The sequence below is a fragment of the Lygodium microphyllum genome, chromosome 24 (assembly GCF_053477565.2).
Source record: "Lygodium microphyllum isolate KBCC chromosome 24, Lygodium_microphyllum_v1.1.10, whole genome shotgun sequence".
Classification (NCBI taxonomy): Eukaryota; Viridiplantae; Streptophyta; class Polypodiopsida; order Schizaeales; family Lygodiaceae; genus Lygodium; species Lygodium microphyllum.
This window is the reverse complement of record NC_141158.1, coordinates 64,830,374-64,974,552: the sequence shown is the minus strand read 5'-3', so window position 1 is coordinate 64,974,552 and position 144,179 is coordinate 64,830,374.

Sequence of the window (144,179 nt, the reverse complement as noted above, 5' to 3'; positions counted from 1 at the left end):
TACAACTTGGATACACTCTCTCCCACTGACAGTTGTTGGGAATAAAGGCCTTGTGCCTTTAAATGTGCTCGGGTACTTACACATATATATCTATCTAAAAACCTAAAGGTACACACTTGTTATTGTACCTAAAAACATGCACACTCTCTGCTCTGCTCTCTCTCACTCTCTTTGTCTCTCGCTGCACGTAACAACTGATTGTCTCGATCTTCATGCCTAACCCATCACTACAAAATGGTATATCAAAGCGCAGGTTTCGCGAGCTTCCTGAGACCATGGCACAAGCTTCTCAAGCCACAAGGCTCATTCAACACAGGTTGTACTGCAGTTTGGACAAAATCTGTGCAGCATTTGGTCATTTTATGTACATGCAGGTTGAATTCCATGTAATTTGGACATCAACACTTGGTAAATTTTGGGGGTTTTGCTGAAATTGCTCTATTTTGGCAAAATTGACATGTTCTATGCATGACAGAGAAAATGCAGATGTGTGGTTAGCACAAAAATTTTGGGGATTTTGACCGTGTGTGTCAAATTTTATGCCCATGCAGCTAAAATTTGGGATTTCTCATGTAATATGATGCATATGCACTTGGAACAACTGTAATTAGTTGTGGAATGCTGTAGCACATGGTTTGGTGCTTCTGAAATTTAATTACAGATCTGAAATTTGTGCTTCTACGTGGTTATTTATTGCTGGTTGGTACTTGTTTATACCTTGGTCACTTGGGTGACAATTTTGGGCTTGCATTTGCTACTTTTTTTGTTACATTTGTGCTGAAAATCACAGCTGGCAGCAGTAATCTCATGCACATAAAGAAGCTTGAAGGAGCACATAACTTTGCAGTTTGGCAAAAGTAGTGCTACAATATCCTATTGCAAAAGAAGCAGGCAAAGCTGATCAAAACCAAAGGGGCAAGCCCGTGAATATGGAACAGGAAGATTGGGATGAATTAAATGAGCTTGCACACTCAACCATCGAGCTATCGATTTCTGATGCCTTGTTGTTTAACATTGAAGGTTTGGATTCTGCATATGCTATATGGATTTGACTGGAAGAATTGTATGCACAGAAGAGTGCTACAAGCAAAGTGTATTGGCTGAAAAAGCTTATGGATTTGCATATGAAAGAGGGTACAACAATGTCTACTCACTTGAGTGAGTTTAACTCCATTTTTAGCCACTAGTTGCCTTGAAGTTCAGGATTGATGAGGAATTTAAGGCTACTTTCTTGCTTTGCACTCTACCAAAGAGTTGGGATACATTCATGACTGTTATGAGCAATTCTAATGTGATCCTTTTGTATGCTGGTGTAGAGAGTGCTCTACTTATGGAAGAAATGAATCGGCAGAACAGTGCATCCAGTAAGTCTTCCAGTGCTTTGCATACTAGGGCCAGATTATAGCAGAAAGGCAAATATGATAGCAAGGGACGTAGTAAATCACGTGGCAAAGATGTTGAATGCCATCATTGTGGCAAGAAGGGTCACTTTAAACATGATTGCTACAAATGGAAGAAAGAGAAAGGAAAGGGCAAGAAGACAAATGATAACAAGGAAGAGAAGAAAAACAGTCAGCCTAAGAAGCAGTGTCAAAATTGAAGAGGTGAAGGTAGTCACTTATGGCAATGATAGTGGGAGTGACGTACTCTTTGTCTCTTCACACTTTGGTGCACATGCTTTACTTGCAAATACAGATGATGACATGCATACCTAGATTCTCGATTCAGGTGCTTCCTTTCATGTCACCCCTCATCGTGAGTGGTTCTCTGACTATACAGGGGGTTGACATGGTGTTGTCCATCTCGGGGACAATTATGCATGTGACATTGTAGGTATTGGCAGTATGCATGTACGGCATGTACCTCAGCTCAAGAAGAGCTTGATTAGCACAGGGCAGCTAGATGATGATGGTTTTCATACCACCTTTGGTGATGGAAAATGGAAAATGTGTAAGGGATCTAGGGTTATTGCCAGAGGTTGCAAGAGTGATAGTTTGTATCCACTTCATGTATCTAGTGTGTGTGACCATGTTCTTGCTGTGACCGAGTAGCCAAGTGTTTCTTTGTGGCATAGCCAGTTGGGACACATGGGTCAAACAAGAATGAAAGTGCTTTCTCATTTGGGTTACTTGCCTTGTCTTCATTATTTTGATTTTGAGCATTGTGATCATTGTATTTATGGCAAACATGCACAGACATCTCCTAAAAAGTCTCTTTCGCTAAAATCTTCTCCTCTAGAGTTAGTACATTCAGATGTATGTCAGATGCCACGATTATCTTTAGGGGAAAAGAAATATTTTGTCACCTTTGTCGACGATGCTACACGAAAGGTATGGGTTTATTCTATTCGTAGCAAGGATGAAGTGCTTGACAAGTTCAAAAAGTTCTTGGCATTGGTGGAAAATCGGATTGATAAGACACTTAAGTGTCTTCCCTTTGACAATGGTGGGGAATATGTGTCCAAGGCCTTTTAGGCATTTTGTGACAGCAACATGATAAAGAGGGAGCTCACTACCCCTCATAATCCACCCCAAAATGGAGTTGCAGAGCATATGAATCGGACCATACAAGATAAGGTCTATACGATGCTATCTCATCCTACATTACCCCATGGTTTTTGGGCAGAGGCTGTTATGATAGCCGTACACTTGATTAATCGGTCACCAAAGAGGTCTTTGGGGGGGGGGGGGAGTTCCCCAAGAAGTATGGTCGGGCAAGCCACCTTCATATGCTCATCTGAAAGTGTTTGGATGTGAGGCTTTTGTGCACATTCGTAAAGAAAAACGCTGCAAACTTGAGCCAAAGTCCTATAAATGCATTTTCCTAGGATATGGTGACGAGAGTGAAATGGGGTATAGATTGTGGGATCCCGAAAAAAGAAAAGTAGTATACAGCAATGATGTTGTCTTCTAGGAAGATCGCATGCATAAATAGCCCGAAAAGACTGAGGAGGTCCATAGGATTGTATTCCGGGAAGAAATACCTTTTGGATAGCAAAACGTGCCCGTTGTACAACAACAAATACCTGCTATAAATGAACTTGTAAATGTAGAAAATGATGTTAGAAATGATAAGCTAGCTATTGTCCATGATAATGAGCCATTACATGTGCATGAACAGCTAGGACAACAAGTTGTTAATGCTGATTTGCAGGTTGAAATGCCAGGACAACATGCTGAAAATGCAAATTTGCAGGAACAGCTAGCAAACAATGACCATTGGGTTAGGAGATCATCTAGCGCTACTAGACAACCTGATAGATTTTTTCCTGGTGCAAAAAATGTGGCTGATTATGTCATGTTGACCGACTGTGGTGAACCGTCTTGCTTCAAGGAAGCAATGGACCGACAGGACATCAATAAATGGTATAAATCCATGTTGTCAGAGATGGAATCTCTTGAGAAAAATGGCACTTGGGACTTGGTGCAGTTGCCTAAAGGGCTGAAAATACTTCCATGAAAATGGTTTTACAAGATGAAGGTCACTTCTAGTTCCTCACCAAAGTACAAAGCAAGATTGGTTGTAAAGGGGCACAAGCAGAAGCAAGGAATTGACTTTGATGAGATTTTCTGTCATGTAGTCAAGATGAGTACATTGAGAACCATTTTGGGCTTGGTTGCAGTTGAGGATATGGAACTCATCCAGATGGATGTAAAGACTACATTTTTACATGGTGATCTACATGAAGACATATATATGTAGAAGCCTGAAGGGTTTGTTGAAAAAGGGAAAGAAAAGATGGTATGTAAACTCAAAAGGAGTTTGTATGGGCTAAAACAAGCACCAAGAGAATGGTATCATAAGTTTGATACATTCATGCAGTCTCAATGCTTTCATAGAAGTCAAGTGGATCACTGCTTGTACACCAAGAAGGTAGCATATGGCAGCTTGATTATCTTGGTTTTGTATGTAGATGACATGCTGATTGCTGGCAGGGATACTCATGCCTTGGACTCATTGAAGCAAAGTCTTCATGGCAGCTTTGACATGAAGGATCTTGGTGATGCAAATCACATTCTTGGCATGCAAATACTCAGAGATAGATCAAAAAGGTTACTCTATCTATCTTAGCAGGAGTATATCTCCAAGGTTTTGCAGCGTTTCAATATGGAGGGGGGAAAACGATTGGGGTTCCATTGCCTCCATATGTGAAACTCGGTGCAGATGTAACCCTACATCTGATGATGAGAAGGATGAAATGGCCAAGATACCATATGCTTCAGCTATTGGCAGTTTGATGTATGGTATGGTTGCTACACGTCCTGACATTGCCTTTGCAAAGTGGGAGTGGTTAGCAAATACATGGAAACCCCTGGCAAGAAGCATTGGGATGCAGTGAAAGGTATTATGAGATACCTCAAAGGCATAAAGGAGTTGTGCATCTGCTTTGGGAAGAAGAAGGCATTTGTTCTTGGCTTTACGAATGCAGACTATGTTGGTCATGCCGATTGCAGGAAGTCCACTTCTGGGTATGTGTTTACTTTCACAGGAGGAGTAGTCTCTTGGATCTCTAGGCTATAAAAGTGTGTTGCATTGTCTACTATAGAGGTAGAGTATGTGGCTGCCACTGAGGCATGGAAGGAGGCTTTATGGCTTTCACGTCTAGTGGGAGAGCTTGGTATCATAGAGTTACCTATTCTCCATTGTGATAGTAAGAGTGCTATCATGCTAGCACAGAATCATGTCTTTCATGTAAAGACAAAGCACATACAGGTGAAGTACCACTTCATTAGAGATGTATTTGACAGCAAGAGCATTGAGCTTGTCAAAGTGCATATAGGTGATAACCCTACAGACCTTCTGACACAAAGGGTCTTCTAGCAGAGCGGTTTGCTCATTACCGACAGATGATGGGAGTTGGATAGATATATATATTTCAGCTTTGTACATACCTAGACTTAGCTGATTCTTTTCTCCTCTTAAGGCACATTGCCTTTAGGTGGGAGGTTGTTGGGAATAAAGGCCTCCTACCTTTAAATGTGCTCGAGTGTGAACACACCCTTAGCACTTGTATTTACACATATATATCTATCTAAAAATCTAAAGGTATACTCTTCTCGTTGTACCTAAAAGCGTGCACACTCTCTGCTCTACTCTCTCTCACTCTCTCTATCTCGTGCTGCGCGTAACGACTGATTGTCTCGATCTTCGTGCCTAACCAGTCACTATTCACATACATCTAACCTTATGGGTCACTATTGTAGTGACCGGTTAGGGGTTTCCCCTGCCCCTTAAGGCCATTCACATACATCTAACCTTATAGACCCTTGCTTAGGGTGGATTCCCATGCCTATATTCTAACACCCCCTCTCAATGCCAGGGTGGCATTGCATCACAATACATGTTAAAGTTCCCCCCATCAATCAAATGGGATGCCTTTATAAATCATGCTACAAGGATATTCATAGGCAGAGAATGTTACAAGACTCAAAAGAGTCGGACATCTGTGGATTGGGAGGCAAAGTTGGCCTCCAATTCCTTAGGTACTTCTAGAACACAGGGACACTTACTGGTGATATGCCCGCCGGTCTTTTTGCATTTATTCCACTTCATTTTGTCAGGGTATTTCTTCCAAAAATTACTTACAATATGCCCTTTTTGCGACAAAAGGAGCACTTAATAGAAGCACTATGGACTAACACTTGCTCATGGGAAGTGAATGCTGAGGTTCCTTGAGTATTGTTTCTCTTCTCTTCATCCAGGCAAGACTGGATGGTACTCACCAAGGTTGGGTTTGGAATGTTAGTTAGGGTAGTCACAAGGGTTGAAAAAACCTTCTTCACAGATTTCAGAAGGATGGCAATGACATCTTCATCATGAATGGGTGCTTAAAGAGAGGCAAGTTGTGCCATAAGCCCCTTCATATGTGAAATAAACTTGCTTAGGTCTTTCCGTGTTTGTATTCCAAGCTGAAAACTCAATCTTTAGAAAGATCTTGGAGTTCTTTCCTGTAGCACTGTAGAGCCTTTCAAGTTCATCCCACTTCTCCTTGTTGGCAATGGAGAGTTGGTCAATATGATGAATTAAAGATTCATCTAAATGAAGCATGATGATGGCCTAAGCTCTTTCATCATCTTCTACATCAAGAGGATTGGATGGGTCAATAACTTTGGTTCATTTTATGAAGGGCCAGTAGCCTCTTTCCATCATTTTGTATTTTACCAAGACTTGCCAAGGATGGAAATCTTTTCCATTGAACTTGCATATTTGAGGCCTTACATCTGCATAGGCCATGTCCATTTTAGGAAGGTCTTACCTATTGCCTTAAGCAATGGCAGTGTCTAGTCCTTTACAGGTGGCCAAGTACAACCGAATAGTAGAACTGATAGCCAACTTTAAAGTTGTAGAGTTGAAAATGGTTGGAATTAATACATATGCAATATCTCAAGATAGGATTTAGGAGGTCTTGTTCTCTTGATTTAAGATTTATTATTTTCTTGGGTTTCAACAAGGTGACTTCAGGTTCTTCCTGATAATGTGGCCTATTTGAGGAGTTCTTGGTGGAGCACGGCTTATCGATCAACTCTATGCTCTTGGATGAATCAAAGGAGACTATAATAACACTCATATCTCTGATGTACCAGTAGGCTAATATTGGGATATGGTCTATGTGTTTATAGTTGTACACATAGCCTTACAACCAAGCAAGAAGAGATAAATGACATAAAGCACTTGATGGATTTAATTTTCTAATAAAAAACCAGATTGAGTCAATATCCAGCTAGCAACATGATTGTAAAATGCAACATTAGTGCTTACAAGTACTCATCTCAAAGTTTATGCCACTTGAGATGTGAGATGTGGGTTGTTTTATGAACTAAGGAGGTCCACTGAGGTTAAGAAACTTTGAAATAGAGCTTTCAAAGCTTCAAATGACTCTGGAGAAGATCAATCAGTGATTAGAATCACTGTTAGTGATAGTAGTAGTGAAAATTTTGAAATTAGAAGCAAGCTTGAGGTTGGCTATGGCTACTAGGAGATAGGCAGTTAGGGTTCGCCTCTGTGTGGCCAACAGAGATGGAATTTTGCCAAACCCTTTCAGGGTTAGGAAGCCCACTTGAGGGGCTATCATTTCCCCAAGACGCCTGCCATTATTGTGTATTCTACAGGCTGTGCCATGGTGATGAACAAGAGGTTGCAAATTCTGCGCCTCATTTGCGATTTCTTCAATGCTGCCCTCCACGATGCATAATGTTGCCCTTTGATGTGCCATGCCAGGTTGCCTTGTGTTGGGAAAAAATCCTCAATAGAAGTCAAGAGCTAAAATGCTCTCCTTTGGCTTCCCCAGGTCCTCCAAGGTCAGGGGGTCAAGGTTTGATTATGGAGGTAAGAGGGAAAAGATGAAGATGATGGAAAATCATGTGCACTTAGAGAAGCTGAGGATAGAGAAAGTTGAAAGGATCAAAGGAGGCTCTGATACCATGTGAATACTTAGAGTTTGCAGCAAAAAGGATGTGCACAAGGGAGATGAGAGCTCAAAGTACAAGAACAAAATCTTGTTTACTAAGTTGCTTAGAGTACAACTTGGGTACACTCTCTCCCACTGATAGTGACCCATACACTGTTTATATAGCCTCTGCCAAGCTAGGGTTAGGGTTTCCCCTGCCCCTTAAGGCCATTCACATACATCTACCCTTATAGACCCTTGCTTAGGGTGGATTCCCATGCCTATATTCTAACAACTTGGAGGAGTGTTGATGCATGATGGGCGCCCAATTTCTTATGAATCCAAGAAGTTTACCAAGGTAAAGTCCCATTAGGGCACACATGAAAAAGAGATGTAAGCTGCCATCCATTGCCTTAGAAAATGAAGGCAATAAATATGTGCAAGAGAAAGATACATTGGTATTCGTAGACAAAAAATTACCATGGTCGAGCAACCCAACAAGAAGTGGAAGGAAGTCCTTTTCACCTAAGGGGACATGGTCCTAGTAAGTTCCAAGCATGTCATTACCCAAGAACATGAGCCCAAAGTTCAATCACCATTACTATGGACCATACAAAATTGCAAAAGTCATCAACCAAGTCACCTAAAAAATGGATCTATTGAAAAGCATCCATGTGCACAATGCTTTTTATGCACACCTTCTACATAGATTCCACCTAGATACTCAATGGTGGGAGCAGCATGTACCATTGCCACTCCAATGGTCCATTCAAAGTTGAGAAAATCTTTCGATGATGAGAATAAATAAGGGTTACCCCAAATACCTCGCTAAGTGCAAAAGGTGACCTCTCAAGCAAGCCACTTGGATTTCAAAAGTGGAGGTGTGTGAACATGGCAAAGGCACCTTCACCACCTGGAGCTCAAGGACTTCATCAACAATAAAGATGATGTAATAAGGAAGTAGGAAATATTATACAATAATCCCTCAAATGCATGTTTCAAGTGTCATAAACAAGGACATTTCATAAGAAAACGAGCTCCTTAACGAATGAAGGAGGCCCAACTTGAGTGCAAGGCTTTGGAAGCTAAATAGGGAGATTTCAATCCAATGTAAAATCATGGATTGAAGGGAGAAAACAACAAAAAGGAGGCCAAAGGTAGGGGGCAAATATCATACATTGCAAAAAATAGGTATTCACCCCTACTCATAACTTTGGATGCTTTGTTTGCATGGAAAGAGAAAGCTTCTCTTATTTCATCTGACTCGGACCCAACAATTTGCTTTGGTGATGAGGAGTTTGTTGATGATACTCAATTTTTTCTAGATATCTCAAGCACCCTTATGATTTTGTGAAAGAAAACAACAACTAGGATTAAAATATCTCAATGGAAAATTTAGAAAAAAACACATACAAAAGTGCCATCATAAGCCAAGGAGGAATCTCTCCCATAAGGAGGTAGTAGGCCAAACAATTTGAAGAAAGTACACATAGACCATAGTAAACACAACATCCTAAAAACTAGTGGAACCCTAGTCTCACAAGTTCCCCCCATCCTCATCTATATCAAACTTAGGCAGGAACAAGGAGCAACTCTCCAAGTTGGAACAGAGCGTAAAAGGCCCATCCAGGCCACAAGGAAAATCAAGTGGAAGAAACCAAATAAAGTTGGTAAGAAATGAGGGTCTAAAAATAATCTCCTATAGCTGCAAGGGAATGATCGAAAAGAATACGGCAATCACCATCATCTCCTTCAACTATAGGGTCTAAAAATCATCTCCTGCATTTGCAAGGGAATGATTGACAAGAATTGGGAAGTCGCTATCACAAAATGACCTAGACAAGGGTCCCTTAATCCCCACATAATTTGCTACAAGAGATTAAGGTCAATGGCTCAACTCTGCTCATCAATCGCAATGTGATTTCTAAAGACTATGAATGGGTTGCAACACAGTATATAGTAGGTGCAAGAGGTACCACAATGAGAATCCACTTTAGACTTGGGCAGCTTAGAACACAATGGCTATTAGGCAGTGATCATCGAGACACAAAGGTCCAACTTTGGGAGTCCATCAAAATAATTGAGTTGCTACATCATCTTGGGGGGAGACTTCAACATAGTGGAAGCATTGGAGGATAAGTTTCAAGGATAATTGGGAGTCAAATCAAACATGTGGGGACCTTTTTATTAAGGCCTTTTAGCAATATAATTATTTTTCTAAGGTTAGAAGCATAGTTTAGACATTCAAAAATATTATAAAAAGTAAAGCATTCAAGCCAAGAAAAACAAAAACCCAAGATAATAAAAATTTACTTATTTTAGCATGAAAGCTAGGGGATCATGAAAACTATAAAAGAGGATGAAAATATATTTATTGTAGTTGATTCAACTGGGATTGAATTTCAAAGCTTTAAGAGTTGTTTTGGGGGTTTGGCACATTCTAGGTAGGGCACAATGATGATGTCAAAAAATTATGATTTGGCACACAAATATTTATAGCTATTGCAATAACCTTTATAAGGCCTTCTCATAATTGTAAACTCATTCAAATTGGTAATTATATCTTCTTTGCATGAAATTCTAAAGTATAGATCTATATATTTATGTGACTCAATATTTCCATAATGGAGGACAATAGACCATGACTTTTGTCATGGAGGAGGTTGGGATCTATTGTGTATTTTTTTTCTTTCTTTTGAATTTGTTAGCTTATGTAAAATTTTAATGTTTTATGAGGTATGTCTTTAAGTTTTGCGATACTAGGTTCACCACATGATTCACTAAGTAACATCTTTCACTTTTTGCAATAAGGCATGAGCTTATACCTAGATAGACACTTGACATCTTGATCCTCACCTGCTTCTTTTGATTGCTTCGATGGCTACCTTTTCAAGAAATCTCATGCAAAATGACTAGATCCCTTGCAACGGTAGCGTGCATCATGAAATGCCACAAAGCAAACTTTTGCGACCACCTTACTGTTATTAAAATTGAAAAGCTCCAATATTTTCACAGGATTGTTGTGGAGTTGTGGTTGGAGATACCATCTTTTATCAGGTTTCTCAATCATACTTTTGTCTTCTTGGTGGAGATTGGGGAGAAGAAGAAGCTCTTTATGCTAGACCTATTTGAAATGCTTGAGACACACTTGTAAATCAAGGTGAATGAAATATGGGTTAGCATTATTCCAAGCCTCTTGCCACATCTGGATGATGTCCAGGACAACTCTATAATAATAACAAAATGTAGAAAAAATAAATCCAACTAATAGCAACTTATTTTCATAGAATTGAACCATATTAAATATCATAACAATAGAAGTGCTTGTAGAAAATAACATAAGGTCTCTTCCTATTAATCAATGAGACATGATTCTCAATTTGTTTGTTGACAATATCAACTCCATGATAAAAAATGACCCCAATCCATCAAAACTTTCTAGGAATGTTTGAATATTTTTTGTCTTGCTTCAAGATCCAAGATAAACCATAGCAAAACTAGAATTAAAACTTTGATCAAAGATCCTCCTCAATGATTATTAGATAGTGGCTATTGTCTTTTCAAAGAAGAGTGATTGACTTCAGAGCATTCCAATAGGATTTGGACTTACTATTAAGCACAAATGGCATTGGGTTATGAATAGGCTGAAAAGCATATAAGCACAAATAGGATTGGGTTATGAATATGCCAAAATGCAAGCTTGAATTTTGGAATGGTCTAAGAAAAGGATGCTGCTCTAGAACCATTATTCCAAATCATATACTTATCTTTTTATCATTTATTTCCTAGCCTATTGGAATCCTCCTCAAACTAACCTACCTCAACTTCACTTCCAATATAGACAGGTGACTCTAGCAATCTTAAAATCCCCAAACTTTTCGAGAAAACTTGCACCATCTCCAAAACTAAAGTTCATTTAGGCCTCCCGGACCTTAAAAGCCTAGGTAATAAACTTGCTATCAAATGGGTTCTTAGATGCTATGATTCTCAAGTTGAAGATTGGGTTGTTTTGTTTATTCATTCCCTTAGGAACTTCCTATCAAAGAACTCCCTAGATATAAATATCTTCCTCTTCTTAGCATTATATATGGTAGTTATGAGCTCTCCCCAAGAGGTTCTTTCTCCCTAGTTAAAGGTATTTGGAAATCTTACACCAAGTTTAAACCTTAAGTCATGTGCAAAGACCACTTGAGATAGAAGTAGCATGAGAGGCTACTTGCAATTCAATTTGATTTAGTTTCACCAACCACCTACCTACCTAGGAAGACCTTAAGGAAGGTTTCAAATTGCATAAGAAAGCTATTAGTGTATGGGGTGACCTTCGGAGATTACTATTAAAACTTGGATTATAGATTAAATACCAAGGTAGAATGGTATAAACTCAGACAAAGAGACCTAGAATTCCTTATCCGAGGAATAGAAGCCTTGGTCAATCTCACATCTAGCTTACCCAATCAATCAAGGCCAACACATTTGTTTGGCATGGTAGAATTTCATTATCCCCCCTCCCTTACCTTCCTAAGTCTAACCAAAGTCTTATTGCTAAGCTAAAAAATAGATGGAACATGAATTGAGCATGAATCAGGGTTCTAATTAGTGGTCTTACAAGTCTACTTACATCTACAATGCCTCATGCCCCCCAAAATTTCTTCGTTGCTGTGGTTGATCTTATATAAGGGGACGTGGGCTAATGAGAGATCTTTTAAGATAGGCATAGGTACTGGCCTTTGCCCTCGCATGGAATAAAATTCCAAAGCCTATATTCCATATGTTGATGACTTGCCACACTAATCATAGAGCCTTTCAAATTCTTCATAAGATCATCGTCCCCTCTCTACCCTTCTCAAATCAGATAGAAAGAATGCATTCTCAAAGAAGGTAATCACATCCCTCCTACTCTTTGGATTCTATTAAAGTGTAATTACATCCCCCTACCCTTTAGACTCTCTTAAGAGGTCTTTATTTGTGTAAGGGAACTTAGTTGTTTTTCATGGTAATAATGTTGATGAGGTTTGTGGATTTAGACTTGGTTTGTAGTTTCAAGTTGTAAAGGCCAAGGAACTAATAATGAAAGAGGATCATAGCAAAATCATTACAAGTCTAAAAAACCTTAAGAACAAACCCTTGGAGACAAAGAATGATTCCTAAAAAGAAGCTAAACTAGTAGTTGGTGACTTGCTGCTAAACAATATTCAAAATAATATGTAGATGTTTCAAATGTGATCTTACATTGAAGTTGTCAAGGAAGGATAACCAATCTTCAAAATAATATGTAGATGGCTCAAATGTGGTCTTATGTTGAAATTGTCAAGCAAAGACTTATAAGTTTTATGCTTAAGACTATGTAAAATGGCTTTGATACGGCTTATTTTGTTGGATTTACTCCTTTAACATAAATATTTACTACTTCTTTTAATGCTATCTATATTAATATTTTCTTTATAAAAAGTAATGGTCATGCAAAGACATTGCAAGTGTCCTTGTACACATGGCAAAATCATAATTATCCCAAGGATCTTCTAAAAACGAAAGGAAAGGAGAATTCTCACCTTGTGGGCACCTTCTCTCTAACCAAATGATCAAAACAAAGCCATGTGGTTAGAGATCTTGTAGTTTTATCATTCTTTCTACTCATATTGCACTTTCTAGTTGCTTCTTTTCATCCTTACCTATTCCTTTATTTTCTTGACCTTGTGAACAAAAGTAGGACTGAGCTTGACCTTGATGATGTGACAGGCGGCAAGTAAAGAATGCTCCCTTGAGGTTCATGTTCAAATGGATTTTGCAGTAACCTTTGTAAACTTTTATAGCACATCCATTGAATGGTTGTATATTTCTTTTAGCTCATGTCATTTTCAATGTGTTCAATCCAAACATTTATATAGAGTCTCCATGACCTTAATGCCCCAAAGTTGCAATGATTTCTTATTTGCACTTTCTATTGTTCATTATTATTCTTGATAATGGATGGAACTTATATAAGAGTGCTATTGCTATTAGGAAGTACAATCTCAAAGGCTTATCAAATATTAGACATTTTATAGATAATAATTTTCCTTGAGTGTTATAACTTATGTATACAATGTACTTTTCTTCACAACTACTTAGCCCACCTAACAAGGAAAAGCCTCTTTTTCTCTTCATGACTTAAAATAGTGCCCTTTTTGGATGAACTCTTTGCTTGACAATGCTCCCTTCATGGAGGAACTTTTCTCTTAGGACCAAGTATAGTAATGCCCTTGGGATCCAACCTAGCAAAAGACACTTATAAATGGTTCTATTTAGTAAGACTACACTCACATGCTCATGAATGAGAAAAAATATTTGTTAATAATTAATACATTACCAAACATTTGGAAGGAATCTCAAGCTAAGAGTGATGTAAGGATTAAGACCCAATAGATTATAAATTTGCATTAGATGTATTTAGGTTATGCTTCTTTTGTGCCATTTGTAAATAGATGTCCTCATATGACTTGCAAAAGTGAAGCTTTCATGCAAATAGAAGGTTTTTAGTTTATTTTGCTCTCTAAGAGGTGTTGAATCTCAAGCTGACCTCTCTCAATGCCACAACAAGACTGGCATCCCTTTGTGAAGGAGATTGACACACTTTCCCATGAGGTTGTAGCACTACATAACAAGGTCAATTGCCTATGCATTGGGATGAGAAATGGGCAAACAATAGTAGGTGTTGCTTCCTTAATCTTCACATTTGCATCTCATTTGTTTCAAAGTAGAGAATGTTAGTGCTTAAGAAAAGAAAATTTGCAAGATGGTACATAAACTTTCAACCTTAGAAACTTGTAGCTCTTTTCAAACCGACAATGACATTTCACAAAAACATATACTAATAATCCTCTTTACCCATTCCAAACAATCCACCTAGTTTAGATATTTTTCCACGATTTTGCAGTTCACATTATAAGAAACCTTGGTTTTTTTAGTAAACACCATACAAGAAACAAATTACAAGTGCTTTTCACTTGTCAAACTTATCACAAACCTTAGGCCCCTTACAAATTCGGGGTAGGACCATCCATGAAGAAGGACACATTGTAGGCCTCATTTATAAGCTAAAAGAAGAAGAATTTTTGCACTTTGTCTACGTCCAATTGCGATAGCACAGTTGGTAGCATGCTAGGGTAATTGCCCAACCATAAGGGCTCAAGCCCTAAAAACTATAGATTGGGTGGGTATTGCTCCATTGGGTAGGGAAGCATCCCCCAAAGGTTTTGTCATGTGTTTCTCTTCTTTTGTGGTTGTTTATCCCAGACATCCACTTGTGGTGAATGTTTGAGTAGTGTGTAAGTAGCCTTAGTTGGCTCCTTGATCAGTCATGCCATGTAGGATGAAGCAACCAACAAGTGATTTACGTGTGCCAGCATCAATTAGCTTACTGATTGATGAGCTATTTCTTGGGCCAATTAAACTAGCTTAGTCGATTCGTCGTTTAACTGTTTTCAGGTGGGATGAATCTCGAAGTGGTGACATTCAAATGGTCCAAGGAGTGTGCAGTAGTGTGCATTATAGTGGGATGGGCTTATATTCCCGTTTTTCCTTCTTTTTTTTTTGGCAATAAAGAATGTTTTTAGAAAACATATGTGAAGGGGGACACGTGAACACGTCCTTTTGAACGTAGGCAAAAAGCCCGTGAGAACGGGGATCTCGAGAGTGGACGTTTGCGTGTTTCAAAACTTTTGGAAATTTAAAAAGACGGGAGAGGCCAAAAAGAGAGGCTTGTGAAAAATATTAATGGCCGGTTAGATATTTTAATGCGCGGCTTTGCGGTTTTTTTTTTTTTTTTTTTGAAAAAAGAATTCGGGGGGGAAAAAACACGCATTTATCAGCCCGCAACGGATCTCAAGATATCTGATGGATATTGAAAGTGCAAAATTTGTATGCCAATAACTCTTTATTGCTCACCTTCATGTCAAGAAGGGATAGCCGAGGTTTATTCCTTGCTAGACAAACTCCTCCAAGGCTCTAGGGTTGAAACTTGAAAGGGAGATTCATATTTATGGCTCTTTGAGAGGTGAGGGCCCCACACTGAGGTCCTCCTATTTATTTGTGCTGTTTCAGAGTCTTTCAAGATGAATTTGTCTTCAAATTGTTCTTCAGTCAGCCATGTTTTGGTGGTTCGATCCCACCGCGATCGCCCCATCCGATACCTTTAAGGAAACAATTTCAACTTTTAAAGTGAGCAGCTACCCATTTGTTATAGCTCTATCTACTGTGATATTAGTCATTAGCTCTTTGATCTTCCTAGAGACCCCAATGCAAGCACCTCCTCTTCTATTGTTCTGCCTCGTGTAGTGCCACATGTAATCTTGTGATATAAGGTCTACATTATTAATCAGTGAAGATTATGTGGCTTTACTTTCTATAGGCGTACTAACTCAAGGAAATAGGCATATTTTTCCAGCCATCCCGTGATAGTGATTGCCCTTTTAGGGTCAATCGGCCCTTTGGTGTTGTGCGAAATTATGGAGATCTTGTTCATTTAATAACTAGTTTTTTTTGGCTTGCCCTTCTTTTGGAAGTTTTTGCCCTGCCCAAATGGGTTATTTTCACTTTGTCCTACTTTGGAAAATCTCCTTTTTATTTGGTGTGAGTTGTTGCCCCCATTTTTTGGGCTATTTGAGTGAGGAGGATTGTTAGGTATGGTATACTCTCTTGGAAGTTCCTCCTCCTTAGCTTGAGTAAACTCGATATCTTCATTTTGTTCATTAAGATCAATGTTAAGGTTCTCTACTAGTTTGTTTTCTTCATCTTTTTTCTTCTACAATGACCTCATCATTGTCAAACTCTGAAGTGTTGTGTTCATTGACTTTGCTAGTTTCCCCTTTACTATTACCTACATTGATCCCTTCCTCTAGATTCATTAGCAATGTTGCAAATCTATTATTGTTTTTACCCTTGTTACTGTTATGTTTCTGGGTTAACTGACGGGGTCATATGTTTTCCATTCAGGGAAGTTTCCAATAAAATGCATCGTTTTAATAAATTTAAAACATGCATTGCAGAGATTTTTGTAAATTATTGGTTGTTCTTTGATAAAAATGACATTCGGAATCCGAGATGTGAGTAAGGACTCTATCATTTTTTGGCTACTGTCTACCTCAATAAGTAATTGAGGATGCCATCTTGGATTTATGTCTGTATAAGGTCTTTGTCCAAGTGGTCTACCTATGGGGGCAGCAAACATTTTAAGGAATGGATACAAATTTAGGGGTAAATTTAGGAATTCTACCCATGACTCAAAAAAGCTAGGACTACTTGCTCGATCTCAAATATGAAGAACAAGTAATTATTGGGAACATAATGCATGTTAATTGGTTTGCACCCTAGTGATTCTCGGTTGTTTCTAATCCAAGACCTTAGAACTTTGATTGGAGGGTGAGGCCCATGACATAGACCAATAAGGGCTATAGTTTGATAGGAAATATTACAACTCCTCATCACAACAACATGCATTGAAAGTGAAAATTTGTTACTTGGGAGGATTGCAATAGAATTTTCTAGCTAACTTCCTTCTTGGGGTGCCTTAGTGGCAGGGATGGCATGAGGTTGGGCATTTTATTGGCCTTTTTCAAGTAAATATTGGCTTCATTGAGGAAGATTTTGCTAATTTTGAGCAATTGATTCGTTGTTAAGCCCCTGCAACTTCTTTGAAACCCTCCCTTTGGCCATTGGCACCTCCACCACTACCTCCTACCAGTTACTCTCCAATGCCTCCATTGTGGGTTGTTTGAGTTTCCCTTGCCTAGCCTCCATCGATGTTGAGTCCTTCACACCCCCCCAAAGAGATTATGTGCTCCATGATGCAAGTATTGTGTTGATAGTCCATTGAATAGGGAATTTCCAACTATATTGCTCAAAGAACTTTGCAATATGAATTAGGCATTCCGGGTTCATGATAGAGTCCATTAGGGCATTTGTTGCATGATGGGGGCTTAGATCATCCCAAATTGGGGCACTACTCCTCCAAAAGTGGAGGAGACCAATGGCATGCCTTAATGGGACTCTATTTGTGTTTCCTAAAGCTCGTAGCGTGCAACCAAGGAGCCAAGCTGAGTAACAAGAAGTTCAAATGGAACTATTCAGTTCCGTTGCATTCTGTTTGGCTGCCAATTTTTAGATGAGTCTCATGTGGGTAACTACTCTCAAAGGTATGTGGACCAATGAGAGGACTCTAAAAGCAAGGTTAAGTAATGGTCTATGCCCAATATGTAAACACAAGGTAGAATCTATCCCTCATCTCTTCTATAGCTGCCTACAAAACACTAACACCTTTTGCTTCATGTAGGTCCTACTCATGCTGATCATCCAACTAGATTAACTTGGAAGGAGATAATATTGGGGGAATTTATGACATTCCATTGGTTGTCTAGAATTGGTTGACATGTTTCTACATATGGTATATATGGATATGCAAGAGCAAGATGGTTTTTGCAAATACATGTGTTAATCCATTACATAGCTTTAAGAATGATTTTTCATTGCAGATTGAAAAGATTTTGAGAAGATACAAAAGCTTCATGTTGCTGCTCAACTAGAGGCTGAGGAGGTAGAAGTGGTAGCCATCCTCCTTGAGATGAAAAGCAAATTCAACTAGAAGAGAATGAAGAAAGAGAAACCTCTTTTTGTTCTTAAAATGGCTGTAGACATGTGTAACTTTAGAATGTGCATCTTCCCTGTAAAGAAGATATAAATATCTCATAGATGTATACCTTGTAACTTTTTTAAAAATATATTTCAAGCATCCTTCTCAAAAAATAAAAGGGGAAAATAACATGTCTTTACATAGCCTAGTAAGTTGTAACTAGATGCTTGGTGCCTAGATTTTTCTAGGTGCTTTTCACTGCTGCTCTCTTGGTGTGAAGCACTAGTGGTTGAAGGGACCCATGTCAATAGTAGTTAGGGAACTTTGCATCCTAATGCACATCTCATGTGGCAAGAGGGTTCATGGGTACTTGAGCCACAAAGAAACTATTTGTGAGAGATCCAAAAGCTTTTGTATTAGGCATAAGTATTTATGTATTTAAGAACATAGCTTTATATATGTATAAATACGATTAATAAATGTATTAAAAGATCTAAATGTTTTTTCAATATGACTCCAGGAGTTCCTTTAGATAAGTGTAGGGTACTATAAGAGAAAACAAGCTTAAACATCATGTAGTGTAATTGATCAAGGCTAAGACACAATTCATGTAGCCTTTATGCATCATCAATCATCAATATATGCCATTTCCTCATTGATGAATATCTTTCATGCAATGGCTATAAAGATAGAAGTAACAAAAAATTAAAGAATCTTGTATGATTTTTTTTTGAGCATTTTCACTACAAGATACAAGCTACATATTGACGTTTAAAGCGACACAAATATTCATTAAAAAAGTGTTAGTATAGGTATCTCTACAAATTCGTCAGTAATAGGATCTCTATTGTCATCGCTATCTGCATCGCTACTAGTGTCGCAAAAGTGACTCTAATAGCAACACAGACAGTGATGACAATAATGACAAAGAGCGATGCTAATAGCGACACATATAGCATGACAATATTGATGCTTTGTGACACAAATATTGAGAGGGATAGCGATGCGTGCAGGTAAAGTAATGATGCAAATAGCGACGATTACAAAGATAATATTCTACAAAGCAATTACATATTAAATACACAATCAACATTAAGACATACAAAAAATACTTAAAACCACAAGACTGATAACTCATAAAATAAGTACAAGACTAGTGATGTCGATTCATAAAATTACATGGAACCATGGCGAGGAGAGTCCAAAACAAACATGGAAATGTATTTGTAAATATCACAAAGTGCGATTTATACAAAGGATGATAAATATATCTAAGGAATGCTACATGGAAGAGGCCTACATGGATTACATGACCAAAAAAGAAAATGATGTGCACTTTACGAATCCAAGCGCATGCTATAGATCCTCGCCATTTGAAAGCTCATCCTGATGTAAAGGAGCATCGAATTGACTCTACAAAATAAACAATTAGACATTAATCTACCATATATAATGCATCATAAAAAAACTAGTGACTGTAGACAAGAAAGAGGATTGACTTACTGGGTCATTGCACACATACAATCTATTGATAAGTGCAGTGTGAATGTGTCTCTCTACATATTGAGTCTCCAAACCCATGGGATTGTGGTTTATGATGGAGTGTTGCAAAGAAAAAAATGGAATAACATTGTTAGAAACAAGGTTATTATTACAAGTAATATTCTAAATAAGAAAGTGAGAAGAACCAAAAGAAAACTTACAAAGTTCTCCAAATAAGTAATGTGGTCGCCACTTCCCAAATGATGCATGACCCCTACCTCCAATTGTGCCCTCGATGCCTCCCGCTCTACTGCCACCATTGTCCTGGAGAGTCTATGGTCTCCCCCTTGAGTCTCTGCCAATCCTTTGCATCCAACCACTTGAGCTTTGAGGCACCATTCTTGATTACCTTGCGTATGTCTAATCATCTATGTGACATGTATGCACATATATACTCCATCATTCACCTAGTGGAAAATCTCTTTGCCATCATAGGTATATTGAAGATTCCTCATGCAAAGATGTCATTACATAGTCCTTGCTTCCCTTTGGTATATTCTTCTAATGGTCCAAAACATTGTGCCTAAATACTTGTTGGATACAACTCTCTCATGTGAGACATCATCCTCATCTCCTTATCATTCATGATCACATTACTTGTCTTGTCATCTACGAGGTATCTGCACCCTACTGGGGTATGCCTAAGGTGTGGCCTCTCCCACCTACAACCATGCTTCTAGGCATAACTAGGAGACCCCTGTACATTTGGCGTACTTGTGGGAGCAGTATCTCTCAGAGGACCACCCATAGGGGTGCCACATGTGGATGGTTGAGTGAAACCTAAAGTCATGGGAATAGATGTCTCTACATGTGTGACAAATCTTGGAGGTGACTATAAGTGTCCACCAAACTAACAAGATAGAGACACTGCATCTGTGCCTCCACAACACCCACCAAAGCCACCCTCTTTGGAATCGGTATGAGAGCGAGGAGTAGTAAACCTATCTGGAATTGGTTGTGGGCTCATTGTATCTACATCTTTGTAACACCTCTCAATACCACTCCCTCCATCTGGGGCCAGTCTAGAGCGTCGATCCCACCTACTAGAGATCAAAGCATCGAAGTGTGCTGAAGTAGATCTTACAAAAAAGCTTGATGATGTCTGCGACAACTCCTAGTCTACCATATCTCTATAGTAGGCCATCTAATATGGATACATAAGTGTGAATATATCTTGTAGCTCCTCATCAGTCATCCCTCGACTCATCTTGCTCTCTGGGTATTGTCAAAGATAACTTGCATAGATAGAAAACAATGTTAGCGTAATCAACATAAGGACTTAGGTAAAGCATGATAACATAACTTTGCAAAAAAGGATACTAATTAAAACACATATACTAAAGTACCCTTAAAATTGAATTATCAATGAATTGAGCAAGCATATGCAACCACCACCACCACGGCTACCTCCACCACCACTACCACCATCTCTGCTCTGCTGCCAATACAGTTGCCACCTCCACCACCATTACCATTATCCCCACCACCTCCACGATTGCTACCACTACCTTTATACACACACACGCACACACACACACACACACACACACACACACACACACACACACACACACACACACACACTCTCTCTCTCTCTCTCTCTCTCTCTCTCTCTCTCTCTCTCTCTCTCTCTCTCTCTCGGTTTCTCCCTCTACGTGTATATTCTCTTTTTCTCTTTCTAGCACACTTGATCAAATAGCACTCCATCTCATGTAAATGATTTCTCTCTCTCTAGCACATAACGTGGATTCATTCATGTAGTCACCCCGGAAGAATGGAACACCACAGCCCACATCTCTCTCTCTCTCTCTCCCTCCCCCTTTGTTTCTCTCTCACGAATTACTCCATATCTTTGCTTTCTCTTAGTTTAGGGTTGTATATGCAATTTCTCCCTCTCACTCTACACACACACACACATATATATATATATATATATATATATATATGTATGTATGTATGTATGTATGTATGTATGTATGTATGTATGTATGTAAATCTTAGTCACTCACTCACTCTCCGTGTTTATCTCCCTCTCTCTTACTTTCTCTCTCTCATGCATGCGATCAGTCCACATTGTATCATAATGCCTCACATCAGATTATGGCTGTGGGAGCTTTTGCTCTACTGCCAAGACCCACGAACCACTTATTGTTTCAAATGTTCCAAGCCGAGCACTAATGGCTACCTCTCACATAGTCGACGCACCATCCATATCTATGGGTGTAGTGAGCTTACCTCCATGCCGATCGAGTTACCTCCTCTCCCACGCACTCTGGTAGCTCCACGATTCAAGTGCAAGCTTCAAGCAAGATCCATCCTCAAGCTCCACGCTTCAAGCTCCATCATCGCGAGCAAGATAAGATAAGAGAAGAGAAGAGAAGAGAAGAAGGGAGGAGAAGATGGAGAGCTTCTCCTTCCCGGTCCCTCACCCTCACACACTCACTCCCTCACACTCTCACACTCCCTCTCTCAAGCACAAGCTCAAGCAAGTAAGAAGAAGAAGAAGAAGAAGAAGAGGAGAGCCACTTTTGGCCACACACAAGAATGAGCTTCTCATTCACTTTTCAACTTTATATATAAAACCCTAAATCCCTTTTGGGGGGTCATCCCCTTATCCCCTTTTTTACATGGCCGACCGTGGCCTAGCCCTTTTTCCCATTGTCCTTTGATCTTCCTAGCTTCCTTTTCACTGCCCATCTACATTTACAAATTGCACGGGTGAGAGCTCGGCGCTCCTTAAATTAAATCATGATGCGCTTGCGCTCTTTTACAAAAGTATTGACTTGCGCTTTTCCTTATGTGCCTTTGTCTTCCATTTCACTTTGCCTTGGCCTTTTTCTTCGCTTTAGCTTTTTCAGATTTTCCACCTTGTTCGTCCAATGGTTAACATTGTTAACATTACCACCCTCCTAGACGAGTACCAGTCCCATGGCACTCATCGTCGTAGGTAGCAGGCTTTTGCATGCATTGAAGATGTGGGTGGAAGGGACGTCAGTGGTTGCCGTCGAGGAGTGTTGGTGGTGGTATGGAGGAAGGTCATTGGGGGCACGTTGGTGGCCTAGATGGCTAGTAGTGGGGTTGTTGGAGTTGGTGGTAGAGCTGTTCTTTGTTGGGGATTGCACTGATGGCCAGCACAAGTGTTGGTTTGTTGGGGATTTTGCACATGACGATTCTTGGCGGGCTTGCAGGATGATAAAGGATAAGAGTTCATAGTTGGGTGTCGATGAAGAGCGAATGACACTTTCGTTGGAGTCTTCAATACCTGCAATTGAAAACCTCTCATAGGTGGTCTCTCCCTAGGGGTAGTGCTAGTCTTCTCTATCATGCACAAGACATAGTTCAATTAGTTTGGGAGACAGGTCAAACTCTAAGCAAGTTGAGAGTATTGTCCTGCACTTAAGGACCCAAACTGTGTATATATTTCGGTGCAGATATTATGTGAGTGCTCATGCATACTTAGATATTACATAGTTAGAATATCGCGGCTGGTTTCTCATAACAATGTGTGGATGAAGCAAAGTTGTCCATGTTGAGAAGAAGTACACGTGAAGGTCTACGAGACTTCCTTTGCGTTGTGACTGCATGACATAACATAATTGAACACAGGGACATTGCACTGTCGGTAGCTGGAAGCTATTGAACCTACGTGATGAAGAAAATGTACTTTTCATGGCCATTCGTACTGTGCTTACCACAATTGATTGCAATGGTATTAAGGCAGAGTGATGGGTCAGGGTGACAGGTCTAACCATAGGTGAGGCAAGCTCCCTAGGTATGTCCTGCCCTTGATGTGCCTTGAACAATCGTGGGTGATGCTAAGGGGCTAGGGGACTAGGGACAGAGCCAATCGACCAAGGTCACTGGATGTATCTAATTTGAGGACCCCTAGGTGCTGTGCTATGATCGTGGGTGCTTCTTATCTTTTTGTCCTTTTCTTTTCTTTTTTCCTTTTCTGTTTTCTTTTTTGTTTCTTTTTCTTATGCTTTTTTGTTTCTTTCTTTCTTTCTCTTCTATTTTCTCCTTTTTTTTTTGGACTTGTATGAGTACAACCATTGCAATATGTTGAGGCTATCAGCCTTTCAATGGGTTGGGAAATGTCAAGCTTTAGAAACTCAGGAAATGGATATTGCAGTGATGATTGTGCCTTAGCCTCGTTGTTAGAGAAGCAGTCATTGAGATGGGAAGATACAGTGGAGATATTGCAACCCTCTTTGGAACGTGCGATGTTGGTACAATTGGGGTAACAGCTGCCGTGATTGCCCAACGTAGAGTGTGCGACATGGGCACTCGCACAGATGATTTTTGCTTTCGGTAGTGGGCTTTGTCACGGCTCTTTGCAGGGTCGGTGGTCTTGCGGTGACTTGGGCATTGGACACTTTCGCCCAAAGACCTGCGTCATCTTACATCTACTTGTCACTTCATGAGAGTATATGCATAGCATATGCTACAACTATAATAAACCAATGCAACACAAGGAGACATCACTTATCTGAATTCCATGGTGTTGGCTTAGATACTTATCACCTGCGCTTGATTAGCTTTTTCTTTTGCTAAAGACATAAAATATATTAAACGCAGATATGAAAAGTTTGTACAATTGGGGAACATGTCATCACTTAACCATTTTTAAGACAAAAATTCATGGCCAGGGAGCATTTGATAAGCCTTTTACACAACATGGGGCTACTCTATTTGTACGAGGGCGGGTGAGTCTGGGTGGTCGGGTGATGCCAGGAGGCATGTTCCACGATGGATTCCGTGAGGTTTTGCGGTGGATTCCATAAAATTTTATTACCGGGGCTCATACACAAGGTGGATTCTTTGTACGAAAAGTCGATGGGGACGCCTATCCTTTTCGGGCGTTTTGTTAATTTAATGTGTAAGTGGGTGATTCTATAGCGGGTAATTCCGCAAAATACATATTTAAATTAATAAACGTTTATGAGTTTAGAGTGCACACTTGTAATAAATTAAGGTTAGGATTGAGTTCTAACCAATTTATTTTTGTAGTTGAAGACTGCTAGGTATTCACTTTTGTCGGTTTAATTGTATTATTTTTCTAATAATTGTGAATGCTTCAGTTGATGTGTAGAGCAAGCAATAGTGGCATTTGGAAGCATTGGAGGATAGTGTGTATTCAAATTATCATCAATTTTTGATGGGCGCGTATCTTAGGCATAGTGTCCATATTTTGACGCGCTTATTTATTAAAGCGCTTGATATTTAATTATTACTTTTGTATGCGCATGGATGCATGATTTAAATATTTGTATTGGACATTGTATTTGGGTACCGCCTGACTTCTTGGGTGCCCAATAGCTTTAATTCTTTAGTGGCACAAATGCAAACACAAAAGCTTAAGCATGCTAATTGTAAATTGGGCTATTTTTTGAGCTTGAAGATGAATAATATATAAAATACATGCTTTGTGGAGCACTCACACAAGGCATGGGGGGAGATTGCACCCAATTAGTCTCTTGTTTTTTGTCATGGAAGCTTTCTTCATTGTTTTTTGTGAAAAAATTAGAGTTCTTTTGTTCTTGGGGACCTTTTGACGCTCACTACGTGTGCATACGGCGTCCGATCTATGCACCAGTGGTATTAGAGCGAAGCTAAGAATATCAAGAGCTTCCAATCGCTTACCATCTCGCATGAAGACAGAGGTCCTGGAACGATTAAGCTCTACAGTCAGTCTCGTGGCAAATGGTCGATACCAGCATGTTCCTGGCAATTAAGAACCCCCTCCTGTACACTCAGACCGCGAGAGACGGCTTCTGCAGGGAGAGTACCACGCGGAAGGGTCCTTCATGAAGTCGTTGGTTTTTTCCTCACAGATAAGAAATTCTTCACCATAGCTTTACAAGCTTTAAAGATAAGCTATAAGGCTTCAAAAGAAGCTTATTAAAAAGCTCAATAATCCGTTTTAACCCGTCGGTGGCGACAACATGTACTGCCCGTCGTCGAATCGGGCGAGAACATCCTGAGGCCCTCTAAATCCACACTTAATTAGAGAGACTAAAACTCTAAGATATCCAAGTCACTAAGGCCATAAAGGTCATCTTCAACAACTACCATAGAGGCAGTTTGTATTCAGCAACTCACGAATTAGTTTACTACCCTCTGGAAGCCCCTGTTTACACCTGTGAACTAACAGAAGCAGATTACAGCAAACAATCGGCAATACGCAATCTATATGCAAAACTACTTTCTTGGAAGACGATTGTGACATTGAATTTCGCAATCGTAAAGGAGAAATACTACAAAAGCCAAACTTTTTTAAAAAAAAACAAGCCTTGTAAACCCGCCTTTGAGCTACGCTCATCCCGCTAACAAGGTTTCGAGTGTGTGAGGTCTTTTGGAATTTTGCAGGATGACTGATCAAACCATGGAAGATTTTATGGCTGAAGGTGATCTACCCGAACCAACAATGGAGCAAAAGTTGGATTTGATTATGATGCGGCTTTAAGAGGAACGAAGAGCAGGACAAGCTTTGCAAGCTCAATTGGCCAATCTGCAATGATCTACCATCGACCAAGATGGATCGCAACCTGAAGATCTTATACGACGTACCATCGATGCAACACTTGAAGCCCAATCTATTCGGAAAGAAACAAAGATAAGTAAAAGAAACTTCAAATTTCGTACTTTCAATGGATCACGTGATGGAAAGACTGTCCTTGCTTTTATCAGTCAATTTGATGATTATTTCCATGAAGAATCATATGTTGAGAAAGACAAAATTAAATGTGTCACTAACCATTTAGTTGATCGAGCATCCTTATGGTGGACTGTGGTCCGCAAAAGTGTTGATTGTCCCACTACCTGGGAGACTTTCCAAAAGAAAATTTTGCAGAATTTCTTTCCTCCCCAATTCTACGAAAAAGCAATCAAGCAATGGGATCTTCTACAACAAAGGGATCGCGAATCTATTTCACAATATACTGAACGTTTCTGGAATGCTCTATTGCAACTACGAATGCTCGAAGATGTACCTGAAGCAACTCATAAACACAAGTTTATGTTTGGCCTACTTGGACATTTTTATGCTGAGGTCAATATGTTCAAGCCAACAACCCTTGAAGATGCAATTTCCTTGGCCCATGACATTGAAGACAAAATTCGCGGATGAGACAAGCGACCACAACAATTTTCAACTAATGGTAACTTTGGTTCCAAACAATTCAATTCAAATTTTTGAAGATTCAATCAAAGTTGTTTTCTTCCATCTTCATTCCGTAAACCTTGGACACGACCACTTGCCTTGCCATCAAACACAAATCCAAACCCTAAGCCATCTCTTCAGTCAAATCCCAACATTCCTAAACTTCCTGCCATTACCAATAATGTATCTAAAGCAAAACCCATAGTTTGTTACAAATGTCATCAACCTGGACATCTAGCAACCAATTGTCAATCCAAAAAGCAATCTGTTCATATCAATTATCTGGGATTAATAGAAGATGAAGAACGTGAAGAGATGCTAGACTTTACGGAAGAAGATGATGATATTGGTACTACTTCCGATACTTTGCCAAGTATGCCAACTCCCCATTCCTTATTAACAATGAAATGTTTTGTCCGTGGTAAAGAAAAGACTATTTTACATGATGAGGGGAGCACACATGACTTTATTTCTGCAAAATTGGTCAAAGAATTGAATTTACATACTATTTCTACACATTATCGCATCAAGGTTGCATTCCTAGGTACGAGATATAATGGAACACAAGAGGTGCATAATTTAGAAATTAAAATTGGTGATTATACTGAACGAAGAAATTTCTTAGTTGTACCTTTGCAGTCTAGTGACATTATCTTAGGAATGCCTTGGCGTCATCAATACAATCTTGATATAGATTATTCTACGCATTAAATTAAAATTTATTTTCAAGGAAAACAAATCACACTGCATGGTATGAACGCTTCCAATAATTTTCCATTGCTTACTCATACTCAGGCTAAACGTGCATTACGTAAAAGTAGCAAATCCTATTTAATATGGGTGAATGAAATTCAAGCTAAAGAAAAATATATGCATCTTAGGCATGCACAATTTCTTGCCCAATTCCAAGATTGTTTTGCTGCCAATTTACCACCTGGATTATCACCTTCTCGTCCTGAAGATCATAAGATAGATTTAATTCTTGGAACACAACCACCATGTAAAGCACCATATAGACATAACCAAATTGAACAGAAATAAATTCAAAACCAAATAGACGAATTGCTTAACAGAGGATTAATTAGACCTAGTAGTTCTCCATTTGGTACACCTATCTTATTAGTGAAAAAGAAAAATAATACCTATCGCATGTGCATTGATTATCGTGCCCTAAATAAAATTACTGTTAAGAATAGATACCCGATTCCTAAGGTAGATGATCTTATGGATAAGCTACAAGGATCTGCCATATTCAGTAAGATAGATCTTAAATCTGGATATCATCAAGTAAGATTGGACAAATTTGATATATTCAAAACTGCATTTAGAACACCATTTGGACACTATGAATTTCTGGTTATGCCTTTCAGTTTAACTAATGCACCAGCCACATTCAGTCGTATGATGAATCGCATATTTTTAAAACATCAGCATTGTGTCATTGTTTTCTTTGATGACATATTAGTTTTCAATAAAAATGAGAATGAGCATTATGAACATTTGTCTTTAGTATTTAAGTTATTAAAAGACAATCAATTATATGCTAACCCCGAAAAGAGTGAATTCTTCCAAACAGAAATTGAATATCTAGGACATATTATTTCGTCAGAAGGTATTAAAGTCGACCCTAAAAAGATAGAAGCAATTTTAAATTGGCCAATACCCAAAAATGTGCATGAATTAAGTTCTTTTCTAGGTCTTGCTAGCTTTTACAGAAAATTTGTAAGGAATTTCTCATTACTTGCATTACCTTTGACAAAACTCTTAAAGAAGGGTATTGTGTATAATTGGTCTGACAATCAACAAAAGTCCTTTGATTTGCTGAAACATGCTTTAACTCATGCTCCTGTATTACAATTACCTGACTTCAATAGACCATTCTTCTTAGTAGTTACTGACGCTAGTGGATCTGGAATAGGAGCAGTCCTTATGCAAGATTCTCACCCCATAGCTTACTTTAGCTGCAAACTCAAACCATCTGAACTTAAATATTCTACCTATGACAAGGAATTGCTAGTACAAGCCTTACGTCAATGGAAACATTATTTAATGAGATCTGAATTCATGATCAAAACTGACCAACAAAGCATTAGACATCTCCTTAGTCAACCACAAATATCTGACCGACACATTAAATTGGCTGCTTTTATTCAAAGTTCTCATCCCCTTATACAATATCAACCTGGAAAAGAGAATGTTGTTGTTGATGCTTTGAGTAGAAGACCGACAATTCAAAATATTTCTGTGATATCATTTGATTCCCTTATTCCTATGAAAGATACTTATCACCAATATCCTACTTTTCAAGCTGATTGGAATAAACTAGTTGCAAATAATTGGATTCCTATTGATTCATTATCTTACACTAATGGATTTATGTTTTATGAAAAAAGATTATGTGTGACTGTTCCATTTCGATCATTTGTTTTGCATGAAATTCATTGTTCCCCATATCAAGGTCATAGAGGAATTATATCTACTTTGCGTACATTGATTGAAGATTTTTATTGGCCACATATGGACACTGATGTATCTAATTTTATATCTGAATACCTAATTTGTCAACGAGTTAAAAGACACCATGGTAAACAATATGGTTTACTAATGCCATTATCCATTCCATCACGACCATGGGAACAGATTTCAATGGATTTTATCACTGGTTTTCCTAACACTAAAGCTAATCATGATATGATTTGGACTGTTGTAGACAGGTTTAGCAAATAAGCATATTTTATTCCATGCAAGAAAACCTTAACTGCATCTCAAGCTGCTCAATTGTTTTTGAAAACTGTTTTCACTAACCATGGTTTACCAAAAGTCATTATTTATGATCTGATTCTAGATTCTACAATAATTTTTGGATTACTTTGTTTGCTAACTTAGGTTCAAAGATTGATTTTTCATCTGCATTTCATCCTGAAACAAATGGTCAAACAGAAGCTACTAACAATACTATTTTAGATCTTTTGCGTGCCTACATAATTTCAAAACCACATACATGGGATACATATCTACATTTACTTCAATTTGCATATAATAACACACCACATACAGCTACAAAGAAAGCACCATTTGAAATTATTTATGGATATCGATTGTCTACACCTTTTACATCATTATCAAACAAAATTCAGACTGCTGATGATATTGCTAACATGCATGCTACTATTTTTGATGAAGTTAAAGATATGATTGCCAAAGCCCAGCAATCATACACAAAACAAGCAAACAAGAATAGAAAAGCTATGAGTTTTAAAGTTGATGATTATGTTTGGTTACGAATTGAAAAACGAAGATTACAAAGTGTAGATAAACACCCCGTTGTCAAATTAGCACCTAGATTTTATGGACCATTCAAGATCATACACAAAATCAATGACAATACATTTAAACTAGAATTACCACAACATTGGAAAATCCATAACACCTTCCATATCAGTTTATTACGACCTTCTAGAGGGACAATTACCTATACACCCTGTCTATGAAAACCCTCATTTGCTAGATGACGAAACTAAAATCCTTGAGTCTGAAACTATTATAGATACTGACTTTATGACCACTAGAACTGGCCGTAGATATTCTAGATATTTGGTCAAGTTTAAAAATCATCCTGTTGAAGAGGCCCAATGGATGCACGCTAGAGACCTAAGTGCTTTCCCCACACTGTTAGCTCCACATTGAGCTAATAGCAATTGAGGACAATTGCTATCCCACCCTGGGGATATGATGCTAGGAGGCATGTTCCACGGTGGATTCCATGAGGTTTTGCGGTGGATTCCGTAAAATTTTATTACCGGGGCTCATACACAAGGTGGATTCTTTGTGCAAAAAGTCGATGGGGACGCCTATCCTTTTCGGGCGTTTTGTTAATTTAATATGTAAGTGGGTGATTCCGTAGCGGTTGATTCCGCAAAATACATATTTAAATTAATAAACGTTTATGAGTTTAGAGTGCGCACTCGTAATAAATTAAGGTTAGGATTGAGTTCTAACCAATTTATTTTTGTAGCTGAAGATTGCTAGGTATTCACTTTTGTCGGTTTAATTGTATTATTTTTCTAACAATCGTGAATGCTTCAGTTGATGTGTAGAGCAAGCAGCGGTGGCATTTGGAAGCATTGGAGGATAGCGTGTATTCAAATTATCATCAATTTTTGATGGGTGTGTATCTTAGGCATGGCGTCCATATTTTGACGCGCTTATTTATTAAAGCGCTTGATATTTAATTATTACTTTTTTATGCGCATGGGCGCACTATTTAAATATTTGTATTGGACATTATATTTGGGTACCGCCTGACTTCTTGGGCGCCCAATAGCTTTAATTCTTTAGTGGCACAAAAGCAAACACAAAAGCTAAAGCGTGCTAATTGTAAATTGGGCTATTTTTTGAGCTTGAAGATGAATAATATATAAAACACATGCTTTGTGGAGTGCTCACACAAGGCATGGGGGGAGATTGCACCCAATTAGTCTCTTGTTTTTTGTCGTGCAAGCTTTCTTCATTGTTTTTTGTGCAAAAAGTAGAGTTCTTGTGTTCTTGGGGACCTTCTGATGCTCACTACGCGTGCATAGACGGCGTCCGATCTGTGCACCATCGGGCCATTGAGGCTATGCTGGTGAGGGGCTCCTGTGAGGCTGGGCGGGGAAAATGTCGGCTGGGACCCAGATGGTGTAGTCCCTAGCCGCAACTGTTTTCAGAATGCTTTTGAACAATGCATCAAATTCTTGTTTGTCTTGAGTTGCCATCTCCTCTTTCGAGCACCTAGTGCCCGAGCGTTTGATGGGGGTTCGCACAACCGGTGTTGCCACGCCCCGTGTGCACCCTTGAGCTTCTATTCCCCTGGCCTGGGGATCTTTTGGCCTACGTTTGGGACGGTGTCGCTTGGGGCCTCATTTCTTTGCATACCTTTTAAGGGAGGTACGTAGCTTTCTGGCGGAGGCACTTTTGCTACATGCTCCCTTCGATGGCAGATAGTGTCCTTGCAAGCCAACTGCACTGGGTGCTCCATGTCGGCTATCGTAGGGTGACCTGTAAAATGTGAACCAAGGCTTAGGGATTGAGGCATGATAAAACTATTTGCATGGAAGGGATTATACAGTGGGTTATCAAGCACATATGATGAGGAGGGGAGAGGTGAGGCATGCAGTGTTTGTTGTAGAGGGATGGCCCCCATGATGATGTTTGTTTTGCCTCCAGCCATTAGCAGATCTTGGCTCATGCTAAGTTGTGTGGACTGGTTGTCATGAAGTGGGGCAGGGCTCATCCTCGGAAGGATAGACCGGAAAGGGGAAAAGGTGTATAGAAAGGGATGGTACCTCGTCTACACCATCAGAGTTGTTGGTCAAGGCTTCCTATGGCAGTAATGAGGGTTGCATGCCCTCCACTTGGAGGTGGGAATGGTCACACAACTTCTAAATGTGTGATGAGAGGAGGACTTGAGGAGCTTGGCCTGTCAAATCCAACTCTTCTCCCTGCGCTTGACTATCATTGCTTGTGTGTGTTGATATTGTCTATACAAGGTCACAAAAGTCATTGTTTATTTATATACATATTTACGAATCCTTGTCACTTCACGAGGATAAAAGCCAATTGTAAAACTCCGGATTGTACTGAAGTGTGGCACACGCATCTAGTACTCGTGGCAGCTTGCTCAATACCGATAGCTATTTTGCAACATCGAGTAGCATGGAACCTTGTCCGAGTCTACTGGCAACATGTAACTCCTCCTCAGTGAGAACCTTATCAGACAGATAGTTCTCTTGGCTAGTTTGAGCTAAGTCCATACCCCGAATGGCAATGAGCACTCGAAAGGAAGTTGGTGCCACATAGGTTCGATCTCTTTGAGACTGCCATTTGGCTAATTGCTCTTCTGAGACTGTCATAATCTGGGCTCCTAGTTCGGCCATTGCAACGCGATTTTCACACCAACGTTGTTCAAATTGATTTTGACCCTCTAGTTATCGCTTTAGTTGCTATATCTCTAAGAGATTTGGTTGGCAGAGCACATCATTGAATGTTACAGTTAAGCGTAGTTCGTCGGCTTCCTCGTCAGAGATGAGTCGCATGCGTTCATGTAGGAGCCTATTATAGTGCTCGTCAAGATGTTCTTGCTCTTCCCAGGATAAGGGAAATGGCAAGTATTCTTCAAGTTGTTCTTTAGGAAAGGTGCCCATGTCTGCCAGGACATAGACACGTGGGAACACTTTGAGCTTAGCATCCAACTCGGTTAAGCATTCTGCGACACTTCTATGTTCAACGAGGGCTTGCTCGGTTGCTATCTCATGCAAGGTTCTAGGACTTTTCCTAGGCTTTAGCATAGCTGAGGGCTCAGGCCTAGACGAGCAAGATTGGCCAACGCTAGGATTTCTTATGCTCTTGGGGTTTCCATGTTTCTCCTGAGGCTTTGTTATTACGTCATGGTTCTCCTTGGATGTGACTGGTATAAATTTGTCACCCTGTTGTGACAACATTGTATCCACTCTTGATTGGTCAATGTGAGTTCTATTGTCGGTGGATTGAGTGTTGGAAGCAACCATTGATGGTAACGGTTGCTTTGATTTTTCAAAGCACATGGATGTGTCTAAGGTTTCACCACTATTAGGAGAGACATCAATGGGTTCGTTGGTGGATGGTCTCGATGCTTTATTCCTTAGCTCTCCAACGCTCTTGGTCTTGATGTTCTTGGGGTCCACAACCAGCTGATGTTGTTTTCGCTGTTTTCTCCTCTTTTTCTTGGTCAATGAAGGTGCATCTCTCAACGACTCAGGACCATGGACTAGGTCAACCGTTGATGTGCTTGGTTGGGTCTCAGCATTTTCTTTCTCTAGTGTATCCTCACGGGACATAGCCATGGCCTGCTGAATAGCCTCGCTAGGTTATGAGGGTACAACTGCCTCCCTTTTTGGAGAGTCTAGCTCTTCAGCCAAATCCCTTGTGTTTAACTCCTCCAGCCTAGGCTTTAGGCACTTTGGAAGTGCTGGAGTTGTCAAGGAAGTTGGTTGCGACACCTCCTCCATAGGTAAACTACTAAGGACATGTTCCGCAAGGGGCATTGTCACGGCAAAGGGCTGTGACTGCTGTGATCCCTGATTGGAAGTAGTAGCGGCTAGTCTAGTGGGCTAGCTACTCTTGGTGGATTGCGGTGTCAAGTCCCTAGGAGGGCGATCGGAAGTGGTCATGTCTTTTGTTGCCTTTGAGCATTCCTCTGTGTAGATCGAGCTAGTCATAATAGGTTGCACATGCATTTCCTTGGGCCGAGAGCTACGGATGGTATCATGTCCCACCTCTTGGACATTTGTAAGCTTAGATGGAGATAGAAATTGGGATTGAGCAGCCGCCCTTGATGACTGATGTTGTGCTTCCTGTGTCTGTTTGGGAAAAGAGGGTGTAGGAGATCTAGGACTCTTAGGTGGACGTGGCACTGGCTGAATGATTTTCTCTAGGCTATTAGACGATTGTGCCATTTTCTTTGTTGAGCAATTAGTCTTCTTACGAGTAGCATTGTGCCTCTGGTGGTGCTCATTATCCTCTTGGGAAGTTAAAAGCTCCTTGAGCACTAGTGGTCTTTGTGCACGCTCAATGGTTACATATGACATATGCTTATTAAGCATGCTAGGCTGAGGCTCTTTCTTTCAAACACTCATGTTTGGTTTCTTGCCTCGAGACCTGGCGTTTCTCTTAGATTTCCTCCTGTGCTTCGTTGCTTTTGATGCAATCTGGCCTTCAGTTGATAGAGGTGGTCTAGCAGGGGGTTTTGGTACCCAAATCCATCGGTTACCTGCATAATACCCTTGAGCACGTAGCAACACTTTGGATATCCATCTGGGCGTTGTATTGGCTCTCCATCAATGCCTTCGTCTATAAGGCTTGGGCTTCTTTTGGGGTCTTCTACGATATTTGTAAGTCCAAAGCCCATCCTTGGCATTGTCTCTTGACCTTCTTGTTTCAGGCATGGCGTCACTCACTGGTTCTTGTTGTTTGACCCGTGCTTGTATCAACTCTTCCAACAAGTCCTTGCTCTCGTTAGTAGGCTTGATTGTTATGTTAGCACTTTCCTTGCCTTTCCCTCGAGGTTCGATGAGGTCACCCTTGCTAAAGGTTGTGACTATCCTCACTCTCGGTAGTGTTAGGTATATCCTCTCTGCTACATAGTCTGCCTCACACTTGGTTGCCCTTTTGAAGGGTCTTCCAAGGAGGGTTCTCTTCCCATAATTAGCACTATTTGGAGGAATGTGAAATAGGATAGGCAAGCTTTCAGTTTCAATTGTCGTAAGGATTTTGCACTTCCCTATGAGTGCTTGTGGGTTTCCCTTGTAAGGGCTAAGAGTTGCATTAGTTAGTGTGAGCTCTGGTTGGCTTGGTAGGGTCCATGATTCATAGGTCAAGATATTAAAATCCGCTCCTTCATCAATCAGAGCATCGATAGTATGCTCTCTTTTCGCGGTGAGTTTGATCCTAAGATAAGCAGGTGGTACTATGTCTTCATCTTCTGGGTCTTGGCTTGTAAATTTAAGCCTTCTGACAAATGCTCTTGAGTCCCCAACTGCAAGACCAGATGTGGATTCCCCACCGATGTCTTGGGTCATTTGTGCAGTGTTGCTCAAGGTACATCTCTCGTCAAGAGTGTCATGTCTAGTCATCTTCGCATTTGTAGCTTGTTGATGCTGCATTTTGCTCTGACTAGACGCGGTCTAAACACAATGTCTTTGTGTTCTCGTGGCATGGCCCTTTTGCCTTTGATGGCTAGATTGGCATGTTGAGGTTCTAGGGTCTCTTTTTGTCTTTGTTTGGGTGTGGGCTTTTGTTTGTTGCTTTCTAAGTGAAGATCTATGCTTATGTAGAGCAATTACTACACTAGGGCCTAATTCGGAGGACCTGCCACAACGCGCATTTTCTCTCCAACCTACTTGGGGGAGGTGTAGAGGGGGAAGAGCCCCCTCTGCGGGGGTCCGGGGGGGCAGTCCTCCCCGGCCCGCAGGGCCGTTACGATAAACACCATGCATAATTAGGAGGATCGTTTATAGCCAAATTTTGAACTACTTGCTCTAAGTCTCAGCCCAATGATGGATCTGTGATGTGACTTTAGCTCTACGTAGCCTTTGGGGTCAATTTCGGGGTTTAGATGCGTCAACATTTGTGTTCTAGATACCTGTCTGATTTTGATAGTTTTCTATCCGATTCTCAGATGTCCGATCTTCAAGAGTCCGATTATCAGAATCGGATGTCCAATTTTGGGTTGGTCCGATCGGCCCAGTGGTCTGATTTTGGTCACGTCCGATTTTGATAGGCATCCGATTCTGAGTTGTCCAATTCCTTGTGTTCGATTTTTAGGGTTCGAGTGTCCAATTTTCAAAATCCGACGGCGATCAGACAGGCAAAGGTGGTTCGATTCTGGGACTGGTCCGATTCTAGGAATCGGATTGGAAAAGTGGTCCAATTTTTGGAGTCGGACAATCCTATTTTGGGACTCGAACGAACTGGTCCGATGGCACGGACAACGGCCTGTGGGTTGCACGCGATGCCTCAAGGTCAACGCCTACTCCACGAAATCGTGCCGTGCCTTCCAAATAGATGCAAAGCAATACAAGGAAATGCCAGACTTACCTGGAATCACTGTGGCACTCGAATCGATCGGCACTTTAGGGGTCTCCCCCGCTGCTCTCTCTCTCTCTCTCACTCTCTCCCTGGCTCTCAAGATCACTCTTTTCTCAGAAGGCAGGATGTCAGATGTGGTCTTTCCTAGTTCCCTGGGCCTCTTATTGCCCCATCCTAGCCTGCTGTAACCTCAGAAATTAATCCCTCATACTCTTCCAGCCAGAAATTTGAATCTGTGTCCCTATTTCCCTGTTTTAGCCTATTATACAACAACAGAAAACTCTATTTTTTACTCCAATGTTTTGCTCCTATCCTTCCTAAATGCAAGAAAAATTAATAAGAAAAATACCTACATTACTCCATCATGCTTTCCCAAGTCCAAAACAACAAAAACCTACTTGCTAAGGAGATCGAATACCTCTTCAAACTCCCTCGCTTCCTACCTATCTACCTCAAGTACTGGTTCGGGGAAAATCCTACTTCAATGCTTGATTCGAAGCGCACAAGCACTCAAGGCTTGAATCTGTTGGTCTCGGCAACGGAACCAAAATGTGGGAGCTTTCGCTCTACTGCCAAGACCCACGGACCGCTTATTGTTTCAAGCGTTCCAAGCCGAGCACTAATGGCTACCTCTCACATAGCTGATGCGCCATCCATATCTACGGGTGTAGTGAGCTTACCTCCATGCTGATCGAGTTACCTCCTCTCCCACGCACTCCGGTAGCTCCACGATTCAAGTGCAAGCTTCAAGCAATATCTATTCTCAAGCTCCACGCTTCAAGCTCCATCACCGCGAGCAAGAGAAGAGAAGAGAAGAGAAGAGAAGAAGGGAGGAGAAGATGGAGAGCTTCTCCTTCTCGGTCCCTCACTCTCACACACTCACTCCCTCATACTCTCACACTCCCTCTCTCAAGCACAAGCTCAAGCAAGCAAGAAGAAGAAGAAGAAGAAGAAGAAGAAGAAGAAGAAGAAGAGGAGAGCCACTTTTGGCCACACACAAGAATGAGCTTCTCATTCAATTTTCAACTTTATATACAAAACCCTAAATCCCTTTTGGGCGGTCATCCCCTTATCCCCTTTTTTACATGGCCGGCCGTGGCCTAGGCCTTTTTTCCCATTGTCCTTCTATCTTCCTAGCTTCCTTTCCACTGCCCGTCTACATTTACAAATTGCACGGGTGAGAGCCCGGTGCTCCTTAAATTAAATCATGATGCGCTTGCGCTCTTTTACAAAAGTATTGACTTGCGCTTTTCCTTGTGCACCTTTGTCTTCCATTTCACTTTGCCTTGGCCTTTTTCTTCCACTTTAGCTTTTTCAGATTTTCCACCTTGTTCGTCTGACGGTTAACATTGTTAATAATGGCATGTGTTGTAACAAATGCTTCTCTTAAATCCTAAATACGTTTCACACACACACACACACACACACACACACACACACACACACACACACACACACACACACACACATAATGTGAATGCTTGGATAGCCACTTGGTGTTTTTAGAACTTTAATTTCAATGCATTGATAGCTCCCTCCTCTCCCCCTCTCTCTCCCTTCCCCCCCTCTCCCCAACAAATATGATACAATACAATTTATACAAGCAATCCAAATGTACATTTATATTGTGTTAACTCTAGAAAACGTGCTTTTGCTTGTCAAATTAAGAGAGACAAGGTCACCAAAGGCTTGCCATCCAAATGGATTGTATAGTGGTGACTTTCTCAACAAAATAAAATGCGGTTGTGGTAAGAGGTAGGGTTGGCATTGCATTATTGGTCACTATATAGGTGGTGTTGGAAAAGTTCTGCTTTCAAATACAATGTGCAAGTTTCCTTTAGTGAGTGTGGGTTGGTGTATAAATATGTTGGCATTTGCATCCATCCCAAACACTTGGAGGTACACATAGTATAGGTGCTTGCATGCCAAATACACTTTTCCTTCTATGGCACAATCCATGAAATCTTGGCAATTACATGTTGGATTCTTTGCAATGTGCACATCATAACATGTTTTGGGTAAAGGCATTTGCTTAGCCGCCCGTGTATTACTACACTGATAGTACCCGCCATTGCACATTGCAGGTGGTGGGTGCTTGTCACCGTCACTTTATTCTTTATTCTTTTAGTGACAGTTTGAATAAAGGAAGGCCTGGTCACACATTGTGACCATTGGAGTTCCCATTTTGTGTCTCTCTCTTTCTTGCTCTTGCTCTCTCGCCATAGCTCTTCCAAGCAAGCTTCAATCCTTCTCACCTTTCAATTGGTATTAGAGTGTGGTCGCTTGAGCATTCGAGCTTGGTCTGTGACTCCTTCAACTTCCTATTGATTACCTACACTCATTGGGTCTCCTTCCTGGTAGCCATAGCCAACTCTCTCGAGCTCCTGCCACTTGGGCACCCTCAAAGCATTCCTTCAAAGGTATTGAAGCATTTGTTTGAGTGTTTATTTCAGTTTATAGGGTATAGTATGACTCATTGGTAGCCTCATTTGGGAACTATACACTTGGTTTATGCTTGACATTTTATGTTATGGATCACTTTGGCATTGAATTTGATGCCCGGTTGGTCCCGAATGCTCCCGAATGCAAGGGGAATGTATGCCTATGATGTGAGATGCTTTTGGGGCTGAATTTTCTCAGCCATTGATTATTTTACATAATCCACAGGTAGCCCAAAATAGGGAAGATCCCTGTCATTACACTTTATACTTATGCTACATGGTCATTTGATGCCCGATCATGCCCGGTTGGTCTCGAGTGGTCCTTGAATGTTTGGGGAATGTATGCCTATTGATTGGCCATCATTTTGGACTGATTTGCTTGCTGAAAATACTCAGTTTTAACAATAAATATTTTTTGTATTAGAGTGGGCTGAAGCTATCTTACATGCCTTTGATTATGCCTATTGGTTTCGAGCTATGTCTTTGGGATATGCAACGAAGTACTGACTTTTGAGGTACGACATCGAGCTTGTCTTTGGTTCCGGATCTTCATTTGAGCTTGAGCTCAGATTTGGAATGCATTTGATGCACCGTCTTGGATGTACATATCGCATGTATGTTACTTATGTCTGACCGGTCTTGACATGCTTGTTGGCCTATGCCACTACTACATGCTAGTTACATTGTTTGGAGCCGATTTTTGCTACTAGAGCCTTGACTTGGCTTGCATTTGGATTCTTGAAACTTACTTGGGATATTTCTTGGCTTGCCAAAGTTGTATTTGGGATACAATTGATATCTATGGATGTTATAATTGGAGGCTACAAAGCATATATGCTCATGATGTCTTATTGATGCTTGGTCTTGGATCTTTCATCACTGGTGCTATCATATGCCTTTTTTGAGCTTCTTGGCTTGATCCATATGACTTTTGTATCAGTCGGAGCATCTTTGGATGCTTGACATACATTGAGCAGGTGATTTATACTATTGAGCTTTGGGTCTTCTGAGACTGGGATCTTCTTCATTTGGATGTTGCATGGTTGATATATTGTGGTCTGCATACATGTACTTGGGCTGATTTGGGCTTTGCACTCCTTGAGCATACACCTCCTTGTGCCAGGTCTTGCCAGTGTTGCATACACTTTGCTCTATTACACAAGGGGTGTGACAGGTTACTAACGGATTCATTTGACATGCTTGGGTGTTTGCTCGATGTCTGTATGACTATCACATGTTGATTTATGCCCGCTTTATGCTGGTTATGCTTTGACAGTCAGTGGTTGCCTTGGTGCATTTATTTTACCTACAATTTGCTCTCATAGCACCTGGCTGTAATTTATTACAATAAGCAGTTATGCATGGACTGACGTGGAAATTTCATGCTGAATCATCTTGATTTTATGTACTTTTGATGGTATTTGGTGGGCAGCATTATTAGCTATCAGTTCATGGTCATTTTTCCTTGGTTTTGGTAGTACTTTAGCTATTTACAATAGAAAATAGTAAGCAATTTTGAACTGTTTGCACCGTTTTGGACTACATTATGGGTTCTTCTTCCAATGAAAGTGCTATCTTCAACATCATTAAGCTTGATGGTACGAATTATGCCTATTGGAAGAGCCAAGTTTGTGGCAGGTGTTGGTGCAAAAATTGTAGATAAAGCCACTAAGGATGTATGGCGAGCAGCATAAAACTATGACTGATGATGAATGGGATGAGCTTGATGAGTTATGCAAGTCCACCCTCATCTTGTCTCTCACTGAACATGTGCATTACAATGTAGTTGAGGAAGCACAGAGTGATTGGCAGCTTTGGGATAAAATCAAGAATCTCTATGACAAGAAAAGTCCAACAAGTCAGATGTATTAGCTGAAGCAACTTATGGACCTATGCATGAAGGAGAATATGATGATGTCTACTCATTTGAGCTAGTTCTATGCTATTCTCAAGAACTTGACTTCGTAGGGTATTACTTTCAATGATGAGGTTACTCCATTGTTTTTGCTTGGGACTCTCAATGAGTCATGGGATGTATTTTGCACTACCTTATGTGCTCCTCCTACTACTTTGAACTTGCTTGATGTAGAGAGTATTCTTTTGCAGTAGGAAGAGATTAACCGTAAGAACTTGGATGCCTCTTGTGTGTCGCATGCTTTGACTGTTAGAGGCAGAGATGGTACTGGAAAGAATGACCATGGGAATGGCTGGGCAGAGACTCGTAGAAGTCTAGGTCTAAGTCGTGTGGTAAGTCACACAACAAGTCTCATGGGAGAAATGCTAATGTGACATGTCATCATTGTGGCAAGAAGGGTCATATACGTCCATAGTGTCATGAGTTGCACAATGAAAAGCACAAAGAGAAGGGGAAAGACAAAGTACATGAAAATTCCTTTGATCACAGCATGGTACCTACGAAATCCAATGTGAAAATTGAGGAGATAAATGTCATCCAGACTGATGACTCCGATGGGGAGTACATACTTGCAGCTAATTCTTGTGATGCTACGTAGATGATCAAGGTTCACTCTATGTATGTGCAGTGTTGGCTTTTGGATTCTAGTGCTTCATTTCATGTTACACCATGCTGTGAGTGGTTTCACTCCTACCGCACTCTCTCTGGTTCAGTTCTCTTGGGTGATGATAGATCACTTGCTATTGATGGCATTGGGGATGTACGGCTGTAGTTGTCTATTGGCAGTACTTTTCTCTTATAGGATGTACCTCATGTACCTGCACTTACATGCAATCTTATGTCTATAGGGCAGCTTGATGATGTTGAGTTTCATGTTTCATTTTGGGATTCTGCCTGGAAGATCACTCGTGGCAGACTTGTGCTTGCTAGAGGTGCCAAAACTAGCAGCCTCTATCCTCTTGTAGTCAATGGGTCCTCTATTGACCATGCTTTGTCAGTGGGTTCCATCCCACATGTCTCTCTTTGGCATGCCCATTTGGGCCATATGTCCTTGAAGGGAATGAAAATGCTTTCTGGTTTGCAGTACTTACCGCTCCTTGACTACGCATGTTTTGATTCATGTGAGCATTGTCTTTATGGCAGACAGACTAGATATACGCATAACAAGTCTGGTAGGACACACATGAGTGAGCCCTTGGCATCGGTACATTATGGGCACAATTTTTCAAGTAAATTCTGGGCTTATCCCATTAAGCTTAAGTAAGATGTTTTGGCTGTGTTTCAAAGATGGCTTGCATTGGTTGAGAACTAGACTGGGCATAGATTGAAATGCCTTAGGAGTGACAATGGGGGAGAATATGTGCCACGTGCTTTTGAGAAGCTATGTGACAAGAGGGGTATTAAGCGTCAGTTGACTGCCCCCTATACCCCACCCCAGAATGGTTTGGTTGAGTGGATGAATACAACCATCCAAGAGCGTGTACGCAGTATGCTTAGCCATGCAGGCCTACCACAAAGCTTTTGGGCTGAGGCAGTTACTACAACTGTGCATGTCTGAGAGCGGAATTTTGATGCCAATAATTGCTTAAAAATAGCCAAAAATTACGAATATCAAGGGAAAAATATTCAACGTCGAAGGCGGCGGCTTGATCTAGGACGATTTTAAGCGCCAAAGTGTTTTAAAGGCGCCCGAGTGACACTTGTTGATTTTTCATAAATTTTTAGACTATCGTGCGGATTGACAAGAGTCACCAGCCAATGCGGAATGCTGAGCCAGACGCCCAGGATTTTTCAGAGCTCAATTCGGAGTCCGGACGGGGAAGGAGCCAACAAATGGGCAAGATTTGAAGAGGTTGGGCCAAGTGGTCATGACCTTTGGGGGGGGACATGTAGCATTTCATGCAACAACCAAAACATGGAGAGAGAAGATCAATAAATCGTGGAGAAAAATGCACCAGGAGGATGCCCAAAAATTGCACCCTCTCTCCTCTCTCTCTCCTCCTGGCTGTGAACAACCATACATGATGGCTATGGGGCTTCATTCCCCCCTGGATGCTGATCATATCGCCGTGCTTCACTCCTCCAATGGCAGTCTCTATGAAGATCTCTGATTTCAGTCTTTCTCTCTCCTCCCTCTCTCTCCTCTAAGGGCAGATTCATGTGGTGAAGAAGAAGAAGAAGAATGGATGACGGATGCTTGTCCAATGAAGACCGGATTGCTCCGTGGTTCAAGAGAAATGAAGATTACTGATTGTGGACTGTCATGAGCATTAATGGCTGCTGGAAATCAGTCCCGAGACATGGCAAATAAAAACCCGCAACCCACAAAGAACGGTAATCTCATTTTTACAAAGGAAATTGATGTTTTATGCAATTTGCTTCATGAATATTTGTTCCCATGGGATGATTATGCATTGTGTTGTTGTTTTCTATGAGTTTGATTAGTTTATGCTCAGAAAATCAGAAAATCATAAGTGTTGTGATTGAAATTAATGGTGTAAAACCCATAAAACACGCGAAATATGGAAAAATTAGGTGTTTTTGATATATAAATGGAAAATATAATAAGACACACCAAATAAATTTGTGTTTTTGCTGCAAATGAACCTAAGGGCCATAGCCCACAACTCATTTTGTATTTTCAGTTATTTAATATTGTGGAAAAATACAAGAAAAAAAGAGAAAATGGAAAAAAATAAGGGAAAAATAGATTTTGAGTGCCGAAAATTAAGGAAAAATAAGATTCATATTTGTGGATGTAGGGGGGGTCTGAAGTACAAGTTTTAGCCTCAGTTCAGCCCTACCTTAATGTTTTAGTGAGTTTTTATTGCTTTTTATACAACAAAAAACATAGAAATGAACCCTAAACCGATCAATAATGCACAACCTAAACGAGTGAGGGGGTAGAGTGTATAAAAGGTGTTTAAATGCTGAATGAAATGATGAAAAGCTTGCTGGTTTTTTTGCATACCATTTAGGTTGGTCAATAATTAAAAATTGAGGATCTAGTAGCACGAGGGTTTCTCGATTCTAGGTTCATGCAACGCCGCATACGAGTGATAGTCAAATTCATTGAAAGAATGCTTTCGCACTAAACACAAATGCTGATTTTTAATTGTTTGAGCACATGGACATTCACAATTTGCATGAAGCATAAAATGATAAAAGGTATCGAACAATACATCCTGGATGCATGACAATTGCTTTCTAGATCGTGGCCAACGTTGAGTGAGTAAGGTTGTCTAAGCTGTAGGCTAGGCGTTGGGTCTAAGGGGAAAGTAAAGTGAGGTATGGTACATTCCTGGATACGATCAATTGGTACCTTGAGTGGAAATATGTGTGATATTGTGTTATATATGTTTAGCGATGCATCGAGGGGCCAATCCCCAAGATGTAGGAGAGTCGCAGTGAGGTAGCGGCAGTCAGTCATGGGAGGGCCTCCTATGTTTGTACTTCGTGCTATTTGGCAATGTGTTGGGGTTTCCTCTGAGGAGTGTTAATTGGGTTAGAGTTGGACTACGATACGTGATACAAACGCAAGATGTTTAGGAAGATGATGTATGTGTCATCCACGCTCCTGGCCGCGAGGCCGTGGGGTTGTTGAGCGCATGATAGAGGTCCGGCTAGTGCATGAGCCAGTGCTGGCCCATTTTAGGTACCATCAATGTAATAAATAGATCACCTTCAAGTGGTTTGGATTTCCAGTTTGCAAAGGAGATATGGACTGGGAAACCTCTGTCTTATGCGCATCTACATGTCTTTGGATGTGAGTCATTCTGCCATGTGCCCAAGGACAAGCATACTAAGCTGGATCCTAAGAGTGTCAAATGCATTTTCCTTGGCTATGGAGATGCAAGCGAGATGGGTTACTACCTCCGAGATCCGCAAGCACACGAAAAGTCATCCGTAGCCATGATGTAGTCTTCCATGAAGATAAGATGCATAGGCAACCTGAGAAGGTAGTAGAGATATGCAGGGTTATATTCCAAGAGGAGCCACGTGCCCCTACAGAGCCAATGGGATAGCCTGCAGCAGCAGTTGGTACACCTGGCCAGGGTGCTAGATAGGCAGCACAGTCTGCAGTGAGATGGTCTATTAGAGATAGACGTTTGCCTGATACATTTGAGCCCTCGATGCATTATGTATTGGTTACAGATGTAGGAGAGCCTCTCACCTATGATGAAGCTATGCGCAGGGGTGACAGTCACTCCTGGGAGAGAGCTATGCAGTTTGAGATGGACTCCCTACACAAGAATATGACTTGGGATTTGGTTGCATTGCCTCAGGGCAAGAAGGCTTTGCCATGCAAATGGGTGTACAAGCTGAAAAGTACCCCTGGAAACCCCAAGATGACTTATAAGGCAAGCCTTGTTGCTAAGGGTTTTAAACAGGAGCATGGAGTTGACTTTTATACAATCTATAAGAATAGGGAAACCAAAACATGCTAATAATGATGCTCTCTTTGGCAATACAAATAGCTCATGACCTTCTTCCAAGATTTTTTACAAGTGGATGCACAACGTCATGACATGTACCCCTTGTATCTTACTAGTTCATGAGTTATAATGAAAGCCATATTATGAAAATTTGTTTTTATATCATGAAATTAGAATATCCAAGGACATGTTTATGCTTAGACTTATGTGAGCCCTTATCTTAGTGAGTTTTTAAATGTCTTAGTAGTGTGATAGCTTGGTATAGAATAACATGTTGTTTGTAAAACAAGTAAATGATATGTTAGTTATAGACTTGTTCAATACACTTTTTTATCATGTTTTAAAAGGATCGTTAAGTTGGAAATATGGAGCTTTGCACTTGGCCTTTCGTATTTTGTATATGAAGAGCTGATATTGGAAAATTTGAAAGACTGGGGCCATAGATAAGAGGAGACATGCATGTGCATAGATAAGAGTGAGAAAACCTAAAACGGTTATGATGCGAGGATCCAACCTATTGGCTAAAGAAAGAGATTAGAAAGAAATACTATCTAAGGAGACTAAAAAGAATTTTAAACCTTTATGAATATAAAGATATTGTTTTGATTAAGTGAGGAGAGAGAGAGAGAGAGTTTCAACTTGAGGAGTTGGGTTACACTTCGAAAAGAAACCTTATGAAGAAAAGTTACAAACCTTATATCAAGCTCTAAGATTTCCTAAGGGTTGTTCTAGCTTAAAATAAATCATTATGTTGCACTTTTGTTGAGTTCATAGGCTAGTGCTAGGTTGGACAAAACTTGGGAGTAAGGAAACCTAACTTGAGGTAATATTAGCCATCTCGGTCCTCTGCTCATTTGTTTGTGGACAATCGGCATGTGAAACCTTCACATAAGAAGGTAATGGACAGTTAATAGGCTTCATGTCCTACATGTGGAAAAGCTCAAGGAATTTATGAATGTACTCCCTCTATGAGAGGTAGAGTAGTCCTTGATGCCTATCGTGCTTAATGCGCATACCAAGAATGTGAGAGGCCTGTCCCAAATCCTTCATCTCAAAGCTCTTCTTTAGCTGAGATTTAAGGGCATCCAACTCCTCATGAGTTGTCCTTGCTATCAGCATATCATCAACATAAAGTACCAAAATAAGCAATGAGCCATCACGGGATTTCTTCGTGTAAAGACACGGATCCATAGCAAGACATCAAAAGCATGAGTGTGGCGATGCGTATGTATATTGGTGCTACTACCTCTTCATCCTCGTCCTCTAGTTTGGTGATGGTGGCTACACAGACATTGATAGGGGCTTCTAGCATAGGAGGACTCATGCAGTGGGTGTGTGGGAGGATAGTACTTCTTTATGTGACTACCATTAAAGAAGCCTATGCCCTCACCTTCAGTGTCATATTCTACGGTGTCTACCTCCTCCCTGGTCTCCTCATTACTGGAGTAGCAGTCCTCGTACTCATTATTAGAAATGGCTTCTCTTGTTTGCTCTTTATCCCCCAGACTCTCATCTCAAGCATGTCCTTCGTCGGTAACTAAGGCCCAATTGTACATTAAGTTCAGGTCATGCACCTTAGTCCATCTCCACTTAGGAGCATTCAAAAGGTCTCTAAGGGGCTTGAGATTAGCAGCATGATTGCCAATCAACTTGCCCGCCACCAGATACTTGAGGTTCTTGTGCAGTTCTAGCTTGTTGCTAGGAACATGGGAAGGGATAGGTCTAGGTTGGCTACTTAAGCTCCTGGCCATCGTATAGGGGGTCACTATGGGCTCCCTCCTTGAGACACTTGCGGTTTTTGTAGCCTATTTTTATGTCTCCTCCCCATCTGAGAATGGGAGATTGATGGTTGCTAGTATGTGCATCCAATCTTGCACATCATCAGGGCAAGGAATGTATTTTGTCAGGGGTTTGTGAGACTTACTGGTGTGTCACCCCTGAGCATGGCAGAGACAACATCCAGGTCGATAGGGGTTGTCTTCCAAGTGTCCACCTCAACATTTACCACTTCCATTCGGTTTCCTAGGAATATTAGACCATTGCCCCAGTCTTCAATGACTCGAGCATTCCTCATCCAGGGTCGTCCTAGCACAAGGTCGTAGTGCACTCCCTTCATGACAATGAAGCTCACATAGATTGGACACCCGTGATCTTCACTGGCTAATTTTTTAGGACTCCAAATGGCCTTACTTTCATTCCGTTAGCCAAAATGATGTTGAACCTAGCTGTTTTGATGGGTGGGTTTTCCCAATCCTGGAGCACAATATGGCTCAATACACTTACTCCCGCCCCGATATCTACGATTTCTTTTCATGTGGCATCTCCTAGGGCTAGGACGGGCAAAACTGTATGTGTCTCAATGCCTTCCCAAAAGGAATTAACGTGTAGTGACTTTGGCATTGAGTGCAGTGTCAAGCTGGGTATTTGCATGATTGCATCATGATCCTGCAAGTCAGCAACAACATGCTCCATCGATTCTTCTATCCAGTGTTTCATTTCTTGCCATAGCGTGGGGTGCTGTTTGAGAAGGTCTCCTAACCTTAGGGTCATTGGGGTGGTCACTATGGTCGTGAGGAAGTTGCTGATTGTTTGTCTCTCTCCTAGGTTTGTGTTCCTTGGCCACTAGTTTTGACTAATCGACTGGCCCGTGGCATCTAGACTTGGCCTAGGTGGTAGCGCTTGTGGCATGGGTGCATCTCTCGACCTTAGTTTTGCAAGTGAGACTGGCGTGCTTACACTAGAGAGATCTTTGATCTCGTCCTCTAAGATGGGCTCAGCATCCTTGAGGTGCTCCTGGGCTTCTTTTACCCACTCCTTGACCTTGGCTATTGCCTCGAGTTGTCACCTAGGGTAGGGATACTCCCCTACAATTTCACTCCCTTTCTCTGCCGTCTTTGGAGCAGTAGTTTCTACCTCTGCATATGTGACCTTCTTGCCGATCACTAGCGTTGTCGCACCCTCAGTCTTAAGAGTGACCTTTGAGTCAATCTTTTTCTTCCTTCCCCATCGACTCTTTTTTCCTACTAAGACTACATCTAAATTGTTGGGCCATGGCACTAATATGCCTGCTTGCTTCCTAGTCATGACATATAGTGGGATGGGTGTGTCCTCTCTGTCGAATCTCTCTACTCCGAACAGCCCCAAGGGCACTGAGGGCACGTTTGCCGAGCTAGGAGATGACTTTCGTCTAGGGCAGCAATCAGCAAAGAGGTGAGTGATGCCGCACTCGTGGCCTTAACTTCTACTTTAGATTTTCCTAAATTTTCACCTTGTTTGTCTGAGGGTTAACAAGCATGTAAAAAGGAGGGAGTTGAGCATAGAGTGACCCAAGGAGAACAGGGCATCGTGGCCTCAGGTCCTAACTTGGTACCCAAGAACCTACCAAGCTCTCGCGAGGTGACACTTAATCCTTTTCTTTCGCTCACTTTTATTTTCACTCCAACCTTCCTTATTTCTTTTGTTTTTAGCCAGTTGCTACCCCTAAGAAGACAAGGTGTCTAACTCGTCCCCAGGAACCTACCAGGCCTCCGTAAGGCGATAATCATCTACTTGTAAGAAATTTCCTCATTTTCTTTTTTTCTTTTCTGATTGAGGGGTTAGAACCCCTTTTTACATACCTCTGTATTTTTTATATTTAGATATATTTAGAACTTGCTCTTCTTTGCTATTTGGGAAGGCTTCTCTAACTGCCTCACACTAGTAGGGAATTAACCATGGAATATCCATTTGGAACTCTTGGATTGTCATCTAGCACACCAGCCACACTTTTAGATATTTTGGGCCTTCAAACCCATTTCCTTCTAATCTTTGCATGGCTCAATTGGCTGCCACCACGCCTTCTATTTGTGTGATCTTTCATACTGACTAATCTATCTTAGCTCACTTGTTGCCTATCACTTCCCTTGAAGTAGATCCTTCTACTAGATTCAACTCTAGGTGGATCTTTACCATTGTAAATCCCATGTTTCCTATTACCCTGATTCTCAATGGTTGAGACAACTTCCACATGGTAGCATATATCAGCTATGTTGTGGGGCGTTATCTCATTGACATGATTTTGTTTCAAATTTAGATGTAATAAAGCTAAATTCCATAGCAAGCTTTTAAACTACAAGAAATAGACATAAAATGTCCTCAAAGCTGGAATTGGGACAATTGATGAATAAAGATTACAAGAATAGCTTGTAAGCGATGAATCCATGTTGAATGAAACTCCAAGTTGAAGAAGATCTCATATATCAATGAAGTATAGGTATGAAATTTGAATATACTGTTGAAAACTATCCAAAACAGAATGCTGCACAAGAATGGCCATAACTTGAAGAAGGAATGTCCAATCATCATGGATGAGGTATAGAAATGTAGAGGACAATCCCTACTATCTAGGCATGCCATAAAAATTCAAATTTTGATGACCATAGAAAAATCATTTTTATGATAGAAATTTAATACAGCAAGATGTCTAGTTCAGATATTACTCTGTTTCCTATAAAAGCCATGGAAAAGAATCAATGTATGATGATGGTTTCCAAGTAGATTGCTCCATGGGCAAACCTCTCCATTTAATAAGGTACTCCAGCAGTGAACGGTTTCTTAAAACTTTTTCTCTTTTGCCAATAACCTTTTCAGGCTCATAAATTATAAGACCATTTTCATCTGTGGGAATTAACTCTTCTAAAACCTATATGGATGGATCCACATATCTCTTAAGTTGGGAAACATGGAAGGTAGAATGAATCCTTGTTGAGGAAGGAAAATCAAGCTTGTATGCAAGCTAACCAACTCGTTTGAGGATTTGATAAGGCCCATAGTAACAATGAGCCAACTTATTATGATCGCCTTTGAGAGAAGCATACTTAGATTTAGGCACTTTGAGGAATACTGAATCCCCTTCTTCAGACTCCAAAGGTCTTCGCTTTTCATCAACATAATCCTTCATAACATCTTGTGCCTTCCAAATGTTTTCCTTGCATTGATGCAAAAGAGCTTCCATTTTCTCAACTTCAGCCTTGGCTTGTGGATTCATGTCTTCATGAAAAAGGGCTGGTATTTGCACTTTGTATCCATAAAGCGCTTCAAATGGTGACATGCCAATGCTCATATGATGAGTATTATTATAACAGAATTCAATAAGATGTAACCAATGATCCCACAAAGCTCGAGTGTCATGGCAAAAATGATGAAGATAGACTTCCAACCATTTATTGACACGCTCCATTTGGCCATTGGTTTGGGGATGATATGCCGTGCTAGGAGTTAAAATTGTTTCCATAGAAGTAAATAAACTCCTCCAAAAGCTTCCCATGAACTTATATCACGATCAGATGCTATCTTCAACGGCATACCATGAAGCTTAAAAACACATTCCATGAATTATTCAGCCACTTGCTTTGCTGTAAATTGAGCCTTGGTAGGGATAAAATGAGCTGATTTAGTCAACCGGTCCACCACCACATAAATGCTATTCCACCCATGCTTTGTTGTAGGTAAGCCCACAATAAAATCCATTGTAATATCGGTCCACTTTCCTTGAGGAATAGGAAGTGACTGAAGTAAATCACCGGGTAGAAGAGAGGAATCTTTATTTTGTTGACACGGAAGACATTGCATAACATAATCCTTAACATCTCTCCAAATGCCCTTTCAATAGAAACTCTTATGGATATTGTCAAATATTTTAAACAACCCATGGTATCCCGCTAAGGGTGAAGAGTGCATCTCATGCAAGATAAGGTCTTTAAAAGAAGATTGTGGTGTCAAGAATACTCTACCACGATACCATAAAAGACCATTGTGCCATTTGAAATTTGGATACTCTTCTCCTTTGCCTTGCTGAAATTCCTTCATCATCTTTGATGCTTGCTCATCAAGCAAATACTCCTCTTGGATATCATGGATCCAATCCTTATGCACGGTTGAAATGGTAGAAATGGAACATGCCCACATTCTTGATAAGGCATCTACCACCACATTGTCTTTTCCAGCCATATAAGATATTTCGAAGTCATATCCTTGAAGAGTAGCTAACCATCTTTGTTGCCTGGGAGATAAATTTGGTTGTGAAAGAAAATATTTCAGCACACGATGATCTCTTTTGACCTTGAAATGGCTGCCATAAATGTAATGATGCCACTTTTTGATAGCATGCAATATTGCTAACATCTCTTGCTCATAAACATGTAATTGACGCTCCTTGTCATCAAGCTTTTGGCTCTTATAAGCTATGACTCCATGATCTTGACATAAAACAACCCCAATTCCTCTTCCACTAGCATCCGAACATATGATAAACTCCTTAGAGAAATCCACACATACAAGGATGGGTGCTGAAATTAGAAGAGATTTTAGCTCATTGAAACTTTGATCGGGGATGGAGTCCCAAAAGAAAGATTCCTTTTTTAGCCTATCCGTCAATGGAGCCACCACATGAGCATAATTCTTGATGAACCTTCTATATAAGGATGACAACCCAAGGAATCCTCTCAAAGAGGTTGCATTCATAGGAGTAGGCCATTCTTTGACACATTTTACCTTATTGGGGTCCACTCTAATCCCTTGTTCTCCCACAACATAACCTAAGTATTCCACTTCATCTTCCATGAAAGAACACTTTGTCATCTTGGCAAAGAGTGTGTCTCTTCGTAAAGTGTCAAAGACCTCTCTCACATGCTTCAAATTCTCATCCTTGGATTTACTATATATTAGAATATCATCAAAGAAAACAAGAACAATTTTGAACAAGAAGGGCTACAATATTTTATTCATGAGGGCTTGAAAAGTAGCAGGTGCATTGGAAAGTTCAAATGGCATAACCAAGAAGTGATATAACCCTCTTTTAGTTCTAAAGACTGTTTTGAACTCATCTCCTTCCTTCATTCAGATTTGATGATAACCCGATTGAAGATCTATTTCGGTAAAGACCTTTGCATCTTTAAGCTCATCCAAAAGATCATCAATTCGGGGAATAGGATACCTATTCTTGATCGTTAACTTGTTCAAATCCCAATAATCAATACACAGTGAAATGATCCATCCTTCTTTTTGACTAAGAGAACGGGAGAGGCAAACAGTAATTGACTTTTGCTTAATTAAACCCATTTGCAGCAATTCCTTGACTTGACTCTCTACTTCTTCCCTTTCAAACTTGGACAAGCGATAGGGAGGTTTGTTGATGGGTTTTGTATTGGGCAACAAGTTAATAGGATGGTCAACCTCTTGCTTTGGAGGTAAAGATGATGGTGGCTAAAATAAATCCTTGTACTCCTCCAATAGCTCTTCTAATCTTGGATCCCTTTCCTTTGAAGAAGAAGAGGGCTGATTTGTTAATTGTCCTTCATCTACTTTCGCAAGCAAAAGAGTGAAGATGCATGACTTTGCATTGATTTCTTTTCGCAGTTTCTTCATGGAGATGAGTTCTATTTGTTTGTGGTCTATGCCTTTCAACTCTATGTGCTATCCTTGCCAATTAAATTCCATTAGCATTTGCGCCAAGTCTAAGGTAAATTTTCCAAGTGTTTTCAACCAATTACAACCAATGACAATGTCAATAGGCCCCATATCCAAAGTGATCAAATCCACTTTTATTGTGCAAGAGGGCGATAACTCAATTGAGGTACATGGACACACTTCTTTACTAGACTCATATGCACCGTTGGCAACTTGTATCTGCAAGGAAGAATCCATATCAATGGGTAGCAACTTCAGCCCATTCAAAGATTTGGTGTTGACGAAGCTATGAGTGCTGCCCGTATCCACTAGAATATGTGCAACCTTGTCATTAATGAAACCTTTGAGTCTAAGTGCATTTTCCCCTTTGCAACCAGTCCATGCATCATGTGTGATGGTATACAAGGAAACATGATAATCATGATTACCACCTAGATCAAAAGGAAATCCATCCATGGGATCATAGAATTCTTCATTGGTGGCATGCTCTTCTTCATGAATCTCTTCAACCATTGGGTATGCATCAACATGCAATAAATTTCCCTCTTGATCTTCTTCTTCTTCAACTTCCACTTCCTGAGTGATTACCATGTTGATTTTTGAGTTCTTAGCTTTACACTTCAGATTATGATCTTGTGACCACTTCTCCCCACACTTGAAGCATAATCCTTTTGGATACATTTCTTGAAGTTTTTTGTGAGGAAGGAAGTTGCTATTAGAACTGTTTTGGGACAGTTTAAGAGCATTTTCAGCTCTTGAAAAAGTATTTATTGGCTCAACCACATTTTTGAAAATTTGCCCCTCTTTTGGTACAAAATTTCCACTTTGTTTAGAAGCATAAACAGTGGGAAATATTGGCACTTTGCTGCTATAACAGTTTGGACTATTATAACCTCTGTTTTCTTGTCTAAAAGAGTCTCTTGATTGGCTAAAAACTTGCCCATACTGTGTAGGTTGATTGGAAACATTATTGCCCATATTCTTTATTGAAATTTTCTTGCATCCCTTTTGTACTTCAAAGAACATCTTTGAGCCAATTGTATGGCATCATGTAATGTTTTTGGTTGTTGAGCTCCTACCTTTGATGATAGGGTAGGGTCAAGACCAAAAATGTATTTATTCAACTTAGCAAAATCTGAAATACCTTCAACATACATGGAAAGATTCAAGTAGGCATTGGAATAGTCTCTAATGGACATTCCCCTTTGACCTCACTCATACCATCTTCTTTTAAGCCTTTCTTTTTCCAAAGGAGACACAAAGACATCAATCATCGCTTGCTTGAACTCCTCTCAAGAGTCAAAACTTTGCCCAATCTTTTGCATATAATGCCACCAAGTATGGGCATAAGCTTCAAGATGAAGGGCCGCGGAATAAGTTTTGGCCTCTTCACTTCTAGGGTAAAGGGTGAAGTACAATTCAAGCTTATTGATCCACTCCTTCCATTCTGAGGGTGATGCATTATCTCCTTTGAAATTAGTGATATTGAACTTCTCTTTATATTCTTTTTCATTGTAAGATGACTGCCCATGAGATTGTTGTCTCCATGAATCTTTATTCCATGAATTTTGTCTAAAAGTAGGTGGCCCAAAACCCTGAGATGAGGGTTGTCCATTTAAAACACACTCTTGGTTTGGGATATCATGGGCTAATCTTTGCTCATCGTGCCTTTCACCTTCATGAACTTGATTGTTGACTGCATTTCCTTTTTGTGCATTTGAGGGCTGATGATAAAAATTCTTGTAGAAGGGGTCACATCCATGATAATCACTGTCCCATTGAGTGTTGTCATGTTTCCCTTCATGTCTATGATTATCCTTTAGACTACTGAATTGAGGCCTTGGGGTATGAATACCATGAATTTGTGAAGGATGATGGTTGCCCCTGACTCTAGATGGCTCTCCCTTTTCAAAGGTGTGCATTACTGGTTGAGAATTTTCTTTGTTTGGATGGGAAGGATTACCAACAAAGGGAATCGCATAGGAGTCTTCAATATTTTGAGGTTCACTTTGTGGTTTGCTTCCGATTTCCTTTATGGCTGAGATGAGCTCTTGGAATAAGAATTTATTGCTTTGCTACAATTCAGAGATTCCTTGGTTTACCTGTGCCATCCCTTGCAACAAACCTTGATTCATATGGGTTAAACCTTCATTCAAAGCCTTCAAATCCTTAGAAAGTCCTTCTTTGACATGTCCCAGCTCTTTTGATAGTAGGAGATAATCATTCCTTGCATGCTCTTCATCTATGTCTTGCTATCCTTGATGTGTGCTATGAGCAATCCCAATACTTAATTATTCATCTAATTGATCAACATTATGGGCTTTAGTTGTGTAATTTTAATACTCTTGGAAGTCTATGACACCATCATTCAATGCCTCAGTAATAGGGTCTTTCTTCTTATTCCTGGCCATTAGGAAACAGTGCTGTAATAGTAGACAGTTTGTCACTAAACCCCTTGTTTCTCTCTGAATATGGCACCAATCCAAAAGCTTAATAGCTCTATGGAAAGCTTATTATATGGGGATATACATATTTAATAATATCTTAGCTTTCAATAAGGTATATGGGTAGAACGAACTCAAACAGTGTATTCCAGACAGCCTGTTTAAGTGCAGTTCACTAGACCCCCTGTCAGTAAATTGGTCATAACTTTTGCTCTCGATATTAGATTTACAATTTTTTTAAATTTAAATTGGAGCTTAGGATCCCTTATTTTAATCAAGCTTTTAAGATCCCAAATCAGATCACGATAGAATTTCTGTAATAGGAACTGTGTACCTATCTAGAGAATTCTTGCAACCTGTTAACACCTTGTGGAAACCCTGTTTGACCCTATAGGAATACCTTGAGTGAAGGAAACCCTTGTAAAACATTATAGCAACCAGGAGAGGGTTATGGGGCATGTGTAGGGCTCAAGAAAAACTTGTATATGGGTATATACCTACTGTTTTATGTGTCAAACACCTGTAGGTGTCCTGAAAATAAAAGATACCCTGCCCCTCTTCCAACGGTTCACCAACCACTTATGGAACCTTGATTATTGCTGATCAATGATGTACTTGGGCCATACTCTGATGATGGAAATGTACCTACACCTAGATTTGAAAATAGCATGGGTTTTGAGACAAGAGGGGTGTGCAAAATTCCACCTCAAGCCAGGTTGTGTACCCCTTCAGGGTCTTAATCGGTAAGGGAGGGTCACCTCTCTTTTGTCTTCTCGACTAGTCTGGCATCCGCTTTTCCTCGTAGGAATCAACATGGCAAGTACATTCTAATGACCAATCAAACAAGGATGCTATGCATTGACTGAGAAAACCTTTGAAATTTTAATGAAATGCAAGTGGGTATTGGGAAATGACTGAATTGAAAAGGCTATGGATAGGGCATTACCCTTTTGCAGTGACTCACTGCTTTTACAATGTTCCCACTTACTATTTTCATCATTATTTCAGTCCTATAGCATCAATGCTCAACCATCCAAAAAAAAATCAAATCCAAGTCAAGTAGGTAGTGAGTAGCATTTATACAATCAATTAAGCTTCAACATTTGAATGGGCAGAAAAGTACTCATCAAACAATCATAATCAGTCTTGGGCTGAATTCTACATGCCTTCAATAGGAATTAAGAGGTTCTACTACACTTAATCTCTCTTATGAACTATAGGATTGGTTCAATAATTGGATAAAAGAGAGATTAAGCTAAAAGTGCTAGAATTACCTCTTCAATGCTAATGGAAAGTAGTGGATGAATCCAATCAATCAACCTTTAGCAAAAGATCCCATCAATAGACCAAGATTTAAATCAATAAGACCAATCTTTAAGAAGGATTTGCCTAATAAGATTGCTTCCAAGTAATCTTCAGCTTCTGATCAATAAGATTGCTCCAATGCAATCAAAAGAAGTCAATGACTTGATTGAAATCCATAATAGCTTGTTGGAGAAGATCCTTTGAGCTTTGATACATATAATTTCTCATTAAATTCATGAATTTCATGAATTTTCAAACATTGCCATGTACAAGGGCTGAAAATGCTTTCAAACTTTAAGAATTCCTTCAATGTAAACCAAATCGTTGAAGAATACCTTCAATTGAACCTTCCCGGGGTTGTAGACAACAAAAGCCCCATGAAATTGAAATAGATAATCCAATAATTGGATTCTTGAAGCTTGCTACCCCGTTTTGACTCCATAGCCACCATATTTTAAAGCTTCACGTCCAAGAAGGCTTCAATGTCAGTCCCTTGAGTGTTGAGGAAGCTCCAGGATACTGGTTAGAGTAAAAGCCCTTTGATTCTTTGAAGAAATTCCAAGAAAATCACCGATGTCTTGAAATCTTCCATAGCTAGGGTTGTGAAGAAAGCTTTAGGGCTGAAGGAGAGTGAAAGATCAAGCAATAGAGTGTAGGTACTTCATGCTAGTGATGCCAATGATCCATCAAATGAAGGAGAAGCTCAGTGATGAAGGAGATTGTTGAATAACCAGCGAGCAAGGAGCACAAAAAAAATGGCACAAATTGTCCAGGAGCCTCTTCTTCTCCATGTGATCATTATCTTGCTGAAGATCCCTCAAATAGGTAGTCCATTTGTTTCTCAGGGCCTCAAGAATCAATTCCAGTAGGTGGCTTGAAGAGAGATGATCATGACAAAGAGAAATGAGCAAAGATCTCCATGGCAATTTTCAGCAAGAAGCTTGGAAAGAGGAAAGAGAAGTTTGTTCCAAAAAGTAACCACGGTTTAACCTCTCCAAACCCTGTTTAGGCTTCAATTAAGTCCATGATCCTTCAAAATGGCCCAAAATTGACCACGTACCACCAAAATGACCATGAATCCGGCATTGTTTCTTTAGACATTCTTCAAGACCATCAAAATTAGTCATAGTTTACTGTAGAGACCTTAACTAGTCACGGTTTTAATTGAATCAAATCATGTAAGTAATTCTTGTCCTCCAGTTACTCTGTGCCTAAATTGTGACCTGATTCACCATGAAAATGAATCTTCCCATGGATCAAAATCCATGCTCTAGTACCAATGTAATAAAGCTAAATTCCACAACAAGATTTTAAATTGAAAATACAAGAAATAGACATAAAATGCTAGGAAGCCATAGCCAAGGTGGCTTGGCAAGAAATAGTATTACCAATATTGGTTGAGAATCAAATGATGAGAGGCTGCAACAAGATATGTACCCCAAGCTATAGTGGCCAAGAGTATTCACCCTCTTAGATGGTGGGAGGTTGAGACCTCAAACAAGTAATGTTTGTAAAATGGTAAAAAGATGCTACACATGTTACACCTCCACCTTTTATACTTACCCTAGACTAAGGCATTTATGGTAGGCATTTATGCCTTATTACATTAGACCACTGACATGTTACTTAACCACTCCACTTCCCCTATTAGATATACATCCATTTCTATCTAGCTTATGGCTTTGGAACATGGGATTTGAAAGGGAGCGATGGATCGAAGGTTGGACTCGAGAGCTATGGCGGGAGAGCAAGAGCAAGAAAGGGAGAGACTAGAAATGGGAACTCCAACAGTCACAATGTGTGACCAGGTGTGGGAGTTTCACTCAACCGCCAAGACCCACGGACCGCTTATTGTTTCAAGCGTTCCAAGCTGAGGACTAATGGCTACCTCTCACATAACTGATGCGCCATCCATATCTACGGGTGTAGTGAGCTTACCTCCGTGCCGTTCGAGTTACCTCCTCTCCCGCGCACTCCGGTAGCTCCACGATCCAAGTGCAAGCTTCAAGCAAGCTCCATCCTCCCGCTCCAACCTCCAAGCTCCATTGCCGCGAGCAAGACAAGAGAAGAGAAGAGAAGAGAAGAAGAGAGGAGAAGATGGAGAGCTTCTCCTCCTCGGTCCCTCACCCTCACGCACTCACTCCCTCACACTCTCACACTCCCTCTCTCAAGCACAAGATCAAGCAAGCAAGAACAAGAAGAAGAGGAAGAAGAAGAGAGCTACTTTTGGCCACACACAAGAATGAACTTCTCATTTACTTTTCAACTTTATATACAAAACCCTAAATCCCTTTTGGGTGGTCATCCCCTTTTTTACATGGCCGGCCGTAGCCTAGGCCCTTTTTCCCATTGTCCTTCTATCTTCCTAGATTCCTTTCCATCGCCCATCTACATTTACAAATTGCACGGGTGAGAGCTCGATGCTCTTTTACAAGATTTCAGGGTGCGCCTTTTTCATTTTAAAATGCGCCTTTCCCCCTCGGCATTTGCCTTGGACTTTTAAGGTTGCCCTTGCTCTTTTGGTCTTCTTTCCTCTTCTTTCTTCAGTCGGGCTACCTTTTTTCCGCCTTTGCCCTGCGTCTTTTCCGCTTTCTTCTTGTTGGGGTTAACATTACCCCCCTCCTAGACGAGTGTCAGTCCCATGGCACTCACCATCGTAGGTAGCAAGCTATAACATGCACCAAAGACGTGGGTGACAAGGACGCATGTGGTTTCCGTGGAGGAGTGTTGGTGGTGGTGTGGAAGAAGGTCCTGGGGGCCTGTTGGTGGCCAAGGTGACTGGTGGAAGGTTGTTGGAGTTGGTGGTGGGGCTATTATGTGAGGGGATTGCATTGATGGCCAGCACAAGTGTTGGTTTGTTGGGGATTCTGCACATGACGAGAGTCTTTGCGGGCTTGTCGGATGGTAAGGGATAAGCATTCAGAGTTGGGTGTTGATAAAGAGCGAATGACACTTTCATTGGAGTCTTCAACACCTGCAATTGAAAACCTCTCATGTGATCTCTTCCTAATGGTAGTGCTAGTCTTCTCTGTTGTGCACAAGACATAGTGCAATTAGTTTGGGAGACAGGTCGAACTCTAAGCAAGCTGAGAGTATTGTCCTGCACTTGAGGACCCAAACTGTGTATATACTTCGGTGCAGGTATTATGTAAGTGCTTGTGCATACTTAGATATTACTTGGTTAGAAGACTGTCGGCCTAGTTCCTTGTATAGCAATGGGTCAGTGAAGCAAGGGGTTAAGTTGATGGAAAATTTTATCGATGAAGACAGGGAGTACACTTGAAGATTGCTTGAGACATCATTATGGTCTTGTCAAGGCCATGTAGCATAATTGAGCTCCTTGATGTCTAGCTCTTGGTAGCTAGTAACTACTTGTAGTGCTTGAAAAGTACGGTGTACTTTTCCATTGTCTTTCATGCCTTGCTTACCACTGTTGATTGTAATGGCATTGAGATGAGTGCAAAAGAATTGTGCAAGTGGTTCAGGGTGACAGGTCTAACCATAGGCGAGGCGAGCTCCCGAGGTATGTCCTGCCCTTGAGGTGCCCAGAACAATTGTGGGGGATGTACAAAGGGCTAGGGGATTAGGGATGGAGCCAGCCGACCAAGGTCACTGGACATACCTAATTTGAGAACCCCTAGGTGCGGTGTTGTGATGGTGTGTGTGTTTGTTTGTTTGTTTGTTTGTGTTTTTTCTTTCTTTCTTTCTTTCTTTCTTTTTTTCTCTTTCTTTCTTTTTCTTTTCTCTTTTTTCTTTGTTTTTTTTTCTTTTTCTTTTTCTTTTCTCCCTTTTTTTTGTGGTGGAAAAAATGAATATAATCAATGCCATACTTTGAGGCTGTTAGCCTTTCATTTGGATTTGAGAAATGTTGGGATCCAAAGGCTATGAAGAATGGATATTACAGAGATGATTGTGTCACCAGCCTTGATGCTAGAGGAACTGTTGTTGAGATGAAGAGATACACTTGAGATTTTGCAAACCTCTTTGCAACATGTGAGACATTGAACAATTGAGGTAGCACTTGGAGTGAGCTGTGCATGGACAAGGGCAGAGCATCTTGTGAATTGAATCTTGGATGATGAAGAGACGTTCGCCCTTGTTGAGAGCGTGGCTCCTGCACAAACATAGAGTTTGGCCAAGAAGGAGGAGGTAATCGATGATTATGCTTTGGACATGCTCAGTTGCAATATGTGCTTTTTCTGCAAAGGTGCCCTTGGGTTCTCATCTAGTGGCGTTTCCGTCATGGCTTTTGTTTCTTGGTATCCTGTCACTTCCTCCATAATGGTTCTTTGTGGGGTTGGTGGTCTTGTGGTGACTTGGATATTAAACTCTTCTAGCCCTTGACCTGTGTCATTCTGCATCCACTTGTCACTTTGTGAGAGTATATGCTCGCTTGCGTTAAGTACATTGGACCAATGCAATCATGTTAAGACATAATTTTTCAGAATGCTATGATGCCCATCCCATTACTTGTTAAGGTCGCATACATTAACGGTAGGTGAAGGAAGTGTGTACAAGTGGGGATCTTGCCCCTTTACTCATAAAAAACAAAAAGCTCTGGCATGATGACTTGCCAAGCTACTTGTACATCATAGGGCTTAGTCGATAGGTACTAGGCGGGGTGAGTCCGATTGGCTAGGCGACCGGGGCAGTACTGGTGCGGGGCTCCCGTGCGGTTGGGCAGGAAACATGTCGGCTTGGACATGAATGGTGTAGTCCCGGGCCGCGACTGTTTCCAAAATGTCCGTAAACAGCTCATTAAATTATTCCCTATCCCGGGCTTCCTTTTCTGCCCTTGAGCATCTGGCGCCCGAGTGTAGGTTGGGGTTTTGTGCCACTGGCATTGCCACATGCTACACGTTTCTTCGAGTCTCGACTTTCTTCGCCCGGGGGTTCTTGGACCTTCGTCCGGGATGGTAACGCTTAGGGCCTCGCTTCTTGGCATATTTCTTGAGGGTGGGCACATAGCGCTCTGGTGGAGGGGTGCTTGCCACATGCTCCCGTCGTCTGTGAAGAGCGTCTTTGCATGCCAGATGTCCATGGTTCTCCATGTGTTCCATCTAGAAGCTTGCAAGATGCAATCCAAGGGTTAGACCTTGATACAGGATACAACTGTTCGCATGGAAGGGATTTTAGTGTGGTTTATCAAGCGCATATGACAAGAAGGGGAGGGGTGAGGCATGCAGTGTTTGTCGTAAAGGGATGGCCCCCATGATGATGTTCATTTTGCCTCTAGCCATTAGCCGATATTGGCTCATGCTAAGTTGTGTGGACTGGTTGTCATGGAGTGGGATGGGGCACATCCTCGGAAGGATAGACCAAAAAGGGAAGAAGGTGTATAGAAAGGGGCTGCACCCTGTCTACACCATCAGTGTTGTTGGTCAAGGCTTCCTATGGCGGTAATGTGGGTTGCATGCCCTTCACTTGGAGGTGGGGATGGTCACACGGCTTTTAAATGTGTGATGAGAGGAGGACTTGAGGAGCTTAGCCTGTCAGACCCAACTCTTCTCCCTATGCTTGACTATCATTACTTGTGTGTGTTGATATTGTTTATACAAGGTGACATAAGAATCAGCGTTTATTTATATACATAATGTCACTTCACGAGGATAAGAACCAATTGTAGAACTTGGGGTTGTACTGGAGCGTGGCACACGCATCCAACACTCATGGCAGCTTACTTAGTACCAATAGATATTTTGCCACACCGAGCAGCATGGAACCTTATCCGAGTCTATTGGCAACGTGTAACTCCTCCTCAGTGAGAACCTTATTAATCAAAGGGCTCTCTAGGCTAGTTCCAGCTAAGTCCGAACCCCGAATGGCAGTCAACACTCAAAGGGAAGTTGGTGCCACATATGTTGGGTCCCTTTGGGATCGCCATTTGGCCAATTGCTCCTCAGAGACTGTCATGATCTGAGCCCCTAGTTCGGCCATTGCAATGCGGCGTTCACATCAACGTTGTTCAAATTGACTTCGGCCCTCTATTAGTCGCTTTAGTTGCTCTATGTCTATGAGATTCGGTCGGCAGAGCACTTCATTGAACGTGACGGTTAAGTGCAGTTTGTTAGCCTCCTCGTCAGAGATGAGTTGCATGCGTTCATGTAAGAGCTTGTTATAGTGCTCGTCAAGATGTTCTTGCTCTTCCCAAGATAAGGGGAATGGCAAGTATTCTTCAAGCTGCTCCTTAGGGCATGTGCCCATGTCCGCAAGGACGTAGATACGTGCGAACACTTTGAGCTTAGCATCCAACTCAGTTAAGCATTCTATGACACTTCTATATTCGGCGAGGGCTTGCTCGGTTGCCATCTCATGCAACGTTCTAGGAGTTTGCCTGGGCTTTAGCATAGCTGGGGGCTCAAGCCTAGATGAGCAAGATTGTTCAAAGTTGGGATTGCTCATGCCCTTGGGGTTTCCATGTTTCTCTAGAGGCTTCGTTGTTGCGTTATGGTTCTTCTTGGATGTGACTAGTGTGAGTTCATCACCTTGTTGTGACCGTGTTGTATCCACTCTTGATTGGTCAATGTGGGTTCTATTGTCAGTGGATTGAGCATTGAAAGCAACTGTTGATGGCAACAGCTGCTTTGATTTTTCAGAGCACACGGATGTGTTTGAGGTTTCACCGCTATTAGGGGAGACATCTATGGGTTCATTGGTGGATTGGACTCGATGCTTTATTCATCAGCTCTCCAGCACTCTTCGTCCCAATGTTCTTGGGGTCCACAACTACCTACAATAGTTGTTGTTTTCGATATTTTCTCCTCTTTTTCTTGGTCAGCGCAGGTGCATCTAATGGCTTAGGACCTTGGGCTAGGTCGACCGCCGTTGATGTGGTTGGTTGGGCCTCAGCATTCTCTTTCTCTAGTGTGTCCTTATGGGACATGTCCGTGGCCTGCTAAATAGCCTCGGTAGGTTGTGAGAGCACAACTACCTCCCTTTTCGGAGAGTCTAGCTCTTTAGCCAACTCCCTTGAGTTTAACTCCTCCAGCCTAGGCTTTAGGCACTTTGAAAGTGCTGGAGTTGTCGAGGAAGTTGGTTGCAACACCTCCTCCATAGGTAAACTACTAAGGACATGTTCCGTAAGGGGTGTTGTCACGGCCAAAGATTGTGGCTACTGTGGTCCCTGATTAGAAGTAGTGGTGGCTAGTTTAGTGGACTGGCTACCATTGGGAGACTTCAGTGTCAAGTCCCTAGGCATATCAGAAGTGATCGTGCCTTTTGTTGCCCTTTGCACCTTCACTTGTGTAGGTTGAGCAGCGGCATGAGGCTGCTGCTGCCGTGCTTCACGTCTCAATTTAGGTGAAGAGGATGTAGGAGATCTGGGACTCCTACATGGGCTTGGCACTGACTGGAGAATTTGCTCGTGATTGCTAGACGATTCTGTCATTAGCTTTGTTGAGTGATCAACCTTATCATGAGCAATGTTGTGCATGTGGTGCCCATTATCCTCTTCGGAAGTCAAAGGCTCCTTGGGCACTAGTGGGCCTTGTGCACGCTTGACAGTTACCTCTGATATCTTCTTGTTAAGTATGCCAGGCTGGGGATCTACTTTTTGATAGGCCATGTTTGGTTTTTTAATTTCAATAGTGAGGGGCTCGATCACTCCAATATTTTTGGTTCGAGACTTGGCCTTTCGTTTAGTTTTCCTCCTACGCCTCTTTGCTTTGGACATAATTTGGGCTTCTGACAGAGGTGGCTTAGCAGGGAGTTTGGGTACCCAAATCCAATGATTGCCTGCATAATACCCTTGAGCATGAAGCAACGCCTTGGATATCCATCACGGTGTTGTACTGACCTTCCATCGATGCCTGCGTCTATAAGGCGTGGGCTTCTTTTGGGGTCTTCTACGATATTTGTAAGTCAAAAGGCCGTCCTTGGCATTGTCTCCTGACCTTCTTATTTTTGGCATGGCCTCACTCACTGGTTCTCGTTGTTCGACCTGCGCTTGTATTAACTCTTCCAACAAGTCCTTGCTCTCGTCCGCAGGCTTGATTGTCATGTCAGCGCCTTGCTTGCCTTTCCCTCGAGGTTCGATGAGGTCACCCTGGCTAAAGGTCATGACTATCCTCACACCTGGTAGTGTCAGGTGTATCCTCTGTGCTACATAGTCAGCCTCACATTTGGTCGCCCTTTTGAAGGGTCTTCCTAGGAGGGTTTCTTTCCTGCAGCTAGCACTTTTTGGAGGAACATGAAATAGGATAGGCAAGCTTTATGTTTCAATTGTCGCAAGGATTTTGCACTTCCCTATGAGTGCTTGTGGATGTCCCCCATAAGGGCTAAGAGTTGCACTAGTCGGTGTGAGCTCTGGTTGGCCTAGTAGGGTCCATGATTCATAGGTCAAGATATTGAAATCTCCTCCTTCATCAATCAGAGCATTGATAGTATGCTCTCTTTTAGCGGTGAGTTTGACCCTCAGATAAGCAGGTGGTACTATGTCTTCATCTTCCGGATCTTGGCTTGTAAATTTAAGCCTTCTGACAAATGCCCTTGAGTCCCAGAGTGTACGACCAGATGTGGATTCTCCACTGGGGCCTTGGATCGTCTCAGTGTAGTGCTATTCAAGGAGCATCTATCGTCAGGACTGTCATATCTAGTCATTCTTGCTATTGTAGCTTGATGTTGTTGCTTTCCGCTTTGACTAGATGCAGTCCGAATGCAACACATATGTGTTTTTGCAGTGTGGCCTTTTTGCCCTTGTTGGCTAGATGGGCTCATTGAGGTTCTAGGGTCTCTTTTTGTCTCTATTTGGGTATGGGCTTTTGGCTGCTCTTTTGCAAGTGAGAATCCATGCTCGTGTAGAGCCATTACTTCACTAGGGTCCAATTTGGAGGACCTGTCACGGCGTGCGTTTTCCCTCCAACCTACTTGGGGGAGGTGCGGAGGGGGCAGAGCCGCCTTTGCAGGGGTTCGAGGGGGGGGGGGGCAGTCCCCCCGGCCCGTAGGGCCGTTACGGTAAGCACCATGTGCAATTTGGAGGATTGTTTATAGCCAAATTTTGAACTACTTGCTCTAAGTTTCAACCCAGTGATGGATCTGTGATGTGCCTTTAGCTCTATGTGGTCTTCGGGGTCAATTTCGGGGTTTAGATGCGTCAGAATTTGTGTTCTAGATACCTGTCCGATTTTGACAGTTTTTTGTCCGATTGTCAAATGTCCGATTTTTAGGAGTCCGATTATTAGAATCGGACGCTCGATTTTGGGTTGGTTCGATTGGACCAGTGGTTCGATTTTGGTCTCGTCCGATTTTGGGAGTCGGATCGAAAAAGTGGTTCGATTTTCAAAGTGGTCCGATCCTGAGAATCGGATCGGATAGGGTGGTCCGATTCTGGCTAGTTCGATTTCGGACTGGTCCGATTGGTCCGATTTTGGGTGGTTCGAGTGTCCGAGCATCCGAGTCGGGCTGGTCCGATTCTGGTAATCGGACCAGATTGGTTCGACTCACTCTTAGTTGGACGGTCCGATTCTGGAAGTCAGACGGTCCGACTCCAGAACACGAGTGGTTCGATTCTGGGAATCGGACCACTGCAAGTTGGTCCGACTGCATCGTCGGCGGGCGCGATTTCGACGCGTTTGAATCCTCCTTACTGTCTGCTGCACACAATCACCACAGACTTCCCATATTTGATTAGAGAACTATTGGAGAACACCAGACTCACCTGGAGTAGTATGACTCGCTGGCGCCTAGAATCGAGGTAGCGCTTCCTCGTACTGTGAACCAGAAGTTCTCTCTCTCTCTCTCTCTCTCTCTCTCTCACAAGGCCAACTAAAGAAATGAGGTCTGTCCTGGCTTCCCAAGCCTCTTAAGGTCCTTTCCCAGCACTGTAGAACCTTACAGCCAGTTCCCTTTCCCTGTCTCACCCAGAAACTTGAATCTGGTCCCCTGTTTCCCTGTTTTAGCCTGTTATACAGCAATAGAAAATCCTACTATTTGCTTCTTTTTTCTTTGTTTTTTTCCTATCCTAAATGCATACAAATCACAAAGCAATCACCTACACTACTCCAACATGCTTTTCCAAATCCAAAAACCCAAAACCTACTTGCTAAGGAGATGGAATTCCTCTTCAAACTCCCTTGCTTCCTACCTATCTACCTCAAGCACTGGTTCGGGGAAAACCCTACTCCAATGCTCGATTCGAAGCGCGCAAGCGCTCAAGGCTTGAATCCATTGGTCCCGGCAATGGAACCAAAATGTGGGAGTTTTCACTCAACCGCCAAGACCCACGGACCGCTTATTGTTTCAAGCGTTCCAAGCCGAGCACTAATGGCTACCTCTCACATAACCGATGCGCCATCCATATCTATGGGTGTAGTGAGCTTACCTCCGTGCCATTCGAGTTACCTCCTCTCCCGCCGCGCACTCCGGTAGCTCCACGATCCAAGTGCAAGCTTCAAGCAAGCTCCATCCTCTCGCTCCAACCTCCAAGCTCCATTGCCGCGAGCAAGACAAGAGAAGAGAAGAGAAGAGAAGAAGAGAGGAGAAGATGGAGATCTTCTCCTCCTCAGTCCCTCACCCTCATGCACTCACTCCCTCACACTCTCACACTCCCTCTCTTAAGCACAAGCTCAAGCAAGCAAGAACAAGAAGAAGAGGAAGAAGAAGAGAGCTACTTTTGGCCACACACAAGAATGAACTTCTCATTCACTTTTCAACTTTATATACAAAACCCTAAATCCCTTTTGGGCGGTCATCCCCTTTTTTACATGGCCGGATGTAGCCTAGGCCCTTTTTCCCATTGTCCTTCTATCTTCCTAGATTCCTTTCCACCGCCTATCTACATTTACAAATTGCACGGGTGAGAGCCCGGTGCTCTTTTACAAGATTTCAAGGTACGCCTTTTCCATTTTAAAATGCGCCTTTCCCCCTCGGCATTTGCCTTGGACTTTTAAGGTTGCCCTTGCGCTTTTGGTATTTTTTCCTCATATTTCTTCAGTCGGCGGACTACCTTTTTTCCGCCTTTGCCGTGCGTCTTTTCCACTTTCTTCGTGTTGGGGTTAACACCGGGCCTTCCTTTATTCAAATTGTCACTAAAAGAATAAAGAATAAAGTGACGGTGACGGGTGCCCGCCACCTACAGTGTGCAGTGGCGATGACTGTCAGTGTAGTAATACACAGGTGGCTAGGCAGAGGCGCCTTTACCCCCAACAACCTCCCACTTAAAGGCGAATCTGTCCCAGTGAGGAGTCAAAAGAAAAAGAAAAAAGACAATACAACATGTACACATGTACAACAGGATGAGGAAAGATGTCATCTCATCCCAAGCCCATCAACCTCCTGAGGATGGCAAAGCGCTCTGTAGAGAGGCTTTTTGTGAGCAGATCTACAGGATTCTAGTCAGTCGAGATCTTGACAAGATCAACAGACTTGTCCTCAACGACCCCACGTGTGAAATGATACCTCACCTCAATGTGTTTCATCTTCGCATGGAAGACTGGATTCTTGGCTAATTGAATAGCACTCATAGAATCTGAATGCAGTGTAGGGATAGCATCAATACCAAGGTCAGCAACTAAATGACCCAACCAAATGGCCTCCTTGCAAGCCTCAGTGGCTGCAACATACTCGGCCTCTGTAATAGAAAGGACCTTGCATTTCTGCACCCTGGACATCCAAGAAACAGCACCTCCAGCATAGGTGAATAGATAGGCGAAAGTGGACTTCCTACTATTTGCATGTCCTACATAATTAGAGTTAGTGTACCCCACGAATCCTGTATCATGGCTGCCATAGCATATGCACATATCTGCAGTGCCCTTCAGGTACCTCATGATACCCTTCACAGCATCCCAATGCTTCTTGCCAGGTGTAGCCATATAGAGTGCCGCAACACCAACTACAAAGGCACGGGACGAGTGGCTATCATGGCATACATAAGACTGCCCACTGTGGATGCATAGGGAATCTTGGCCATCACAGCCCTCTGCTCATCTGTCTGCGGACAATCAGTTTGTGATACCTTCACATAAGAAGGCAATGGATAGCCAATAGGCTTTACGTCCTGAATGCGGAAGTGCTCAAGGACTTTATGAATGTACTCCCTCTGTGACAAGTAGAGGAATCCCTGATGCCTGTCGCTTCTAATGCGCATACCAAGTATGTGAGCGGCCTGTCCCAGATCTTTCATCTCAAAGCTCTTCTTGAGCTGAGCCTTAAGAGCATCTAGCTTATCATGAGCTTTTTCTACTATCAGCATATCATCCACATAGAGTGCCAAAATCAATAAAGAACCATCATGGGCTTTCTTCGTTTAAAGACACGGATCCATAGCACTCCAGCTGTAGCCCTGTGAGACTGATAAAGGCATCAAACTTATGATACCACTCCCTAGGTGCCTGTTTGAAGCCATAAAGACTTTTCTTCAATTTGCACACTAGGTGCTGCCTACCAGGTTCTGCAAACCCCTTAGGCTGCTCCATATAAATCTCATCATGCAAGTCCCCATGTAAGAAAGTTGTCTTGACATCCATCTAGTATAAATCCAAGTCAAGCTGAGCAACTAAAGCCAAGACTAAGCGCAGGGTGGTCATCTTAACTACAGGAGAAAAGGCCTCGTCAAAGTCCACACCATGCTCTTGCTTAAAACCCTTTGCTACCAATCTAGCCTTCTATGCCGGCTTGGGGTGTCCAGGGGTACTTTTTAGCTTGTACACCCACTTGCATGGCAAAGCCTTCTTTCCCGTAGGCAAGGAAACCAAATCCCAAGTGTCATTCTTATGCAGGGAGTCTATCTTTGACTACATAACCCTCTCCTAGGAGTGACTGTCACCCCTACACATAGCCTCATCATAGGTGAAAGGCTCTCCTGCATCTATAACCAAGACAATGCATCAAGGGCTGAAATCTATCAGGTGGATATCTGTCTCTAGTGGACTATCTCACGACAGGCTTTGCTGCCTGCCCAACTGCTTGTCCAACACCATGATCATCTGCTACAGCTGTAGGCAATCCAATTGGCTGTGCGGGAGCTCTCGGCTCCTCCTGAAATATGACCCTACGGATCTCAACAACTCTCTCCGGCTGCTTATGGATTTTGTCTTCATGGAAGACTACATCATGACTACGGATGACTTTCCGCGCCTGCGGATCCCAGAGAAGGTAACCCATCTTGCCTGCATCCCCATAACCAAGGAAAATACATTTGACACTCTTGGGATCCAGCTTACTTCTCTTGTCCCTGGGCACATGGAAAAATGCCTCACACCCAAAGACACGGAGATGCGCATAAGAGGGAGATTTTCCAGTCCATACCTCCTCTGCAACCTAGAAATCCAAACCACTAGAGGGTGATCTGTTTATGACATGCACACCTGTACTAACTGCCTCAGCCCAAAAGCTCTGTGGTAGGCCTGCATGGCTAAGCATACTGCGTACACGCTCCTGGATGGTTCTATTCATCCGTTCAGCCAAACCATTCTGGGGGGGGGGGTGTAGGGGGCGGTCAACTGACGCTTAATACCCCTCTCATCACATAATTGCTCAAAAGCACGTGAGACATACTCACTCCCATTATTTGCCTTAGGTATTTTAGCCTATATCTAGACTAGTTCTCAACCAATGCAAGCCATCTCTGAAACACAGTTAAGGCATCGGATTTCAGCTTAATGGGATAAGCCCAAACTTTCCGTGAAAAATCATCTATGAACGTAACAAAATACTTTGCACCACCCATAGACTAATAAGACATGGGCCCACAGACATCCGAATGTACCAATGCCAAGGGCTCACTCATGCGTGGCCTACCATACTTCCTATGCGTAGACCTAGTCTGCCTGCCATAAAGACAATGCTCACATGAATCAAAACATGCATAATCAAGGGGCGGTAAGTACTGCAAACCAGAAAGCATTTTCATTCCCTTCAAAGACATATGGCCCAAACATGCATGCCAAAGAGATACATGTGGGATAGAACCCACAGACAAAACATGATCAAGGGAAGAAGCTGATACAATCAAGGGGTAGAGACTGCCAGCCTTGGCACCTCTCGCAATCACAAGTCTGCCACGAGTGATCTTCCATGCAGAGTCTCCAAAATATACATGATATCTTGCGTCATCATTGTCCAGCTGACATGAGACTGTGTGTCAAAGCAAGTACATGACGTACATCCTGCATAACAAAACTGTTGCCAGAAGGAAACTGCAGCCTAACATCAGCAATGCCCACAATATAGTATGGTATGAATGAAACCACTCTCGACAAGGTGTCACATGAAAGAACGCACCTGAGTCCAAGAGCCAACACTGTGCATACATAGAGTGTATCTCTGTCATCTGTGAAGCACTAGAAGAAGCTACTAGGATATAATCATCATCATGAACATTCTCAGGTTGCATAACATTAATCTCTTCAATTTTAACATTGGACTTTGCAAGTACTATGCTGCGATCAAAATACTTATCCTGCACTTTGTCTTTCCCCTTATCTTTGGGCCTTTCATTGCGCAATTCATGGCATTGTGGCCTAATATGGACCTTTTTCCCACAATGGTGACAAGTAACATCTGCATTCTTACCACGGGATTTGCTACGTGACTTCCCACGAGACTTGGACCGAGATTTCTGAGAATCCCATCCACGGCCACTACCACTGCCATGCTTTCCATATCCATCATGCTTGCCTCTAACTGCCATAGAATGAGACACATGAGAGGCATCCAATCTCTTACGGTTAACCTCTTCCTGCAGAAGAGCACTCTCAACATCAGATAATTTCAAGGTAGTAGTAGAGGCACATAATGCAGTGGGGAATACATCCCATGACTCATTAAGAGTACCAAGCAAGAAAAGAGGAGTGACATCCTCTACAAAAGTGATGTCCTACGAAGTCAAGTTCTTGAGTATAGCATGGAACTGGCTCAAGTAAGCAGACATAGTCACATTCTCCTTCATGCGCAGATCCATAACCTGCTTTAGCCAATACATCTGACTCACTGGACTTTTCTTGTCATAGAGATTTTTTATCTTTTCCCACAACTTCCATGCACTCTGTTCTTCCTCAAAGACATTATAGTGAGCCTGTTCTGTGAGAGACAATACAATAGTGGACTTGCATAACTCATCAAGCTCAAGCCATTCCTCATCTGGCATAGTTATAGGCGAATGCCCGCTTAACCTCAAAAATTTGATCTGTGATTTCTACACCAAAACCTGTCAAATCTGGCTTTTCCAATAAGAGTAATTCGTACCATCAAGCTTAGTGATGTTGAAAATAGCATGATCAGTGGACGAACTTGCCATAATGCAGGTTGGAAGACTGTAGACAGTTCAAAACTGCTTGTTGTTTACTGCAGAAGATGACCAAAAAATCACAAAAATCGAGGAAAAATGGCGAAGAAAGTGGAACCAAAGCTGCTGCCCATCAAGTATTAGTGAAAGTACATCATTTCAGAGTGTTTTAGCATGAAAAATCTATGTCAGTCCATACATATATGCTTGCTGTAATAAATTTCAGATTTCAGTAAAAGAGAGCTAACAGTGCCAAAATTAGATCCCAAGGCAATCAGATACTGCCAAGACCAAAGTCGGCATCATGCGGGCATAGCATAAGCATATGACGATCGATAAGCATGAATCCAACACCCAAGTATATCATACAAATATCTGCCAGTGGGTAGGCACACCCCCCAGGCAAATGGGGCAAAGTGTTCCTGCCACTACCAAAACTTGACACAAGTAGGTGTCAGTTCACAAAGATACGGATCCAAAACTGAGACTTAGCTCATAAGCATACAGTGAGCCAAGACATATGAAGTATCATCCCAAAAGGTAAGAAGTCCAAAGTCTCAAGTGTTTGTAACTACTCAATAGCATGTAATGGCTCAATGCATAAAAGTACCACCTGCTCAATGTTTGATAAGCATTCAAGAATGCTCCCACTGGCACAAAAGCCGTATGTATGAGCTCAAGAGCTCAAGCCAAGGCAAGACATAGTGCCAATGACATAAGTCCAAGACAATACATCAATAGTACATCCCGAACATGTAGGTAGTAGAGCATCCGTATGTAGCATCCATAAGCATGTAAGACATCAAGTACATCCCAAGATACAACTCTGGAAAGCTAATAAATAGCTCAAGTAAGCTCCGAGAATCCAAGGTCAAGCCAAGACCGAGCTCCAGTAGCAATAGGCTCCAAACAATGTAACTAGCATGTAGTAATGGCATAGGCTAAGCATGTCAAGACCGGTCAGACATAAGCAACATACATGCCATAAGTACATCCAAGATGGAGCATCCAAATGCTTTACAAAGAGAGCTCAAGCTCAAGCTCAACCAATGATCCCGAATCAAAACCAAGCTCTATGTCGAGCCCCAAGTGTCAATACATCACCATATATGTCCGAAACATAGCCCGAAAAGCATAGCCATTATGTATACATGAGTAAAATGACTTCAGCCCAACTGTGTACAGCAGTGATTTACTATTCAAAACTGAGAATTTCAGCATCAAAATCGGCTCCAAATGGTTGCCAAACAATAGGCATACATTCCCCTAACATCCGGACCAATTGAGCATCAAATGACAATGCCAAACAAGCTGTAGCATCAAATGTTAGTGTAACACAGTCATAAACTGCCTGTGGACTGTTATGAGAGTCCCAAAATAGTGTTAAATCAGTCCAAATGCTATGCCAATACATCAACCATCAAAACACGCATCAAAGGATGTTCATATGCCCGAAATGGAGCCTTTCCAAGTGCCAATGGAGGGGGAGAGCTGCTGTTGTGATTGTCAATGCTGAAGACACAAATGGGAGGGCTATGTGATTTTGAAAACTATAAATGCTGGTCCTGGGGCTGCAAAAAAATGGTGGCCAAGCTTCGGAGGGGTCTGGTTAAAGCCAAGGAAGGCCTCAAACAAGCTCCAGCAAGTCTTGTTCAAAGGCAAGTGAGATATGAAGCAAGGGAGATTCAATGGTGGCTGCCCCAATCTTGTTTACAGCATGTGAGACCTAAGAACTAAAGTAAACCCTAAAGAAAATGATCAATACCTCTGATGTAATGCCGTGAAGGTGCCCAACAATGTCGGGAAGGTGCTCGGGAAGCCGGGGAGTGACGGGAGCTCGAAGGAGTCAGATATGGCTACCGGGAAGGAGACCCAATGCAAGTAGGGAGTCGATGGGATGCTGACAATGCCACAAACCAAGCTCAAGAGTCGAAAAGCAAAGCTGTGATACCAATTGAAAGGGAGCAACGGATCGAAGGTTGGAATCGAGAGCTATGGTAGGAGAGCAAGAGCAAGAAAGGGAGAGACTAGAAATGGAACTCCAACATTCACAATGTGTGACCGGGCCTTCCTTTATTCAAACTGTCACTAAAAGAATAAAGAATAAAGTGACGGTGACGGGCGCCTGCCACCTGCAGTGTGCAGTGGCGGTGACTATCAGTGTAGTAATACAGGGGTAGCTAGGCAGAGGTGCCTTTACCCCCAATAGGATTGGCTGCACTAGGATGCTAGGGTTCCTGGGCCTCAAGATCATTATAATTAATGCTAGGATTCTCCCTAGTATACCTACCATTTGCACCTCCAATATGACTAACATTCAACAAATGTTGCCAATCCTTATGAATTTCAAGGGTGCGGGGAAAACTCCAATAGCTCTCCCAACATCTCTAAATATATCTCTCATAATCTTTTGCTTGAACCTTTGCCTTCTTCAGTGACTTAGGGTTTCTCATCCTAACTTGGAACTCCGTATTTGTTTCCAAGCCGCTGACAGAGTTCATCACGCACGTCTTCTGGTAGTTGACTAACTTTCCTTGGCCAAAGCTTCAGAATGTCATTAAAGGTTCTCGTATACTCTTTGAAAGAGGTATACGCCTCTTGTTGAGTCTACATAAGCTATCCCAAGACCTGAGTCATGGGAACCTTATTTTCATATTCATCGATAAATCTATCACATAACTCCTTGAAGGATTTGATTGACCCTCTTGGGAGGCTCCAATATCTTTTTTGGCCTCTTCCTTCAGGATATTTGAGAACACAAGCATCCGATGTAGATTGTCAAACCCACTTGTAAGGCAAGTTAGGCCATATTCTTTCAAGTGTAGCATTGGATCGTCATCCAGCATCCCATGAAACACTGGGAGATCCCTATAAGGAGGAGGGCATTTAATTCTCTTCTTTGGGATCAACACTGGGTTATCAAGGTCTTCATATTTATATTGACCTAGTTGCATCATCTTAGGGCTTCTAATCTCTTCTGTTTTCACCTTTATTGGTGTAGGAAGGGTACTTGCTTTATAGACTTCCCTTTCTACCAACTCACAGAGTGGTCTAGGGAGTCCTATGACTTTTAGCATATCATTCGGATCCTTTCTCAAAGGATCTTCCATACCTTGCCCATTCAAAGGCCATTCCATAATGGATTCATGCATGAGCTTTTGCCCTTCATCTAAAATAGATATATCAACCTTATTTAAAGCTTGCGGGTCGGGCCTTTTGAGCTATGGCTTCCCCTTAACAACTAAGGCTTCCAACGTCCTTGTGAGGTCTAATATCTCAGCATGGTGACCCACCACATGGGACATTTCAACCACAAGTAAATTCCATTGTGTATTGTTACTGTCCCCCATGGTGTTACGGCTTTAGCATGATCGTTAGTCAATGCCAGGACTGCCATGGGTTCCAACATGCTTGTTGCATATTCTCTAGGTTGATGAATGGTCATGCACAATGTTTCTTGAATAGAGACTACACCAAGGTGAACCTCAGTCCATGCCATAATGCTAGAGGACAGACTAGCCACTAAATGCATACTTTCCGCGTTACATAAATCATTTCTCGTAGAGGATTCAATATCTATGTAATTAATTAGGTCTATTAGGAGATTTTGAATAGGGCAAGAAAAGTGTTTGAAACCCTAGACAAACCCCATTTTATAGATACTTGAGTGCATTCCTAATGGATAGGGTTATAAATTTTAAGTCCCTTTCTGGCCAAAGTTCAAAAATACCCACTTATTAATAGCTACTCCTAGTAAACACACAATCTGTTGTGGGACCTAAAATGGGGTTGACATTGGCTATAAGTACTAGCTGGGCCTCTCTACACTCAAAGAACACACCCCCTTGGCCTCGCGGCCATGAGCATCTAAGGGACATACTACCCTAACTTCTATCGTAAATTTCGCATTTGTTTTGGATTGTAGTCCAATGGTTAAACCTTCCCCACAGTCCTCAAAGGGAGTCCCTATATATATATCTGTGAAAAAACACCACATAAGTATAGACAAAAGGAGGCACCCCTCGGTTGAATGCCATGGCCCCACTCCAGCTCTCCTACACCTCGAGGATTGGCCCCTCAACGTGTTGCTAATATAAATAGCACGTATGTCACAAACTCCACTCTTGTTTTCAAATGTTCCACGAGATATAGATATTTCCTCATCAGTTTCCCAAGATAACCGATCGTCTAAACCTACACCACCTTAAGGTACCTCACACACTCCACATAGGTCACACGTGTAGGAAAACAATTGCAATGCATCCAGAAATGATACCATGCGATATGTGCAATGCAATTGTGAATGACTATAGTTCTTGATCATTTTATCATTTAGACATCAGTATTGTGAAGTGCAAGGATATTTCTTTCGATGATTTTAGCCTACATGTAGTGCTGTGTTGTTAGGGTAAGCAACACAAGCATTCTCGTACTGCTAGACCCTCTTCAACTTAAATTATAAATGTATTGTATGGTATGCACAAGAAAATAAATCAAAATTTCAAATGTTATGAGCAACTAATCACCCTCAAAATCCCCCATTCTCCCTACCGTTTAGGTTATGTATGGGTTGGTAGGTGTAGGTGTAGGTGTAGGAGACATTTTTTCATGTTTTTCTTGTAAAAGCGGTAAAAACTATACTTTAACATAGAGATAAGATAAAATAAGACTTATCCCTCATGCTCTAGCCATGTCATACATCCACGAATATAAAGCATATTTTTCCTTAATTTTCTAATGCAAAAACCTAAAATTTTCCATTTTTCCATTATTTTTCTTCATTTATTTAGATAAAACTTTGATATTTTTGATTTATGGATCGGGACTTATCACAATCACTGAGAACTGCTTTTATATTCATTTCTAATCCACATGAACCTCAAAATCACAACAAAACCCCCAAAATTGATCATTTCTATGAAAACCACATAATTGCGGGTTTTGTGTGTTTTGGTATAAATTATTATATGACTAATTTTTTTGGTTTTCTTCAAGATTTCTAATAGATTTTAGCATTATCAATCAAAGACAACCATTTCAAAACAATTTCATCAAATATATATCATAAAACAAATGAATCTACTACTTATGCAGAGAGTCATGCTTTTGGAGACATGCATTTCATGGTTGGGAAGCCGCTGATGCTCCGTCTTGGTCACTGACACTGTCTCATAGCCCAATCTACGATATCCTTTACTCTGGTTCCATTATTCCATCAGCATCTTTTACCAAACTCCACCCCCTTTTCACGCATATGAACGGGTAGCAAGAGGAGAGAGGAGGGATGAGATAGAAAGACTAATTCTGCATCTTCTCCATTGGGTAGCCATTTGTTTGTTGGGTTGTTTTTTGGCTCCCAACCTCTCCTCCATCAAAACGTCACCATGGGGGGGGGCGGGAGGGGCATCTGTTTCATGCTGTTTTTTTCAAAACCAACACCCCCCCCCCCCCCCCCCCCCGCGCCCCAAATGAAAATTTTCGAGGCCTTTGGCCCCCCTAAAGGCCATGCCCAATTTCCCCCCTCTTTTGGTCAATTTTGACCTTTGCAATGTTTGGCTTCTCACATTCCTTTCGTTCAGTGACCGATTGCGCATCCAAAAAATCTTGCATGTCCAACTTGACATCCCGAACGGTCGCTTTCTTCAATCGGACCATTGAAAAAATTACTAAAAATTTGCAATGGCCGAAGTTCTCATTTCATTCTTCCTCGATCTCTTAAAATTGTCAAATCCTCATGTCCCTCTTCCATCAGCTTTGAATTCCCGCATAAAATTTGCATTAGTTTGCTCCTTTTCGGCACTTTATGGGTGTTTAAATGCTACTCTCAATTTCTTCCAAACATCTAGTAGGGTTCTCAATAGGATATCTTTGAATTCTTGGTAGAATTCATTGGGGAGGCCATCTAAACCAAGGGTTTTGCCCTTTTTTAGGTCATTGATGGTGTCATAAATTCATATATAGTAAAATCCTACTCAAGGATATCGGTAATGGTTTGAGGGAAAAGTTTTGGCCCAGAGAGGAAAAATTTAGCCCATGTACTAGTCTTATCATCAATGTAGGATGAAGGAAAGCTAAAGGTATTTGAAAAGTAGTCATGTACAAATTTAGCCCATGTACTAGTCTTATCATCAATGTAGGATGAAGGAAAGCTAAAGGTATTTGAAAAGTAGTCATGGACCAAGGCCAAGGCTTCATTTCAAGCCTTATTATCATTCTCATCCATGAGAAGGGGAAGTATTTATCTTCCCTTGTGTTTTAAAAGGATATGGAAAATCTCCTTAGATGGATGATCAAGTTTCCTAGCCCACCAAGTTTTTATGAAGAGGATCAATTTCTTGCTTCTAGTTCTTCATCCTTTTTAAGTTCAACTTAAAGGTCTATGAGTGCATCTTGAGACTCTAGATGGCATTGGTCTATTTGGGCTTATAGGACCTCACATTTAGCATATTTTTATGCTAAATGCGAGGTCTATGAGTGCATCTTGAGACTCTAGACGACATTGGTCTATTTGGGCTTGTTTCTTATCAGTTAGTTTATGCAAAAGCCTAAGAAACCACATTTGGATGTAGTAAGAAGGATCATGCGATATGTCAGCTTTTTCTTCTTCATGTCTGAGACCTCCATGGAACCATCAACATTCAACTTCATCTTTCTCCATGAATCTTGCTTCTTTCCAACAATGGATTGTGTAGAAGGCTTCTAGGCATCAAGTGCAACAATCCATGTACCATTTTGCCCTACTTTGGTGGTGCCACATTAGCAAGAGATTAGCTTTTTGCACTGATTTGCTATCCTAGACAACAATAAACATGGCAGCAAATCTTTCTCCTGAGGGTGCTTGATCGTTTCTAGTCTTCATCTACATCAAGATCAGCATACTAGATGATGTGAGAAATGCGGGATCTAGAGCATGGCAAAACCGAAAGCTATGGAGGATGAAGAAATAAGTGTAGACTCATGATGGAAAGGACACTGTTTGTTACACAAGTGAATTAGGTTCCAAGATTGAGACTTGGACTCATAAACACAATCTTGTGTATGTGGACAATGACATTGACACTTTACTGAAATGAAAAGAGTACTATCATTGCATTAAGAAAAGGAAGCAAGTACAATGCTTTATAGGAAAGTAGGAAACTGCAGTAGGCACCATTGTGCATATGGGATAAGTTAGCCTGCATGTCCTTGACCCTGAGACTCCATACAAAGAGGCTGTTTGAGTGTGATTGCTGATTCTCAACACCCCTCCTCAATCACAACTAGGAAAGGCACAAAGTGTGTAGAGGCTGTAATGAGAACCACCTGCAAAGTGTGGGCATACCACAGACATGGCAAAACACCAGAGGCTGTTGCAGAAAAAGCTAAGTGTGGGTACCATAAACATGGTGGACATCCAGAGGCTGTAACAGGGGCTTCACAAAGTGTACAGGGACTGTAATGCCAAGTTACATAAGGAGTTTACAAAGCTTATGGCAGGAAGCATTAGGGCAAGGAAAATACAAGGCTATTAAAACAGTCTATCAGAATTATGAGAGTACAAGGACTGATGAGTCTTGTCCTTCCGATCCTGGTGGTCTTCATCTTCATCTTCTTCCTTTGCTTCATTTTCTTCTTCTTCTTTGACTGCGACTAGATAGGCCTTTTGGGATCTCTTTCTTGCGTGGCAGAACTTCTCAGTGTGTCCGGTCCTTTTGCAGAAGTCACAGAAGAGCTGATCTTTCTTGCCTTTGTACCTGTTGCCAACATATAATGCATGCTCATCTCTAGAGGTACTTGGTTCTTCTTTAGTTTTTAGCTTCTTTTCTTCTTCTAACAGTGATGCCTGAATATCAACAAGTTCAGGATTTGGCATGTTGATTAAAGTTGTTGATACATTATTATATTCAGGAGGCAAGCTCTTAAGTAGAACACCGATGCAAACATCTTCATCCATTTTAATGTTGATTCCTGCAAGTTGGGTTAGGAGTCCTTCCATGTAATTAAGATGTGTGGCAAGTGATGTGCTGGACTTCATTTCAAGCCTGAAGAACTCAATTAGGAGACCATACTTTGATGATTTAGATTGTGCACCGAACAGGGTGTCAAGTCTTTTCCATGTATCCTGTGAGGTCTCACAGTTATCCACATGATGGATATAACTGTCGTCTAGCTCCAGTTTGATAATGGCCTGAGCTCTGTCATCATTCTTTTGCCAAGTAGTTGCAAGGTCCGCGTCCCGAGGTTTCTTCTCTTTGGCATTTGTGATGGCCCAGAGACCCTTCTTCATCAGGATGAGCTTGATGCGGGTTTGCCAAGTGTGGAATCCGACTCCTTTGAATCGAGCATTTGGAGAGTCTTTGCCCATGTTAGATTTACGGGAACAGTAGCAAATCAACTTCAGACTTTATTAGATTTGAGCAACAGAAGAATTGATTGAGAGACACAAGTGCTAAAAAGCACTAACTGAGTGTCAATGAATACCAAATCTGCAAAAGTCTTTTTACTCCAAGTAACTCCAAGTAATCTTCCCCTTCTTGATTTGATGCTGATGCCTTCAGATCTGAGTGACAGTACTTTAACGAACTTCAGAGAGTATTGCTCAGTGATTAAAATCACTGTTGATAACTTCAGTGAGAGAAACAGTGAAAAATGTCAAGATTTTGAAGCTTTTGGCTATGGTAGAATTAGGGTTTCTGAGACAGGGGCCTGGTTTTTTGCTGATTGCAGGAGCTACAGTGGATCATTTTCAAAAAATTTTATATGCCTAGGAAGCTAATTTCATGGGCTACAAAAGCCCTATCATGATGATCAAAATCGTGGTCAGTATGCAGCACGCAGACACGTCGAACAGCAGCAGGCGCATTTCTGACAGGAATCCGCGATTTGCGTAATGCTGAAGCCAGGGAGTAGCAATGTCAACGATTATCGTGCCACGATGAAGCGCCTTGAGCAGAGGAACAACTCTCTAGAAGAAATCGTGGGCTGAAATGGCCTGGTTGAAGAGTTATGGAAGCTCCAAGCAAGGTAGGTCCTGTCTGGCTATGGCAGACACAGAGTAGAGATTGGGGATTTTCACAATGCTGAGCTCCAGATGGTCCAATGTCCTACATTGATGTGATACAGGGAAGCTTTATGAGTTGGAGAATACTTTTCCAGAAGGAAACTCCAAGAGATTTGACCTGTGGAGTGAGATATAAGCAGTTCAATCTGACAGGGTGCTGCTGGCTATGGCTGCCATGGAAGCTTCAGTGAGAGTAGAGTTGGGAGATGAAGTCATGAGCTGACATTGAGCTAGACTGAGGTTGAAAGGAATCAAGAGAGGCTAGACAAGCAGTGCCATGCCCAACTGGGCTCTGATACCATGTGAGAAATGCGGGATCTAGAGCATGGCAAAACCGGAAGCTATGGAGGATGAAGAAATAAGTGTAGACTCATGATGGAAAGGACACTGTTTGTTACACAAGTGAATTAGGTTCCAAGATTGAGACTTGGACTCATAAACACAATCTTGTGTATGTGGACAATGACATTGACACTTTACTGAAATGAAAAGAGTACTATCATTGCATTAAGAAAAGGAAGCAAGTACAATGCTTTATAGGAAAGTAGGAAACTGCAGTAGGCACCATTGTGCATATGGGATAAGTTAGCCTGCATGTCCTTGACCCTGAGACTCCATACAAAGAGGCTGTTTGAGTGTGATTGCTGATTCTCAACAGATGAGCTATGTAATCTTCTTTTGCTTCAAACATGGATTTCTTCTTCATCTCCAAATCCTAACTATGCAGTCCATGGGAGCCATTAAAGCTTGAACAAAGCTTTTTAATCTCAAAGGGGTTTTACTCTATTTCATCTTTGGAGCTTATCTACCACAAGTATCCATCAAGATTTGTTGAAGCATTCAAGCTTTCTTGAATCTTCCAAGGTTCCATGAAGGAAAAATTTGGAAAATTCTTTTGCAAGCATTACATTCATGGTTTCTAAATAGCAATGAGGGCTGAGGCCTTTCTATTCAAGAGAATTTACATGGTTTTGACCTTCATCATCATGATTGAAGCATTCTTGGTGAAAATGGGATATTGTTGGGCTATGGAGTTTGTTCTTGAGTCAAGATTTGGAGCAAATGGGACTGAGCTTCAATCTTAAATCTATAATGCTTCAAGTCTTCTTTCAAGTATTCAAAGAGCAAGAATTGAAGGTTATTTTTCCAACATTGAGCATTTGGAGTTTATTCAATCATCGGGAAGTATTCAAGTCTTCATCAAGCTAAACAAGAGATACTCTCAACCAATTCTTGATCTCTCTCACCTATCCATTTGCTAAGCTTCATCCACTTGATTGGGAGACTTAAGAAGTGAAAAGTTTCCATTAGATTTCAGCCTATCAAACCATCCCATTCATGGATTGCATTGCTCTCTTGATTCAAATAGTGAATTAGAAGCTTTTGCTTGGTCATTGAAGAACCAATTGATTGGTTGAATTGTTGAGTCTAATCTAGTGTCTTGTTTATGATTGATTGATTCGTGGTAAAAATATACTAAAATCCATTGTATAGGGTAAGTCAAGCAATGAGTCATTGCATGGTAAGACCCTCTTTCTATTTATTTTGCCAATTCCAATTCCATTTTATTGTATCACATGGAATGAGCTGAATGGATACTTTCAGTTGTACATATCATGTTGATTGATTAGAGTAGCATATCTCTACCATATTGCAATTCCCATTGAGAAAAAAGGTGGATGCCAAGGGAGATAGTGGGACAATAGAGAGGTGACTCTCCCCTCACTCTCCCCCACTATTAAATATCCCAAAGGGATGCAACTAATCGACCTGGGGGGGAATTTTTCCACCCACTCAGTGATTTGGAGCATGTCTAAGGAGCATGTCATGCTGTTTTATCCCTCACACACATACCACATATGGAGAATTAAAGGTTCAAGTACTTACGAAGTTGAAAGGCTTTTGAAGATCAAAATAGCGTAAAACAAGGCCATTATAGGACACTGCAAGGTATAAAGAGGTCATTATAGGTACTATCCTCATCATTGAGGTGTGGATGTAGATACTATACATTATCCACATGTCCTATCTAGCTCCCCAAAGGGTCTGATAGCCTTTAGGCACACTTATTTTGGTCCTACATATGTAAAAACAAGGTACTTACAAGTTGAGACAAGGTGTAGGACTGGATATTTCACCCACGGAGATTGGATTACCGATTTGTTTATTTTAAATATATTACAACATAGTAATGCTAATATTAAAATTTATTTGAACCAACAATTTTTGTAATCGAAGTCTCATAGCTCAAGTTATAGCTAATTTATTGACAGGGGGTCCAGGACTATAGTATTATGACAAGCCACAAAGAAAGAATAAGGCCTAGGATGAATATGCCTAATAAATCAAAGATACCTTGTTAGAAAACACTCCTCAAGAGAACCTTGAAGAGCCTCAAATACAAGGAAAACTTAACGCTTTTCATCATACCATATGTGAATATAAGAATAGACATGCTCATAAGCATACAGAGCTACTATCAAGAGTTGAGAAAATGGTCTTATTCAACCATCAAACAAAGTCTTCTATTGAAAAGTTGGAGGGTTTCATGAACCAAACGAAGGATTCAATTGACAAATTGATAAATTCTAATGCATAAATTATGGCTCAATTCTCTCAATGGATGCAAATGAAAATGGCAACTAAGGATGCTAGGAAAAAAACATAATCAAACAGTGGCCCATCAATTTTACTTTAGTGGCCCAATCTTAATGTTGAAGGTATTATTGTAGAAAGAGGCATTCCAAATAGTCAATATGAAGTAGGAGAGACTTTACAAAGGAATGTCGATTATTTGGGCAACATAAATGGTGCTAATCTACAAGCTTATGGGTTGAAAATCCTCAAGTTTTTAGGGGTCCTTTACCATCAAGAAGATTCCAACAAACTAATTCTCAACCACCTTATGGAATAGTACCATCATATCTTGGAAGTCCAATGCCTACCAACCATGATCAACATATTTTGGGACAACAACCTTTTCATGAGAGAGAGTTGAAAGATAAAATAGTTTTAGCAAAGTACAATGGATAAGTTATCTTCACCATCTGACCTAGAGAAATGGATTTCAAAGTTGGAGTCCTATTTTGATATATTTCATAAGACTAATGATATGAAGATCCACTTTGTCTCATTACATTGGGAAGGGTTTGTGCATACTTGGTGGAGGTACATTAAGAAGGAGAACATACTAGTGCAGATTTGGGATGCATTTAAGACACTTATGACTAAGGTCTTTGTTTCTCCTCTTGAAAATAAGAAATTAGCATGAAGATTGTACAAAATAGAGCAAAGAGACCTAAGTATGTGGTATTATACAAACCAATTTCTCAACCTCACTATGTATATAGAGAGTATAAGTGATGAATCTAAACTCTACAAGTATATGTATGGTCTAGAACTTTCATTATCGACTAATTTTTAGCTTATCAGCATTAAGCAACTCAAAAAAGAGTACAAGTGGTGCTCTTAGATTTTTATTTTGCACCTAAATAAAGAGGTTGAGGATCAATACAATAATTTAGTTGAGCATCCAACTTTGAAAGCTCTACTTTGAGGAGTACATGGATAGTTTGAGGTGTCTACGTCATTACCTCCTAAGAGAGCAAATGGATCACCCTTTATATTTGGAGCCACATTCAAAGCCCCTCAATAAGCCACCCTATCAATTGTCTGAATGTTAGCACAAAGAAGTAGCCAAGGAAATCAAGGAGCTTTTAGGGATGAGGTTTATTGAGCCTAGTTCTTCATTGTATGATTTTTTGGTCTTGCTAGTGAAGAAGAAAGATGGATCCTTTAGGATATGTATTGACTACATGGATTTAAAAAAGATAATAGTGAAGAATAGGTATCCAATTCCTAGAGTAGATGATTTGCTTGATGAGCTCAAGGGGGCTAGGTTCTTTACAAAAATTGACTTGAGATTAGGATATCATCAAATTTGAATGTGAGAGGGTGATGAACCTTAATTAGCCTTTTGGATTGATTGTGGGCTATATGATTTCTTGGTGATGCCATTTAGGCTTAAATAGTCAATCTACCTTCCAAGTCTAATAAATAAAATTTTACAACCTTTTCTCATTCAGTTCTTTCTCTCTTCAATAACATACTAATTTATAGCAAGACACTACATGATCATTTTTATTGAGGCATCATAGGCTCTTTGCTAAGGAGAAGAAGTGTTTTTTAATGCAGACTAAGTGGAGCATATGGGCCATATTGTTAATGAGAAAGGGATATAGGTTGATCCTAAGAAGGTGCAATGTGTTAGAGATTGACCGACACCTACTACCACTACTTCACTTAGAGGATTTCTTGGTCCATCGTCATTATATCACGCAAATTCATTAAGCATTATGTGGTTGTAACAACTCCTTTGACTGTCAAGTTAAAGAGGGAAGCTTTCTTTTGGGATACACTTGCAGATAACAACTTCAACCAGTTAAATGAACTCTTTTTTCTCATATCTTAGTATACTTGAATTTCTCTAGAGAGTTTATCATATAGTGTGATGCCAGTGGCTGTGGAATAGGGGGCTGTATTACTACAGGAGCATCGAGTTATTGCCTTTGAAAGTCACAAGCTTATAGATAAGAAGATAGTTATAAATGTCTATGACCAAGAGATATTGGCTATTTTTTATGTGATAAAGAAGTGGCACCATTATTTTAATGATGGTTGATTTAGAGTCCAAAGTGATCACAAGGTCCTAAAGTATTTCCTTACTCAGTAAAATCTCACTCCTAAGAAGTGTAGGTGGGTAGCTACTCTGCAAAAGTATGATTTTGATATCACTCATAGACAATGTGGTAGTTGACTCTCTTTCCAAAATTTGGGCATGTAAAGTTTCAACTATGATGATGATTGAGCTACATAGTGATGGGATTGAGGAGTTACAGGAAGCCTATTTTTGGATGATGACCTCAACCATGTTTTTCAAAAATTATAGCAAGGTCTCACAGAGGAAAACTCATGTTACAAGCTTAAAAATAGCTTAATATAGCTTAATGGTAAGATTGTCATTTCCTCTACTTCTTCTTTCAAGTTAAAAATGATAAAGGAGTTGCATTCTTTAACTTTAGTTGACATTTTGGAGTCTCTAAAATCCATGATAAGATCAATAAAAGTTTTTACTAGAAAGGATGGTGGAAAGATGCTAAGGCATTTGTTATGAAGTGTGTCTTGTCAATAGAATAAAGACAATATCCATAAGCCAAGTGGTTTATTGCATCCATTACCTATTCTTGAGAGCAAATGGATGCATATTACCATGGACTTCATTACTAGCTTATCTACTACCAAAAAGGGATGGAATAGTATATATATAGTCATAGATAGACTTATCAAAGCAATCCATTTCATTCTTACTAAGACACAATTGACTACTTCACATGTGACTAATCTATTTATGGAGCAGATATCTAGATTACATGAATTACAGTGGGTGATTGTGCATGATAGGGATTCCAAGTTCATGAGAAACTTTTGGCAGGTAGTATTCAGCTCCATAGGTACTAAGTTGGCTCCTTCTACATCCTATCATCCACAGATTGATGGCCAGATAGAAAATGTAAATAAGTAGTTGGAGACTTACATTCACCATTTTTGTCATGATGTGTAGCATGGGTGAGATTCTTGGTTGCATTTGGTTGAGTTTGCTTATAATAACTCAACTTATGCTAGTATTGGAGTTTCACTATTTAAGGCTATGTATGGTTACAAGGTGCCCTTACCCATAATCATTTTCAGTGATAAGATCAATCCTCATGGGAAAGAATAATTGAAAATAATGAAAATTCTTCTTCAAGAGTGTATGATGAATGTTGGGAAGGGTCAAGATCAAATGGAGACTGCATGCTAATGAGAAGAGACGACATTTAGAGTTCTAGGAAGGAGAGTTAGTTTTGTTGAAAGTACCCAAGTCTCGATATGGTAACAAACTTGCTCATAGGTTTTAAGGATCCTATGGGATCTTGACATGCATTGGAGATTTAGCATATAAACTGAAACTACTCTCTTCTACTAAGATTCATAATGGATTTTATGTCAATCAACTCAAGCCCTTTTATGATACTCAGGTGGATATAGTTAATGAGCTCCCTCCTATAGATGAAGAAGATCTTATTCAATACATCCCTGAGGAGATCATAGGTTAGCATGAGAAGAAGATTTTCTCTCATTTTATCATTGAGAATTTGATCAATGGAGAGATTTGCTTCCTGAGGAAGTTTCTTAGAAGCTTAAAACTTTATTAGATGAGTTTCCTTACTTATGGGATGCATTAATGGTTGAAGCATAGATGTGGACCTAGTAATGGTGCAAAAAGTGTTTAGACAACAATCTACTTTGGAACAGTTTTTATTTTGCCTAATTTTAGAAATATACCACCCATATACATTCAAATACTCTTCAATAGCTACAATTTGACATGTATCACATTTTGTTTGGATAGTTTGATTAGAAGTTATGGTAGGTTTTGTTCAGCAAGGTCTAGTACATCAAGCTGTCTATTCATTCTTGAGCGTGTTTCTTGAAGATCTAAAGGCTTCAATTTCTTTTTGAAGATATTTGGATCATGTATATAGGTGAGGTTTTCCTTCGTGTCTTCATTTCAATCAATTTATCTTCACTTTTTTATTCATTTTCCATACTTTATATAGCTAAAGTCAAACTAGTACTCTATTTCATTTATCCTTCTTAGCCATTGTAAGTTTATTTTTGTGGGAAAAAACATTTGGGAAGGGGTGGACTAGTACGAGGAGACCCCCAAATGCCAGATGAGTAACCAAGAAAACCAATCATTGAAGACCAAGAGGCTTGAGTTGTTGAGCCACTTAGGGAGCAACAAAGACCGACACAATTAGGGATGCAACTTTGCCCAATTTGATCAACCTCATCGATACCATAGTTTCTTAGAAAACCATTGGCATGCCAAGAACTAGCACCAACCCTAGAGATGATGAACTCAACTTGCAGGAATTTCCAAATGATATCTAGCAGCTTGAAAACTAGTATGACCTGCAAACCAAAATGGTTCATCATGGTAGACCGGATGAGGAGATCATAGCCGATCTCGAGGAAGAGAGAAAGTTGGTTTAAAAAATCATTGAAAAGCATAGCCACCTACAATCAAGAGCAATGAGCTCAGAAGTTGAGACAAGACATAGAAATGCATGAGGTCCAATGTGTCTTGGCTCTCGCCAACAAAACTAGTGGAAGACCAAATATTGAGAGGGAGAAAGTGCTAAAGGCAGATCTTGCACTAAGTGAGCTTCTTATGAAGCAACTTTTAGATAATATGGATGTAGAGTAGAGCAGAGTAGCCCTAGCAACTACATTGTTATTAGGGCTAGGAATCACCCCAAACTCTAGGAGCCAAACCAGGATACCTACCATTGCCAAGCAACTCAACAAGTATCATCTCAGCAATCACTCGTACAGCTTCATAGAATAGTTGGCTAAGCTTTAAGAGATGATGAGAAGGCCCACATGACCTCACATGCAGTGCATGCATTGCAAAGAAAACCACCTTCTAGTTGAGTGATTGGATCCTAGATTGAGACCATGTGCTAAGTGCGGCAAGTTTGGCCATGATGCAATGCATTGCAAATTTCCAAGATGATTCCCATACCCGCAATTGTACAATTAGCCATATTACTTAGGGAATAGGTCACCAAACTTTGGAAGGGGAGCTCCATTACCTCTCCTAGCACCTAATGACTCAAAGACAGCCATCCCTAGGATGGATATCAACCCTACAGGGATACCTAGACCACCTATACCCATAGTGACCCATCCATTGAGCGACACTCTGACACATTACGTTGAGGGATATCCAAACCACCTAGACCCACTGTGACCCATCCATTGATCGATGCTCAGATACATTACATAGAGGAGCCGAATGAGGACGAAGTGTACGTAAACCCTTATGTCTCATTTGATGAGGAGGGAAACCCCATCTTGATGGACTTCTGACTAGTGTCACTGATGGCATTAGGTAGGGGAAGAGGTAGAGGTCTAGGAGGACAAAAATGAGAACCCATCGCATGATGTTAGACTTGGTCACCCAAGGCATATCTCATCTTGCTGCTCTGAAAGGGAGTAAGCCAATTGAGAGACAATGTGAACTTGAGATGTACAGAGTGCGGGATCACACACTTGTACATCGAGTGCCTTAGTAGGCAAAAAACCTCCACTAGTTTGGCAATAGTGCCATCTGTACCATTGGAGCTATTTGGAGTTAAGATACTTGATAGTGAGGCTATGTTGATCCCATTGAATGTCATGAACCGAGCACAAACTAAGCAGGTGGGTATGTCATTACTCGAACCTAGCAACCTTGGCACAACTTCAATAGGGAAGAAGAGCCATGGGAGAAGGGGAAAAAGTGCCGAGGTGAAGGTTACACTCAAGACAGATAGTACCACTACACTAGCCAAGGGGAAGCAAGTCACGGATGTGGAAGTAGAAACATCTGCTCCTAAGACAACAAAAAAGGGGAGTGCCAAGATTTGGGAGTATCCTGACCCAAGACACCAATTGGAGATAGTAGATAAGATCAAGGAGTGGGTGAGAGAAGCCCAAGAGCACCTAAAGGATGCCGAACCCATCATTAAAGGTGAGATCAATGAGCTCTCTAGCATAAGTACACCTGTCTTGCCTACGTGGGTAAGATCAAGAGATGCATCCTCGCCCTAGGTAGCACTAAATAGACAAAGCCTAGATGCCACATGCAGGCAAACCACCCGAAACTACTAGAAAAAGACCATAGAGCCTAAGGAAAAGCAAGTGGTTGGAAATTTTCTCTCACAACATTGATATCAGTCCCTGTGACTCTACCTTTGGGAGAGCTGTTTAGGCAAAACCCAACATTTTGGCAAGTGTTGAAGTAGTGGGTAGGACCCGATGAACTTGGACGACTGACTTGCCTAACCATGACATGGCAACACAACTATCAACCTTAACCCTACACTCTGTGCCTAAGTCCTTGCATGTAAACACTTTTTAGGAAGGCACAGAAATGCACATAGTCTTACATGTCAAAACATTAGGAGATGACACAAGAAAGGGAATCGTGGATATGAGAGTAGGAGTCAGCATGCTCAGCCATACAATCTTGTAGGCCTAGGGTAACCCACCTGTGGAGAATTCAAGGTTTAATGTCACACTAGCTAATGGAATGAAGGTTAGACCATTTGGAGTATGGAGAGATTGGCCTTGAAGATAGTAGGAGTTCAATTCTCAATGAACTTCATAGTCATAAAGGGAGTGAACTACAACATCCTACTAGGCCAGTCCTGGATGCAAATCGCACAAGTAATAGAAGATTGTGGTAACGTTCTAATATTCTTAAACAACACGTTAGAAGTTATAAGAGTAAAGATGCACACTTGAAAGACCATGCCGGTTGACCTAGATGCTATCTCTACCATCCTGAAAGGAGACTCATAAGTCTGAAATTCCTACGGGCCACTAACAAATCATATTCCTTTACCCAATTAAGAGTGGGATTGGATGCATGTGCTAGCCACCATCGATCTACCATTTTCATATGACAAGGAAGATTATAAGTGGGCTACAAGACATCCAATGAGTCCCACAAAGTTACACCATCTCAGCTAGCCAAGAGTAGGACCACACCATCAGTACCATTCTGCATGATGGCCAAGAGCTCTACTAGTTGACCAATACATGTCCCTACCAATGTTCCATCTAGCAAGTTTGAACTCCAGGGGATTCTTGATCACTTGACAAGAGAGCTAGTTGATAACCCCACTGCCAATCTCAAACCCCTCAAGGACCTCATGGAGGAGCTGAAGTGGAAATGGACCAAAATGCATGACTTGAACCTATTGTACAATTGGACACTAATCATGAATGAAGAGAAGACTAAGAGTGGAAGCCTAGGAAATGAAGAGTAGCCAGAATATAAGGATTCAGATAGCGAATACGAAGACTGCTACTCTACAAATGAGGAAAGTGAGGAAGAGGTCGAGACAATAGAGTACAATATAGATGGCCAAATGATCGAATAGATACGAATAGAATTCAAGCCATGGAAAACCAATGTCTTCACTCAGGATCGAAAGTTAGCAGGGGAAGACAAAATTCCTTGACTTGTGTTTATAGTAGAGGACCTAACTAAGAAACAGGAGGCCGATCTCATCGCTCTCATGTGAGAGTACATGGATGTGTTTGCTTGGTCCTTAGATGAGCTAAAAGGAGTAGATTTGAGGGTCATGACTCATACCATCCCTATGACTCCCGATGCAACACCAGTTAAGCAGCGACCATACCCAATGAATCTGAAGCACGCACACTTCGTTGTTAAGGAAGAGATAGATAAGATGTTGAAGGCCGAATTCATTTACAAAATCAAGCAATAAAATGGGTGTCACTTATAGTAACTATCCTAAAGAAGAATGGAAAGATTTGAGTGTGTGGGAACTATAACAAGGTCAATGCTGTGAATAAGAGAGACAACTATCTACTACCCTACACGGAGCACATGCTCGAAAGAGTAGGGAGGAAAGAAGTCTATAGTTTTTTAGATGGCTTCTCCAGCCGCCACAATCAGGGGCAAGTGCACCCTAAAGATAAACATAAGATATCATTTGCAACTGAATGGGGGCATATTTGCCTAGACAGTCATTCCATTTGGGCTAATGAATGCACTAGCTACTTTTCAACGTCTCACGTGTACCATCTTCAAAGACATGCTTAGGCTAGAATTGGAGGTGTTTGTTGATGATCTATGTGTTCATTCCAGTTGAAGGGAACACCTAGATAAACTTCGCATAGTCTTTGAGCAGTATAAACTGTATAATCTCTCCTTGAACTCCATAAAGTGCTAGTTCTGGACAAAACACGGATGTATCCCAAGGCACGTAGTGTCTAAGAAAATCATTGCCGTAGACTTCTCCAAAATTAGAGTCATTGTTGATTTACCACCACCCACAAACTATAAGGGAGTTTAATGCTTCCTAGGATATATAGGGTACTGTCGGTGATTCATTCTAAACTATCCATTAATTGCTAGATCCCTTTACAAATTGTTGATTGTATTTGAGTGGACTGAGCAATGCCAGCGTGCCTATGAGGAGCTAAAGAATGTTGTTACAACTGCATCGATCCTATGAGCCCTAAATTGGAACATAACATTCCATGTGAACATTGATGCATCAAAGTTCACTGTGGGAGTTGTTTTGTGCTAACCTGTTGAACATACTTTCGATTATCCTATGAGCTTTGCTAACAGATAACTCACGGATACAGAGATGAATTACTCTACAATGGAAAGTGAAAGCCTAGTTATGGTGTTTGCTAAAGATGTTCAATTATTATCTTTTGACTATGCCCTTCACCTTCTTCATTGACTATCAAGCTTTGCTTTATTTGGTGAATAAGCCTTACACTACATGAATCATAGCTAGATAGTTACTTCTGCTTCTAGAATTTGACTTCTCTATGGTTGTGTGTAAGGGTAAGCACCATTACATGGCAGACCATATGTCACACATGCACATAAGAAAAGTGGCTGAACAGGGAATCGTAGATGACTTACCTGATGCACACCATTTCAGCATGTCTAGTGATGAATAAGGCCTGTTTAGGGCCGATCTAACACCACATTAGGAAAATGACATAGTCCAAATCCTAGAGCATGAATTTCTTGAAAGATCTATATCCTCAAGATTTATTCCTATCAGTTAATAGCTAGCCAACCCTACAGGCTAGGACAATATGGGTTATTGCAAAGATGCATGTGTGAGCATGATGTACTTGCTGAAGTGCATGGTAGAATTGCTAGAGGACACTTGAGTGGATACACTACAACACGCAAAGTGCTATAATATCAATTGTGGGGGCCCACCCTCTTCTACAATGCAACCAAGTTCATGAAGCATTGCGACGGCAAGTGCCAAAAGGACCAAAATCCCCATCCAAAAGGACAAGATGGTGTTGATCCCAATAATAACACAACCCTTTAAAACATGGGGAATCAACTTCATTGGGCCGATCAACCTCGATGGACAGAAACTTGGGCCACTAGGAAGAATCACGCTAAGACCATGGCTAAGTTCCTTTGGGAGCAGATGATCTCACGATTCCAGTTATCCCATTGAACTAGTTAGTGATCAAGGCACACACTTCACTGCTGAGAACTGGATTTTAGGAGCCGATTTCGAACCATGCTTGACTCATTTGAGGCCATTTTTGAAGCAAAAGTGCCCGAGAAGCGCCAAAGACCAAATTTTAATGAAAAATCAAGCAGTGTGGCAGATGGTCAAGCTAGAGCTTTCCTAAATGCATTTCAACATTAGGAATGCAATGCAAGTCTCGGTTCGTTGATCGGAGGTCGTTTGAGCCCCTATTTAATCCTCACAAGGTTTGGCATTATAAAGTAGCTATTGGATCCGAGAGCTGAAAAAGTGCGTGACAAAGGTCAAGTTGATGGATTTCAATGCTACGAAGCCACCTATTCAGACGAATCTTGAATCTGAGTTCATTTGCCCGCTCAAAACCAAAATATCCACTTGGGGATAGCGTGAACATGAGGAGTGTGAACTAGTTTTTTAAAATAAATGAAATAACATATTGATGAAACTTTGGAGGAAATGTTGATGAAACTTTGGAGGAAATAAAATGTTGATGAAACTTTGGAGGAAATGAAAAATATGCACGACAGGAGGGGGGGTGCAAATTTTTTTGCGCCCCCTCAAATTTCCAAAATTTTGCCTCTTGACGGCTACACAATCAAGAGAGAGGGTGGAGGATTGTTGATCTATGAGGGAAGAGCAAGATTTTGACTGTTCCTGCATGTAATATGGTTCATGCAATCAAAATCTAAAAATTCAGTCTTTCTCTCTCCTCTTTGTTGTTGTTCATATGCATCAATTCAAGAGAGAAGGGGGAGGGTTGTTGATGAAGAATCTGGAGCAAATGATGATGCTGGAGCAATGAATGACGTAGATCACACTGAGAGAGTGTCTCAGTGGCAAAGAAGAAGGGTCAATAGCCTCTCATCTATGAGATATGAGCCTCATAATCGCAGGTTCTATGTGTAAGTGAGCGGTTCTTTTGTTTTATGGAAAATGATTGAAGAAAGTGCTTGATTTTGTTTGTTCTTGATTTCCCATGTTGCATTCTCTTTGAAACATGAAAGAAAACTAGAAAATATAATGACATAATAATTTTTCACAAAACATGCAAAACTTATAAGTTGCAGTTTTTATAAAAATAATAGAATTTAAGGTTCTCGTTAAGTATTTTGGGGTCACATGGGATAGAGATGAATATCAAAATGATGATGAGTACCCTTGATGAGTAAGAACTCATAATTCTAAAATATCTCATTTTTATGAAGAAATAAATGAAAAAAATAGAGAAAATAATAAAAATTTTAGTTTTTATGCCTAAAAGTTTAGGGGAAAATACATTTTATGTTCATGAGCGTATAGCAAGGCTGGAGCATGAGGATTAAGCCTCAATCAAGACTTGTTTCTATGTTATAGTATATTTTTATTGATTTTTAGAAGGAGGGAGGAGGGTTTGTAAAAGTAGTTAGTTGCTAAAAATGATTCAAATTCTAATCTATTTGTCTATCCATAACATATAGGACAGATTATCGTTTGAATTAAGGAGACTACTAGCACAAAGAAATTCATTGCTAGTCTCTATCAATGCCACAAGTACGACTTGTTGAAGAATCATTGAAGGGTTGTTTTTGTATTGCACCTAGCTAGTTTCTAATGATAAAATGATTGAGCACAATGATCATCCAAACTTGCATTAAGTATAACATGGTATCAAACCTAGATGCATTGCAATTACTTTCCAAACATTGACCTATGTGGAGTGTGTAAGAAAACCCGAGTTGTAGGGTAGATGAACGGTTTCTTTGGGGCAAGCTTGGTAAGGAAATATCAAATCTCTTGGATCGTTCAAAGTATATAAGAGTGAAGATTATTCGTATGTTCTTTATGTTAGAGCAACACATCGAGGGGCCAATCTTCTCAGTGTAGGAGAGCTGCAGTGGGGCCACGACATTCAGTTGGAGGGTATTACATTGGTGTACTACACCAAGATATGTGGGATCTCACTCTGAGGATTAAGGAAAAGAAATTGTTGGACTACGTTGCATTAGAAATGCAATATCTACAATAGTAATTAGGGCAGCATACCTTTAGACGCTATTGGCCACGAGGCTATGTGGGGTTGTCTTATGAGAGTTGTAGAGGCCTAGCTAGTGCCTATAGCCATTGTTGCGGGCATGTTTTATAGGTCCCGATAGGTGGTGCATTTTACAAGAGCTACCTATTAGTGGTGATTTCCGTGCCTTGGTCGATTGGGACCTATTTTCCAGTGTATGCTAGAAATTAGTAAGCTAGACTCACAAGACCGTAAAGCAGAGCTCCAAAAGAAAGAAATGGCTAAATGAGCTAGATGGCGAGCTGAGATAAACAAAAGATACTCTTCGCAAAGGAGTGGCCCTATATCTTTGCAAGGGCATGGTTTTAATAACCCTAGCTCGGCACATACTTGTGCCAGGAGGCATATTACACAGTGGATTCCGTGCCACGGTGGATTCCGTGAGGTTTTACGGTGGATTCTGTAAACTTTTATTACCGGGGTTCATACACAAAGTGGATTCTTTGTGCGAGAAGTTGATGGGGACGCCTATCCTTTTCGGACGTTTTGTTAATTTAGTGTGTACATGGATAATTCCATAGCGGGTGATTCCGCAAAATACATATTAAATTAATAAACATTTATGAGTTTAGAGTGCGCACTCGTGATAAATTAGGGTTATGATTGATTTCTAACCAATTGATTTATTTATGTAGCTGAAGACTGCTAGGTATTCACTTTTGTCGGTTTAATTGTATTATTTTACTAACGGTTGTGAATGCTTCAGTTGATGTGTAGAGATAGCGGTAGTGGCGGTGGAAAGCATTGGAGGATAGCGTGTATTCGAGTTATCATCTATATTTTGACGGGCGCATACCTTAGGCATGGTGCCTATATTTTGTCGCGCCTATTTATTAAGGTGTTTAATATTATTTATTATTTTTGTATGTGCATGGGGGCACGATTTAGACATTTGTATTTGGATATTGTATTGGGTATGCCTGACTTCTTGGGCGCCCATTAGCTTTATTTCTATTTGGCACTAAAGCAAACTCAAAAGCTAAAAGCGTGCTATTTTGTAATTTGGGCTATTATTTGAGCTTGAAGATGATTAATACATAAAATACATGCTTTGTGGAGCACTCACACAAGGCATGGGGGGAGATTGCACCCAATTGGTCTCTTGTTCATGTCGTGCATGTCTTCTACATTGATTTATGTGCAAAAAGTAGAGTTCTTTTGTTCTTGGGGACCTTCTGACACTTACTACGCATGCTTATGGCATCCGATCTATGCACCACATAGGCCATTAGGGGGAGGAAGCTTTAGTTCTTCCCCCCCCAATCAGTCACTCCATTTCGAGTGGAGTTCTAGTTCTGGTTATTCGAACCCCTATAGTAGCGAATCTGGTTGTTACCATGGTGGCACAACCTATTGCTATACGTGTTCCAACGACAGATTTTCAAGCTTTGGGATTCCCTTTACCCATCTTTAATGGGTTAGCAGAAGAAGACATAACTGCACATTAACAAATTCTAAAAGTTGATGTTCAACTATTGTATCCAAGATGAATGACATTTAATGATGTTCTTTAACATGACTCTCAAAGGAAGAGTTGCCATATGGTATCATGACCTAGAGGCCGGAACCATAACCACTATTGATTTATTTTTTGAAGTTTTTCGAAGGGAGTTTGTCCCTAAAAGGGGTGGTTAATATTGCCTATGTGTACTAAATGTGACACATCAAGAGCCACATGAGGATATTTGAGCATATGCCAAGAAGTTAAAAGAGGTCTTTCGCAAATTGCAAGCCTCTATCCCTATCCCAATAGCCGCCCAACTACAATATTTTTTGCATGGTTTGGATTTTAACATTTGGGTGCAATTGAGTAGTGTCACTTTGTCAGATGTAGACATTGCCATTAGACGCAAGAAGTAGAATCCCAACTACAAGCCTATGCCTCTCGAACCAATCTTAATATGGGTCTAGTTTCGAAAAATAATTTGGCATTGACCAATGTCAATGGAAGTCAAGGGATAGCTATGACTAACCCGAATGTGAGAGGAAGCTTGGTCCAAAATGTGCCTTTATTGCCAGCTCCTCCGAGTGTGACTATGCCTATGGCTAGTCAGATGGCTCCACCAAATGTTGGAGGCCAAGCATCAAACCTAATGTTGTTCTTGTGAGTCAGCAACAACCAATGGCCAATCAAATTGTTAGGCCAATGGAACGACCAATAGATGATCATGGATATGAGTCAAGTGCATCGAATGTCCTTAACAAAGTTAAGGATATGATGAAGAACTACACTGACATGATTTTCAAACAATATCGACAAATAGCTGTTGATGTTAATTTCCTTAAAAAAAATAGAATCTGATAGGACGTAGATGCCTTGAAGAGGGTGCACCATCAAGATTTAGTTGTAAATGGTATGATAGCCAACACTACCCTAGAAATTATCCAAATGTTAAATATGGCATATGTGGGAAGTCCAACCATTTAGCTACCACCTATTGGAGTAAGATTAGCTCTGTCCAACAAGGTAGTAGATAGCCAGGTCCTGTTAGCCATCATGCGCAAGGGAACAATCTTCAACGAGATGATGGACCAAAGCAAATACTGGTAAGGCTACTGTAGTGGAGCTGCCTAGTGGAAGTGGAGTTAGCCTCATTGAGGCTATATGGGTTAATGGCACTGAAGCTTCTAACCTATTGGCCATTACAAGATGTCAAAAGGATAGAGAAGGCGACAAAGGTAATGTGGAACTTGTCGATGGAAACCTTGAGCAAGACGACAAAGGGGTGCAAGTCCTTAACCCTGGCATGGAAGGGGGACCTTTAAAACTTGTAGCTTTTGATGATGTGAAACAGGAGCTAGTAAAAGCACTAGTTTTAAAAGCACCTAAAAGGGGTGAAGTATTCTACATATTTTCAGTAGCCACCATGCATAGTACTAGTTGTTGTTTATCCCAAATTTGGGAGGAAAATTTGTATCACCCGATATTAGCCTTTGCTAGTGGAAAGTTGGGCATATCAGAAATCAATTACACCTACATGGAGAAGTTGTGCCTTGCAATGGTGTTTGTGACTAAAAAATTTAGGCACTACATTCTCTATGAGAAGGTAATTTTCTATATGAAGGCGGAGGGGCTTAGATTGCTAATGAACAAGCTACAACCACCTGATCATTTAGCAAAGTGGTTAATCACTTTGCAAGAATTGGATTATGAGATTAGAAGCAAGCCACCGAAGTTGCAGGGCATTGTGGAATGCCTCATGGATTTCGGGGAGCCGAAAGAGACTTTGGCTGAAGGAAGTGATGTTGAGGAAATGTTTAACATTGATACAACTTCAATCCCATCTTGATATGCTACTATAATGCATTATTTATTAAAGGGAGAGGCTGGAGTTGCTTTATCAAAATCAGAAAAGAGAAAAATCTTACAACAAGCTTTGAAATTTTCCTTGATTGTAGGAACACTATATCGGTAGGGGGTTGATGATATCTATTGTCGATGTGTGATGCCTGACGAGGTTCCATTCATTTTGGAAGAGTACCATGAATTTGCTTGCGGGGGACACTTTGCTGGGTGGCTAACTACACAAAAAGCTTTAAGAGCCGGATATTGGTGGTCGCCCATTTTCCAAGACACATTTGAGTATATTAAGAGATGCAATACTTGTCAACGGCATGACAATAGGGAGAATAATAAGCAACCATTTACTCCGATTATGGATGTACTTCCATTTGAGAAGTGAGGCATCAACTTTGTGGGTCCCATTACCCCATCATCTTCTATACAGAAGAGATATATCATAGTGGCAACTGACTATTTTACAAAGTGGTCATAAGCATGAGCGACGAGAAAGGACGACACAAAAGAGACTGCCAATTTCTTACTAGAGCAAATTATATGCCGATTTGGTCCACCAAAAGAATTAGTATCAGACCATGGAACCCATTTCCTAAACAAGGTGATTAAAAGCTTGACTGAAGCATGGTAAATTAAGCACAATAAGACGACCTCTTATAACCCATAGGTGAATGGGCAAGTTGAAAGTACTAACAAGTAGCTTTGTCAGGGGTATTTTGTCGAAAATAGTATCAGAAAAGAAGCAAGACTAGGATAAGAAACTATATGTGGCAGTGTGGGTGTATAATATGACGTTTAAGTGATCCTCTGGCTACACCATGTTCAAGCTAGTCTATGGGGAGTAGTATGTTTTGCCCTTAGAGATTGAGTTGCCGACTATAAGATTCACAATCAATCATTCTTTGGGTGATGAGGATGCCCTCTTCGAGTGCTTTACGACTTTGGCCCACTTGGATGAGCTCAAATTGTAGAGTTTGTTGCACTAGGAAGTGGCTAAGTGTCGGATGAAGCAACTACATGACTTAAAAGCAAAGAAATACATCTTTAAGAAGGGACATCTAGTTCTATATGATGATGCACATAGAGAACTATTTCCTGGAAAAATTGAGCCCAAATGGGACAGTCCCTACAAGGTTGTAAGAATAGAAAAAAATAAGTCCACGGCATTATTGGCTAATCGTGAGGGAGTGGAGTTTAAAAATAAGATTAATCTTAATAATATTAAACTTTATTATCTCTAAATGCAATAACGAAATAAGTGCCTTACAAGTCAATACTGGGCTGATCAGAAACCTACAATAGAAAATATTGGTTGATGGGGTGGCTTATTCCTTACTTGGAACACCCATACTTGGAGCAACGATATCATCAGGGAAAGCTTATCTGGTGGAGTAAAGGATATAGAGTGATTGAGCAAGAGGATGTATCATTTGTCTAGGAAATCAAAGTCTACTGTCATCACTACTTTCGAAATTCTGTCAAGCATCCCTGTTATATTCAATGAAGAAGGTGAGATGGAGCCTTCAGTACATCCTTTAAATATGCTGAATTTTGACTATCATAATTACAAGTAGAGGTGACAATGGCTCAAGATTTGGAAGGAGCAGGAACAAATGGTAATTATGCTATCTCAATGCCAAACTCAAGGCATAAAAAGGATGGGGGAGAAGGACAGGGCTGAAAAGACTGCTAAAAGGCTCAAGACCTCGCCAAATGCCTTGCCTTGGCAAAAAGTGAACAATTCATGGAACTAGCAAGGGTGGAGGCAGTGGAGGTAGATATAGAAGTCCAACAGCAAGCCTTCCTACATATTGTATTGCATGTGACCCAAGCTAAAGGCAAAGACATAGCAGAGGGGTTAAAAAGAAAGTTGAAAATTACAAGAAGAGCTATAAGCTACAGTCTCTAGGAGCCCATCCCCGTAGCCAACACTATAAAGCGCCAAGCAACAATGACAATACTTAAGGTAGGCCATGCTCTCAACAAAGGAGCTGGAGAAGTTAGGTTTTAGAGAGTAGGAACATGAAGTGCAATGCCTCACTGAAGAGCCAAGAGAGCTAGTGCAATAAGAGGGGCCAGACTTTGAGCAAGACCAAGATGAGGAAGAGCAGCCATGTGAACTTGAAAAAATCAACCAACCAAGGCACTCAATCACATCAAGAGTGGCTTTGAGGACCTAACACTATGTGCCGTATTACTGCCCCCATCCAACTATGGATACTTATTAACAAGGGCACCATGGGTTCTCATGGGTTCACCCAGTGACCCAATTCCCCTAGGGCTTAGAATTGAATAGGCCCCTAAAAGGGGCAAAGTTCAAACTCCGATGGGTTGCAACTCGAGATTCAAACTTGTGGCCCTCTGCACTCACTCACATGCTCTACACCATATGCGTGCATAGTGACCAGATGAAGGCATTAATCATGCACTCGCAAGATCTTTTTACCTTAAAATTAAATAGGCTGCCGACCGGAATGTTGCTAAAAATATGGGACCCATAACGTTATCTATCTCCACCCCCTCCCCCTACACACATCCTCCCTATTCACCACGAGTGCACTACAAGCGCGCACAAGGCCACAAAGTGTCCCACAAGCTTGCTTGGTGGACCACGGGCTGGGCCTACCCGACAGCCCTGTGGGTCACCTGCCAGCCAATCACTGTAGCTTGCGTGGCCTGATCCCACATCCATACAACCCACGAGTCATACAACCAGCACACTACGACTAGCCATGCATCACACATGACGACCCAGCCCACGTGCGGCAGCCTCCGCGTGGCACGTGTCCGCGTGTCATACGCCAGTCCACGAGTGGGCAGTCGGGGCTTCACAGGGGCAAGTTGACGATCATTCCACTTCGAGGCATCGCCACGAGCCTACCACCTGACCCGTGAGTGGTTCCCTAGCATTTTCATAAACCTAATCCTATTCACCACTCTTGAGCTGAATCAATCGTGTTGATATCATCACTCAAGCCCTCACACTTGATCCACCATGAGTAGGCATATAGACGTGGCACACTCTTAGTCACACACACACATGACACATTAGACACACTAATATTCATAGTTGTTAACATGTCACACACATAGACACATCCACTCATAGGCACCAAGGCCCAACACACTACCACTTTTATCACACTTAAGAGTTGGGTCGCCCCAGGGTGAGCAGGACAAACAGTCTCCACTCACCTTGAGGTCGCACCACACTCTTTGAAGACGGAGGAAACGGGAGTAGTGCCATTATTCGTAGACAAAACTTTTAAAAAGGCATTAATATGCTATGTTTATAGTTGGGCCTGCTAAATTACTTTGCACAAAGGTTTGACAACGTTTTGCAGAGTGTGGGGTTGAGAAGCTCATACGCACCAATGAGAGAACAAGAATGTCATAAACCTGCTAGCACTAGCTTAAAGCTATGTTTTTCCACTATGCTAGTATGGTGAGTGTGGGATTAACTTCACCCCACTCACCTTGCTCCTCCCTAGTGTAAGCGAGGGTTAGTAGGAGGAGTGGGGTCCAACTCCCCCTGCTAACCCTAGGTGTGACCTAGCTCTAAAGGCACACCACATACTCTTTAGATGTGGTCACTCACCAATTCGTAGGTGCAGACACACACACACACACCACTCTTAGACACCTAATGTGCTAGCAAGTGACATATGTAGTCACACACACACACACCCCCCTTCTACAAACATTGGTATTGCACATGATACACAAAGATATACTCTCCTTGGGTGAATAACATGGCTTTAGCCACACTTGGAGAATGTATAATGCACATGTGTATTATGTTGCATCCCACAAGCCTTAGATTTAGGATGAGGCTAGAAGCATAATTCTACCAAGCATACCCTCCTCACTAAAGAATATCATTTGCAACTTAAACTAGCAATTGGTGTTTAACTTGCAAGAATTTATTCCTTGGTATTGGATATCTACTTGCTTGCTTTATGGCAAGAACTAAATCTTAACACTTAATCTAATTGAGGGTTTCCCAATACTTGGGTTTGCCATTGGTTGATGGTTTCTACATCATTGAATAATAGTTGATTTGCCAACCCACATTGTTAATGATGCTTGCTACTAATTGCTCTCTAATGTATGTTTAGCACCACATTTCGTGGATTGGAATTTGTATGATAGTCAATTTGGCCTCTTCTTAATGTCCTTTGAATCCTTATGCCTTGTGGTATATAAAAATGCACCACTACCCAATTGATGGACCTAGTAACTACAATTGTAAGTTTGATTGGGCATACACTCCCTCTTCCATGGGGCCTACTAAGGGGATGTGTGGTCCTTGAGACTAAATTCATGATATCAAGGTAGAAGGATGATTCATTAAACCATTTTCCAAGTCCAATTAATATTCTATATTACCCAAACTAGCCTTGGTGAGCTAGCCACTCCTTGACTCGAGCTGGCCATGGGAAGAACTAGCCATTCCTTTACTTGGCCTACTACTAGTAGGTTTGAAGATATTTTAGTGCATCTAATTCAATGCAACTTTACTATTATTTCTACTTTTAGAGTAGTGGCCTCGCCCTTGACCCCCCTTGGCAATTTCACTAATTTTCCAACACCTTTTGGAGGAATTTTTGAAATTTTCATGGGTTGCCTTTCCTTTGCTTTTAAGGCTATAAAACAAGGTGAGCAAAGGAAAGGCACCACTTATGCATCTATGAGCACTATGCATAAGTGGTGCCTTCCCTTCACTTCTAAGGCTATAATGTGTAGTGCTACAGCTATCTATCTTCCTCACGACTATCTCCTACTCACCTTGATGTGTGCCTAAATGCCCAATGGCTCTCTTGACAATGTTTCACTACTGATCTACATTGCATTTGGAAGCTTAGATCAAAGATGTCAGTCTTAATCAACTGGACATATGGTGTTAGCTCTATTGAAGTAGCAATAGGTAGCGTGACCATTTTTAAAGTTATTGTAATCCCACAAGGGGCACTTCTAGCCTATTGTAGCTTTAGTAAGTGCTATGTTATTGAATGACATAACTAATTTGTTTATGCTAAAACATGCCATATGTATTTTTGTGCTTAACCATACATTAATGGCTACCAACATGGTGTCTTAGCTTTGGTTCTATTTCTCCTTCTCCATTCTAGAGCATTTGGAAATCTCTTGGGGCACACTTGGCTTTATATTGCAGATAAGGATCAATGGTTGGAATGGAAAAAACCTATAATCTCTTTGACTTATCCAACATATATTGTGAGATATGGTGAAAGGGATGGCAACTGGGTTGTGCCCCTCACACTTGCAACACAATTTTACTTGCTTTACTACTTACTAGTCATGTTCCTAGCCAATCTATAGGTACCTATATCAACCCCTTTATATCTTATCATATTTCATGTCCTGTCAACAACTATGCAAACACGTGGCTCGTCATTCATCACATCGTGTTTTCACATTGTAATGTATATTCTCATGTAATGTAACCATGCATTTGCATTGCAAGAGGAACTACATCTGTCCATTATAATGTACATTTTCATGTAACGTAGTACCATAAGCATGAATCTCATTTGTAGTACAATTATCTGGCAAGGATTTGCTTCATTTTGCTTGTTATTGCTTAGTTTTAACACACACCCCTAGGGCATGGTGAGAAATGCAGCCATGGTGTACTTTTACTAGTGCATTGCCATGTATCATTGGGTTGGGTCTTGAAGTTTGCTTCAAACTTGAAGTTGTAACTCAAGGAAACTAGTATGTCCCAAGCCTTACTGTGATTGCATGTTCTACTTCTCATGTTGGTCAATGAGGTTTTTGATTCTATTGTGCCCTTCAAACATCTCAATATTGACTCCTTCTCCTATTGTATATAGTGTCTTTCACTTATGTACTATGGAAGGTTATCCATGCTTTTCAGCAAGAAAAATCATTTTGCATTATTGCAATAATTTTCTACATGGTAATAGGACCAAATCTATTCATATGCAAATCTTAGGCTCTCCCTATGTAAAACGTTTCATATTACACCATGTAGCTCTACAACTATCCGATGGATGTTAATTACTTTCTTGCATACTATCCACCTGAAATTACTATGGACATAGGAGCAATAATCACCACATTTTGAAATACACTCCTAATTAATTCGTGATTATTGAAGGCTTTGATATATGCACCTCTCATCATATGGTCTGCTACAATTATGGCAAGTCCCCTAAAGGGTAGACATAATGGCAACATAGCCTTCTTATACGCACATTGGTCTTTGGTATAAAATTGACAATATCTGCATGGATAAAAATCAACCAGACTTATTGTATGCCTATGATTGCTAGAGCCAAACTACTAGAGCCAAATCAAGCCAAATACACTTATTGCATCAAGAGGTTAATTCTAAATTCAAGAGCAATGAGATCATCTAATGACTCCCCATCAAATCTAGTACAATGCCAACTTCTTAATAACTTCAACCTACTCTAACTTAGAATGCACATAGCCAATACGTTGCTGATAGGAGTAGATAAAACAACAAAAACTAGAGAGTAGACCAAAGCCCCTTTTATCATCACCAAACAAATGGGAAAATATAGAGCAAGAGATGATTCCTACAACATCATAGAGAAGTTTTAGTGATATGTGAGGGCAACAACCTCACATTTAGCTAAAAAAAAGTGAGTCTTTGGATTGTTCTTGAATGACAAACAACAAACATGGTTTACAAGATTGGACATTAGGGAAATGTAGAAATTCTCAACACTTAGATACCTTTGCATAATGCCCTTTTTCGAATCTAGATATGGAGACATAGCTAATAAATATATAGTATCAAGAAGAAGAGAGTATGAAGAATTTGTGGCTAAAGTTTAAAGTCTATATATGAGAATCACACTTGGAGAAAGGCGAAGTGCAAAAGCTACAACTAAGGAATTCATCAAAGGCATCTGAGACCCTAGAGATGCACCTTATAGAACATGTAAGACACCATGTGAGTTCCAAAGAAAGGGTATTTTATTTAGTAAAATTTACATGATTATATTTACAAAATAGATTTTTAATTATAAATTTTTTAAAAACTATAAATTTAGTAAAATAAAAGGGGTCATTTGATTGCCTTATAGCATGTAGTGACAAGGTATTTCTTAATACCCTCTAAACACATGTTATATAGATAATTTCTTATAGATGCACCCCTTGAGTTTGAGATGAGAGGATCTACAATGCCTTTATTAACAACTCAACGCTAGGTTGGTCCAATATTATGATATACTAAATGAAGCAATTAGAATATATAATCTCTATAAGAAAATGAGCTAAAACAAAAAGAGAATAGGAACTTTGTATAAATTACATGGTGCAACAGACAATATTTAAGCAAGGCATTAGGAGAAATATGGACTCTCTTTTTTGCCCCTTAAGGAGTGAATAAACAAATATAGGCCTAACCAATGAGAGAGCTGGGATTCCAGATTCATGTAACATGAATCTTCTAGCCATATCTTGGACCAAATCTTCCCTTAGCAATAAAATAAGGGAAAAGGGGAGTACAAAGCTGTCACTTCTTGGAAGTTTGTGCCTCGAATTTTCATTTTCTTATTTTTTATGTTTGACTTTTCTTTTCTCCCCTTTTCAGTTTCCCCCTCTTTTTTAGGCGGAACTCAAATTTGTCATATCTCTTTCCCCGCTTCTTCTTTCCTGACGAAATTTTACAGCCTCACTGTTTCTTGCCATGTCTGTAACCCTGTAAAATTTCATTTGCTTTGCACAAGCACAGAGAGAGATTCATGTGTTTTATGAGAGCAGAGCTTGTTTTACCAAAGCCCTAAGATTCTCTTCACAAAACTCTACAGGTATATTTTTCTCTTCCATAGATGTTCTATGGTAAAGTTTTATCTCGTTTGGAGAAAACCTGTACAAGTTATGTGCATTCTCTGACATGTAATTTCTTTTGTTTTGATGCTCTAGGAGTCTCTTACAGTCAATAATAGTGATATTTTGAATACTCAACTTCTTCTTCAACATCTTAGGGTTTCTCTGTAAACAAAGTTACAGGTATATTGTCTTGTTTTTTTGTTGCTCCACTGTTAAATTTCATCTCGTTTAGACAAAATGTATACAAGTTACATGCATACTGAGATTTCCTTTGTTTTTTTACTCCAAGAATCTCCGAGGGTGAAGAACAATGATTTATTAAGAACTCAACTTCTACAACATCTTTGGGATTTTGAACACTCAACTTCTTCTTCAACATCTTAGGGTTTCTCTGTAAACAAAGTTACAGGTATATTGTCTTGTTTTTTTGTTGCTCCACTGTTAAATTTTATCTCGTTTAGACAAAATGTATACAAGTTACATGCATACTGAGCTTTCCTTTGTTTTTTTACTCCAAGAATCTCCGAGGGTGAAGAACAATGATTTATTAAGAACTCAACTTCTACAACATCTTTGGGATTTTTTGTAGAGAAAGCCACAGGTATATTGCCATTTTTTACTACTGTTCCATGGTTAAATTTCAACGCATTTGGACAAAGCCTATATAAGTTATATGTATGTGTTGACCCAATATTTCTTTTGTTTTTGTACTACAGGAATCTGTCAGTGAAGGAACAATGGTCTTGCTATAAGTCAACTTCTTGTTCAACATATCTAGGGATCTTTGTGAAAGAAATTACAGGTACAATGTTTCTTTTTTAAATTGATACATTTAAATTTAATTTCATTTGGAGATAACATTTGCAAATTATACACATGTTGATAGGTAACTTTTGTATTTGGTTGTTACAGATGTCTTCACGGAGGAAAAATATCAGTAGCATACTTGCAGTGGAGGTCTTCAACAGGAAAGATAATGGCGGTAATTGGATTTGTGATAAGTATTATAAGTTGGATTGGATTTTGATGCACCCAAGTACTCGAGGGAGTTTCAAGGTCAAGCGCAAGGATGTTGCAAACCCTAGCAAACATTGGAAAGGTAGAATTCTAGAGTTCAAAAAAGTGTTTAATGGCACAAGTGCAGTAACAGAAGTGTTGATTCAACATGTTTATACGCATAAACAAATCTCTGTACACGACGAGAACAACATTGCAAATTATAAACAAAACAATAAGTTGTTAAATTTTATCATTGATTATTCTTTTGTATCAGAGTTGTTTTTAAAAGTCTTTGCAGTATTCTAATTCAGTCTTGTTTGATTGACAGCTCTATATCCATCAACTTTGCATGAATGGCAGAATGTGGAATGTTTAAGCGGCAAGATACATGTTTGGCATGAAGAGATAGGTTCTTTGATCTATGATAATACCTCTACAAGTCAACTTGCCACTCAAAATATCTTTTTTTATAATTCATTGTATGTGGTAGAAAGCCAGAGATTGCAGCATGTCCCATTGCCGCCACTGTCTAGTGGTGAATGGTTCATTGGTAGCTTGGAGTTGTCAGGAGCTTGCAAGTTGAAGATAAAATCTGACATCAATAGTGCTATGAAACCCACCACAGGCTCAAAGATGTGCATCTTAATTGGTTTATTCCATTCTCATTGTTTGCACATTTGTTTGGTTCATGTGATGTTTTGAAGAAAACAAAGATTACTTATCAATGCAAGTGTCCATCCGAGGAATGGATGAGTCAGCTATTGGGTGAGTCTTGGGAAGTCAAAAGAACACATTTTGATGAGACGATTGAGTGCAGGGTCAACCAATCTGATATTACATTCAGGTAAAACTTTTTTACTACTTTGCATACCTTGATTTAATTGACATAGGTCTCGCTTAGATGAATTGTTATGTTAGTCGCATTGATCACTTACCATTATTTTTGTTTTTATTACAGGTATTTCATTGCTAGACAAACTCTGTGCATTCGCATTCGATATAGAAGATGGCGACTTTTGCGAGGGGAGTGGATCAGCTTGGATCAAGATATCCGAGATGACACACATACAACGCTCGTAGATGTGGTAATCTTGTGGAGTGGTCATAATCCTTTCGTAGTCAGTGCAGAGAGTCATTGGCCAATTTATTTTCTGAGACAAGAAATCCAATTAATGTCTAGTGAGCCCCTCTACAACTTCCATTTCAAGTTAGATAATAGAAAAGTCAGGACTCGTAGTGAGCAATCCATGACATGTAAACAATGTGCTTCTCCACATATCCTTGAGATAGTGGAATCCTTGTAAAAAAACTTTATAAAGAGCGAATACATACCTTTTTTGAACTTCTGAGTACTTTAAATTTTAGTTTACTGTGATCCAAGCGTGCGATAATACATACTGTAATTACTCAATCGTGCAGTTAAAAATCATAATTAAATTGCAGGTTAGAGGTCTATAATCTAGAGAATATTGTCTTTGCACAATGATATATTGTAGCGCATCTCTACTGCTCGTTTATTACATTTTAATATTAAATTGGATCCAAAGGGAATTTCAAGGCCTTTTAGATTTATTTTCTTTAAAAAATTATATATTTTCTCTCGTTAGACTTGAATATACTCAGCGACCCAAACATATTCGAGGATATAATAATGTAGAACGAAGCGTTTGTCTGTATGAGTAATTTTAACAGTGACTTTAAAGTACTGAAATAAAGAAACTAAGGTAAGAGTTTTAATTTGAAACTTTAGAATTAATAACTTTATAAAGAACCTTTATTTAAAACCCTAGACACATAAAAGCTATAACTCCAAACTCATTTTCGCTTTCATTCTCCACTTCCCTACACTTGTGCTCTCATTCCTTCTCTCTTTGTGTGCCATGGCTACCACTCCCGCCTTCGCCGCATGGATCAGTTCCACATGCTACGCACACATAGGGGACCAGATATACCCTAGGTTTTGCGTGACCTTGAGTCTAGAGAGCTCGCTTTCCGCTGTAGACCCTGACTCTAGTATACTAGCATCGTTTTGTGATGCAGTGAACCCTCTCACTTGCTCTATTCCCGACTCCACTCTCAGGTGGGTTCCCATGGATTTTTTGTATAGTTTGTGTGCCGGATCCAGCCATGCAAAGGTGATAAGTCGAGCCCTGGTGCATGTGGGGCAACATCTCCGCGCTAGAGCAGTGCCCACCTCGTCACAGGACCACGTCACGATGGATCTCATTGAGAGGGATGCCGCCTTTGCCATATATGTTATGTGCACTGAGGTGCAAGAGGACAGTGACGAGGACATCGACGCACCCTCTCGGCCACTATTAGAGTACTTTGAGAGGGAGCCTGAGGAGATCACTCTCGATCTGAGTGTTGAGGCAGCACAGAGCTTGGCCATTGTGCACCCACCTCCTTGCCCTGATGAGATGCCCACGAGCGAAGAGCCACCCCTCTCTTCTCTTCATGCTATCACCATCGAGGGGGTGGAATATCTACTCATGCAGGATGTGCTAGAGTTGTTGGAGCTTAGGGAAGAAGAACTATACTGTATCATGGTGCGTGATGCACCTAGTGATTTCATAGATTTTGATTTACAGGATGCCCCACCACATGTTGATGAGGTGGCTCGTTATGATGGCACGAGCATCGATGACATCTCTGCCATTGTGAGCATCTAGGAGCAGATTGAGGATGCAGCGCCACAGTATCAGATCTCTGATGAGGAGTTCGAGCGGTTGCAGGAAAGCCTTTTTGGTCCTCGACCCGACTATGCAGTGCCTACCCAGGAGAGAGACGAGGGCAGCCCAGTGGCAGGAGCAGACCTGGATGCTCCATTACAGCGGCAGATAGATGATGCAGAGAAGGTAATGTTCTCGGTTTCATATGAAACTTAACCAGTAGGGCCTCTAGGGCATCGGGAGCACACACATGTGTTTTTGTCGGGATCGGGCCCCCAGATGTGCCCTGGCCGGAGGCTCGCGTCTGGGGGCCTGAATCTGCAGATTCAGGCCCCCAGACGCGAGCCTCCGGCCAGGGCACATCTGGGGGCCCGATCCCGACAAAAACACATGTGTGTGCTCCCGATGCCCTAGAGGCCCTACTGGTTAAGTTTCATATGAATATGATTTATATATCTTCAGCACACTCCATGCATAGTGAGTCTGATACTGAACTTGTGTGTTGCAGGAGATTGTCTATATAGATGAGTTTTCATCTAGGCAGGGTGGCCGATCTGGTAGCCAAGGAAGGGTGCAAGACTCGGCATTGAAGGAGTATGTTGGGCAGCTTGTCAACGACATTATTGTATTTCATAAGACATGCTCCCCTGCTTTTGCAGAGAACTTCTTGAAGTTGAGGGCACTAACAAAGGCTGGGCCCTTCAAGACCATCCCGACCAACTCCAGCTTGGAGAAAGTAGTGTTGCTTCGACATTCGAAGCTTCTCTACTTATTCACGAGTACTAGGTCTGGCCCACTTTTCTCCATGGTGGCCCGTGGCATGGTTGCCGGTGTTGAAGACCCCACTGTCATTAGACAGGAACTATTGGGGCAAAATGTATTGTTGCCTATGATCAAGAATAGCTCTGACCATGGGGAGCCTAGCTCCAAGAAGCCTAGGAGAGAATAGATGTACTTATTGCCTACTGATATCGCATCACTGATGTACTACACTTTGTAATATTCTCTTCAAGTAATGAAAACTGATGTTTGTTGGATTCGCGTGCAATGTAGTTTGTGATACGTGTCATTTACTGTTTTTTTTAACTTGAATGTTACATTTATTTATCGAATTTATACGTAACACGATTCGTACCCTAAATTTAATACACAGTGCTTTATCGAATTCGTGCGCAACATGTATTTGTTCGAATGCATGTAACGATAACTCAACGACGTAAATAAAATAAATATCAAGTGACTAAACAAAAATAAGACGCGCCAAAAACTTTGTATTTGTATTAATAACAATTTTACATGGGGTCCATTACAACCAAGGCTTTACAAAATGTCTTCAGAAGCTACATTCCATGTGCTTTTGAGTTTGTACACCTCTATCCTTGTTGCTGACCTCCGCGAGGACTATCTTTCCATCGCCGAAAGAACCTGACTATCCGCAGATCCCTCTCGATGACAGTGACCCTCCTTGCATGCACCGCTGCATAGACTGAGTCTCCAAATAAGTCGATGAGGTAGGCTTCAGCAGCTTCTTGTAGTGTGAGGAGGGCCTGGGCAGTCCAGCGATCCGGTTGTTTCGCACGTGATGTGTTTGGAAACTGGTTCCTGTTGTTCATGATCAGTATGCCCTCCATGATCTCCCGCACCAACTTCTGGAATGGAGCCTTCGGTATCAGGAGGTGAGTGGTCTTCTGGTAGTGGCGGATCTCGCGAAGAGCCACTGTGCCTGGCTTCCATCGACGCTTGCGATGCTGGCGTGGTGGTGGTGGTGGTGGAGCTGGAGGACGTGGCTACCGTATGGAATTTCCAGGGGGGTATCTCCGGGCCGCTTGCTTGGTGCGTACCATGTCTTCTAGGAGAGAGAACTCAGAACTCAAAAGTGAAATGTGTAAAATGAGGTGAAACTTTAAACTTATAGCCAAACTTTTCAAAAACCCTAAAATTTTAATTAATGAATCCACGCTTAGGAAAAATATCACCAGTGCTCCGATTCACATGAAATTTTACCTGTAGGCTCCTCAAGGACACATCAACCATCCAAAAAAATTTTGGCCCCAACAGAAGCCTCTGGATCACCTATCCGGAGGCTCGCGTCTGGGGCCCTGAATCCCCAGATTCAGGGCCCCAGACGCGAGCCTGGGGATTCAGGGCCCCAGACGCGAGCCTCCGGACAGGTGACCCATAGGCTTCTGATGGGGCCAAATTTTTAATATAAATGAGTTTTTCTAATGCCCAGCATGAGGGTGAAGTTTCACCAGATTCCGATTTATAAATTTGACGGTTCAATCTTTTTTTGAAAATACGTTAACTGCATTATACTGCACTCATAATGTATTGTCAACCCCGCAACTGTAGATTAAATGTATTGATAATGAGTGTGTGCAACTGCAGATTAAATGTATTGTCAACCTCGCAATGCAAAACATTGGAAACTTAAAAATTGACAAAAAATAAATCATGGGTAAAATGGAATATCGCATTAGTTATACTGTTGCCAAACCACTAAATATAGTAAGGATATAGTGCATCGGCCCATGTACAACTGATCACCGACGTGTACGTGGTTGCACATTGAATTTATCCTCAACAAAACTACTTACAAATTTGGAAACTTGAAAATTCACACAATGTGAAACATGGTCAAAATAGAATATCACATATTGGATTTAGCATTGCGAAACTATGAAATACACGATAGATAGTGCATCGCACCAAGTACAACTAGAGCTAGGGAAAATTTAGCTCCATTTTGCAGGCCACTACTATCAAATACTTGAAGGTCTATTGGAAAGATAACCCAAAACTAAGATCCTTACAATCTACAACCAAACCTGAGCTAAAAACATAGATCCAATTACAAGGTAGCTTCTCAAAGCATATTGTTGACATTAAGATTAAATGCATCCTTGTTATTGCGGATCCTGCGAACAAGAACCAGATCTATGGGCTTAATAGTGATACGTCGGGCATGAATGGCTAAAAGTTGACCATCACTCATTAGATCAATCAAGTAGCTTTCAACTGCTTCTTGGAGAGCAAGCAAGGCTTGGCTTGACCATCGCCCCACATTCCTTGCCTGGTTCCTCAAAAAGAACTTGTGATGATGCCCTGACTGTAGATCTTGCAGTATTTCTCACACCAACCTGGAGAATGGTGCCTTAGGAATAATCAAGTCGGCACTCTTCTGGAATTTCCTTATCTCGCGTAGCGCAGCTATTCCTGGTCTCCATCTTCACTTTTTATGTGTTGGAGGGCATGTATTACGAGCTGGAGCAGTAGTGGGAGGTGGAGCAGCTGGAGCATGTGGACCACCATTTCTGGACAATGGCGAACCATCATTATCGACCATACTAGGGCCACCATTGTTGGCCACAGTAGCGCCACCATTATTGGCTGCAGTAGGGCCACCGTTATCGGTCACCAGGGGATCTTTGTCACTCACAGTACGCTCACTAGATTCGGAAGAGTGTTGAGCTCTTGCTCTCGCAGGCGCCTTTTTGATAGGAAGCTTGGAACGTGCCATGGCTGTGATGATGAAGGATAGAAAGGTGGAGGGTAGAGTGGAGAGCAATGGGAAAAAATGAAAGGAGAGACGACTTAAATACGAAACTTTCAAACTTACTGTGGTGTAAATGAATTTTAAATTTATCATTTCATTTCATTTCTCCACCCCATCCCTACCTCTCTCTATCTCCTGACACCCCCCTCATGCCCCCCCTCTCTCTCTAGGCCAATGAATGTTCCAATGTTTAGAATTTTCATATCTTTGTCTTAGGATTTCAAAATGGACTTTTCATAATTAAAAAACAAAGTTCGAAATCGACTTTGAAAAATATAGTGACAAACCTTTGAAATTTTAAAGAAAATTTATAAGACATCTCATGTTAGAGATATGAGTATTGATGTGTCATATCCTTGGGACTTGTGCTCTCTTGTGGACTCTAAATGCATCAAAATTATTATCTTTATCTAGGTCCCCATTTTTTGCCATCTCTCTCTTGGGTTGCCAACCATTCTGCGTGCCGTTGTCTAGCTGTGCTGTTTTCATATCTTGCTTTTCTCACTTCATATACTGCCCTACTTATAGATTCTGCTTGAGATGTTTTGGACTTCTTTTCTTTTTCCTCGTATCGTATCTCTAGTCTCCTATACCACCATTGGAATAATTGCCTCATAGAATTGGAATCATTGATGCCACCTCCATGATCAGTTGCCTTTTGAAAAGCACAGCAAGCTTGCCAGTGAGATCTTTCCATGCCTTGAGTTGACCATATTGCCAAACTTCCTTGATCTGCAAAGTATGGACCATGTGCTTCAAGTATATGCTGCACAAGAAAAGAGATTAGAAACACAAAGTAATTCGAAATGATGATTTTTTTTTGCAATGGTGATAATACTGACCATGTAGTGTGTTATGCTATTTGTAGTCCATGCCTCCACCATGGACTTATGAAATTTAGCAGCTGTCTCTTTAAATGCATTGGCATCACCATCCATAAACCCCAACTTCTGTAAGAGAGTTGGTAATCTATCTAGGTGTATCCACACTTCTGCCTTCGCAATCCTCATTCGTCCCCCATTGCTCCAATCTGAAACAGCAAGGTGCAACTTTTTCCATGCTTCGTACTTCTCTGGTTGTTTTACTAGTATATTGCCTTCCTCATCTCGAGGTGGAGATAAAAACTTCCTAGCCTTGGGTCCGCCAAAGCATGGTTTACAAGGAACATTTCCACTTTTCCCCGATTTTTTCTCGTCCTTTTTTATTTCTACTTGGCCTCCGTGCAATCCAACTTCAGAGAGGACTTGTTCTACCTTCTTGCATGTAGCATCAGATTTTGACACGGGCTGCATCTTGTATGCAAAGCATATATATTCATATACTAGCTTCTCAATTATTCTAACCAAACAATGCAATGTGCAAAAGTGAACCCTTGTTAGTGGTATTTCCAAAATAGGGCGCCAGTTTGGATCCACTAGAATTAGCATTCCATTTCTCATGACTTTCTGATCACGTGTCGGAGCACCCTGTTGTCCTGCCTTGGCAAGCCATTCTTTCTTTCCATCTTTCCCTTTCTTCCTAGTTTGCATGCAGTATATGCACGGAAATTTTGCATTTGCTGCATTTGATAAACCAAACATACACTTCAATGTTTTTAAATCACCTGCAAGATGCCATTCAACTTGATAGTCCCCAAACCCCTCAACATGTAAAACTGCTCCATTATTTTGCTGTTGAATAACACTGGGTATACTAGTGAGGTTAAAAAAACCTTTAAGTACTTCATGGTCCTCCTTTGGTACTTCAAATGCTGCAAGCCACCATATTTCATTCTCCGATTGTACACTGAAGTATGAAGGATGTTTTTCATCGATGTTGGGATCCAATGCTCGATTCATAAGTGTTATACTCACACGCTCAAGTTTTTGCCCCTTGATAATCTCACTCTCATCAAGTTTGAGGACAAACTTAAGCTTGCCTCTACATTCTTCCATAGACATATTGTAAAACTTGACCATAGCAATCTGAACCCTACATATATCCAATACAAAGTTGTTGGATGCATTCAATACAAAGGCAACTTCTTTGGAACCATACTTCAATATGTGTGTGTGTTCCAGATGCGTAGGCTCACCAATTAGTTCTAAAACTTTCTCATTTAGTTGTTTTCGAGCCTTCTTCACGTGAAATGGTTTTGGCAGAGGCATTACTCACTTAGTATTGAAGACTTGCTTAAAACCTGTATCCAATTGTTGATAGGGCATACTATATGACTCAAAACTCATTCCCACCTTGTCACATAATCCCTGAGCATCTGTAGCAGTAAACAAGTTGCTCACATCCCTAAGACGTTCACTAGCAACACCATCCACAATGTCCCTGAATTTACGATTTTCCAATGCATTTTTGACCATATTCTTTCTAAGGACTTTGGCAATAGTATCATTCTCTGCATGAGGAAACATATTTCTCATTGTAGTAGATTGAGCATATATCCGTCTATGATATTGTCCACTTCCTTTGGCTAATTGGCCAATTGGTTTAACGGATCGGATGCGCCGACGTGCCTCTTTGGTTTTTAAAGTGGGCCCAATCTCCAAAGTTTTTGTGAGCTTCCTCTCTATGTTTTGATTCTCCTTCTCCAAGTCATTGACTTTAGACTGTAACTCCATATTCTGCACTTGTGTAGCATGCATAGCATCTTCAATGACAGACATTGCTTGTTGTAGGTTCTGGTTCTCTCTATCCTTTTCAGCCAATAATCTATCCTTTTCCATCAAAGACTGCATATTCCCTTGTAATCTTGTCTGCATATTTGTCAAGGTTTGATGAGCCCCTGCTATTCCTTGTGTGACAAGTCTGCATGTGTATCCATACAATCCTTCATTGCCTTCACAAGCAAACTTTACAAATGATGTAAGCCCTTCAAATTGTGGTGGCCTTCGAGTGAGTGGATTGGGTGGATAAATGCACCCATCAACCCAAAGGTCCACATTTTTTTTCCCTGCATTTCTTTCTTGTTGCATCCTACATCTTATTGCATCATCTCTTTCCACAGTTCTTTTGAACATTGGTGCATATTCATCCTCCAATTGAAAGTGAATATCTCTCTTTCTCTTGGTACATCCTGCACCTGCATTCTGCAAAAAAAAAAAGTATGCAAATGTTAACTTGGATTAACATTCAAATAGCAGAACTACACCCCTTTGATTCACTATATCTGTGTTTTTTTTAAAACCCAGTTGGTTCTTGTCTCTTTCTTTTGCTTTCAGTCTTGATAGACCCTAATCAACCCCTAATCAGCCTGTAATCTTGGCTTTTAATCTACCTCTAATTAGCATCAAATCTTATCTTCTGTTCTATCCAAAATATTCTCTCTCTCTCTCTCTCTCTCTTTCTCTCTCTCTCTCTCTCTCAACAAAAATTCATCAAGGAAACCCTAAACACATTCATACTGAAGCTTGGCTAGTGGAAAACAATAACATCATCTTATCTTCTACCCTAATTTACTATCTGTCACTCTATCACTTATTTTCTTTGTTCATCTCACACAGTCCTCTCTGTCCCCCCCCTTCTCCCCTCCTCTCTCTCTCTCTCTCTCTCTCCCCCTCTCTCCCTCGCTCTATGAATTGATGCTTAAGGACTGAACAACAACTATGAAGAATAATAACATCACAAAGATTTAAAAAATAAAGATACCTCCATTATCACTGGATTGCTTGTAGTATAGACTGTTGAAGACGGAGATTTCTTACTGCATATTTCTAAAGAGGAAGATGGCTTGTAGCAGGGTAGAGTGTGTTGTAGATAGAGATTCTTTGATTTCAACAAATGGTATCAAAACTACTCCTCAATGCTGCTTCAGAAGAACTCGTATGCAAGAAACCATATTCTGGAGGGAAAGAGAAGAATGCACAAAATTTGGGACAAAACTAGAGCTTTCTGAGGGAATGAAAAAATGCCCAGAAATAGGTATATACTTGTCCAAAAAAGACGAAAATTTACAAGGAAACTCTTGAGTCAAAAAGGTGTCTCTGGGTAAAAAAAAATCTTAAAATATGATGTGTACGTCATTTTATATCGTTTTTTAACTTCCGTCCTTTTAAGAAGCGAGAATGAGAATGATTGAAAAGTCATGAGGGCACTAAAGAGGGCATTAAAGAGTCATGAGGGCATTAAAGAATGATTGGCTGCGTTTTTAGAAAAAATAGAATTGTATTTTTTTAGTTATGAGGATTTTGAGAAAAAGTGACCTTATCCTGCAGTTTGGGAATAAAATAATAGGTGAAATCTATTGAAAACACAAAAATGAGATTTTCTTGATTGTAGAAGATCTCTTTTTATAATATTATTTTGGAATCTCTTTTTAGAGAGAGAGAGGTGAGAGAAACCCCTTAAGGGGCAAAAAAGAGAGTCCATATTTCTCCTAATGAGTAGAGAATTCATAACAAATATGAGAAGAATAGAAACTACTTTAATTTCAAACAAACTGATACAAAGATAGCTGTGTCCACCCATGTGCTTCCAATGTGAAGCTTAGATGGTGATCTAGATAGATGATATGAAAATAGCTTAAGGGTAGTTTGGAAGAACTTTGATTGGGTAAAAGATAGATTGATAATGGCTTTGGAAGGATCTTTCTTTTATAGCCCAGGAAGGTAGTCTAGTCAACCTATCCGACCATATTAGAATCCTTCCCTTCACTGAATATTTCCTTTACCATCAGGACTCCAAAATAGGGATCTATGATAACTCCCATACCTTGCAACTTGATGCATTGTGCCGCAAGTTACTAATACCAGCATAACTACTCTATCTAACCCAAAGGCTAGATCCACAAAGGTTACCTTTTTTTCGTCTGATCATATAGACCTTATCTAATATGCAAGTTAAGACCCACCATGCTCACACATGGCTTCTCCTCATAATGAGGGCCTTACAACTTAGAGTACCATGGATCATCAATGGCACCTTATGAGGGCAAGGTATTGAGCATATCTAACAAACCCCCTCAATGTCGACCCTGTATCCTTGGCTCAACACCGAGTCTCTAAAAATGGAATCAAAGAAGATCCTTGATAAGAGATTTGGTAAAGATATCTACTCCATTCTCCTCCATTGGATACCTCTACTATCCCATCCTCAATCACATCATGCACATAGGGATACTAGATCTCAATGTGTTTGATATGTGCTTGAAGTGGGAGCCCACACTCAACCGCCAAGACCCAATGGATCGCTTATTGTTTCAAGAGTTTCAAGCAAGCAACTAATGGATATCTCTTACCTAGCCGTACACACTCTCAATCCTATAAGTGTAGTGAGCTTAGCTTGATGCCCGATTGAGTAGCCTCCTCCCTCAAGCACTCCAGTAGCTCCATGATCTAAGATGCGAGCTCAAGTGAGCTCAATCCTCTACCTTCAAGCTCCATCCTCCATAGCCGCACGTGCGAGACTAGAGAAGAGAAGAGAAGAGAAGAAGAGAGGAGAATATGGAGAGCTTCTCCACCACAGTCCCTTACCCTCACACACTCACTCCCTCACACTCTCACGCTCCCTCTCTCAAACACAAGCACAAGCACAAGCAAGGATAAGAGAATAAGAGAATAAGAGAGCCACTTTAGCCACACACCAAGAATGAGCTCTTCCATTCACTTTTTGGTTTTTATACATTCCCTTATCCCTATGGGCACCCATCCCCTTTTTACATGACCGGGCATCTTGCCAAGGTCCTCTTTTCCTATTCCCTTCTATTTACATTAACCCTTTACCTATGCCCATCTACTCTTTACAATTTGCACAGGAGGGAGCTAGCACTCTTTTGTAAAATTTGGGGGCGCCCTTGTATTTTAAATGTGCCTTTCCACTTTTTCTTCTTTGAGGTTGCCTTTGTGCCTTTTTCCTTTTCTTCTCTTGTTTCCTTAGTTAGGTGGTTTGTATTTTTGGATTTATTTTTCCTTTCTTTTTCCTTGTCTTGCACCGGGGTTAACATTACTCCCCTCCTAGTCGAGTGCCAGTCCTAGAGCACTTGTGGGTCTTTATTGATGAGGGCTCCGTGAATTGAAGGGTTGTCATGTGGTTGATGATGGGGCTCTTGTAGGAATTTGACGTGGAAGAGAAGCATGTCAAAACAGTCAAGGCTTTGGAGACTGAGGGTATATTGAGTGGTTGATGGGTGCCTCTGAGGTTGGTGGTTGGTTGCAAATGTATTTACCTGGAAAAAGGAAAAGACAGGTGTGTTGTCTAGGAGGGTGTGTCTACCTTACCATGTGGTGCATTGTGTTTGTGTGCTACTGGAACTGGGGGCTGGGTCAAAGCCTAGGGTATTGTCCCACACTTGAGGACCCCGTTAATGCATAGGGGAGGTGCGGTGAGTGTAGCTTTCAGAGACGGGTCTAACCATAGGCAAATGTGGCCTCCCTAGGTATGTATGGGAAACAAAAGGGGCTAAGGGGTTAGATACGGAGTTGACGGGACCAATGCCATCGAACGTGCCTAACTTGAGGACCCCTAGTTGTAGTGATTGTGGCACTCATTAAGTGAGGTGCATTTTCCCGTTTTCCATTTGATCTTCTTTTCCCTTATTACTCTTGTCTTTGTTTTTTCTCTTTTCATTCTCTTTTTCTTTTTCGTGTTTCCTTATTCTTTTTTTTTCTTTTTTGATTTTCTTCTCTTTCTTTTTTTTTTGAATGTATGTGAGGAACTAATCCTTGGATTCTGGGTCATGAGAGGAGGAGGTTGGGGGCTTATGCGATTTACAAAGGAATTTCCTACTTTGCATATAGTCCTTTAGGTTCATGCGTACATTCAAAGGAGTTGTTGACAAAAATGGATGACTACACCTAGTGAACTAATTGACATTCATGTCTTATAGTAAGGCCATGCAAAAGGAGGATAAAAGGAGGGCAGCTCGCATCATTAACCTAGCCACGGCACAACTATCTATGCCAATATTTAAATAAAAAAATAGGGGTGGTAGGCAGTATTCATGAGAGGTAGGTGGTTTCTTAAGAAAAACCTTAAGTAGCTTAAGTTAGTTACATATTGTGATAAAGGCACGATCCGGGCAGGAGGAGAATTCACTAAGGAAGTGGGAGATGGAGGGTCCTAGGTTGTTTTCAGAGATTACAAGAGCTTCCTCTAGCTTAGTACAATTTACATTGTAGATTTTAGGGAATTTTTAGCAACCATGGATGTCGGGGTTAAATTCCACCCCTACCCTTCTTGGATATGGCATGTATACTGGGTCATTTTCTTCGTAGGGTAGGGTGTTGAAAAATGACATCCATGCATCTATGTTCCCATCCGAGATTCTCAGCCTCCATCTTGGCTATGATTCATACCCTTTGATAGTATTGTGTACCTCCATGACCTTGTCTTGTCTCAATAGTCATGTGCCTCTGTCCCCCACCATATTGGATGGGTCTCTCTTTCTATGCTCCACCGCTCCCCAAGCCTTTTGCCCACGCCGATCACTTCATCCACCACTTTAGGGGATAATACCCCTAGCTTAGTGTGGGTGGGTATCAGAAAGTGAATTTGAAGGGCTTGCACTTGTTCTCCCACTGCTCCCATACTGCGAGTTCCAGGTTCTAGTTGACTAGGGAAATTATTATTCTCTTTGCAAGATGGGGATTTCTAGGGTTGCTAGGGTTCGTGTCCTTAGCCTTCTATGTGCTTGCTCCAGCATCTTCTTCCTTATTTTTCTAATCTCCTCTTTTCTTTCCACAATTCTATCTTGGATGGCATGGTTGGGGGACTTGTTCCTCATCTCGTTGCCTTACTTCAAAATCTTGCCCCTCTTTTGGTGGCAGTGCATGTTGTTCTTCCTCTCTCATTGGATCTTGTGGTCCTTGTCCTTCCTTAAAGCCTAATAGCTCCACTCTTAAACTATAAGCCTTGTCCTTAACAAATGCTCTCATTGCTCCTATTGGCTCAGGCTGGTTCCCGCCCCCCGCTCCTTGTGGTTGGACACACAGTCCATGCCTTATGGCTCTGCGAGTGATCTCTAGCTTTCTCTTTAGAGTTTCAATGGCCTCCTCCTCTTCTGACTGCGTTACGTCCAAGATGGCATTGTGGAAGGTGCATTGTTGGGCTTCCAATCTCATGTGCGCAACCCCTACCCTACTTTCCACTAATACTCTTTCACCTTCTACATGAGCTTGATGGCTTGCCAGGACTTTTACTCTTCCTTCACTCTAGATCACCCATGCTTCAATCTTTTGTTTAATCTCCTCTAGGTTCTCACTCTGCATTTGGGCTAAGGACGCTATCATTGGCTCTTAGTCTCTCCACTTTTGGATCACCTTTTCCTTCTCCTCCTCCAAGTACTTGATTTCTCTTTCCAACCTTCCTTGCTCCTCTATCTCCATTAGTAGTCTATACCTCATTTCTTCCATCTCTCCTTGATGCTCTTCTCCTACATGAGCTCTCTCTGCTTCTCTTGTTGCGAGCTGATCCATGGTTTCTTGAACTCTTCTCATCTACCTGCCAAGTCTTCGTGTTGCACGATTAGCGGCTTGTAGTGTCTTTGTAAGCCAATTAGCTCTTGCACTTCTTCTGCGACCTTTCTTGCCACCTATCTTTGTCTCTTTCTTTGGTATTGAACTTTACCTTTAGCTCACTTATACCTTTTTGGTAACTGGCCATTTGATGAGCCCTCTCTAGTTGAAAGGCTACCAATGTTTCTCTTTCAGTTTCAAACTCAGCCACAACTATTTTCTTTTCTTCCTTAGCTCTCTCTAGTTGTGAAAGGAGATCTTTGATGTATTCATTGTAGCCCACAAATGGCAACACTGCTATAGGGATGGACATTATGGATGCCTCTATTTTTTGCTTCTTTGGGTATTGTCTTGATTCGACATTTGCATCTGCCTGTCTTTTTGTTCCCATATTCAGGGCTCCTCCACTTGAATTTGGGCCTACCTTTTGCACTTTATTTACTAGAAATTGCACCCAAGCCATGAGATTTCTCACATCCACCATGGTTGAGGTTCCTTGGGTGGATGTGGCATCTGGGGTAGTAGGCATGAGAATAGATGGGTTTGGATATAACATGCTCTTGACCTTGCCTTTTGTTCCTGGTGGTGCTATGATTTCTAGCACTTGGGTACTAGTGCTTGGGCCTTCTTCTCCTCGAGCTCATAACAGCCAACTCCTCCTGCTAGAGGGCTACTCTATCGACATGCATAATACTTGAGCCATGTCTTCATCTTCCTTTCTGCATAGCTCTTTGGATTATTCTTTTGCTCTCCTCTTTCTTTCCTCTTAAACTCTCTTAGACTCCTCTTGTATCCTTTGCAATTCGGATTCTTCTTTCCTCCGTATCTTCTCTTCAACTTTCTTTGACTCTTTTTGTGCCTTCTGCAAGTCAGCCTTCTCTTTTTTTGTCATTCTCTCCCCGGCTTCTTTTTGCTGCTGCTACTTCTAGGGAGTCTTCTTCTTTTACTTTTTAAGACCTCCTTGGCTAGATTGTGTCTCATGTTCTTCTCCCTTGCTTACTATTATTTTGCTAGACTATTCCAACTCATGAGATGGTGTCCTCTTGGATGTTTCTCCTACTTCCTCTTCACGTACCACCTCTCCCACTACCTCTTGGATGAGGGAATTTAGTCTTCCATTGAACCCTATGATTGAAGCTTTTGAGGTAGGTTTCTTTCTTTCTATTCTAGCTTTTGATGTTGGGGACTCTGCGCCAGATGGCTTGCTCCCTAAGGCTAGTACTCTGGAAAATTGATCGATCATCTTTTTCACATAGCCATTCTAGTCAATCTCATCAGGAAAATGGGTTGCTAGGCTCTCCAACAAAGGCACTCCAATCCTCTGCATGAGTGAGTTGTACCTCTGGCTTGAAAATAGTGTGTGAATGACCTTGGCATGGAGTCTCACTTCAAGGTTAGGGATATCTTGGATGCTGATGCCGTCTTTTGTTAGGACTTGGTCCTTGTTCATGTTGAGAATGGCATAGACATCTCTTTTTGGTCTCCTCTCCACCTTTGTGCTAATCCCATTTCCTTCTCCACTAAGGCCTTGATCATCTCTACCCTCTTTGCCTCTCCCCACAATCATAGTGCCACATGCTCTATTAGAGTCATAGGTTCTCAAGAATTCTATGCACTGATCGTAATTGGACTCCTACCCAAACTTCTCAAGGTACTTTGCTAGGTTGCACTGTTCTATGATTCTTCTCGCTACTTTCTCCTTGTCCACCACCTTGTTGATATTATCATGAACTTCAGCTAGATTATAGGCCCGGTTCTCGAGGGCGATGCCCTATTGTCTTCTCTCTTCTTTTGTGAATAGAAGTCGATGAGTGTGGTCTTTCTGTCTTGCCATTTCTAGCTCCTAACATAGAACAACAAGATTCCATTAGTTCATTTACAAGAAGACAAAGGGATTTCAACACAATTTTCACTTCAAGGAGTTCATTTATTCCAAGCAAGCATTTCCTCCTTTCTTTTTAAGTGTAAAATCACTTTTCTCTTCTTTCCGCTTTTAGGTTTTAGTTTTGAGTTTCTCTTATTGTTTCTTTTTCCTTTCCATACTTGTTCTGTTTTCTTTTTGGTGTTTTGATTTTCAATTGATTTCCATCTCTTATTGTTTCTTTTTCCTTTCCATACTTGTTCTGTTTGCTTTTTGGTGTTTTGATTTCCAATTGATTTCCACCTTATTCCATTCACCCCTTGGAATGATATGAATCCTTCCCAGGATTATAGGTTGATGGCTTAAGGGCATTCAACGTATGCTCGGGGTGCTTTACTTCCACATGAGCCAAGTGTAGAAGTGCAAGTTATACTCTAAGTTAGCATAACAGTCCATGTCAAAAGGTCGGATGCCTACATGAGTAATGTAGGTGAGGACATTCGTAAGAAAGTCATCGGAGTTGATTATGTTGGCAATGTGTAGCTCTTCCTCAATAAGGATGCAATCTAAGTAGGGGTGGGTCATGGCATGCTCTTCTAGAGATTAAGTAATGGCCAAAACCCTATAGGAGGTGGGTACTCATAGAGGTGAAGCCTGTCAATTTATTTTTGCATCCTGAGAAGATAAATCCCTTGTAGACCAAAAATGTGCATAAAACAGTAGCTTCTTCTCTACTGCCCCAGACTGCCAATTTGATGCTTTTTTTGGCTTAGAATTGGGGGTAAAATACTAGGACACCTGATCATAATTCTCCCAAATCAGTCCTTCTTCTCCCAATTCTTTGGAGTGATGTTTGTTGCCTGTAAACTACAATTGCACGCTCGTCACACAATTTCACCAATCCTTCTTTTTGCATAAAATTTCCAAAAATAGCTAAAAGCCACTTCCTTTTTTTACATGTCATCCTATTCTAGAATTTGTCTACAACTTTTGAATATTTACAAGAAATAATATCTAAAATATAAAAAATAGGCTAAACTTGTCCAAAAATCTAGTAATTTTGAACCATCCATACTGCAGACATTGACACTAATGACTCATATGGCATTGACTCTCTAGATCAATAAGAAATTTGAATGATGATGCACTCTAGAGTTTTTCACACTATGTATGCGTAGCGGCATGACATCCACCCCCTCTTAACATGCACATCCTCCGGCATGTGCCAAAGTCTTATGGATTTGCAATGTCAGAAGAAGTATCCTCTGCCATGTTAATGTCTTTATCTTCTAGCTTTTCTTCTTCCATATTCTCATGTTCATGCTCAAAATCCAACTCCTTCAAGTCATATGCTAAAGACTCCCTACATTCAAAGAGCTTGATATGTTTTCTAGCCACTGGCATCCTTAGAGTTGTCCCATCCATCTCATTTAATGCATAGGTATCATTGTCAAAAACAAACCTTACCACATATGGACCAAACCACCGCTTTGCCATCTTCCGACTGGCACTATGCTGATTTTCATGGCTGTGTCAAAGTTTGTGTCCTTTGTCAAACCTCTTCTTGTTCTTGATCCTTGCAGTCTTCAACTTTTTCATGATTGTCTCAATGTCTTCAAGCCTTCTTTCTAACTGTCCAATGCGTAGGACCAGCAACTCTTCTCTATTCAAACCCTCTTCCCATGGTAGAACACTCCAAGTAGCAAAAGTCTCTTCAACAAGCATGATTGGTTGTTGTCCATACATTAATTCAGTAGGCATATACCTTGTAAGTGCACTATGAGTGGTCCTATCAATCCACAAAGCAAAGGGTAACATTCTTGGCCACTCTTTCATCCTGTCCTTACATGACTTTGCTAATGCCTTGATGATAGGTCGATGACCCCTTTCACTTTTGCCATTTTCTTCAAGATTATAGGTTGAAGTTAAAGCCAGCTTAATACCCAATCATGAAAAGAAGTCACGAGCCTCATCTGCATCCAAGTGTCCTCTATCAACAAACACTTTACCAACACAACCATACCTGCAAAAGACTTCTTCTAATAAGAACCTGCAAACTACTTGAGTAGTCTTTGTACGAAGAGCTCTACCTTCCACTTGATTTGTTAAGTCTTCTCATGCAAGCACAAGATATCTCATATTCCATAAACTTGTAGGCATAGTAACCAAATCAACTACCCATTTGTAATGCAGAGACAATGGATAAGTCGTTTGCAACCCATCCTTATGCTTTATCGTGGAATACATCTAACAAGATTTGCATGATTCCACATAATGCTCCACATCTTTATACATGTTTTTCCACCAATACTTATCTTTGATCTTGGAAAATGTGCCCCGAACTCCTCTATGTCCAGCCCATAGGCTTTCATGAAACTCCTGCATGACCTGTTGTTGAGAAGCCCTATCTCCCAATACATGTACTAGAGCTCCTCTCTTTTTATTTGCATGCTTCCATAAATATCATCTTTCAAGAAAAACCCATAAGCTTTTCTTTTAATCCTTTTGAATTTAGCTTCAAACCACTCAGCCTTTTTTGCCATGAAATTCAAAAGGATTAAAAGAAAAGCTTATGGGTTTTTCTTGAAAGATGGATATTTATGGAAGCATGAAAATAAAAAGAGAGGAGCTCTAGTATGTGTATTGGGAGATAAGCCTTTTTTGAATTTAGCATTCATCATATGTGCCACTAAATTGGTTGTTCCTTGTGGAAGCATACATATCCTAACCAATCCAAGAGATGTATTCATGTTAGTGATATCTCGACTTTCCACCTACAAGCTGGAACTGATCATATTCTGAGTATAAATCACCCATAGAGTAAATTTCCTTGCCTGCAAATGCTTTTGCAAATTCATCACTATCAGGCCTAATCCAATATTCCTTATGGTGACTTTATTAACTAGTTGTAAATCATGTATAAACCTCAAAGAACCATTCTTCTTTGGAACAATAAACCACCCATTCGAATATGGATCCGAAGAGGGCTCCAAAATCCGCATCCTAATCTTTTCATTTAAATGCTCCACCAGCTTGGGAAAATATGTGCGAGGCACTGGAATAGGCTTTAAGAAACTATGGTCTGATCAACACATCCAATTTCATCTGGCTAGAATGCAAAGGCTTTCCCATGCCTTGCCAACATATGCAAGAAACAAGCTCTTTCTATAGAGGAAAAATGTTTACTACAAAGCAGAGAAAGTGGAAAAAGAGGCATCAAGAGGAAAAGCACAAGGCAAAAAAAAGGAAAAGGCACCTCACAAGAGAACGAGCTTGGAAAAAATCTAAAAGCATGGGAATAACCACTAGGAGTCCAAGCACAACCATGGAAGTTGCAAAATAGCCAAAAGCAAGAAGGCACACCTTTAAATATAAAGGTGTAGCCAAATTTTTTGTAAAAGAGTGCCATGCTCCCTCTTGTGCAATTTGTAACCTTGGACGGGCAGTAAGACTAAGCTAGGAAGTTAGGGCAAAGGGAAAAAGGGCCTAGGCCATAGCCAGTCATGTAAACAGGGGATAACTGCCGCCCAAGGGAAAGAGGGCATGTATATAAGCCAAAAAGTTAATGGAAACTCTCATTCTTGGTGTGTCGCAAAAAGCTTCTTTTTCTTCCTCTCTTCTTCTTGCCTTCTTGTGTGTGCTTGAGTGAGGGAATGCGAGAGAGTGAGAGAGTGAGTGTGTGAGAGTGAGGGATCAAGGAGAAGAAGTTCCCATCTTCTCTCTTCATCTTCTTCTTGTTGGAAGAGAGGGAGAGAGACAGAGTGGAGCGAAAGATGAGCCTCAACTCATTGTTGTTCTTCTTTCATTATTCTTCCATTATACTAACTAAAAGAGACCTACACACATAGGTATGACTAACCAAGACTAACTATGGTTAAGTCACTTACTACACCGACTTATTGAATGTCACACATGTGTACAGTTGTATCACGATTGAAGAGAGGGAGAGAGACAGAGTGGAGCGGAAGATGAGCCTCAGCTCATTGTTGTTATTCTTTCATTATTCTTCCATCATACTAACTAAAAGAGACTTGTACACATAGGTATGACTAACCAAGACTAAATGTGGTTAAATCACTGACTACACCGACTTATTGAATGTCACACACGTGTACAACTGTATCCAACTAATGTCAGTCTAAAACTGAAGAGTAACTGGAACTTGATATTCTAACACTCCCCCTCAATCTCAAACCATTTAATAAACTCCAAGTAGCTATCTGAAGCATATGAAATTTTCTTTACCAAGAGACTTGGTAAATATATCTGGTACTTGGTCTTCAGTCTTCACATGAATGAAGTCAATCATGCCCTATAAGAACCATTTCTCTAATGAAATGGTAGTGAATCTCAATATGTTTGGACCTAGCATGGTAGACAGGATTACTAGCCAACATAACACTACTAAGGTTATCACAGTGCAATCTCACTCTACTTTCCAGTTGTATTCCCAAGCAATTTCATCAACCAAACTGCTTCACAAGCCACTAAGGCAGCTCCTCTATACTCAACTTCTATACTAGACAATGCAATAGTAGGGTGTTTCTTACTCTACCAACTAATCATACTGTTGCTGCCCAATCCAAATGCATAACCACTGGTTGACCTCATGTCATAGGCACAACCAGCCCAATCAGCATCAGTAAACCCTTTCAAGTCAAGTCCATATGCATAAAACAACCCATAATCTATAGTACCCTTTACATATCTCATGATCCTCTTGACTGCATCTAAATGTGGTTTGCGAGGCTTCTGCATGAATTGACTAATCAGCCCCACTGTATAACATAAGTCATGACATGTAATAGTCAAGTATATCAAGCTACCCACCATATGTCGATACATTGTCACATTCTTTATGTCATTCCTAACATCAATCTACAGCTTGCTTGACATTCTGATCAAGAGGTATCTCCATAGGCTTGCATTCAGCCATACCATACTTCTGTAACATGCCGTGAGCATACTGCTTCTGTAGCAACCATATACTTGAGGCATGGAGACTACCTCAATCCCAAGAAAATACTTTAGTTCACCAAGGTCTTTGACTTTGAATTCAGCCTATAAACATGATTTAATTTAGCAATGGCCTCTTGATCATCTCCAATGATGATAAGATCATCTACATAAACCACTAGAAACACATATCCACGATCTGTCTTCTTCATGAACAGCCTATGATCTGCATCACCCAATCTAAATCCATGTTGCTCTAAAGAATTGTTGATTCGAGCATTCCATGCTCTATGTGCTTGTTTCAGTCCATATAAAGCCTTTCTCAGCTTATATGCATGTGTAGGAAAGTTTGGGTGAACATAGCCTTTAGGCTGCTCCATATATACTTCCTCAACCAAATCACCGTTCAAGAAAGAATTCTTGATATTCATTTGCCATAATTTCCAGCCATTGTATGCTGACAAAGCAATGACTTCTAGCTGTTGCCATTTTAGCCACTGGATTGAAAGCCTCCTCATAGTCAAGGCCATATTGTTGTGCATATCCTTTTGCAACCAGCCTGGCCTTATAGTGTTCTAACGAACCATCTGACTTGCACTTAACCTTGTACACCCATTTGCAGCTAATGGGGACTTTGCCTTCAGGAAACTCAACCAATTCCCATGTCTCATTTTCAACTAGGGCTGCATACTCCTCATCCATGGCAGCACACCACTTATCATATGTAATTGCATCATCAAACTTTGTAGGTTCTTTGTAACTTGTCACACTAGCCATAGATGCATAATGGCAAGCTTAATATCTAGTGTATGTAAACCTGTCAATTGGTTTTCTAACTCTTTCAAATCTCCGTAACTATGTCTCACTTCGAGCTTGCCTCTCATGAGGCGATGCATAAGGACTCTGCCTTGCTCCAAGCATCATAATAGACGGAATGCCCAACTCACTATCCAAACTGTCGATGTTAGATGACTCATAACCTAATGTAAGTGGACCTATCACATCCTCAAGCATCTTTTCTTTTCCCTTATTTGGACCTGTGACATCCTCAAGCATCTTTTCTTTTCCCTTATCCAATCTCCCCCTCATTGACATATCCATGTCAGTGGACGTAGGAGTACGATTCCACAAGTGTCCTGACAAGGACTTACTAGAGGGGACCCATCACCTATAGGATCACTCATAGATGTACTCAAACTATAGGTGTATTTTTATCATTACTAGTGCTAGCTGATCCATCAGTAGCCAGTGCAACAGGATTACCATACCACAATGCCAGCTCATTAAAAACAACATCTCTACTAATCAATATCTCATGTGTAGATGGTACATAACACTTGTAAGATTTCCAGTCTTGTGCATAACCAAGGAACACACTCTTGACAGCTTTAGGATCCAATTTCTTCCTCTTTTCATTAGGAACATTCACATATGCAATGCTGCCAAATACCTTCAAGTGTGAAATGTCAAGCTTATGACCATACAACCTCTCATATGGAGTTACATCATGAATCCCTACTATAGGGGTTCTATTCAGCACATAGACAACACTCACTACTACTTCATCCCAATAACCATTTGGCAAACTCTTCTCATTCAGCATAGCTCTTGCCAATTCCATTGGTACCCTATTTTTCCTTTTTGCTATACCATTTTGATGCGGTGTATAGCTGCAAGTTAACTGTCTTTTGATCCCATATTTAGTAAGGTACCTATCAAAGTAATTAAAGACATATTCTCCACCTCCATCTGATCTAAGACATGAAATTTTATAGCTCAACTCATTTTCAGCATGCTTCTTGAAGTCCTTGAATGCATCACACACATCATCCTTATGTTTCAGTAAGTAAAGCCAAGCATACATGCTGAAATCATCAATGAAGAGATGGACCCCATATATCTGAATGTACCAACTGCAAGGGTCATGAGCTATTCTGTACATGTCTCATAAATGGAAACCGTGCTTGCTTTCCAAACTGACATGCATCACATACATGTCCAAAGTCATGATACTTGAACTTAGGCAGTCCAAGCACAATCTCCTTGTACTGCATAGATTTCAACTTTTGTATATTCACATGGCCAATTCACTTATGCCATATCTCAACATCCCCTATGGTACCATCATCATGTGCAAACATGGCTGCTTTCAATTCTGAAATTGATGCATCAAGAGTAAGCATTATGCCATCTCTTTGGCCTCTAGCAATCAATTCGCAGCCATTACCATATTCTTCAACACAGCATCCATCTCTATTAAATCTCACCTGCAGATTTTGTTCTGCCATATGTCCAACTGACAAAAGATTCTTGGTTATTGTAGGTATATGTAGTACATCATGCAGGCTCTTTTTCTTTCCATCAGGCATCAACAACGGAACAATTCTTGTGTGCTGAATGTCATGTTGGGTGTCATCCCTAGTACACACATAACCATGTGAACCTGCAACCATCTCATCAAACCATTCTCCATGGGGTGTCATATGATTTGAAGCCCTTGAATCAATGTACCATCTCTCATCTCTATTCTGCCTAGATGCATTCTTAGACACATGTTGCATGTCAAAAAATCTATCAACCTGCTCATCATGAGCACTGCTAGAAGATGCATAGTGCCCATGATGTTTGCCCTTTTCCTTTATATCTCCCTGCTTCTTGTAACAATCCTTTGCAATGTGTCCATATGTGCAACACTAATGACAATCCTTATCTTTGTTTGACTGATCATTTCATTGCCATGAACTAGATCCACCACCTCTACCATGGGGTGATCTCCCCCTACCTCTAAAGTTGCCAGAACCACGTTATCCCTTGCGCCATGCCAAGCATTCTACTAATGTTGTCCATAAGAATTTTGAGTGTCTCCTCAACCTCAAAAAGAGCCATGGTCTCTGCTGCCTCTACCACGCTGGCTAGAGTAAAGAACAGTGTCTCTGCTTTGAGATATGTACTAGAATGTGTATTCAACCCAAGCTTAACTTCCTCATGCAATAGCAAAGAAATCAACTCATCCCAATCAGGGGATTAGCTCTCACAGAAATAGATGTATCAAATGCTTTATACTCTTTGCCAAGTCCATTCAATGTCACTGTAATCATATCATCCTCAGACAGTGAAGATCCAATGGTGGCAAGCTGATATGCTATGTTCTTGGTCTCTGTAGTGTAGGACTAAATGCTTTTGCCATTCCTAGACATGTTATTGAATTGTTGCTTTAGTTGAATCTTTCTTGCATGTGTTATATTTCCATAATTCTTCATGAGTATGTCCCATGCATCCTTTGGGGAACTGCATCTAGTAATCTATATAACCATAGCATCTGATATACATAAGGAAAACCAATGTAACACCTTGCATGCTCTCTCAGTCCATAGCTTATGATCCCTTTTTTGATCATTTGTCGAATTCCTTTCATGCATTTCAGGTTCAGCCTCATCACATGTACATAAGTCCCAATAACCTCAGCCAACCAAAAAATTCTTCATACGGAACTTCCATAAAGCAATTTTTTTTTCCAACTTTTCTCCCATAATTTGAGTGATATTGTCAGTGCCTTGAGCATTTGCCATAGTTGCAGCTTAGGTATTCAATGATGTATATAACCTATAAGTATTTGACTCCGTTTCCTACAGTTTCAAGACTGGTTTCCTGCTATTCAAGACAAATTTCTGCAATTTAGGACAGTTTTCTTGACAACCTGCTTGTTGTAAATTGTATTCCAACAATGAAAAAACACAGTCAACTAAGCATAAACCAAGCTCAAATCAGTTCAAAACATTCTATGGTAGTGGCAAAACATCCAAGCAACAAACTATGTCCAGTATCAATGTTTGTATTGTATGCAAGTAGCAGTACCAAATACAACTAACCCACTATTATAACTAGCAGTATTTTCTATGTTAAAACAAGAGTATTCAGACCTCAAAACAGCCCCAAAACATCTCATTCAACTGCCAGTCTATGTAGAAGTTGATACATGTCCAACCGGTCAAAATATATTGCATGTATGTCAAGTGAAGATGATAGGTATTCGTCCTACATACAATAACCAGTCAATACCCTAGTATAACTAGCACCAAATCAGTCCAAACTTTGGACTTTCAACACTCACAATATCCCAAAAAGCATCTACCACTCAAGTGGTATGATCCAAGCATTTGTCACTAGCAAATAAGCATCACAGATACTTCAACCCTGTAGATATATTGTTTCCAAATTTAGGACATCAACCAGTTCACTATTTCTAGCCTGCAAATAAGCTACAAAACTGAGCATTTAACACTCCAATATCATGCTCAAATGCATGATAATAAGGGCATATACATTGTTAGGATGAAAGTCACCAGTGCCCTCAAATCATGTATTGTTTACTACATTAAACAACTAGTTTGCATAGGTCTGTGCTGAATATCTCAAAATATATGAGGAATTTGTAAAAAATTTCTTCTGCAAACTTGTAAACCACGTTGAAACGATTAGGAATTGTGGGCCGTTGCTCCAAAAACTATTCTTGTAGCAAGATATAGCTTCTGCAAAAAAAAAAAACATGTAGGCATAGTCTCCTTTAATGATGTTTTCTTCATATATGATGTCTTGATGTCAAATGGCAATTGCCAAGCCTTCAAGCTTCAAGCATTCAAGATCTAATACAATGTTGGAAGAGAGGGAGAGAGACAGAGTAGAGCAGAAGATGAACCTCAGCTCATTGTTGTTCTTCTTTCATTATTCTTCCATCATACTAACTAAAAGAGACCTACACACATAGGTATGACTAACCAAGACTAACTGTGATTAATTCATTGACTATACCAACTTATTGAATGCCACACATGTGTATAGATATATCCAGCTAATGTCATTCACACTAACTGAAGAGTAACGGGAGCTTGATATTCTAACACTTCTCTTCTCTTCTCTTCTCTTCTCTTCTCTTATCTTGCGCGGCTATGGAGGATGGAGCTTGACGGAGAGGGATTGAGGTTGCTCGAGCCTACATCAAGGATCATGGAGCTACTAGTGTGTATGGGAGAGGAGGGTACTCGATTGGACATCAAGGTAAGCTCACTACATCCCATAGGTAGGGAGCGCAAATCAGCTATGTGAGAGGTAGCCATGGCTGCTCAACTTGAAACACTTGACCAATAAGCGGCTCGTAGGTATCGGGGGTTGAGCGAGAGAGCTCCCTTCATTTTGGTTCCATTGCTGGGACTGATAGATTCGAGCCTTGAGCATCACACGCTTTGAATTGAGCATGGAAGTAGGGATTCATCCCCGAACCGGTGCTTGAGGTAGATAGGAGATTTAAGAGTGTTAATCGTCGAAAACAAGTAAGTATTTTTGGTTTTGGATGTGTAGATGGGTAGGCTAAAGAAGTAATATTATCTTGTGATTTTTGCTTGCATTAGGTAGGATAGGATCAAAACAATGTGAGCACATAGTAGGATTTTTATTGCTATATAACAGGTTGAAACATGGAAAATAAGGGCAAAAAATGAAATCTTGGATTAAATGTTGGTAAGAGGAGCAAGATTAAGGCAAATGCAGACCTGGGCAAGGCAATAAGAGGCTAGGAGTGGCAAGGGAGACCTAATTTTGTATTTGAGAGATTAAAGAGAGCTTGAGAGAGAGAGAGAGAGAGAGAGAGAGAGAGAGAGAGAGAGAGCGACATGTTGTGCAAAGCAATTGTGTAACTCAATTTTGGATCTCTCCCTATGATTCTATGCAAAACCCTCCATTGTATGCCATTTTTGCTATCTGGAAAGTCCTGTAGGCAACCATAACCACCGCATGGAGAAATTGGCCAAAAATCATCGTATTGTGCCATCAGGCTCGCAGTTGCAAACCACTGTGTCTTGGTCCTAACTCCCATAGTCAGGTAGTCGGACCATCCACCAATTGAGAGAGTTGTTCAACTCTAAAAATCAGACAATGCCCCTTGGTCCGATCGGACCAACCATCCAATTGGACACCCAATCGACCCCAGGGATCGGCCACAACTCAAATCAATTGTCTAGTCAGATACCTATTCTAGTCGGATGTTCACAATTGGACCAGCAACTCGACCACCTTAGGAATTGGACCACCATTAGGAATCAGACCAAGCTATCCGATTGGACCACTTTTTAGAGTCGAACTAGCCTAATCGAACTGTCCGACTTTGAGAGTCGGACCACCCAGAATCGGATAGTCTGATTCTGGGAATCAGACCAACAAACCAAAACAAGAAAACATAGACCCAGGACCAGTTCCACAACTCAGAGCCAACCAGGATAGAAATCAAAACATCCCTGGAAACCTACCCTAGCCTATAGAGGCCAAAAACCAAGGAAAACAATAGCTGAACAGCCTAGAGGTAAACTCTATGAGCTCGCTCACATAACCGACTAGACCTGTAGCCCAAAGTTGGCCTCTAGACTATAACCCACCCTTGATAGAGCATAGAGGGAGTAGCATAGACCCCATACAATCCTTAGGGGTGACCAAAAACTGCGCTTAGGGCCATACTAGGTCGTAAACAAGCCAAGGGGTAGCCATACTTGTATGATTGTCTTGTTTTATTTGCACACCCCATTGTGATTTCTTTTACACAAGTGCACCAAAAGAACAAAAAGCTTGATTTTTCACCGTGCTGCACACAAAGCACCAGCACTGAGTGTACATAAGTTGAGGATTGTTTTCAATAACAAGGAATACACTCAAATGTAATAGCTCGAAGGAACCCACTAGTAGGAGGAGATCCCAAAGCATAGTCAGGTGCCTCAGAGCCCCATTCATAGGACCTTCGGAGACAGTGGTAGGACTGAAAGGACAGTAAGATTGAGGGCAAGGTGCTATCGGAGCTAGCCAGACTGATTGATAACATTTTGGAACGGGAGGCAGAGACGATGTCAAGAGAAAAAACAAACCTGGGAGATGACCAGCTGGACTTGGGTGAATTCCCAATCGTGGTTTAGGGCATGGTCTAAGAGTACGGCCTGTTGACAAGAAAAATAATCCACGGCAGGCCAGTAGAGGAGGTAGTGGAAAGCCTAGAGGAAGAGAGGAAAGTAGTTAGGAAAGCGCTGCATGGCATAGCTGCCTACAATCGTGAGTAGAGAGCTAGGAAGTTGTAGCAAGACATAGATGTGCATGAAGCTCGACGTGTGCTAGCACTAGCCGACAAAAGCAAGGTAGGACCAAACATGGAGAGAGAGAGAGAGAGAGAGAGAGAGAGAGAGAGAGAGAGAGAGAGAGAGAGAGAGGAGAGAGAGAGAGAGAGAAAGAGAGAGAGAGAAAGAGGAGAGAGAGAGAGAGAGAGAGAGAAAGAGAGAGAGAGAGAGAGGAGAGAGAGAGAGAGAGAGAAAGAGAGAGAGAGAGAGAGAACTAGAGGTAGAACTTATGTTGAGTGAGCTTGTGACCAAGTGGCTCATGGACATTACGACTGCTGAATAGAATGCAACAACACTAGCAACCTCGCTACTCTCAGGTCTAGGAATTACTCAAGGGCGAAGAGCCAATCAAAATCCCTGTAGTAGCTAAGCAGTTAGACACAAGTAATAGTCTAGTAGCAACCGGTATAGCTTCATAAAGTAGTTCGAGCAAGTCTCCGAGGCTAATGGTCTCACGGACCTTGCACAATGCTCCTAGGATTTTGGGCTCTGCTTAGGTGATAAAGGTAGGACATGGTACACTAGTTTAGATGTAGCTAAGCGAGCAAACTTTACCCACCTGAAGGACATTTTTATCAAAAGATTCTTGAAGGCAGGGTACTCTAATAACCTCATAGTCTGACTGATGAACCTTAGTCAAAAGGACAAGGAGGACATAAGAGACTACATCACTCATATGCGGAGTCTCTTCAAGAGAATCCCAACGAATGAGCGGCCCAAAGAGAGAGAAACTCTCAAAGTTCAAACCCTAACAACTCCAGTCAGAGGACCTCAGAGAGGACCACAACCTCTAGTGAGAGATCAAACCTTAGCATGTAGGACAAGGGGAAGAGTGTAGATCAAGGCCAAGAGCTAGCCGAGAGGTGAGAATAGAGCTAGCACGATTGCAAAAATTGGTGAGGAAACTAGTGTGACCGCACGTCCAATGTGTGCATTGTGGTGGCAACCACCTCCCAGCGAAGTGCAAGGATCCTAGATCTAGGACTTACACAAATTGTGGTCGGTTCAGTCATGATGCCTTGTGTTGTAGGTTGCCTAGGATGTTCCTCTATGTCTAACAGTACAATCCGTTGTACCTAGGGAATAGGCTACCAAATTTCTTTGGAAGAGGAGCCCAGCTGGTGCTCCTAGCACCAAACGATGCAAAACCAGCCATCCCTAGGATGGAGATCAACCCGATAGGCATACCCATGCCACCAAGAACCTATGTAACCCATCCACCAAGTGATGCTCTAGTTCATTGTATGGAGGAGCCTAACGAATACGAAGCCTATATAAACCCTTACATCTCCTATGACAAGGAGGGCAATCCAATCCTGATGGACTATCAACCAGTACCAGCGATGGCATTAGGTAGAGGTAGGGGCAGAGGATTTGCAGGGTTGACCCAAGGGCCAATCACGTGTTGGACTTGCAGTCACCTAGGCCATATCTCATCACGTTGTCTAGAGAGAGAACAAGCGAATAGGGAAAAAGCTGATCTCAGATGTGTCGAGTGCAACATCACTCATCTCTTCGCCGATTGCCATAGACGGAAGCCATCCTCTAGCTCAACAATTATGCCATCAGTGCCTTTGGGATTGTTTAGAGTCGAGACATTCGACAACGAGGACACACCCATCTCACTACATGTCATGACCAAAGCACATATGAAGCAGGCATGCATTTCATTGCTAGGGCCCAACAATTTAGACACAACCTCAATAGGAAAAAAGTGCCGAAGGAGAAGGAAGAAAAAGATTGATGTAAAGGTCACACTTAAGATTGAGGATGCATTAATGCTAGTGATTGGCAAGAAGGTCACCGATTCAGAGGCAGAGACCACCGCCCTAAAGACAGCAAACAAAGGGAGTGCCAAGGTGGGGGAGTATCATTACCTTAGGCACCAACTCGAGGCAATAGCCAAAGTTAAGGAGTGGGTAAAGGAAGCCCACGAGCACCTCAAGGATGCTGAGCCTATCTTAGAGGATGAGATCAAGGATCTCTCTAACATGAGCATGTCAATCTCACCTGCATGACCAAGGTCGATAGACGCACCCATGCCACTAGCAATGCCACCTAGGCCAAGTTTGGATGCATAAACCTAGGAGAGAGGAAAGCAGCCAGCAACCTCCTCACGACGTTAGTGACCACCCCAGTGACTCTGAGTTTAGGAGACCTACTTAGGCAGCACCCCATGCTATGGCAGGAGTTGAAACACTGGGTGGAAGAACCGATGGAGCATGATGCCGCTGACTTGTAGGATCATGATGCAGTCATGCAGATACCTAGCTTGATGCTGCACTCAGGGCCAAAGTCACTACACATCAATGCTTTCTGGGAAGGCACTAAGATGCACACAGTCTTGCCTATTGTAGCCCTAGGAGATGTAACGCGGAAGGGAATCATAGATACTAGGACATGAGTGAGTGTGTTGAGCCATGCTGTGCTCCACACTTGGGAAAATCCACTTGTCAAATCGGCTAGGTTCAATGTCGCTCTAGTTAACGAAATGAAAGTAAGGCCATTTGGAGTCTTGAAGAATTAGCCAGTGAAGATCACGGGTGTCCAGTTCTTTGTGAACTTCATCATCATGAAGGGAGTGGACTACAACATTCTACTAGGCCGATCCTAGATGAGGAACGCTCGAGTTATCAAAGACTGGGGCATTGGTCTGATCTTCTTAGGAAACCGAACGGAAGCAGTGAGGGTTGAGATGGATACTTGGAAGACAATCCCCATCAACCTAGATGGCATCTTTGCCATGATTAGGGGTGACATGCTAGTAAGGAAGCCTTACGGGCCTTTGACCAAATACGTCCCTTGTCCTAAGGACGAGCGAGATTGGATGCGGATCCTAGTGACCATTGATCTTCCATTCTCAGACAAAGAGGAGACATACAAACATGCCACAAAAACTAAGAGCATGTCAAAGAAGGAGTCCACATTGCCACTCTGCATGATGGCCAGGAGCTCAAGAAGCCAACCAATGCCTATCTCTTTCTATATCCCTAGCAATAGGCTGGAACTTCACAAGTTCCTAGAATACCTAATAGGAAGATTGGCTGGCAACCCCATTGCTAATCTCAAGCCCCTCAGAGGTCTGTTGGATGAGACTAAGTGGAAATGGACTAAGGTGCATGATTTGAACTTACTATACAATTGGGCCATAGTCACCAACGAGACGAGAGTCTAGGGGATGACAAGCAGTCAAGAGGAGCTAATTCCGATGATGAGTACGAGGAATGCCACTCCATTAGTGAGAAAAGTGAGGAAGAAGTAGACACCATAGACTCCAAGCCTCAAAAAGGGAGTGCTTACAAGATCGAGAGAGGAGTCATGTGGATGGAATGCGATTGCTCTTGGTTGGAGCACATAGGAGCAATAAATTATGAACAAGCAAGGCTAGCCCAACTACCCACAACACCCTTGCTTAGGATGGATGCACCCACAGAGATACAACCCTCAGGAGAAACTCCTTCCTCTAGTGAGGATTGTGGGTTTAATTCTAAATCGGAGGTCAGTACGAAGAGTGACCTAGAGATACCTCGACCTTCTAGGACCAAACGCACCAAGGGGGACCTGCCAGTCCACCTGCGGCATAGACGATTAATGGAAGAAAGGAGAGGACAAATGAAGAAGTCAGAGACAGAACAATAGAACAAACCGTAGGACCTACCAAAATATTTCACAAAGTTTAAGAAAGGTGATAGGGTAGTGATCCTGCTGGGGGCAAAAAGAAAAGGACAGACAAGTAAGCCGAGATCGAGGGACCCGCCAACAAGGTCAAGGAAGTCAACTTAGAAAGGGAAGGCAAGAAGGCTCGATTGTGTTTATAGCTGATGACTTGACCAAGGGGGAAGAGGCCACTCTTGTTATGCTCTTGCAAGAGTACGTTGTTATTGAGATTTTTGTCGAAAGGTCGAATCCACCGGGGATCAGAAGTAGAAGGAAGTAGAGATAGGAGATGGAAGAGAAGATAGAGAATACCCAAGTGGTAAACACTACAAAGAAAAATCACAATGAATTGAATCAATATATATTGAAAGAACCTGGAATCTTCACACTACTCAGAAGCAATCTCCAGACATTAGATCTCCTGGAGCTTCTTCGTAGAACAAAACATGCATAAAAATTACAACTCCTTTTCTGCTGCTCGGAACCCAAATCTAATGGCTCCATTGGCTCCGACAGGGGTAAAACCCTAGGACACATGATCACAGATCTCCCAGATCACTCCTTCTTCTTCTTTCAGTTCAATATGCAACTTTCAGCTTGTTTTCAACGATTACGATGCGTGTGATTTCATCAATCTGTCCCTCTTATGAAAATTCCCTAATTGGCTGAAAAAGCAGCTAGTTTTTTGCATGCCATCCTAATCTAGAAGTTTTTTTCTAACTTTTTTCGATTTTTACAATAAATAATATAAAAAATAGACTAAAATTATCCAAAAATCTAGTATTTTTAGATAATCCATGCAACTCACACTAGTACTAATGGCTTAGATCACATTGACTCTCTAGATCAATAAAGAAGTCGGATGATGATGCATTCTATACTTTTTCACACTGTGTCCTCATAACATCACGACAATGTGGACATGTTCGCCTAGTCCTTAGATGAGCTCAAAGGAGTGGATCCCAGAGTGGTGACACATAACATACCAATGGCCCTTGATGTGGTGCTTGTAAAACAACGACTATACCCTATGAATCCGCTGAAATATGCCTAGGCCATGAATGAGAAAATCGATAAGCTAATGAGGGCAAGATTCATCTATGAAATAGAGCACACAGACTGGGTATCACCAATCATGATAGTCATGAAGAAGAATGGGAGGATCCGAGTGTGCGCGAACTATAAGAAGGTTAACACTACGATAAAAAGGGATAATTACCCATTACCATACATGGAGCATATGCTCGAAAGGGTAGCAGGTAAAGAGGCCTACAACTTCTTGGACGGCTTCTCAGGATACAACTAGGTGCAAGTACATCCCAATGATAGGCACAAGACTGCGTTTGCCATTGAGTGGGGTGTCTTCGCTTATATCGTAATGCCCTTTGGATTAATGAATGCACTTGCAACCTTTTAGCATCTAATGTGCATCATCTTCAAAGATATGCTTAGAAAAGAGCTAGAAGTGTTTGTAGACGACCTATGCATGTAGTCTAGCTGGGCAGAACACTTGGAAAAGCTGCAAATAATCTTTGAACGATGCCAACTTTACAACCTGTCATTGAACCCCTTGAAGTGCTAGTTTTGGGTCAAGCATGGATGCATCCTAGGGCACGTGGTATCCAAGAATGGCATAGCCATTGAGTCTTCAAAAGTTAGGGTCATTGTCGACTTGCTGCCACTCAAGGATTATAAGGGTGTTCAATGTTTCTTAGGCCACATAGGATACTATCGGTGCTTCATCTTGAATTATGCATTGATTGCAAGACCATTGTACAAGTTATTGACCGTATTCAAGTGGACGAACGGGCCAGTGGGCATGTGAGAAAGTGAAAAAGGCTCTTACAATTGCACCAATCTTATGAGCCCTAGACTAAAGCATCACATTCCACGTGTATATAAACGTGTGTAAATTTTCTATTGGAGCTATCTTGTGCTAGCTTTGTGAACATAACTTGGATTACCCCATGAGTTTTGCTTGTAGGCAGCTCACTAACACGGAGATGAAATACTCCACCACAAAAAGGGAGGGGTTGGCCATGCTATTCATTGTAAAGAAGTTTCGACACTACCTCCTTGACACGCCTTTCAACTTTTTTGTAGACCATCAAGCATTAATGTATCTTGTGAATAAACCATGTGCTACTAGATGCATTGTGAGATGGTTGCTTTTTCTTCTAGAATTTAATTTCTCTGTGGTGGTACACAAGGGCAAGAAGCACTACATGGTTGATCACAGGTCCCAAATAACCATAGGAGAAGCCGCAAGACAAGGCATAGCTGACTATATGCTCATCTTTTCAGCTCATCTAGTGAGAAAGACTTGTTTAGAGTTGATCTAACGTTGTATTGGGTGGATAACATAGTCCAAGTGCTAGAGCATGGTTTTCCCAAGAGACCTATTGAGAAGGCCAGGCTTAGGAGACTTATTCTGAAAATCCAACCTTACCAGTTGATAGCCGATCAACTTTATAGGTTAGGGCAAGATGGGTGGCTATGACGATGCATGTGCATGCATGAGATGCACGATGTGTTGAGAAAAGTGCATGGTGGGATTGTTGGAGGGCACTTCAGTGGGGATACGATGGTACGTAAGGTGCTGTAATCTCAACTGTGGTGGCCCACCCTATTCTGCAATGTTGCTAAGTTCGTAAAGCATTGCGATGAGTGCCAAAGGACTAAAGTTCATGCATGAAAGGATAAGATGAAGTTGACCCTTGTCATTGCATGACAACCCTTTGAGAAATGGGGAGTCGACTTCATTGGACCCATCAATCCCGCAGCACAATACTCACATGCTAGATACATCATCGTAGCAACTGACTATCTTACAAAATGGGCCAAGGCACAAGCCACTAGGAAGAACGATGCTAGGATCACAACAAAGTTCTTATGGGAGTATGTTATCTCATGATTTGGTTGCCCTATCGAATTAGTGAGTGACCAAGGCACTCACTTTATCAATGTGGTGATTGCCCACCTGCTCTCAACCTTCTTAAACATCCATAGGAAATCCTCACCCTACTACCCTCAAGCTAATGGCCAAGCAGAATCCACGAACAAGATCTTAGTCAATGTCCTTACGAAGGTAGTTTCTACCTCGTGAAGTGACTGGGACAACAAACTTATGGTAGCATTATGGGCTTATCGGACAGTCTATAAAACGAATGTAGGACAGACACCCTTTAGGTTGACCTACGGGACTGAGGCAATCTTGCCATTAGAATTCTTTGTCCCTAGCTTGAGAATAGAAGTATAGGAGGGATGGGAAGGGAAGGAAGCTTAGACCGACCATCTCATGGAATTGGAACGACTCTCTGAGACTCAACTCATAGCCACCCACACCCTAATTTGTGAAAAATCACGACAGAAGTTGTGGTTCGACAAGCACATCAAACAAACCAACTTTGAGCAGTGAGACCTTGTTTTCTCTACTTGGTAAAGGTCCACAAGCAAAAAATGAATTTCCTAAGATTAGGACCTTTCCGAGTGTACGCACCATTAGTAGGACAAGCAACATAGAACATCAAACCCTTGAAGGTGAGTGCATAGGCTTCTTTAATGGCTATCTCATGAAGAAGTAGCATGAAGAAGTACTACCCTCCCACACATCCACTACATAAGTCCGCGTATGCTAGAAGCCCCTGTCAATGTCCGTATAGCCACCATCACTTAAATAGAGGACAAAGATGAGGAGGTAGTAGCACCAACATGCCTGCGCATCATGGGCACCGCCTGGTGCGCACACACATTTGATGCCTTGATTGACAAAGTATCTGACTCCAATGTCTTGATTCACACTCATTGGACCCTCATTGGTCAACCACAGTTATAGCAAACCAATGTTAAACTGATCCCATTCGGAGGCAAGTCATATGCACTCCTAGGGAGGTGCAAGATCGCAATCTCTATCAAGTCTGAGAGCCTACCGGTCCTCTTCTATGTATTTCCAAATACGAAGGATGCATGTCACGAATCGTTGTTAGGATGCACTTTCAAAAAACAAGTATACTACAATGTGTGGACTATGATATGTAGTGTATTCACCTTTCCATTTCCAATGTTTGAATCGTGATGGCTTTCAGCAAGGGCAGCGAGGCTTCACCAAATCCTACTATGCCACCGATAGAGCTACCTAGGACCAAGCCTAAGGAGGGGGGTCATGAGTCCTCACAACCCACCCAAACTACAAAACCACTGCCAACTAAGGCCATCCCCAAAGCCACAAAGCCCATGCTTAACTGGGTGCCAAGGCACCAAAAGTGACCTACTCATAGCATGCAAACACAGCCCCACAAGGCTAACAACTATCATTCAAAACCTAAGAGACCAACCCGACACTATCGACGTAGGTGCACAATCGAGTCACAACGGATTCCCAAAGATATGTTGTGAGCCCAAGGATACTACGAAGGCAATACCTAGATATGGGTGCCCAAGAAGGGAAATCCTAGAACTATATCCCCACCACAACCATCACTTGCCATCCCACCCTCAGGCAGTCACACTCCATCTAAGGCAATGACAATCCACGAAACCCAAGCTGTAGGACCCATAGAATCCACAACAATTGCAGTCATCAAACCCCAACAAATATATCTACCAAAAAAACAGCTTAATACCCCAAAATCATCTAAGCCTAGAGAGCTTGGCACCCCAATGCAAGAGGAAAGCAATGCACCATCTATGCCATTAGAGCCACCCTCAGTACCCCAAAGCAGCATTGGGCACATGGATCAAACTATGGAGTTAGCCTTAGTTACATCATTTTCTAGTCTATTGCTCCTCAAACCATCACTGTCTAGCTCAATTCCACCCCAACCACTAGTAGGTCTTAGGCCTTCCTACGATCAATGTTCATTTCTATTGGTCTCCAAGGACCTTGCTATGAATATGGAAGATGACTTGGTGACTTGCATCAAGCTCTTGGACAACACTTTCACTATGTTTTCTAGGAGCTATGAAAGACTTGACCT